The sequence below is a fragment of the Anabrus simplex genome, chromosome 10 (assembly GCF_040414725.1).
Source record: "Anabrus simplex isolate iqAnaSimp1 chromosome 10, ASM4041472v1, whole genome shotgun sequence".
Classification (NCBI taxonomy): domain Eukaryota; kingdom Metazoa; phylum Arthropoda; class Insecta; order Orthoptera; family Tettigoniidae; genus Anabrus; species Anabrus simplex.
Genome location: NC_090274.1, coordinates 75,516,032 through 75,660,210, shown reverse-complemented (window position 1 = coordinate 75,660,210; position 144,179 = coordinate 75,516,032). Strand labels below are relative to the sequence as shown.

General features: G+C 38.8%; 1 long non-coding RNA gene across 1 annotated transcript; it reads right to left on the bottom strand.

Annotated features, from left to right (window-relative positions):
* Positions 1-38,756: 38,756 nt before the first annotated feature.
* On the bottom strand, positions 38,757-139,150 carry LOC136882195 (uncharacterized). Its single transcript, XR_010861113.2, has 3 exons — positions 139,058-139,150; positions 113,661-113,741; positions 38,757-38,839 (listed from the first exon to the last, which is right to left on the bottom strand). It is a non-coding gene; the product is annotated as an uncharacterized lncRNA (long non-coding RNA).
* Between the last annotated feature and the right edge of the window lie 5,029 nt (positions 139,151-144,179).

Below are 144,179 nucleotides of genomic sequence, written 5' to 3'. Positions count from 1 at the left end.
AATGAACACATCAAAGTCCTAAAATATAATCACTTTTCATCTATATCTCAACATAACGAGGATTATAAGCATAATTTTACAAATATTGAAAACGAAATGCAGATTCTAAGTATGATCCCCAAGGACCTTCCATCCAATATAACGGAAGAATCTTACATTAGTATAGATCAATAGGCAAACCTAAATTTTTACTTAAATGAAATTACAGATATTTAATATCCCCTTTAATACAGTTATCCTGATTTTAGAAAACACCTACATAAAAATAGTTAAGAAACAGAATCCAATACATATCAAGGAACCTCCCGAAAACACGCCCAGCTTTACCTCACTTTCCCGAAACATTGCCCCTATTGCCCCTCCCCTTCCCCTCTCCGTCACCACTTTCTTACTTTCCTCAATCAATAACGCCCATGCCCTTTCACTTCCCCTCACCACAACCGCTAGTACCAGCCCTCGACGTACACAGAACAGTGCACAACGTTCTCCCTAACTGCACACATCGACCACTCAACGGCACTATGTAAGTAAGCACTTATTGCACACATTCAATAGACATTCTATTGACAAAACACATATACTTCATTTTCTTCTCTGTTTTTGCAGATTACTAGCATGTCCAACAACACAACTACAAGGAGGGAGCATCTGCACCTATTCAATTCCTTATAATGAGATTAAAAAAAGGAAATTAATTTACACACCACAATATTTCGATGTTAATCATCCAACATTCTCAACTGTATGAACGCACAAGATAAAAAATTCACACCATTGAACATTCTAGAATGCTTGGTACAAACATACCTGTGAACATACATGACGCTTTACCAACATTAATATTAATCCAAAGTGTACCAAAATAATACTGTGACATTTTATGTAATAGAACATCGTATTTTAATGTGGTATGTGTTACTAGCTTTTATCACACCCATATCGTGGAATATTCTAAAATGCTGGGTACAAACATATCCATGAATGTATGCAATGATTTACCAACATGAATTAAACTCCAAAGTGTACCTCAAGAATCCTATAAACATTTTGTTTAAAAATTTTATTTTAACAAATTGTCTGTTACTCATGAACAGTACACCAGAATTTTAAGTAACATATGCATGTCATAAAATATTGATGCTTGTTTTTTAAACCAGAGAACACACAATATTTTAATATTATCACTCATGTCATGTGACTTCCTTCATTAGATTTAGTAAAATGTTTTCAAATTATACATTACGTTTAATATGGACCTCATGACCAGCTGAGGATTACTTCTGTGAAGGTCGAAACATGTACTGCATAGTAATAAGATATAATAAAGTATTGATTAGGTGGACAGCACACATTCTTTGCAACTGTGAAAACAAGTGTCAATAAGGACATGAAAACAATAGATTATAATATAAAATTCTGCCTTTGTTTCCAACAGCTCAAAGCACACATGGTTGAATTCAGGTTTCATGGCAATAGGTGTACCTCCCCCTGAGGTTTCCTAAATACTGCATATGACTGAAGCATCACTTCTTTTTCATAGATTGACGAATTTAGCCAGGATTCACTAACGTACACAATTCGTGGGTCTAAAGCAGCAAGAGACCCCAGAACAGCCTGTTTCCACTCCATATATTTCAGGCTGTGAGCACTAAACCAAAACACAGTAACTGTCCTGTTATGTGCAGTACAATATTCTGAGTTGCTAACATCATTATCTACACGGCTTGATGTTATGTTAAAAAGTGATTCTAAGATAGAGGAGAACTACATATCCAACATGACCATGTCTGCACCCTAGAGTTAATTTTCTACAGTAGAGATGTATTAATCATTGCACATGACCTCCGGACTGGTGAGTGAAAAATGTACATGTCACAAATAGCTGATTCACATGATGTTTGGAATTACACGTGTTACACAGGCATTCGAATGAGACTTTTGTGTTAGGTCCTGGGTTCAATTCCAAATCTCCACTAAGAGCAATTGAACACATGACAAGATGGGGAAATGATACAGGCGGTTTGGCAACTTTGCTCCCTTCGGCAACCCTCCAACGCCCCCGCCGTCCGATACCCATTACAACAGTGTACTGTAGACCTCACGTCTACACCATGCCCAAGAATTAATCCCACAATTAGATACTACCAGTAGGAGCTTATTAATTTCTAAATCTGTGTACAATTCTCTGTTTGTCAAGGAGTATAGGTTCGTATAGTGAAGGCTATGCTGTTCCCAGTAGCAATGTACGGAAGCGAAACCTGGACAGTAAGAAAGGCTGAGCGCCGAAGAATAGACGCATTTGAACTGTGGTGTTGGAGAAAACTTCTTAGAGTTCCGTGGACTGCGAAGAGATCTAATATGTCCATATTACAGGAAATCAACCCAGGCTGTTCACCGGAAGGTTAAATACTCAGGAAAAAACTAAAGTACTTCGGTCATATTATGAGAAAACATGATTCACTGGAAAAGACCTTAATGCTGGGGAAGACTGATGGTAACAGGAGAAGAGGGCGACAACGGATGAGGTGGATTGATGACATCAAGGAAGTCACGGCTCTCAATTTAGAAAGAATTCCGAAAATAGTATACGACAGGAAAAATGGCGCACTTTAGTCTATGGGGTCACGGAGAGTCGAGAGCGACTAAACGACTAATACAACAACAACAACAACAACAACTTTCATACCACCTTTGCACATGTTATTACACTTTATACCAATAAAAACATGACACAAACTAGGAGAAATCGTATCACAACGGAGCTGCTTGCCACCATCTCAAACTATTTTCTGGTTATTTTGTTGTGATGAGCTGCAGATTTAATTATTCAAGAATAGCAATCTTGCTAAACATCTGAATCCTTCACTTTCATACAACACAGCCAGACAAGAGGCAGTGTCGCCAACATTCCTATCCCAGAATATACTTTCCACCTGCCTGAACAATGAGGATGCCAAAGCCAACCTCTCACTCTGAATCAACCCCACTTTTGCCTTTATTTACTCACATAATTTCACCATACCACAATGCATTTCTAAAATAGGTTGCTTACCTCTTACTCATGACCATATTTCAGTTTTATTGATTTGACAGTTCTTGGAATATTGCGATGAGTGAGTGAGTGGTGTTCTGCATTTCTACCATACATAGCCCATGATTGTGCAGAAATCAGCTACTACTTACACTGTCAGATGCCAGAACAAAGATTGTGAAAGAGCAACAGGAGAAAAGTTAAATGTTGGAGAGCGATAAAGACTTGATATTTAGATACTTACATATCTCCAAACAGCATCGAGCAGTGTTTATAATGAGGAGATAGAGGTGAAGAAGAATAAACAAATTACAGATGATGGAATATAATACACCAGCCACTGTGGATCATTACTGCATTTTCAGCCACAGGATCCCATGATCAAATTTTCAAAGGTCAGACTAAATTCTGAGTATGGAAAGCAAACTGAGTACATCAGAACATCGTCATCCAACTGCAATTAATCAGGCCTTGAAATATTAGAAACAGTCCAGGTAGGTTTTCGACGTTATACTTCCACCTGGAACATCATTAAGAAATATATACCTAATAACACCACGACAAATATCCACTATGCCATCATACAAGCCATTATATTTAATGGCTTTGAAACTTAACAAACCACTGAAGGCGACAGTAAATATATCGATATCACAGAAAGAAGGTATTTGCGAAGTGTCACTAATGAAAGAAATAGGGGTTTCGAAAGAAGAATCATAAAGATGTACACAGGTATGAAAGGAGACAGAATCAAGTGCCTAATACACAGCAGGTTGTTTCTCTGGACTGGTCATGTTTCAAAAATGGCCAACAGCAAAGTCATGGTCAACCAGATACCCCAAGAACATGTATTACAATATGGAGAAAAGAACTGGGACGGTAATATTAATAACCATTGTACTGGCTCAGATACTGAGTGCTGCCAACTAGGCGGCCTGCTGATCACTAGATACCACAGGCTGACTTATTTTAATTTTTGGGAATTTTCTCACGAGCCATGATCAAACCAAGAAATTCGGACCATGAGTGAAGTACAGGAGACAGAATTCGAGAATGATCTGGATGGACCTGTGCTCGCTTTGAACCCAAGATATTGGGATATCAATGACTTCACCCCACCTTTTGTCTGCAGAGGGAGCTACTCAACATATAAATAGCAAATTCTATACTCTCAAGGGTTAGGGTTGTAAAATCTAATTAAGCTAAACAGTACTTACTTGTCCTCTTCTTTGAAACAAGCAACCAACTGACCTACTGGGTGTTCATCTACAGTTATTTCAATCTTAATATTGCTGGAAGGCTGTATGGAACAAATATGAAAAAACAAAGTAAGAAATGTAGAGTAAACACATAACTAGAGTAAAAATTTATAAACAGACATGACAGTTGATAAAATAATCCGCATATTTGCACAATAAAAATATCAACTTATTCCCGCAATGTAAAAAGGAAACAGATAAATAAGTGTCGAGTCAAAATTATATGAAGAACAGGAACAAGAATAGGAACTCATAATAAGGTAAAGAGGACAGCACAGGGAAAGGGAGCAAAAGAAGAAGAAAAACTTGAAGGACAACAATAATTTCCGCAAATTTTTCTTCTCTTCCTACTACTTCAAGTCATCGTGTTCATCCTATTATGTGTTCTCAAATAACTGGTCACTTGTTTGTTTCCTGTGTTCCCACAGATGACTCTGATTGTCAGATAGACATACATTGGATTTGAACCTCAGAAAGGTCAATCTCTTGCCTACCATGTACAAGATCGCACAACAAATAGTCAGTTGTTGGACTTTTCATTGACTCCAGACAATATGAAGGCTTTATTAATATAGACATACAACATTAAATTCAGATTTAAAAGGACAATGCTGGCCGTGTTTTCTATGGATAGCAAGTACACCACATTCCTCGAAGCCCCAGAATTGATTCTCGGACAAGTCAGAGATTATTATCAGACTCCGACGACTAGTTGCTGGTCCAGTCAGGATGTATGAGAACGAAGAAGTTGTAGAGAGGTAGAGTCCTTAGTCTAAAAAGCCAAGAATAATGGCCAGGAAAATTTGTTTTGCTCACCACACACCAGCTTATAAACTGTAGGCCATCAGGCCGAGCAGGGGTCGCTTGACAGGGTAATGCTCATCAGAGCTGTAGAGCCACAGGTCTTAAAAGGACTCTTTTCAGAGAGTTTAAAACTACCTAGTATGTTTTCTAAAAATGACCAGAACAGTCTAACCTCTTTAAATATTATCTTTCAACTGAAATAGTCTACACTTGACTTTGTATGCAATGTCAGATTAATGTTATCTCTCGGGTTTTTTGAAAGAGATAAACCTTACAATTTACTTCTTCACAAGTGAACCTTCCACTGGTTTAAGAAAGGTGAAATGAGTCAGTTTTGTTATATGTCATTGATTATTTCATCAATAGAGCAATATTCAAATGAATTCATCAATCTAAACCTTACTAATGACAGATGAAGGATCATATGTCGTTTATTTTGAAACTAACAACCAACAAAATAGAAGAAACTCCCAATTTCCTGTGTTACAAAGGTTGCAAAAAACATCAAGGATTCAAAGCACGTGGGTTACACTTCCCTGGAAAATCTCAAGGATAAATTCTTCTCAGATGAGTCTCTTCAGGATTGGTTGCATCTATGGATATGGCACGAAGCACATGTAAAATCATATTAACTTTAATGTAAAATTTTATACTGGAAAGGCAACCACATTTGTTCACAACAACAAAATTTTATACAACAATTTTTTTAACTTCTTGAGAAGAAACATGCTGGAAACAAGCGATTCTCCAGATATATCCACAAAGTATTTTCAATCGACTGGTCATATGAAGATTAAGTAGGTAGGCCACTGGTGAATGAAAACAGAAATGATGTTTGATTAGCTCTAGAAAATGAAGGCAAATTGGAGTACGGGGGATATGGTGGTTAGAACTTTAAGAGTGACAACACTGCTGATGAGACGCCATGCAATGGAATCTAATAATGTCACTGACAGCACACGTTACTTGTATACCTACCTTACCTCAGAGCATACCTTCTCACATCACCATGCATGCAAACTGGCTTGATGAACACAGCCTAGGGTTACTTGGCAATATAAATCAGTGTTGTCACGATGTTTTTGAAATAGGAACAATGGAATTCGATCATGATTGATTGTGCCAGAGGTCGTACAGGACGATAGTGTCCTCAAGGTCTTCAAGAAGCTTGCAGCGAAACTGCATTGCCTTACAGTACAGTGGCACGCTGGGTAAAAGTCTTTAACGAGGGACACCAATAAGTGGCAGATGTGTGTCAGCCTGGTCATCCTAGGGTCAGTGAAGGAGAAGTGCATGTTCTTGGCGTGTTAATGGACACTGGTCGATGTCATATGATATGTGTGCTGGCCCGAGACACCAGGTTAGCGAATACCACTGTGCTTCATATTAGAAGGCACTCAGGGCATGAGAAAAATGTCATCAAAATGGGTTCATCGTGATTGAAGGGGAATGCAGAAATGATTATGATACGATGCTGCTCGTAACCATCTGGAGTACTGTAAGTACAAAGAAGAGGCGTTCTTATGCAATATCGTTATGCTGGATGAGACATGGGCTAAATTGTATGAGCCACAGCTGAAATGCTGTTGGAAATAATGGAATCATTATGGGAAACCACAAATATTGAGAGTTTGTGAGAACCCCAGCCATGTGAAGTATACTGTAATACTCACGTATGACTGTGATGGTTTTATCCTAATGCACTATGTTCCTCTACAGCATACCGTCAACGCATATTACCCATCATTTCCATGACAACGCATGGCAGCATACAGTGCAAATGTGGCTGATTTGTTTGGTTGATGGAGCTGGGAATTGCTGTACCATATACTATAATCAAAAAGTTTAAGCCATTGTGACTTTGACTTGATTCACAAGATGAAGGAAGCATTTTGGGGCCTTTGCTCCAGAACTGTTTCAGAGATTGGTCAAGCAGTAAACTGCTCCATTCGAAGTATCAACAAAACAGGTGCTGCAATTGATATCCTATTCTGTCCACGACGTTGGTAACAAGATGCACACAATGCTGATGACTACTCTGAAGGGCAGTCAATCATGGTATAACATTCAATAATATTATATCTTTTGTATGAGTTGTAATTGAATATTTGCTACTATTAAAGTTCCAGCCCAATAAGTTTCTATTTACAACTTGCTTCATGGTGCTCCAGCACAGATAGGTCTTAAGGCAATGATGAGATGGGAAAGGGCTAGGAGTGGGAACAAAGCAACCTTGGGATTAACTCATTGGCGCCGACTTACAGAACCGTTTCTTACGCCGCCAATTTAGACCTAACACAGACATACGGAACTGTCCCGTACCAACCTATGTACGTTTGGAGTTTTAGTTACTAACAAGTGATAAATCTTGCACCGCATGTAGATTACTCCTTAAAGTTCAGTGAAACTTCTACACTAGTCTTCAAAAGTTACGCATAGTCACTAAACGGGGCCATACCGCCTGATAGGAATGTCAGATGGATTGCTGAACAAACGGTAGCTGAATCACACACCATATGTCACACAACTTCTCCAAAAAAACAGTTTCAAAAAGGTTCTGATATTTAAGGTACACCTTTACCAACAACTAAAAAAACATGGCAATGTCTTCCATAACAAAATATGCTGTTAATAGGGTGTATGGTTACCCCTAATGGCCACATATGCTTCGCAGCGACGTGGCATGCTCTCTATCAGATGATGCAAGAGCTCTTATGGAAGTCAATCCCATTCCTGATAAAGGGCAATGCGAAGGTCTTGAAGGGTCCTTGGTAGAGGAAAATGGGATGCAATTCACCTCCCCAATGCATCCCAGGCATGTTCTATACGTTTCAGATCTGCAGACCTCGCTGGCCAGTTCATACGATGAATGTATTCCCCAGCCACAATTTCATCCACCAGAGCAGCACGGTGCAGTCCGGCATTGTCGTCCATTAAGGGGAAGTCTGGACCAACTGCACGTCTGAAGAGTGGAATATATGGTCTCAGTACCTCATCCCTGTCTCTCCAAGCACTAACAGTGTTCCTCGGACTACCCATGAAGATGTGCAGCTCCATATGGCCCTTCAGCATGATGCTGCCCCGCACAATGCCACCACCACCATACTGGTCCTGTTCCATGATGTTCCTGTAGTTGTATCGGCTACCCGGTGCTCTACAGATTAATGTGTGATGGGAATGGTTCTGCAAACTTAAGCAGGATTCATCTGTGAAGAGCACATGCCTCCATTCAGTCATGGTCCAGTTTCGATGTTGATGGCTCCACAGTAAACGGGCCCGTCTCTGTGCTGGAGTGAGCGGGATGCATACCGCTGGACGTCGGGCAAACAGCCCTGCTGTTCTGAACCTCCAGTACGCAGTTTGCCGGGAAACGGCAACCCCAGAGACAGCTGAAAACTCCACCGACAATTGCCTTCCAGACGCATTGCGATTTTGTCAGGTGGTTAAGGCCAAATTTCGGTCCTGCTGTGGTGTGGATACCCTTGGTTGACCTGGTACTGGGCTACGAATAACATCTCCTGTGCCTCAAAATTGTCTCCAAAGCCTGGAAATTATACTTCGTGGCACATTCAAGGATACGGCGACTTCGGTCTGTGTCTGGCCTGCTTCCAGGCGGCCGAGTATTCTACCATGCAAAACGGTGTCCAAATGGCGTCGTTGTGCCATTATGTTGTAACAATCACCATGAGGCTACACTCGCACACAATAACAGGGCAAACACAACTGAGGGAATATGGGGCATAGGCACTTGCTGTGTTTAGCTTGCGAACAAATTTGCACCTTTGAAACAGTGATAAATGGATTACTAAGATGTCTTTGAACACATATGTCTGGAGCATGGTGTTGTATGGAAGAAAAACATGGACGATAACTAGCTCAGGAAAAAAGAGGGTGGAAGCTCCTGAAATATAGTATTAAACATGAATACTGAAGTTGAGCTGGGCAAATCGATCACGAACGAAGAGATACGGAATTAAATTTGTGAGAGATCAATTTGGCTACATTTAACAAGAAGAGATTGAAGGATAGAACATATCTTAAGACACCCATGACTTGTTCAGTTGGTTTTTGAGAGAATTGTAAACAGTAAGAACAGTAGGTGTAGACCACGATATGAATATGACAAGCAGATCAGAGCAGATGTAGGATGTAGTAGTTTTCTAGAGATGAAAAGGACACCACAGGATAGCGGCACATGACGAGTTGAATCAAACCAGTCTTTGGATTGATGACTCTTGAACAATAACAAGTGAGAAATTGTGTCCTGCTTAACAGAGACTGCAATTCGCTTCCAAGAGAGGACATGCTGAGGACCCGGATATATTCATTAATCAAGGTGACCAAGCCAGTCCAGTGCATTATAACATGGACTGTATTTAAGCCAAACATGGTCATACCATATTACACCTTTCTCCATATCACCCAGAACTGAATCCCAGTAAGCTGATATGGGCAAGTGTCAATAATGGCATTTCAGAACAAAATGTGATGTTCAGAATGGAAGCATTTCTATAATTTATGGTGAACACATTGCTTCTATTAAAAATGAGGACTGGAAGTAAAATTGTGAGAACGTAAATAAATGTGAAGATCAGTAATTTCAACTGAAGGTTTATTAGACCATGGTAAACATAAACCTGGGAAATGAAATGGACAGAAATGGTGATAGTGATTTAAGCAACACTGAAACCGCAAGAGAAAGTGTTAATAAAACGGCAGACACTGCCAGCGGAATTGAAATAGGTATGAATAGAGAATATGATGAAACAGTGGAAGAGGCATTCTCTAAGAGATTTAGTATGGCTACATATAGCGACAGTGAATGATCCATAGTCTTCTATCAAGTGATTAACATACTGAGTTATGTGTAATGTGCAGTTATGTATAGAATAATTGGAAGGATTTGTGAAAGGCTTCTTAACAGGTATACCATAATTTACAATGAGACTGTATTTTTCATAAAGCATGCATTGTACAGTTTCATCACTTATTCCCACCTATGTATGCTCGAACCTATTCCTTGTCACCTTCCACTACAGCGCACCTCCTGTCCTGCACTTAAAAGAGTGTTCTCCACAATTTGCAAACTCTGTACCCAATATTGTGACTTTGTCCTCAACACAACAAAAACCATCCCCAAACCCCATGGCGTAACAGCCCCTGAAGGGCCACGGCCTACCAAGCGACTGCTGCTAAGCCCGTAGGCCTACAGATTGTGAGGTATCGTGTGGTCAACATGACGGATCCTCTCGGCTGTTAATCTTGGCTTCCTAGACTAGGGCCAATATCTCACCATCATATAGCTCCTCAATATTAATCACATAGGCTGAGTAGACCTCCAACCAGCCCAGGAATGCAGGTAAAATTCCCTGATCTGCCCGGAAATTGAACCCGGGGCCTCCGGGTAAGAAGCAGGCAAACTACCCCTACACCGCGGGGCCGGCAATGTAAAAAAGAAACCTACACCATTATATATCTTTCTGATGTTCAGCATACAGGCAGACAGGGTGAAAAAATGATATATCTAGGGAGTAACATAGGAACATTGTGCTGAAATCAAATGCTGGATAGAGAAAGCAGAGTCCATCTTCATTAGCATGTGGCAACTCCTATCCTGAAACGATCTCAGGAGAAAAAAGCTCAAAAAGAGAATAACAAAGTGGTGTGTCCCCTCCACCCAACTAAATACTGTAGACGCCTATATATTTTGTTACCCACAGAAAAGAGAATCCAAATCCTGTGGGTTATTTCCATGTCGCACCAATGGAGATAATGTCTTATGCCGACAAAGAGGATAGGAAAGGGCTAGTAGAAAGGAAGCAGCCATGGCCTCAATTAAGGTACAGCCCCAGCATACTAATGATATGAAAATGGGAAACTATAAAAACCATCTTCAGGGCTGCCGACAGTGGGGTACCCCACACAACGACCTGTCGATCTCAGTTTAACAAGACAATTAAACTCAAGAGGCTGAAATACATGTATCACATTATGAGGACTCCTAAAAAGAACAGTCTGTTACAAGCAATATTTTAAGGAACAAATTTAGGCAAAAGAGGACTCCGAAGGAGACGGAAACCTTGGACCAACATTTTTAAGAATTTTTTTTTGCTACTTGCTTTACGTCACACCGACACAGATAGGTGTTATGGCGACGATGGGACAGGAAAAGCCTAAGAGTGGGAAGGAAGCGGCCGTGGCCTTAATTAAGGTACAGCCTCAGCATTTGCCTGGTGTGAAAATGGGAAACCACGGAAAACCATTTTCAGGGCTGCCGACAGTGGGGTTCGAACCTACTATCTCCCAAATACTGGATACTGGCCGTATTTAAGCGACTGCAGCTATCGAGCTCGGTATTTTGAAGAAATGGGTTGGAGCTATTTGGCACATGACAAAAGGAAGATAACCATGCTTGTAGCCTAAATCCGGTTAGGATAAGGTAGCAGTAACAGTGAAGAAACCAGCCACATAATGCCATGCAGTGGAGGGACTTTGAACAATAATGACTGCTATATATTACCTAGCACGAAATTTCGAACTACATGAAGAAAATATGAAAATAGTTTCAAAATATTGGAAATCTCGCTATACATCTTTCCAAGAATTTTCAAAAAGTCTACTTTAAAAAGAGGAGTTCCTCAATTAAGTCTATTCAGCAGTTTGTTAGAATTACCATTGTCAGAAAAATGTCATCAAAATATTAATATTAGATTACTTCAAATGTGTTCACCTGTGTTTCGCTTGGCAATGCTAACTCTGATTTTGGTTCTCCTTTCAAATGTATCTCTTCTGATATAATTTCGTAATTGTCATGTGGAAAAGTTCATATATTAGACAAATTTTTCAGACACATCTGGAAATGTATTTATATACGAGTGGGCTTAAAAATTCATCATTTCCTAGTAAATGAGACAGTTTCAGTTCCAAATCTTCATTATCATTTCTCAGAAAATCACCATGTTGAGTACCCATAAAAGCATGACAACTAAGAGACCTCCAGGAGTGGAGGAATGTTCTGTTTGAATGCTCAGAGTTATTTTTGAAGAGAAAAACAATTATATAATTTAAAATCTTCCAAAATAACACCAAATGATCAGCAAAATGTACAGACATACTTACAAATAATCTGCTCATTATAAACAAACCAATTATGAAATATTAAGAACTTCACAATTTATCACTGTTATCTCTCACATCCTGAACCAACAAATACAACTCAGCAGGAAAATACATCTTTCACATTTCGTCTTGTATATGAAATGCTCAGCCTGAAGGCAGGGAGGATCGTCAACAGCTCTACAATCAGCTGCCATACAGAGCTAGGTGTCAGTGAGGAGGCAAACTAGCCTGACAGTGCTGTTACGTACCAGTCTCTCATGTTTGCTGAACTGTACGCACATTTTCTGTAAAATTTATTATTATCAAGGCGAGTTTCTCGAGTTGTAGGATTGAGATATTTCACTAAATTTCAGATGTTCAGTCATCATCGATTGTCAATGTGGAAATTTTCACTTTACCATATCTATTACAGAGTTGGCCACTATATTATTCATGTTTAACTTTGAGCACGAGTGCTTTGATTTGTGACAAGCGCGATCTTGTTTCTTTTCATGGGAGCGTATGGTAGACGACGTCATTTTATATATTTTCCAGATCCGGCAACTTTAGATTTCTTGAATTACTTAATGTAACATTCTTTACAAATTTGTAGGCGCCCGGCAATATGAGTGGGCCGGTGTGTTTGAAGACGAGATATTAGGGGAATCGCTCACCACAAGAGAGCTGAAGCTCTACAATATATTTAAACAGTTGCTCATTAAGGGTGCACTTTTCACGAAACCGTTTACCACATTAGTTACGGGGTTATGGGCGAAATTCAGTATGTATAAAGAGGTGTTTCAGAAAATTATATTTGCGCTACGATAGTCAAGAAAGGAGTGATATCAGGCGAAACGTTCACCACAAGAGTGCACAGGATTATAAATGGCTTTTAGCAGGTGCCCATTAGGTGTGCTCTTTTCACGAAACTTTTTACCACATCAGTTACGAATTTCAGCGACAGATGATTCCGAAAAATATATTAGCGGAAAACGCACTACAACATTCAACATGACAGCGTGACCAATATCCATCCAGTATGTATGTGTGTGTTGTGATAGTGCATATATCACACCCTTGCACTATATTTAAAAGTAGCAGATATTATTATTGTCAGTATTTTCTTTACAGTATTATTATTTTCATCATTATTTCATTTGTATATTTATACTTAATATTTTAAACTGGAGGGTATCCATATATCAGCCTACTGTCATTTCTTGATGGATACACTACTTTTGCATCCATCTCTTGGCACAGGCCAGAGCAAAGTGTAGCTTCCACTGAAGTCCCAGTCTGATCCATGGCTGTGACAATATGGAAGCTGCTGGGGTATGGGTAGTGCTGATTAATGACATTCAGAGCACAACCAGTGTGTCTTGAGTGTCATGAAAGGTGTTGCTCATAGGGTTAGCTGTGCTACAATAGAACTGGCCCAGTGAGGAAAGCAATGGCAAACTACCTCACTCCTCGTCTTGCCTAGTACGCCTCATTTTGGTACTGCCATTGGTTTTTGTGGTTTCCCAATAAATGCATAGCCTTTGGTGGTGCTGTTTGAGGATCCAACCAGCCTCTGGGCTGATGACCTAACAGACAGTATCCATATATGACATGAGTAATCTGTTTTGTACAAACGGATGGGAAACTATGCTAATTAAAACTCGGAAATTTGTATGAGTCATGCTGACATCCCAGAGTCCAACGAGGTGACTTTATTGATGTTGTAGACGGAAAATTCCTGAATTATGAGAATAGACCAGAGTCAGATGAGGTGGCCTCTTTGATGTCATGAGATCCGGAAAGGTTTCGGGGCGTGGTCTTGACAAGATCTTCTACACGTGATTGGATGGCCAGGATCAATCTAGACGTATCATGTAAGGGGTCTATACAGGCATGTGATCAAACGGCGAGAAGCATACTGGACTTGGCTTCATAATGGACTGGACTTAAACCTTGGTGGAGAAAACTTGACTTCAAACAGCGGAGGACAGGAGATGTAACTTGTAGGAACCTGGTTTTATTGTTTGTGAAGTGTGGTAATAACTTATAACTGTGGAGTGCTTAGGCACTTGGTATTGTACCATTTAAGGCAGCTTTGTATTATATGTTGGTGAGAGGTATGGGGTGCTCTATTTCAGACTTTCCAGAATTTATGTTCTGGAACAACAAGCGTGTGTTGCTCGAATCATGTATCTTTAAGCCAAGTGTTAAGAGTCAGTGAACACAGTATTATAAAGGTACAGTATCTGTGTGATATAACAATTGGAAATAATGAGAATATGCAAGTTGTGTTGATACACAGTGACAGTGAAGGGTACTTATGAACACATGTGCTTTGTTCAATGGGTTGACTGCATGTGGTGACTTGGTCCTCGCTTTTGGTTTTCCACTGTTTTTGTTGTCGATTATTGTGGAATTGTGGAGTATTCCAGAGAAATTTTGTGAGTGTATTTTATGTATATTTCGTTGTGTTGATGAGGTGCGCATCGCGAATATTTTTTAGAATATAGTTAACTATTTTAGAATCAGTGGAGTTATTGATGAAGCTAGCTGAAGTCCCTACCTATTAAGTCGTTTTCAGGACAGGTTAGGGCTGAAGAAGATGTACCAGTGCACAGCATTATGTAAACACCCTGGGAGAAAAAAATTATCATGCTCTATTAAAATTGGAGGGACCCATTCTGGTGAACTCTGGCGCCTATACTATGGACATTTCGTAATATTATTTTATTAATTTATTTTAATTATGTTAGTAATTTATTCAGATGGATATCTGACGCCCAAGCGTTAGGCGATTATTTTATTCATACTTGGTTGTATTTTAATCATATTGCAATGGTTATTTATTAATATTATATTAAATATGGCGCACAGCATGAGGCGCTAAAGTATTATATTTGATTTGATTATTTTAGTCATATTGCAATGGTTATTAATGATTTTAATAGTTATTCTCATATATTACAGTGTGTATGTAAGATATTGTATATCCAGTTTGTACTCTTCAAGAAACTTCCTACCACATCCATTACGGCAATATGGGCACTATCCATTAATCGCAAGAATGTGTGTCCGAATATTCAATTAGGTAGAAATATTACCACACTGAACACAATGATGTGGACGGCTCTTCTAAACGTTGTCTTTCTTCACGCAATTAAGGGCCGTTCTCCCCAAATGAGTTTAAACTAGGTTTATCCTAGTGTAGTTTAAGTCTGACTTTAAACTAACATTCATTTTCCCCATATTGGTTTAAACTTTGTATCAAGTTTAAACTTGGTTCAATGTTAAACCTTTACCGGGCGAGTTGGCCGTGCGCGTAGAGGCGCGCGGCTGTGAGCTTGCATCCGGGTGATAGTAGGTTCGAATCCCACAATCGGCAGCCCTGAAAATGGTTTTCCGTGGTTTCCCCATTTTCACACCAGGCAAATGCTGGGGCTGTACCTTAATTAAGGCCACGGCCGCTTCCTTCCAACTCCTAGGCCTTTCCTATCCCATCGTCGCCATAAGACCTATCTGTGTCGGCGCGACGTAAAGCCCCTAGCAAAAAAAATTAAACCTTCTATATTGCTGGTTTAAACTGCTGTTTATATTACACCTTCTTGACATTTTATTAACGTTTCTGCGATTTTCCTAGTAGAAGGGTTAGTTCTGACTATCAGTACTGCAGCACTTTAATAGAAGACGTACGAAAATTAGAACGTAATACTAGCATTAGAAAAATGGAAGAATTTATTGACGTCTTTGCTTAAAGAGGAAATAATTTTGATATCCAAGTGAGGTTAAGAAGCCGCATTCCAGCAGAAGTTTACAATTTTGGAAAATCGGATGTAACAGAGTTTGTTGATGGATTTATAATTTATAAGCGAACAGCAAGGATTGTGTGGTATCAAAAAAGGATTCATTTGAAACGTCAACTGCACGAAATAATGCTATTTCGCTAAAAGCAATGATTCTGGTTGCTGTAAGATATTATGCAGCAGGCACTTTCTCACTAACAACGGGGACCACAGACCTTAAATTGCAGTCTCCTTATAATATCATATAAAATACTGTTGGTGGTATGAATACTGTAATATGAATTCATACATAAGTGGTGTAATACGTCCACTTTCCGTGCGGTGTTACTGGCTGTGGTCGTTAAAGCGTAAGGTCAGCATCGTCCGAAGCCGTTATTCGAATCCAGTTTGTCGAAAATATTTTTACCATCAGTATGTTCGCCGGCACAGTAAGAGAGGTGGTGGTATACAATTTATAATCACTAGATTATATATTTAAAGGATTAGAAAGCTAACAAAGTGTTTCACGCTTGGTAATAAACTCGTAAAACAAAAAATTACAGTTAAGAATGTTTCATCGTAACTATTTCAGCACACAATACCAGCAATAGAAATATTAATGCTATAGGGAGAAGAGTATTATGCATACAGTACGCCATACCGCGAACTTGGTCATGTTATAAACGAATATAGAATCAAGTAATACATCTCCAAATAATACATCCTCAATGGTCTGTCCGCTGGATTCGAGGTATGTGAGATTGATCCCGGCCGAGGGCGATGGATTTTAACAGGAGATTGATCCCGAGCATGCTTGAAATTTGTTTACTTGAAATTCACATAAATGATGATTTTTCTGAGGAAAGGAATGCCGTAAAGCTGAAAGACCAGGATTTTAATACTTCAACGTTCCGGTATGTTGCGTAAGACAATACAGACATCAAAAGACACGCCTTTTACGCCCACGGTACTTGTTTATGGTAAAGCATGACAGAGAAAAATAAGAAATAAAAGTGCGTTCCAAAAATTGTAGATAGCAATGGGTAAAATTATATGACACAACACTTCGCACGTAAACAATTTATCAGTAAAGCTAATATCCCGCCGAACTTCTTCTCTATTCACTACGTATGAAAGCATTAATTCGCTACAAAAAGCTGATGAAAAAACCTACAACCTGTTTTCCAGTCATTGACCGGGTCCGGGATGGAATGAATGAAGCAGATATAGGCTATTAGTACGATGGGGTCGCCACTCCCAAAGTGAATTATTAATGACTGATAGATGCTATGAAATGGGAATGGAGAGTGTTGCTGGAATGAAACATGACAGGGAAAACCGGAGTACCCGGAGAAAAACCTGTCCCACCTCCGCTTTGTCCAGCACAAATCTCACATGGAACTACCGGGATTTGAACCACGGTATCCACCGGTGAGAGGCCGACGCGCTGCCGTCTGAGCCACGGAGGCTCTACAAACAGCTGATATTAGTACAAAAATTTCGGTCATTGAATTACTTGCCTCTGAATGGCCACTTCCAATTGACCATGCCTTCGACTATTCCTTCAGTGCAGCCAACGCTAGCGCAAACTTGACATCATTCGTTTAAACGGGCGAGCTGTCGTTTAAGCTAAAAGAGTGTCAGAAATTGGTGGAGAAAATGGACGCAGGTATAAAATAAGTACTAAAGTTAAACGGGTTCAAGTTATACTAGGTTTAACTCGATTTGGAGAAAATGCATCTAAGTCATACATATAAGCAAGTGCATATTAACCTAAGACTTTTGACCAAAACTGTTACAAACACCGTTCTCAAAGAAGTGAGAGAGCTGCAATATCTCTTGTGTTTTTGAAGACTGGTCTTTGTAATGATAATAATTATCGCACTGATTACAGGAATGTAGACGCTCCTCAGTATGCGACACCGTATGTTTTCGAAGATCTTCCTTTTCAGAAAACATCTCCGCAGACACACTAACACAATGGAGACTCTCACTAGTACGCATATGCAGGTCTAGCTGAATAGTAGTCTAGTCTGGACAGTCACCAGTAGGTGTTTCCGAAGATGCGATTTCTTAGAAAACTTACTACCACATTGTCAAAGAGGATTGTAAACCGTCACCAGTATGGTTACGTAGGTGTTCCCGAATGTGCGACCTCTTAGCAAACATCTTACAACATTGACAACAAAATGGGCGCTCTTTACTATGTGTGAGCAGGTGACTCAGAAGAGAAGACCTCAGAGAATATCCTACCACATTGTCGAATGTGGTTTATTACCAGAATGTTTAAGGATATGTAGCTTCAGCCTCGATTTATGAGTGAAGTTCTTGCCACATTGAATACAGGAATGCGGACGCTCACCAGTGTGTATGGCCATGTGTTGCCGAAGATTTGACTTCCGAGAAAAATTCTTACCACATTGTTGACAAGAATGTCGTTGTTCACCAGTATGTGTTGTGAGGTGTTGACGATGATACGACTTTTGGAAAAACTTCTTTCCATATTGTAGACATGAAAGTTGTTGGTCACCAGTATGCGTAAGAATGTGTATCCTCAGCTTCGATTTTTGAATAAACTTCTTACCACATTCAATACAGGAATGCGGTCGCTCACCAGTGTGTATGGCCATGTGTTGCCGAAGATTTGACTTCCGAGAAAAATTCTTGCCACATTGTTGACAAGAATGTCGTTGTTCACCAGTATGTTTTGTGAGGTGTTGACGAAGATGCGACTTTTGGAAAAACTCCTTTCCACATATATCACAAGAATGTAAGCGCTCATCAGTATGTGTACGTATATGACGCTGAAGAGAAGCCTTAAGACAATACTTCTTATCACATTTGACACATGAATATGGTTGCTCCCCAGAATGAGTCCGCAAATGTCCCTCTAGATTAGACTTCCGACAGAACTTGCTGCCACATTGGTTACAAGAATACGGTCGCAGACTAGTGTACGTCTGCAGGTGTTTTCCAAGATTAGCATTCTCAGAAAAATTCTTACCACATTGATTACACCAATGCGGACGCTCACCGGTATGTTTAATTTGGTGTTGTGGAAGACTTGACTTTCGAGTAAATGTAGAACCACACTGACCACAGGAATGTGCTCGCTTACGACTATGTGTAACCAGGTGTTGCTGAAGATGCGTATTCTGTGAAAATTTTGAACCACATTAATTACAACAGAATGCCCATTGGCTAATGGGATGGGTTGGTCGTTGATGGGGGTCAGAGAACATGTGTAGGTTGCATTCATTATGAGTGGGCAAAATACACATTACCTTACTTCCTTCTTTCAATATCTTGCAACTACTGTTACATGTACCCATTGGACCTTCGGTCAATAATGCTATGTCCCCAAATCTAGAAAACAAAACGTTATTACATTTTAGATTAAGATAACAAAATCAATTACAATATCGAGAAGTAAATGCAATACATACAATATTATATTACATAACACTCCAGATCTCAATTTCACATAAAGGCTCTAACATATAAGCCCATATAATTTCCAACTGCCAAATAAAATATATGATAAGTTTGCACTTAACGACAGCACATCCAAATAATTTAAGAGGCTCCAATATGGAAGCAATTATTGCGAGAATGCTTATCTCAGTGATTTCCGTACGTGCTTCTTCATCTTTATTTTAACTGAGACTCATCGCAATTAGGATGCCATATAATACTAATGTTTTAATAGCTTCATCAGTAGTTGGGTTATGTTGTTGACAAGATTTCTCTATCATCTACAGCGACATTGGCAAGGGCTTGTGGACAATTAGCCGTCCAATCTCTGAGATACTTATCTGTACTATAAAAGCTGGAAAGAAATTTCTCCTCAGCTACTTCAACTGAGCTAGTACATGTCAACATGACATCAACGTAAAAACAAGAATATGCAGTAGGGAGGAATTCTGTGTGTTCGTCAGCAAGTTGAAGTAGAAATCTAGGAGCAAGAATTGGGGCAGAACATATAACAGTAGTGATGTGGTAGTCCTTGATCTCTTCTTCAAAGGATTCATGACATGCAATATTCTGAAGACCCGTGTGGTCGGGATGTATTAACACAAATTTTTATATCTTAGGAATATCAGATGAATGAGTAACAAAATACCTTATGAACCTTAAAACAATAAACAGGAAGTCAGACTGAATTTCAGGGCCGACCATTGACAAAGAGTTCAAAGCTATCTCATTTCAAGATTCACAACATCTGCCAAACTCAACTTTTGGTTTGGTTGTCATGCTAGAATATTTGAGCACACAATGATGGGATATATGAAAGCTTAATGAGTTAGAAGTCACAAAGGTACATTTTCCATGTGTCCCGTCTCACTGTATTCACGCATGAAAAATACATACAGATGTTTCAAATCTGAAGATCTAGCAAACATGTCTTCAATGTGTTTGAGCATTTTAGCAGCACTATGCTTAGACTGAGCCACAGGTGACACTTCAGGACGAATGGGAAATTAGCCCTTAAACCTGCCAGAATCAACCATTTGATCATTATTCAAGAAAATATACTTCACATGCCCTTTCTTCAGAAGTAAGAAATGGTTGATGAAGTTCTTCATGCTTCCAAAACATTTGCAGTTTTGTGTAAACAGAATCAAGATTTATAAGACTGGCACAGCGAACCTTGGCGTTATTCTTAACAAAAACTCAGGGATGGTGCCTGAAAACCCCCACCAAATTTGTTCATTTAGCAAGGTGAGATCACCTTTGTTATGCAAGGTATTAGAAGATAAAATATCATACTAGACTTCAGCTCTTAGCAAGATATAAGTAGCAGAATGCTGCTTAAATACAGTAACACTTAAAATGACATCATAAGCAATATACCAATTGGAACAATCAATTTGCAGTGCAGGAAGTTCGCTTGTGGTTGTATTCACAACTGCACAGTTCAACTTTAATGGATAATCTGACACATTAGAGAACGAGAAAAGGTTGCATGTGGATCAAACAGGCGATCCATCAGTATTGCCTATACCAAATATGGGTAGCCAACAAATCTTAGTACAGATGCCAAGCTTCGTGACGAGACTACAAGACACTAAGGATAAATGACTCCCCCAGTCCAAAGAAATCTTTAAATAGTACAACCCCCCCCCTGAGCTGTTCTTCACTGCTACACAAGCTGTGCTTAACTAAATATTTGACTGGGTGGCACAATTGCAGAATTCCTAACATTTATATCATTATTGGGAATTGCTTGTTCTTTACAAACCAATAAGGTCCATTGTACCGGGGGCACCTGTGTCGAATACACTGTTTAGATAAATGAGAAGCAGAAAAGCATATATACCAGAGGTTATTTTCCCTCACAAACTCGCGGCGATAATCAATGTTTGTTTGAACTTTCTACAATCAGAATTGCTATGATTATCAAGTTTTCAACACTTACAATTAAAGGAAATGATCTTGTTGGTATTGTGAAATAAAATCTAAACGAATGACAATGAGAAATTGGCCGTGAATCAAAGACAATCAGTGGATCCAATTCACAAAATCCATGTCACTGAACCCTGCAATAGTATTAATTACCGGTAAAGCAGAACCATGGCCTTTCTCCTAAAGTGGTACTAATCACAGGTATCGTACTCACGGCGTTTCACTCCAGGTGGTATTTAGCACAGGTAATATAGACACATGGCATGTCGTAGAAAAGGGCACCACTCACAGGTAAAACAGGCCAATGGTGTTCCCGACATTAGGGTGCTACTCACAAGCAATGCAGACCGATTGTGTTCCTCACATAGTGGGACTAAACACGGTCACCGACTAGATCAATGATGATGATGATGATGATAATTCTGGTTTTAGTGGCCTACCCGCTTGGGAACCAGACTCTATTGTACGAGGTGCAACAGAATGAAACGATAATTAAAACTTCAACATGTATTCATTGACTAGAATCTAAAGTAAATGAAGATGCAAAATTAGCATGAATTCAAAATAATCTGTGGATCCGATTGACAATCCTTGAATGACTTCACTATGCAGGGTAGGAATACAAAGAACTTTAAGATAAAACATACAACCTAGCTTGGAGTCCCAACGCTCAATGCTGCATCAGCCTGTTTGCATCCCGGAGTCGGCGTTTTTTCCTCCGCCACAGAGCGAGTTTGCTACATGTTTTTAGGTCCTATAGCCCAGAACATCCACTCGAGGGATGGTAAGTTCTAATCCGCAGTTATGAAAATAGTTTTAAAGTGGTTTCACATTTTCATACCAAGCTGGTTAACATAACGTCACTGTAGTGTGAAACTCCTTCTCCTCAAAAACGTACTAGCGCTTGACCTCCTCCTTATGGACAGAGTAGCGTATGGTCTATTCCTACTCAGTACTCATTTCTGTTACAAAATTGAGTAAAACCTCAAAATTATCTCCCGGGCCTCTTAACAGACGATCAAACTTATATCTTTATCGAACAGACCTAAATAAATTGCTGTTAAAATGTATACTCTATCCATTCATATTAAAATAAATGCCTTCCTCACCAGCACCACCATTAATAAAAACTCTGAATCTCTGAGTTCTGAGATAGAGATTTGAACCGCAAAATCTACAACAAAAACTGCACTCGTATTCATTTAGCAAACTGGTATTGATATAATATTTTTACAGAGAATCAGTTCATCATGAGATTCGACTACTGAGTTGTATCACTATTATAATTAAACTTTCGTTTTAATGGTCCACCTTTTCAATCCTATGTTATGCAATGTGTATAGACTATATAGTGTTGGAAAGGTGGACCATTAAAACATAAGTTTAATTAATATTGTGATCACAATTTAATACAGATCAAAACCATGAAGTTTATATCCTATGATACTGAGTAGTATGGCAAAGCAACTATGAGCTGGGACATAACTTCAACCGAATCCAACAGAGAGTAAGAAATATACTACCTGCGGGAAAAGCTTCTTCCATGGTGTCTGGAAATTCTACACCATCACCACAACCATGAGGACAAAAATTGCGATGGAGGAGAATGCAGGAAAGCACGCTAGGAGTCTGGAAGACAGTGATTCTCCAAGCCCAAATCATTGCACGTAGCTTGCTATTGCTCCAGGGGAATAAATCCGACTTGCATTGACTGGCAGAACACACACACACCACTCTCATTCAGGCGGCATATCACATCTCGACATCAGAGTGATATTCCACCACAGTTCCATTTACCAGCTGCGAACCGCTCGTTGGTACTTATGCCATTAAATATCAGAAACTAAGCAGAGGCAGCAAAAAAACCACACTGCTCACACAAAGTACAACGCAGTGGCACAACAACAAACACTGGTCTTCCTGAGCCATTCTACACATTGAAGATGAGAAATCTGAACCCGGATGTCAACAACTCGCTCCAAATCTACAATATAATCACCAGACTTCTGCCCAATGCCACACGAGATTATCTCGTAGAAATTCAGTTCAGCAAAGATGGCCACCGCATCAAAACTTCCAGAAATTTTTACACAGTCCTAGTCAACAAAATACGACTGGCACATTTTGGACATATGCTGCAGCACAGAGCCTGGCTCAACAATTCCGCACAACTAACTGCATTTGCGTCCTGCCTCCACCTGGTCAGTAGTTGTACATGGGATTGACAGCAGCTACACGGAGGACGTTATCACTGGCCATCTTCAGAAACAGGGACATCAAACATTCTGGGCCATTCGGATCCGGAATTCTAACGGACACACCTCACTGATGCAAATCCTGTCCCGGATTATGGCAACAATAAACCAGCTTCCTACGTGAAGCGACATAATGTAGAGGCCTCTTGGTCATCTTGACCACAGCGCAGGCACTGCAATCGCTGTCAATTCTATCATCATCCAACTATTGCTTTCTTCAAAATGTATGTGCGATTTGTAGTGATCAACACACCTCATGTGCTCGCATGAGAAAGCGATCACTCAAATGTAACACTTGCAGTGACGATCATCCACGTTTCTCAGTAAATGTAAGGGTAAACGTCAACCTTGTCACACTCAGCCGGAAAAAGTGTTATCTATCACACCAATTGACATACCTACCCCACCATCCTCTTCCACTCTTCCCCTCCTACCACTGAGACCATTCTGAAAATCATCACTATGGAGCTCCAGAATATTGTCCCATTCCAATGTCCTGATGTTTTGTATCAGATCCAGCTAGCGGCGCGATTGATCTTCCAGACTCACTTTGACTGAACATTCTTTGGGACGTGAATGCACTGTGCATTATATCTCCTTGATCCTAGCCCACCGTTGGAGTAAATGAATGTTTATTACATAAATGTGTGTTCTTTACGGGTCAAGGGACTGCTGCCCCAATAGATGTCACGGAGGGTAGCAATTAGTATTCATAAATCCATCCCTTCAGAACAACATTATCATTCTTTAAATTAATATCTATCTGATAATTTAAAAACATAAATCACTATTGGAAATCAAACAATAGCTTTAGCAACAATTTATATACCTGTTCGCTACACCCCACCTCAAAAATTCGCAGAAAATAGTGATCGTAAATACAGTACTTACATCACGATCACAGATTTTAAAATTACTTCATATACAACACAACAACAAGCTATTTACGATCAACTATTACATGATAGACTTACCCATCCCTGCCCCCAATCCGCCCTATATCAAATGCGAGCCCAAAATTTCTCATCCTCAGCCCTAACCTGCAATGAACTGTGACATCACCATGCTACGTTCAATGGGAAAAGACCATGTCCTTGCCTTACTAACAAAAATGTACTAACACACCCATAGCAATATAAACAACATCCTCAAACAATAATACGGTATACATGAACCTATTGGGTAGCATACAGACAAACAATATCAGACATATTATGCAATACTAAACCACCTACTTCACAGCATGAATTACAAGATAAAGTTAAGAAATTAGAATCCCCGCTAACAATTGTCAACTGACTCCACATTCCTCACCACACCTACCATCTATGCAAGACTGCCATGCCTCCCTAAGCACTCCAAATATTAAAATATACCCATTAACATTACAAGGCATACCATCGAACCTGTGACCCATATATTCGGGAAGAGAAGAGTTTGAACCTTTTTCTACACTTCCTTCCGCGTTTGTAATTCCAACATGACTAATTTGGCTTTCATAATATTTTTCATCTTTATCAGGTTTCCACGGTCCCATACTGAACTGGGAATCAAGCATGGTTTCAAAAAAAATCTTCATATGACCATACTATTTTCTCTGGAACCAAATGAGTTAAGACCGTCGAATGCCACAGCTTATATAAGCAAGAGTAATTCTTCACATGAATGACATATGTTTTGCAATTTTCTTTTAACAAGACAAAGATATAAACATTTTATGACTTATATGCTTCATGCTGGATCAATTCTCATGTGTGTATGGACTTAAAACAGAGTTTCTCACCTTAGATATTAAAGAATTTTACTTCATGGTCTGACTCACCGTAATCTCATTCCATATTTTGTACCATAATTATAACTTAATTTAAATCACTATCGTATGTGTGCCATGTATTTCTTACTGTTTTTTAATGTTTGTATATTGTTTAATTGTATCACTGGCTGATGATGACACGCAATTAGTGTTGAAACTGGTACTTTTTATGAACGGCATGTGATATAATTCACATCAATAAATTAGTATTGAAAAGGTGGACCCAAAATACCTGTAATTCACCGACAAACATAAAGCAATCCTACCTCTACTATCTAACAATGCATAACAAATCTGCACTCAGTGATAATAAAACGATGACTGACATTTCTGCATATCATTATAAAGTAATTTTCTCACCAACTTCCGATCCCAATAACTACCATCCTGACCACGATGCAATATCGGAATATTCAGGTTCACACAAAATCCTCTTGACCTTACCTTTGAATCCCCTCTTGACTCCCAACATCCCCTAAATGCTCCTATTACAGTCTGATATATAAAAGACGCACTCAGGACTAAAATGAACACTGCCCCTGGACTGGATCAAATTACTTACCGACACATAAAAGAAGCTCCACGTCCCTTCTCACAACTCCAAAATGAAATATGCACCATAATTCTCCATACTGGGTTCTTCCCCACACCTCCCCCCAAATTGGGTACATGCCATCATTTTCTCATTTTGAAAACCTCAGACACTACCATCCCAATGAACTTAATATTGTCCCATAAATCTTCTAACAGAGCGTTCTAAAATTTTAGAAATCATCTTAGCTCACTGTATACACACCTATCTCAACTCTCTCCATCTCATACCTCAGTAACACGCCAGTTTCTGTCCTCAGCACTCCATACATTACCATGTCTTTCATATCTCTGTATCCGTCACAAAATATTTACCTTCAAAAACATGTGCAGCCCTTACCAGTTTTGATGATGAGAATGCCTTTCAACGGACTGATATATACATTCCATCATCTTCCAGTCATTATGACAATCACCAATTTCCTAGCTAAAATCAGTATCCAAAATGCAACCTCACCAAGATATACATGGAGAAAACAATGCAAATGCACAAACAACAAAATGATAACAAGCACAATACTTACCGTAAGGGCAGTAGCATAAAATACGAAGCATGGAGGGGCAAAAACATGAAGGAGAAAGGCCAGGATCTTATATTAACATCTGACAGGTTGCCAGGTCAATATTACTAACTACTAAACAACAGACAAGTTTAAATTTAAAATAAGGAATTTTTACTAAATAAATTAAATATGAAAATTTAAAATAGTATAAGAACAATTAAATAAATATATTTTCTTTTTTAAAATCAAAACGCAATTAAAACTAAAGCAAGAAACACGATCTTATAATGAATTTTAAATTTAAAAAAAGAAATGAAGCTGATATCAACATGGGCTTCCTAAAAATATCAAAATTGGAAAACTCATAACTGATACCATTAAAAAAAATGTCGATTACGTTAACTTAATGTACAAACGATTAAAATATATTTTTAAAAGAAAAATTGGTTGTAACCAGAATATTTGAACGATAAACACTAGATGATATAGATGTTGATACCCATGGGGAACTTAAAATATTTGTGCTGAATGAGCAAATTTATAATATTGGTCCGTTATTGGACATTATCAATTTTCCAGCAACCAAGAATGAGTTAGCTGGAAAATTTATAATGTCCAATAACGGACCAATATATTGGTATTACGATAAACACTAGGTAATTACCACATGGAAATTCATTTCAAAGGTAAAATAGTCGGATGACTGCTTAAAATTGAAATTTGCTATACTATAAAAACAAATAAGTCACACGCAAAGTCACACACAAGGACACTGGTACAAAGAAAATAGTGGCTCCAACCGCGAATAAAATTTACACAAATAAACCAACAAAGATTAAATAATAATTCAATAATAGTGGAAACAATCCCAACTAAATGAAGTATATCAAGGGAAATATACTATAAATGTTCCACATAATAACAGAACATAGTAGCACACACCAGAAGCGACAATTTACCGATGCCAAGCCATCATCCCATAATAGTCATCAAAGCCCCAAAATTTATAACGTGTCCATCAGATACGAAAAGAAATAACCATTACGTAATAATGACAAAGGCAAGGAACCCCAAACAAAGTGTAGAATGTGACAAGAAAACGTAAAGAGAATGGCATATATTAAGTTAAATATCGACCAGCAAATTTCAATTTTTCACAGACTTGACGTTATTAAAAATAATAATAATAAGTATTACCCAGTAGGTGATAATATGAAATTATATTAGCTTTTGTTAAACAGTTCGCCTACAACTTAGATAATTTAGAATGAAGGGGCCTTGGATTACGCTAGGATACGTACATGAGGTGTCATTAATTAAAGTCCTGAGCAATACCAATAATGATCACATCCAATTAATAACCCGAAAAGACATTAGCAACTCAGTTAGAAGGCAAATACGAACAACGGAGAAAAATTAGGAAGGAAAATGAACACAAAAATAAAATAACAGAATAATAATAATAATAATAATAATAATAATAATAATAATAATAATAATAATAATAATAATGATAATCCCGTGTGGGGATTTACCAGTTACCTCCATCGGGCGCGTCCCATTGGAATTGGGGAAGCTCGCTGGCTCTGCCGCCAGCAGAGTCAGACGGTAGTAGGGAAATAAAATACCACCGTGAAAAAAATGGGGCCTTGCCAGGGTTACGGCGAAGACTGGTAAATGACCAGAAGGCAGAAAACATCTTGAGGCCACCTCTTGGTTTAACAACCCTAGTTGTAAAAGGATGGGTACCCGTCCAAAGCAAAGTCAAGAAGCATGATGGCATAACATTTCAAGAAACATACCCCAGGGGGTAAATCTTCGGATAAATCCTCGTCGTGAACGCCACGGCGCACGAGTCTCGTTCGAATTCTGGGAGAGACTCGACACCATGCAAGAGACGAGTCGGAGCGTCTCGGTGTAACCCGAAGAGTCAAAAACTCACGCCAAAATCTAAAACTTTTCTAGCAACTTTCAACATAAATTCACTTACACAAACTGGCAAGCTGAAAACCCTCACCAAAGCTCTTAACGAAAATCAGATATCCATAATGGCCCTACAGGAAACAAGATACACAGATGAAGAGATTTTTGAATCCGAAGGCTACCGATTTTTCAAGAGCAAAGCGCAAAGAGGAATCCTCAATGGAGCTGTGATGCCTGGAACTGCGTTTGCTGTTAGAACCAAGATCCTTAAATCGGTTGCAAATTTCGAACCAGTGAATGACAGATTGTCTATACTCACAAATAAATGCGCGAACAAAACCTACGCTCTAGTTAACGCACATGCTCATACAAACGATAAGAACAAGTCTGATCCAGACGAAGTTGATAATTTCTGGGACCTACTGGATGAAAAATTAAACAAAATCCCCAAACACCATGTCAATCTTCTTTTGGGTGACCTCAATGCCCAACAAGGTCGTGGACAGAAATACAAGAAAGTTATAGGAAATTACCCTGCTCACAAAAGAACCAATCCCAATGGCAAAAGACTGGTGTCCATTTGCGAAAATCACAACCTGCAGGTCATGTCGACCCACTTTCGCCATCTACCCAGAAAGCAAATGACTTGGCGTTCTCCCGTCCAAACTCTCGGAGAGTTCCAAATTGATCATGTTGCAATCTCCATGAGAAACAGCCCTGAGATTATTAATGTCAAGGTAAAGAAAGGCATCAATGTAGCCTCAGATCACTATATGTCTCTTATCAAATTCAAACTAATTCCCGCAAACACAAGGAAGACAACCGAACAGATCACACGCTTCGACAATGATAAACTTCGACAAAGGGTCGGGAAGTTCCAGGAGAAGGCTAGACCAAATGACTGCAACCTTAACAACGCCAAAAGTCTCCTTGTTGGGGCCGCCAAAGACGTTGCAGAAACCAAGAGAAGCAAAAAGTATGCCTGGTGGAATGGTACCTGCGAATCAGTCCTCCAAGAAAGACTCCATGCGTGGAAACAGTACTACTCTACGAAATCAGAAAATGACTGGGAAACCTACAAAACCAAACGTGCCCAAGCAGCTAGGGTGTTCAGAACTGAGAAACGTAAATACGAAAAATCTCTCATTGACAAGATAGAGCAAAACTTTAGGAAGAATGAAAGCAGAGAGTACTACAGAGCCTTCAAACGCAAACTCACTGGCTATAAACCACCATCTCTATGCTTTGAGCGAAAGGACGGCACACTGGCGATGTCAAATGAAGAAAATTGCAGCATTCTGGCAGACTACTTCAAGAATTTACTTAATTGCTCTAAACCGCAAAGCCCCATTGAGACCAAGGAACACTTACTCAGGTACCCAGATTCCAGACCACCCGACAGAGATGAAATCAAGCGCCACATTGCCCATCTCAAAAATAACAAAGCGCCGGAGGAAGACTCAGTAGTAGCAGAGCTATGGAAATATGCCTCAGAGGAATCACTTGATATCTTGCAAAAGCAAATGGAAGAAATTTGGAACAAGGAGACCCTACCCGAAGATTGGAAAATAGCTTTGATCCATCCATTACACAAAAAAGGCAGCATGAAGAACATCAACAACTACAGAGGAATATCTTTGCTACCCGTGACTTACAAAAATCTATCACTTGCCATCCTGGAGCGTTTGGAAGCACAAGTCGAACATCAAAAGAAAAGGTCGCTCAACAGCCGAACAGATCCAAAATCTCAAAGCGATCATCAGATATTGTACACTAAGGTCCAAGCAGTATGTGTCTGTCTTTGTGGACTTTAAGAAAGCGTACGACTCCATTGACCGGGAAGTCCTGCTAAACATCTTAAATGAATTCGGAGTTGATTTGAAACTGCTGGCATTAATTAGAGCCACACTGACCGATACAAAATCCAAGGTGAAGTTCCGCGGATATCTCTCGCATTCCTTTGACATCAAAACAGGAGTGCGAAAAGGTGATGGGCTATCCCCGATACTCCTCAACTGTGTTCTTGAAAAGATCATCAGAACCTGGCGGATGAGATTACAGGAAACCAACTATAGTCCATTGAGAATAGGAACCAAATCCAAGAGGATCGCAACAGACTGCTTAGCATTTGCCGATGATATTGTTGTTCTCTCAAGAGACATAGAAACCACTAGAGATCAAGTTGAAATTTTAAAGAAAATTGCCGAACAAACTGGTCTGCAGATATCGTTTGAGAAAACAGAAGTAATGACTAACATCAAATAGGCTCCTCCAAAACTCCACACAAAATACGGGGACATCACCCGAGTAGACAGATTCAAATACCTGGGTGAGATCATCATGAAAAATGGACTGGACAAAGAAGCACTTCAGGAGCGAATACGCAAACTGGAAATAGCCTACCAAACATCCCGTACAACCTACAACAAAAAACGCCTTTCCCAAAACACCAAGATACGTCACTATGCAACAGTTCTAAAACCAGTAGTTCTATATGCAGCCCAAACCCTGTCTCTAAATGCCATCAAAGGACTCCTTGAAGAACTGGAGAAAAAAGAACGCAAAATTGTGAGAGGAATCTTGGGATCAAAGTACAGAAATGGAATCCATCAAAAGAGATCCAACGAGGAAGTCTACAGCAAAATAAAGAAAATTACCGACACTATCAGAAAAAGACGGGCACGATTTTACTGTCATCTGAAAAGAATGGACGGAAGAAAGTTAACTAAAGAAATCTTTCACTTTTTTTATTCAAACCCCAAAACCACAATTCCCTGGTTTAGAAATACCAAAGAAGACCTGCAAATGCTACGTATATCAGCTGAAGACGCCCTAAACAGAGATCTCTTCCGCAAGAAAATATTGACGAACGGGCTAAACCGAGACAGGCAACCGAAGAGAAGACACGGTGCCCCTTGGACAGAGGAGCGTAAGCAGGCCCACTCACAAAGAATGAGGGAAATTTGGGCTCTGAAGAAGGCCAAGTTTAGTGTCAAATGCAACAAGACTTAACGTGGTCCTTGATGGCCCCAGCGAATTTTATATAATAATAATAATAATAATAACAATAATAATAATAATAATAATAATAATAATAATATTAATAATAATAATAATAATAAACATCTCAAAAGATGAGTAATCAACAAAGTACGAACGACAACAGAGTAAGTTTAAACAACTCACACAAGATACAGCCTCATACACGCATAACTAGCGATTCCCAATTCCCACATAATTTAGTTACATACCTTCACGAATTTAGTCTATAACTGATACAATAAATTTTGCTACCAGACGTTTACAGTTTTTAATTAACGAACCGACATTTCGAAGGATGTGCTCCTTGGCTGTACGAGATCACTTGAATAATATACACCTTCCACGACTTACCTGAGTAGAGGTATTTTTTTTTTTTTGCTAGTTGCTTTACGTCGCACCGACACAGATAGGTCTTATGGCGACGATGGGACAGGGAAGGGCTGGGAGTGGGAAGGAAGCGGCCGTGGCCTTAATTAAGGTACAGCCCCAGCATTTGCCTGGTGTGAAAATGGGAAACCACGGAAAACCATCTTCAGGGCTGCCGACAGTGGGGTTCGAACCCACTATCTTCCGAATACCTGAGTAGAGTTATCCAATACTACGACTTATAACACACTTAAAACTTCCCATGTTGTTAACGGGTAATACACACACAAGGTCTTCGCCTGACACCAATGAAAAAGTTAAGGTTGGAGCACACTGAAGAACATTTAAAAGGTAAAGGGCATAGCCCTAACGCCCTTGGACTTATCCTCCAGAGTCAGGCTCCATTACTATCGCTCTCCCATTACGCCAAGATATCTCTTTAAGAGCTCTACTTAACGCAGCCATGTTGAATGGTGGCAGCAAACACACTGTTCTTGCTCACACGGAGCAGGCGGAAGAAGGCAACTCCCAGCATTCAAAGTCGCCATTGCGCAAGCCTGCAGCAATCGAACGATAATAGAGCGAATCAAATTAATCCAGCAAATACGTAATAATATGAGATATAGACTTCGAATTAACTATGTCTGGTACATTCAACAATTAGGCGTCAGTTTCAACAATGGCCGAAAATGTTAGATAACGTCTGGATAGACAAGTAGACATGCCAGATAAATAAATAAATACTCGTAGATGTTTTCATGTTACAATTCCATTATGCCAAATAGATATTTGTTGACATTTTCACCTCACACAAAACACATTTACCTACACCTCTCCAATTAGAGCAGGAGTACCTCAAGGTACCCCACTTCCAACACTTTTGTATGTCCTGTTTTGTATCAATATTACCCAACCTATACCCCCAATTCCATTCTGTCAGTTAGCTGAACACACAGCAATACTGGCTGTGGAATCCAATAACTGATCCTTGCAATCCCGTCACCAAACCAATTTAAATGAACTTGAACAACGGCTCAATCTCTGACAAATCAAAATTAATGTCAGCAAAAAAGGTGCAATTTTTTCCTAATCGTAAATGTAGAAGCCGTCCCACTAACAAACCCTTTCTAACCTTAAATAATCAACCCCTTGCTGCAATGACCACACTTACCTACCTAGGCATAACGTTTCAAAATAATTTTCAATGGAATGTATATTTGGACCAAACTTAGAAAAAGGCATCCCACAGGATTCACTTCCTCCCCTGGCTCTTAAGTCAATCCTGGGGATTAAAAGCCAGACAAATCACACCTACCAAGCACCACTTACCGCTTCCGAGTCAGGCCATAGATAAATTTAAACTCTAAGTGGAATTATGGACTAACACAGATCGCACATCTTTGGGCGAGATTCTCCTTGTTATTTTTTCCTCAGAAATTACGACAACTTGGCTTATTCACATGGAGAAGAATTCGTAAATAATTTTATGTCATCGATTGTATACTGAAACTTAAAATATATATTGAAACAGGAACGCCCGTACTCCAGTTTTGTGGAGAGCATGGGGAACGCCAAGGCGTGTACGGTTCATGCTTTAGAGAGTACGAGAAAAGGGTAGTGAAATAACTTCATATTTAAAGTGGAACTTGCAGTTTATTCAAAAGAAATGCATAGAAATCATATCACCTTTTACAGACGAATAGTTGGAATACCCTTGCACATGTGAAGAAGGCGTCGTTCTGCGCCGTCGTCGTCGTCTCCCGGCGTCAGCGTCGTCCCACGTTGTCGGTGCTGACCCACGGCTGTTGTCAGCCCTTGATGTTGACGGAGGCTCGAACCCGGGGCGGTCTTCCGATGATAGTGCAGCGTGGAATATTTGTTCAGTTTGTATTCCACTAAGTCCCATGAAAGAAGCAGAGAAATGTAAAGCTTTCGCACAGAATGTCAATGGAACCTGATAAGACACTTCTCTACCGCACTGCACTGCGAATTAAGGCGACACACTGTTTGCTGGTGGAATAGGTTCCACTGTAAATGGTGTTGGACGCACTTTTGAAAAAACAAGATGAATTCAAAGTCACAGTTCTGTGAGAATAATGCAATAGTCGCTATCGAACTTGAAATGATAGGCAATAAGAATAATCTGGAACTTCCTGAGATACGATGGTTTAGCACTTCACTCAATCTCAAAAGAAAATAAATTAAGTCCTTTGGACACAGTCTCTGCACTGTTTGTAATGAGTACGTGCAATGTCCTAGCACACACACTCGTAGAAATAAATTAAAGTCTCTGCGAAGACAGAAAGAAACAGTTTATAACACTGTATTGTGAAAGAGAACTAAGTTCTGTTACGACTCAGTTTTAACAAAAATCACGTAATTTCTCAGAGGAAAAACTTTCACTGAAGCACAATATTACACGCGAATTTCGACACAGTTTTTATGAGGGGAATTGACGTAGTCCCGCGAAAATAAAAAAGGTACCGTCTTCCTCGAATCAGCACTGTCCTTGAAAGGAAATATCGGCACAGTTTCATGAAAGTAAATGTTAGCACAGTTCTGTGAAATGGACTGACACAGTCTTTCAAAAATGAAAGTTGGCACAGTTTTATGAAAAGAAAATGTCGACACTGTTTTTCTCACGGAGTGATTGACACAGTCTTTGAAAGAAAAGTAGGCACTGTCCTTTACGAAACAAAGTGACACTGTCCATAAAAGAATTGTTCTGTCACTATGGCACAATTTTACGAAATAGCCTAACACTGTCTCTTGTAGAGGGAACAACTAACGCACAGTCTTTATGCACTAAGTCCTTTAAGAACAGTTTCAAAATGTACAGTCTCTTCAATTAGAAAACTCACAAAACGAAATGATGTCACTCGGCTCGACAGAGCGATATTATCATTGAATAAGCTTTCGCTTACACGCGAAGTTAAAGTCCACGGAGAAGGCTTTCAACACACTTATTACGTACTTTCGAACCCCGGTCCTAAGCCGGACAGAGTTACGAACTTTATCACATAGCGAGGCGACTGGTTCACGACCATGTGCTCGCTCGCACACACACTGACACATCCAGTGACACACTCAAGGCTGGCGGCCTCCTTTTATTGCCCAAGGCCGGACGGCGAGACTGAAAGTATGAGCATCTGAAAAAATTCATATATCTCGGCCATCCTTCCGCCGATTTTAATGAAATTTTGGATAGTAGCATTTGTTGACGAGGTCTGCAAAGTGTCGTTCTCGAAATTACGATTTAACTTTCCGTTCGTGATGAAACGCCATAGAATCAAAAAGAACTGTCGATGTGACGTCACTTGGCCTTGGCTGGCACTCTGCAGCAGCGCTTGCTTGCATGCTGTCCCCCCAATGCCTGCGCGCTCGGCGCTCGCTTTGAATCCATACAGCCGGGTGTTAGCGAGTTCTCCTCAAGAAATACATGAACGCGAATGCTCGCAGGGCATTCCCGTTTCAATAAAAATGTATCTAAGTAAATATACATAATAAATATATTTAACATTGTTTCACTTCGATAAAAAAAATGTTTTCTGTTCTGTTATTATATTTGTAGTGATTCCCCCGTAGTGGGGAGTGTGAAATAACTATTAAAATAAAAATATTGGTTCACCTCTCTTTGCCTCTCTCCGTCTTTATGAAAATATCTACCATGAAACAACCTACCCCGGGTTATACAGTATTTGCAAAGATTGTGGAAGAACCTTCCTCTGGGGATACAGCAAGTGTGCTATAAGATGTCGTGTAAAGCAATTTTTTTGGTACAAACACTGTAAAACGCTGTCCTACAACCCTTCCAACGGCAAACATCATGAAGAAACTTGTATTGTAGCTTCATCGAGAAAGGAGTCTAAAGAGCTCAAACCTACTCTACCAGATAATTATTTATAATTATTTATATATGAATAGTAAACCTTTACAAATTATTTCAAACTCTACTTCATTGTCTAGATTTAAAACAAGTTCTGTTCCTATGCGCACATCTCAAGCGGAAGAGAAGCATGATAAAGAAGAAGAAAAAGATGATCTCAATGGTATTTACCATCAGAGTTTTTAATTTTATTTCATTGCCTAAGCCAAGTACATGTTCTATCGCAGTGCAAACATCTAAAGAAGGAGAGCAGCAGGATGAGGTACAGAATGAGTAGGGCGATGAAAAAGAAGACGACCGAGAAGGTCTCAACCCCTTTTTACCAACAAAGCAAGTTAAATACAGTTTTCTACATAACAACTGTATGCAAGTAGTCGAAAATGTTAACAACAAGCCTCTGTTACCATATGTAGAAGTAAGATCCCAACCTACGTATTAGATTGTTATTAGATCTTAATTAGGGATGTATTACCGGTCACGTTTAAGTCATTTGAGGAAAAATCTGTGTACATAAACATTGCGGTGAAGTGCTACCAACTTAAACATATTTTCAAAAAGTAGTGAAATGCAGTTAACATGAGCCTACACAATCGATTTCTATATCAGATCGTGATACCAATCTTCACAACCATGAGATATTGCGTAGCATGTCAGAAGGCTGTTTCTAGGAAAGATATACATTCTAGGATTCAGAGTAGTAACTGTCAAGGTTGGTTAAACTGCAAATATGTTATTATAGAAGACGTTGAATTAAATTTCTTAAAATCCATAAATCAAGTTTGAAGGTGTGCTCGTTGTGAAAAGGAGAGACAAAATAGTGTACATGGCTTGGAACTAGCAACAACACCATCTATTCGGGACATTTATCAGCTCTTACTTGAGGTGAAGAAAGAAATTGCAGAGGTTAAGAAATCAAGTGTAGAATTTAAGCGAGAGTTAGGCAAAAGTTTGGAATTAGCTCACGTAAAGTTGGATGAGAATGCAGCATTTATTAAAAACAATCGGAAGTAATAAATCAATGCCTGGAGAAAATGGAGAAATTGAGAGCAGAAAACTTAATCTTAAGAAGCAATTAAATACAGTTAGATGAACACGATCAGTATGGCTGTTGTAACACTGTTGGAATTTTAGGCATACCTGAATGAGTTAATGAGGATGTTTATGAAAGTGTTAAGCATGTAGGTCTAATATTCAATATGGAGATAAAGAATGAATCGATTGATGCATGTCATATGTTAAAGAGGCAATTTTAAAAAGCCTCAGGTGCCAATACAGTGAAGTTTGTACACCGTAGCGTCAAGAATGAACTCATTCAAAAACGCAAGGTTAAAAAGGACTTAAATGCGTCTCATCTTGTATTCTCTGAGTATGAGACAGTGTATAAAAACCATAGTTTATGTCCCTACGGAGAGAGGTCCTTGGCGAAGCTCGAAAAATTAAGGAGAGAAAGTAATATTTTCTATGGCTACACCATGGAGGTAACAGTAAACTCTAAAAAAGAGAGGGTGATCCGCAGGTATTTAATCTAAAAACCCTTGACGATGTGAATGGAATAAATAAGACTGTGTAGCTGTTGTATTTTCAGAAAAATGATTTTTAATGTAATTAATATTTACTACCAGAATGTACGAGGGTGAAACAGTAAAATATCTGAGTTTTATGTTAACAATAGTCAATCGGAATACGATATTCTGTTGATTACGAAAACATGGTTCCAATCTCATGTTGCCAACCTCTCACTCTGAATCATCCCCTCTTTTGCTTTTTTTTCTCACTTAATTTAAACGTACCAGGATGCATTTCTCAAATTGGTTGCTTACCTGTTACTCATGACCATATTTCGGCTTTATTGATTTGGTAGTTCTTGGAATAATGTGATGAGTGAGTGAGTGAGTAAGTGGTGGTTTGCATTTCTACCATACACTGCCTGTGATTGTGAAGAAATCAGCTACTACTTACACTGTCAGATGTAAGAACAAAGATTGTGAAAGAGCAAGAGGACGCCAAGTTAAATGTTGGAGAGAAAAAAGAGTTGACATCTAGACACTTACATATCTCCAAACAGCATGAAGCTGTGCTTACAATGAGGTGAGAGAGGTAAATAAGAGTAAACAAAATACAGATGATGGAATATAACACACAGCCACTGTGGATTATTCCTGAATTTTCAGCCACTGGATCCCAAGATCAAATTTTCAAAGGACAGAATAAATTCTGAATATGGAAAGCAAATTGAGTACATCAGAACATGGTCATCCAACTGCAAATAATCAGGCCTTGAAATATAAGAAAGATTGATGTTATTCTTCCACCTGAAACAACATTAAAAAATCTGTACCTAATAACACGATAAAAATCTACTATGCCATCATACGAGCCATTATATTTAATGGCTTTGAAACTTAACAAGCCACTGAAGGCGACAGTAAATATATCGATATCACAGAAAGAAGTTATTTGCAAGGTGTCACTAATGAAGGAAATAGGGGTTTCGAAAGAAGAATCATAAAGATGTACAGAGGTATGAAAAGGGACATAATCAAGTGATTAATACACACCAGGTTGATTCTCTGGACTGGTCATGTTGCGAGAATGGCCACAGCAAAGTCATGGTCAACCAGACACCACAAGAACACCTATACATAATGGAGAAAAAACTGGGATGGGAATATTAATAATCACTGTATTGGCTCAGATACCGAGTGGTGCCAACTAGACGGCCTGATGATCACTAGATACTACAGGCTGAATTATTTTAATTTCGTTGAATTCTCTCATGACCCATGATCAAACCCAGGTCGGACCATGAGTGAAGTACAGGAGACAGAATACGAGAATGATCTGGATGGACCTGTGTTCGCCTTGAACCCAAGATATTGGGATATCGAGGACTTTACTCCATGTCTTGTCTGCAGAGGGAGTTACTCAACATATAAATAGCAAATTCCATATTGCCGAGGGTTAGGGTTGTAAAATCTAATTAAGCTAAGCAGTACTTACTTGTCTTCTTCTTTGAAACAAGCGACCAACTGACCTACTGGGTGTTCATCTACAGTTATTTCATTCTTAATATCACTGGAAGGCTGTAAGGAACAAATATGCAAAACAAAATAAGAAATGTAGAATAAACAGATAATAAGAGTAAAAGTTTATAAATTGACATGACATAGCTGACAAAATAAGCTGCATAGATGCACAATATAAATATCCATTTATTCTCCCAATGTAAAAAGGAAACAAGCAAACAAGTGTCAAGTAAAATCTATACAAAGAACAGAAGAAAAGGAACTCATAATAAGATAAAGAGGACAGTACTTGAAGAGAGAGCAAAAGAAGAAAATCTTGAAGGACGAAAATAATTTATTTCTTCTCTTCCTACAACATCCTGTCATCATGTTCATCCTATTATGTGTTCTTAAATGACTGGTCATTTGTTTGTTTCTCGTGTTCCCACAGATGACTCTGATTGTCAGACGTACATTGGATGTTAGCCTGAGAAAGGTCAATCTCTTGCCTACCATGTTCAAATTCGTACAGCAAATAGTCAGTTGTTGGACTATTCATTGACTCTAGACAATCTGAAGGCTTTATTTATATGATAATCCAGATTTTAAAGAACAATGCTGGCCGTGATTTCTACGGATAGCAAGTACACCGCATTCTCGGAAGCCCCAGAATTGAATATCGGACAAGTCAGAGATTATTATCAGAATCTGACAGATAGTTGCTGGTTCAGTCAGGCTGTATGAGAACAACGAAGTTGTTAACTGATAGAGAGGTAGAGATCTTAGTCTAAAAAGCAAAGAATAATGGCCAAAAAATTTGTTTTGCTCACCACACACCAACTTATAAACTGCAGGCCATCAGGCTGAGCAGGGGTCACTTGACAGGGTAATGCTCATCAGAGGTGTAGAGCCAGAGGTTTTGGTTTGGTCTTAAAAGGACTCTGTTCAGGGAGTTTAAAACTACCCAGTATGTTTTCTAGATATGGCCAGAACAGCCTAACCTTTTTAAAATTATAATTCCACTGAAGCAGTCCACACTTGACTTTGTTCGCAAGGATAGATTAACATTATCTCTCGGGTTTTTGGAAAGAGAGAAACCTTACACTCTGCTTCCTCACAAGTGAACCTTCCACTGTTCCAACAAAGGTGAAATGATTCAATTTAGTTAAATGCCAATGATTATTTCATCAATAGAGCAATATTCAAATGAATTCTTCAATCTGCACCTTACTAATGACAGTTGAAAGATCATAACTAATGTTGTATATTTTGAAACTAACAACCGGCAAAAGAGAAGAAACTCTCATTGTCCTGTGTAGCAAATGCTGCAAAAAATGAAGGATCCAAAGCACATGGGTAACATATCCTGGAAAATCTCAAGGCTCAATTCTTCTCAGATGAGTCTCTTCACCATCGGCTGCATCTATGGATATGCCACGAAGCACATGTAGAATTATACTAGCTGTAGTACCCGGCGTTGTCCGGGTAGCTTTTGAATGTTTACCTTTAGTATTTGTATTACCAATTAGTTAAGTGGGAAGTAGTTGCTTATTGATGTATTTTCGAGATATTGATTTTACGAACTATTATGTAGTTTTAGAGTTATTTAGATGTATCTGATTTCAAGTTTAGATTATTTTATTCTTGCGTAAATCATCGTCCCCGCTGAAGCTAGAAATGACTGGGAAGTATTTGATTCTTTCCAGAAAAAAGTAATAACTATATGTATTTGCCGGTCCCACCGTACATAATGATGTACACGATTTCAGCAGTCATTGAGACCGTCACAATCAGCCTAGTGACCCGAAAAGCAGTGTATTCAAATCAATCTCGGTCATTTTATACTATATACTTTTAAGCCCTTCTCAGCTCCTGTTTCAATGAATACTGAACGTGGACTTAAGCGGCATCAAGAGCGTCACAGTTCGTATAAGAGACACATAAACAATGGCCTTCGACATTAATATCGGTTATTTTCCATCATTTTTGCACGTCAGCCCCTCTCATTCCCCACCCCCAGCGAAGGCTGTGATTTTTCATCTCCATAGTACTTTTTCTAAGATGGTAAGTCATATGTATACCAAGTTTCGTTGTGAGCAATTCTGAAACATACTCACATACAGTACATCCATAATATCTGTTATATTTACATTCATTCCACCCCCCACTCAACCAACGTATTGATTGCGGCTGAAGTATGGCTTAACCATCCAGAGTGTCACATCAAGTCTGTGACCTCGTAAAGAACGTATTCGACATTAATATGAGTAAAAAACCGTTTATTTTTATATTTCACCATTTCCCGTAGGTGTGCTAGGGATGTTTTACCCCAACAGTATTTTTTTCACATAGTAAGTCATACGTGTACCAATTTTATATGAGTGCTATGTAGGATGAAAAATACATCAGTATTTTTGGTCATTTTGAACATTTTCCTTTCCACCCCTTCTAATATCCATGCCGATAGGGACTGAACAACGACAACCGGAGTGTGATTATTCATCCCTGCGAACTCGAAAAGTATGGCTGTACCTTAATTAAGGCCACGGCCGCTTCCTTCCAATTCATAGGCCTTTCCGATCCCATCGTCGCCGTAAGCCATATCTGTGTCGGTATGACGTAAAACTAATTAGCCAAAATAAAAAGAAATTAGGAATGTAAGGATTCGACACAATTTTCGATTATTTTTATATATCATTCCCCCATCGTTCCCCCACCCCGAAGGAGGCTAAAATTGGACATTAAAAATTTCCGGCGTGTCACTATTCATTTCAGTGACAGCGAAAAGTATGGATTCAACACTATTTTTGATGATTTTTATATCTCACCCCCTCCCCCCACCCCAGAGGGGCAGAACTTGATTAAAAAAATTCTAGAGTGCCAAAATTCACCTTGCCGACCCCGAAAATTATGTATTCGACACTATTTTCGATTAATTTTATACTACACTCCCCCGCCTCCACCCCAAAGGGGGATGAACATGGACTTTCAAAATATTCAGATTGTCTCTATTCATCTCAGTACCACGAAAAGTATGGATTGGACATTATTTTCGAATATTTTATATATAACCCCCTCGCCCCCGCTCCCCAATCCTACCACCAAGAGGTTTGTCAAAACAAATACGGAGAGTAACTATTCACCTCAGCGACCCCGAATAGGATGGATTCGACGCTATTTTCGGTCATTTTGATATATCACTCCACCCTAGCCCCCACCCCAAAGGGGGCTGAGCATGTACTTTAAAAAATCCGTAGTGACACTATTAATCATGGCGACCCCGAAAAGTAAAGATTCGACACTATTTTCGATAATTTTCTTATACCACTTCAAAATCTTCCAGAGTGTCACTATACTATTCCAAAGCATGGATTCGACAATTTTTCAAATATTTTATGTCAACCCCTAGCCCCCCTGCCTCAGTGGTTACGTGGTGGTGTCTTACCCCCACGTGGTTTGTAAAAAGAAACCCGGAGTGACAATATTCACTTCAGCGACGCCGAAAAGGACGGATTCGACCCCATTTTCGGTTATTTTGATTTATCACTCCCTCCTAGTCCCCCCCAACCAAAAGGGGGCTTAATTTGGACTCGGAAAAATTCCAGAGTATCACTATTCGTCACAGCGAATCCGAAAACGATGGATTCGACACTATTGCCGTATATTATTATGTGACCCCACTCGCCAACTCGCCACCCGCCCCTATAGGTACATGTGGTGTCTTACCCCAGCGCGGTTTGTCAAACGAAATCCAGAGTGCCACTAATCATTTCAGCGACCCCGAAAAGGATGGATTCAATACTATTTTCGATTATTTTGATAGCTCACTCCCCTACTCCCCCACCCCAAAAGGGGCTGAATTTGGTCTTTAAAAAATTCCGGAGTGTCAGTATTCATCTCAGCGACCCCGAAAAGTATGGATTGGACACTATTTTCGAATATTTTTAAATGTCACCCCCTCGCCACCCTAAGGGTACTTCGGGTGTCTTACCCCAACGCGGTTTGTAAAAAAACCGGAGTGTCACTATTCATCTCAGCGAACCCGAAAAGGATGGATTCGACATTATTTTGTATTATTTTGATATATCATTCCACCCTTGCCCCCCCCCAAGCAAAAGAGGGCTGAATTTGTTCTTTAAAAATCCCGGAGTGTCAGTTTTCACCTCAGCGAATCCGAAACTATTTTCGTATATTTTTATATGTGACCCCCCTCACCCCAATCCCTAAGGGTGCATCGGATGTCTTACCCCAACGCGGTGTGTCAGAAAATCCGGAGTGTCACCATTCATCTCAGTGACCCCGAAAATGATGGATTCCACACTATTTTCGATTATTTTGATATATCACTCTCCCTCGCCTACCACCCCAAAGGGAGCTGAAAATGGACTCTAAAAATTCCGGAGTGTCACGATTCATTTCAGCGACCTTGAAAAGTATGATTCGACACTATTGTCGAATATTGTATGTGTCACCCCCCTCGCCCCCACCACTTCTATGGGTATGGGGGTGTCTTACCCCACGCGGTTTGTCAAAAGAAATCCGGAGTGTCACTATTCATCTCAGTGACCCCGAAAAGTATGCATTCGACACCTTTTTCTAATATTTTCAAAGGTGATCCCCCTCGCCTCCCTGCCCATAACGGTACATGGCGTGTCTTACCTCCACGCAGTTTATCTAAAGAAATCCGGAGTGTCACTACTCATTTCAGCGACCCCGAAAAGGACGGTTTCGACACCATTTCCTATTACCTTGATATATCACTTCCGCATCGTCCCCCACCCAAAAGCGGGCTGAATTTGGACTTGGAAAAATTTGGAAGTAAGACTATTCATCTCAATGAATCTCAAAATGATGGATTCGACACTATTTTCGTATATTTTTATATGTGATCCCCCTCGCTCCCCGCCCCCCAAAGGGGGTAGAACTTGGACTTTAAAAAATTCCGGAATGTCACTATCCATATCAGTGACCCTAAAAAGTATGGATTCGACACTATTTTCGAATATTTTATATGTCACCCCCTTGCGCCCCCCATGGGTACATGGGGTGACTTCCTCACGCGGTTTGTCAAAAGAAATCCGGAGTGTCGCCATTCATCTCAGCGACCCCGAAAAGGATGGATTCGACACTATATCCTATTACTTTCATATATAACACCCTCCTCGCAACACACCCAAAAGGGGGCTGAATTTGGACATGGAAAAATTCCGGAGTATCACTATTCATCTCAGCGAATCCGAAAACGATGGATTCGACACTATTTTCGTATATTTTTATATGTGACCCCACCTCGCCCCTCGCCCCCATGGGTACATGGGGGTGTCTTACCCGCAAACGGTTTGTCAAAAGAAATCCGGAGTGGCACTATTCATTTCAGCGACCCCGAAAAGGATGGATTCGACACTATTTCCCATTACTTTGATGTATCACTCCCCCCTCGCCCCCACCCAAAAGGGGGCTGAATTTGGACTTTGAAAAATTCCGGAGTATCACTATTCATCTCACCGAATCCGAAAACGACGGATTCGGCACTATTTTCGTATGTTTTATAAGTTAGCCCCCGCTCCCCGCCCCTATGGGTACATGGGGGTGTCTTACCCCCACGCGGTATGTCAAAAGAAATCCGGAGTGGCACTATTCTTCTCAGTGACCCCGAAAAAAATGGATTCGACACTATTTCCTATTACTTTGATATATCAGTCCCCCCTCGCCCCCCACCCCACGAGGTTTGGACTTAAAATATTCCGGAGTGTCAGTATTCATCTCAGCGACCCCGAAAAGGATGGATTCGACACTATTTTTGATTATTTTTATATCTCACTCCCCCCAAAGGGGGCTGAATTTGGCCTTTAAGAAATTCCGGAGTGTCAGTATTCATCTCAGCGACCAGAAAAGGATGGATTCGACATTATTTTCTATTATTTTGATATGTATCACTCCCCCCTCGCCCCCAAGCAAAAGGGGACTGAATTTGGACTTGGAAAAATTCCGGAGTATCACTATCCATCTCCGCTAATCCGAAAACGATATATTCGATACTATTTTCGTATATGTTTATATCTGAACCCATCGCCCCCCCTGCCCCCAATGGTACGTCAGGTGTCTTACCCCAACGCGGTGTGTCAAAAAATGCGGAGTGCCACTATTCATCTCAGCGACCCCGAAAAGGATGGATTCGACATTATTTTCTATTATTTTGATACATCACTCCCCTTCGCTCCCCACACAAAGGTTCGCCCCCACCGCAAAGGCGGCTGAATTTGGACTTTAAAAAATTCCGGAGTGTCAGTATTCATCTCAGCGAGCCCAAAAAGTATGGATTGGACACTATTTTCGAATGTTTGTAAATGTCACCCCCCTCGAACCCTGCCCCTAAAGGTACTTCGGGTGTGTTACCCCAACGCGGTTTGTCAAAAAATCCACAGTGTCACTATTCACCTCAACGACCCCGAAAAGGATGGATTGGACATTATTTTCTATTATTTTGATATATCACTCCCCGCTTGCCCCCCACCCGAAAGGGGCTGAACTTTGACTTTAAAAAATCTGGAGCGTCACTATTAATCATAGCGATCCCGAAAGGTATGGATTCGACACCATTTTCGGTAATTTTGATATATCTCTCCCCTTCGCCCCCCACCTCAAAGGGGGCTGAATTTGGACTTTTAAAATTTCCGGGGTATTTTTACGTTTTATACGTCATCCCCCTCGCCCCCACCCGTCCCTAAGGGTACTTTGGGTGTCTTCCCCCACGCGGTTTGTCAAAATATATCCGGAGTGTTACTATTCATCTCAGCGACCCCGAAAAGGGTGGATTCGACATTATTTTCTATTATTCTGATATATCATTCCCCCTTGCCCCCCAAAAGGGGGCTGAATTTGGACGTTAACAAATTCCGGATAATCACTATTCATTTCAGCGGCCCCGAAAAGTATGGATTCGACACGATTTTCGAATACTTTTAAATGTCGCCCTCACGTCCCCCCGCCCCTAAAGGTACTTGGAGTGTCTTAACCCCACACGGTTTGTCTCCTGATACTAAGTCGTACGTATACCAAGTTTGGATGAAATCGCTGCAATGGTTTAGAAGGAGATGTAATACATACATACACACATACACACAATGACATTTACATACCAATAAATGTACCCGTGCTTCGCTACGGTATTCTACAATGTATACGGATATCGAAGTAAATTGCTGTACATGAAGTCAATAAAAAAAATTAATTGCATGTCTCTTGGCGTTATCCGACAAAAAGCATAGGGAGGTCCGCAGACGTTGTTTCCAATGTGAAATGCGAGTTGCAGAGTTGTGATGATAACGACAGGTCCACTTGTCTGTTGCAATTCACTGTGCGTAACGTCAGTCACATTTTGATGGGTAAATTTTGTTTATAATCGGGGGCACCTATACCTAATGATAAAGAGAATCAGGTAAAAGAGCTTTTAAAAAATGCACACTCCCTTGCCTTCTGCTAGTCAAATCAAGTTGGGAATTATGCATTACAATGGTACACAGGCGTTGGAGAAGGACCCCATTCCTATTCCTAGTTAAAGTCGATGTGGAGAGTACTGATTACAACAGCAGACGCCCTCCTGCTGAGAGTCACTATTGATTTTTAAAGTATTAATTGGAATGTAAGAGACACCCCTTTCTGGATCGCTACAAATCGACTTAAATTAATAAATGTAGATCGACATACGGAAGTATATGCATGTTCACCTTCATTTACAGAATAACTGCTGCTAAACGGTGCATTCATATTGAAAAACGGATTGTATAAAAAGACGACTCTGGCCTCATTTAGCTATCTAAATGGCTGTCCCTATGATATTTCCTCGTATCTCATCTATTTAACGGCAAGATTATTTTAGAAACGTTGAATAGGGTGAAATTTGTGGAAAGTTTTCACACAGTGAATTACTTTTCAGATACGCGACAGCTTCAAACATAGAATTTGGCTGGGTGGGCCAATATTGGTGTAGAATTTGATGATCCCATCTTTCCTATAAGTGAATCAAACCATTAATTATACGTGTACAAAGTGTAAATTTTTTAAACATCTCGTATTCCATCGGTTACAGGCAAAAAGCTATAATTTTGCCAAATTTCTATTTTCTAACTCGTCTGGGAGATTGTGCTGCCATCTTGATATGGGGGAGGGGGTTAAAATTTAGGACTTTCAGGAAACGTTTAAACCCATGAAACCTATAGGTTATCGTTCAGGATAAATATAACCGACTGTGTTCTTACGCAGATTTGAAAATTCCAACGTGTCCCTGTCAGAGATTTTTGAGAATTTTAGAATTTTCTAGGGATCCTGAAGTCATCAGGTTGTCTGGTACTACCAAGTTTCAAGTTTCTAGGATGCCTAGAATGGTCTCATTAATTTACGCCTGTTTTCATTTTTATGCCTTAATTTATATATGTATAGTACAGTATATATAGATCGCGCCAAACTACCTTCTATTTATTAATATGGATTATATATTTCACCCGCTTCCAAAGTGGTTCTAGGAGCGTCTTACTCCCACAGTATGTTTTCCAGAGAGTAAGTCATACTGGAACATACACACGTCTACTACCTTGGGCATTCTTCACAATTTATTTTTGCACCCTTTCTCACCCTCTATGCCAAAGGGGGGCATTTTTGACAATTTATTTTTTCACCCTTTCTCACCCTCTATGCCAAAGGGGGCGTTTTTGACAATTTATATTTTCACCCTTGCTCACCCTATATGCCAAAGGGGGCTGAAGCTGGACTTTAAAAATCCGGAAAGTTACTATTCATCTCAGCGACCCAGAAAACTATGGATTATGCAGTGTATTCGATTATTATTATATCTCATTCTCCTCCCCCTAAAGGGGGTTAAACTTTGAGTTTAAAAAATCGGGAGTGTTACTATTCATCTCAGCGACTACGAAAACTATGGCTTCGACGCTATTTTCGATTATATTTAAATCTGAATCTCATTCACTACCCACCAGAAAGGGGGATGAACTTATAAAATATCCGGAGTCTCGCTATTCATCTCAGCGACCCCGACAACTATGGAGTCGACATTCTTTTCGATTATTTTCATATATCACTCTCCCATCGCCCCCTACCACGCTGGGGGATGAATTTGGATTTAAAAAATTCCGGAGTGAGACTATTCATCTCAGCGACCACGAAAAGTACGGATTCCACACTACTTTTAATAATTTTTGTATCTGAGCCCCCTTGCCCCCCTGCCCCTAAGGTTTTTTAAGGTGTATTACCCCAACGTGGTTTGTCTCCTGATACTAAAAATCTGGAGTGTCACTATTCATCCCAGCGACCCCGAAAAGTATGGATTCGACACTATTTTCGTTAATTTGTATATCTGACCCCCTTGCCCCCCCTAAGGTTTCCATGGCTGTCTTAACCCCACGTGGTTTGTCTCCTGATACTAAAAATCTGGAGTGTACAATTCACCTCGACGACCTCGAAAACTATGTATTCGACACTATTTTCGTTTAATTTTATATATCAGTCCCCCCTTGCCCCCAACCAAATGGGAGCAGAAATTTGACTTTTAAAAAATGGGGAATGTCACTATTCACATCAGCAACCCCAAAAACTATGGATTCGACACTATTTTCGCTTATTCTTTAACCTGACCCCCTAACCCCCACCCCTAAGGGGGCTGGATGTGGCTCACCCCCACAGTGCTCGCCTCCAGATAGCACAGAATAAGTTTCAAAATTTGATTGAAATTGTTCCAGTGGTTTAGGAGGAGATGTGTCATTTACACACATAAATCCATCATCAGTCCACCCTCGCCCCCCACCCAAATGGGAGTAGTAAATTGACTTTTAAAAAGTCGGGAGTGCCACTATTCACCTCAGCGACCCCACAAACTATAGATTCGACACTATTTTCGAATATGTTTTTACCTGAACCCCCTAACACCCCACCCCTAATGGGGCTAGCGGTGGCTTACCCCCACAGTGCTCGTCTTCAGATAGCAAATAATACGTGTTTAAAATTTGATTGAAATTGCTCCAGTGGTTTAGGAGATGTGTCATTTACATACATACATACATCCATTTTTATATATAGTAAGATAGATAGATAGATTGACTTTAATGTAAAATTTTATACAGGAAAGGCAACCCCATTTTTTCACAACAACAAAGCTTTAAACAACAATCTATATTAACTTCATGAGAAGAAACATGCCTGAAACAGGCGATTCTCCACATATATTCATAAAATATTTTCAATTGACTGGTCATATGAAGAATAAGGAGGCCACAGGTGGATGAAAACAGAAATGATGTTTAATTAGCTCTAGAAAATGAAGGCGATCTGGAGTACGGGAGATAAGATGGTTGGAACTTTAAGAGTGACAACACTGCTGATGAGACGCCATGCAATGGAATCTAAGAATGTCACTGACAACACACGTTAGTTGTATACCTACCTTACCTCAGATCACAAGCATGCAAACTGGCATAATGAACACACCTTCGGGTTAGCTGGCAATCTAAGTCACTGTTGTCACTATGTTTTTGAAACAGGTACAATGGAATTGGATCAACATTGATTGTGCCAGAGGTCGTACAGCACGAGAGTGAGCTCAATGTCTTCAATAAGCTTGCAGCGAAACTGCATAGCCTTACAGGACAGTGGCACGGTGGGTAAAAGCCCTTAATGAGGGACGCCAATAAGTGGCAGACGTGTGTCAGCCAGGTTATCCTAGTGTCAGTGTTCTTGCTGTGTTCATGGACACTGGTCGAGGTCATACGATATGTGAGCTGGCCCGAGACACCGACTATGATTCATATTAGAAGGAACGCCTGGGCATCAAAATGTGTTCAGCATGATTGAACGGAATTGCAGAAATGATTACGATACGATGCTGCTCGTAACCATTTGAAGTACTGTGAGTACGAAGAAGAGGCTTTCTTACGTAATATCGTTACGCTGGATGAAACATGGGCTAAATTGTAAGAGCCACAGCTGAAGGGCTAATCGAAATAATGGCATCATTACGGGAAACCACAAAGACTGAGAGTTCGTGAGGACCCCAGCCATGTGGAAGTTATTTTTATACTCATGTATGACTGTGATAGTTTTATCCTAATGCACTATGTTCTTCCACAGCATACCGTCAATGCGTATTACCCATCATTTTCCACGGCAATACACGGCCGCATACAGTGCAAACGTAGCTGATTTGTTCGGTCGATAGGGCTGGGAATTGCTGTACCATATACTACAATGCACAGATTTAAGCCTTTGATACTGACTTGATTCACGAGATGCAGGAACCACTTCGGGGCCTTTGCTCCAGAACTGTTTCAGAGATTGTTCAGGCAGTAAACTGCTCCACTCGAACCATCAACATAACAGGTGTTGCAATAGATATCCTATGATATCTGGTAATATGATATTGGGTAACAAGATGCACACAATGCTGGTGACTACTCTAAAGGATAGTAAATCATGGTATAACATTAATATCGTTTCTATGAGTTGTAACTGATTATTTGCTACTATTAAAGTTCCAACTCTCGTATATGTCCAATAAGTTTCTATTTTCAAACTTGATTCATGGTGCTCCGGCACAGATAGGTCTTATGACAATGATATGATAGGAAAGGGCTAGAAGTAGGAAACAAGCAGCCTTGGCATTAACTCATTGGCGCCGACTTACGGAACCGTACCTAACGCCGCCAATTTTGACCGAACACAGACATACGGAACTGTTACGTACCTACATATAAACGATTGTAGTTTTAATTACTAGCAAGTGATGTCTTGCGCTGCATGTAGATTACTCCTTGAAGTTCAGTGAAACTTCTACACTAGTGTCCAAAAGTTAAGTATAATCACTAAACGAGGTCATACCGCCTGATAGGAATGTCAGTCGGATTGCTGAAAAACGGAAGCTGAATTGCACACCATATGCCACACAATTTGTCCAAAAAGCAGTCACAGATAGATTCTGATAGCTAAGGTACACCTTTGCCAACAACTAACAAAACTTGGCAATGTCTTCCGCACCAAAAATGCTGTTAATAGGGTGTATGGTTAACCCTAACGGCCACACAGGCTTTGCAGCGACGTGGCATGCTCTCTATCAGATGGTCCAAGAGCTCTTATGGAAGTTGATCCCATTCCTCCGAATGGGCAATGCGAAGGTCGTGGAGGCTCCTTGGTGGAAGCTGACGGGATGCAAATCGCCTCCCCAATGGATCCCAGGCATGATCTATAGGATTCAGATCCGCAGACCTTGCTGGCCAGTCCATGCGATGAATGTTTTCCCCATCCAGAAATTCATCCATCAGAGCATCGCGGTGCGGTCGGGCATTATCAACCATTAAGAGGAAGTCTGGACCAACCGCACATCTGAAGAGTCGAACATGTTGTCTCAGTACTTCATCCCTGTCTCTCCGAGCGTTAACAGTGTTCCTCGGGCCACACACGAAGATGTGCAGATCCGTATGGCTATTCAACATGGTGCCGCTCCACACCATGATGCCACCACCACCATACTGGTCCTGTTCCATGATGTTCCTGTGGTTGTATCACTTACCCGGTTCTCTCAAGATTAACGTGCGACGGGAACCGTTCTGCAAACTGAAGCGGGATTCACCTGTGAAGAGCACATTGCTCCATTCATTCATGTTCCACTTTCGATGTTGAAGTCTCCACATTAAACGGGCTCGTCTCTGTGCCGGGGTGAGCGGGACGCACACCGCTGGACGTCGGGCAAACAACCCTGCTGTTCTCAGCCTCCGGTACACAGTTTGCCGAGAAACGGCAACCCCTGAGACAGCTGAAAGCTCCGCCGACAATTGGCTTGCAGATGCATTCCGACATTTTTTTTTTTTTGCTAGGGGCTTTACGTCGCACCGACACAGATAGGTCTTATGGCGACGATGGGATAGGAAAAGCTTAGGAGTTGGAAGGAAGCGGCCGTGGCCTTAATTAAGGTACAGCCCCAGCATTTACCTGGTGTGAAAATGGGAAACCACGGAAAACCATTTTCAGGGCTGCCGATAGTGGGATTCGAACCTACTATCTCCCGGATGCAAGCTCACAGCCATTCCGACTTCATCGGACACTCAAGTTCAGATATTGGTTCTGCTTGGTCGACCTGGTACTGGATGCGGCAACATCGATCTGTGTCTGCCCTGCTTCCAGGCGACCGAGTATTTTACCCTGCAAAACGGGGTCCAAATGGCATCGTTGTGCCATTTTGCTGTCACGATCACCACAAGACTATATTCTACACACTATAACAGGGCAAACACGACTGGGAAAATACGGAACGCAGGCACTGGCTGTGTTTACTTTGCGGTTACGCCACTTGTCAATGCTGGAAACATTCCTTTCCTGAACCGAGCGAACGGGTGAGGTTGACAGGTGCATATCACAGAGATACGTTTTTTAAGGTTCAACCTCTTCAATACAAATTACCAGTTGCATAAGATATTATTTACAACATTTATGTAATAATGGTACCGGTTTTTACATTTAAATGTCATCATCAGCCATGAAATACATTAATCACACAATTGAGAAAGGACATGATAATTAAAATTGACGTTATGATACATGAATACATAAATAGTTTTTTAACAATAAAGGATTAAAAAGTGTTGACATGTTATCGACGTATAAAAGTCTTTTGAAATGCTTATTTACACTGTGTGCTGAATGAAATAGTAAAAAAACGTATAGCTATCACTTGATACACTGTTTTTTTATCAGTTTATGTGCTAATACTCATATTAACGGTTGCATTTGAATCTTCGACTATAATCTGTCTGTCCTTTAAGACACTTGTTATTCAAATAATGTCAACGCGAAGATGTAATTTTAGTTGATAACACCTTGTTCATGTGAAGAGCTAGTACAAATATGCGTTAGTATATCTCATTACACTCGTTGCCTCGAAAAGCTTGTTGTGTTCTTTAATATTTTACAATGATGTATTAATAAAATTATAAAGTAAGAAACGTTAATGGTAATTGGTTGTACTTCTATCTTCTCTTCTGATGTAATACAGGTGAACTAAAATTTCCAGGGTCAATCGGAAGGATATGAATCAGCCTGAAGCGAAATCAAGACAAAGGAATTATAAGTATTAAAATATAATGGGCCTGGAGAAGCGAAAGCGTGAGTAATATACGGTATATGTGGCTCACCTTAACAGTATGTTCAGAAGCTACATTTTCTGAGAAGGTAAGGACTAATACTGACGGGTGGAGTGCAGTGAGGTAGGTTATAACTGGTGGGAAGAGGGGGAGGGTGTGGAGCAGGTTGGGGAGGAGAGGATAGGAGGAGGGGTTTAAGACCGGTCCTGTGAATAGTGTGATAGGTGTTTGTAATGTGATAGGGTATTGTGAGTAGTATAATTGGATGGTTCGGCGGCCTCCTCCTCCTCCGGCTCTCGGAAGAGGCCTCCTCCTCAGCCAGTGGCCTCCTCCTCCTCCTCAGCCAGTGGCCTCCCAGTGGCCACCTCCTCCTCCTCCTCAGCCAGTGGCCTCCCAGTGGCCTCCTCCACCTCAGCCAGAGGCCTCTTCCAGTGCTGCCAACTTAACCTAACTAGCGCGAGATAAACAAAGCCACGTGCTTTTTGACAGACAACAACGCACCGCTAACCTCAGTACTGCCATCTTGACGGGCCTAAACCTCAGTAGTGCCAACTTAACCTCACAAGCACGAGGTAAACAAAGCCACGTGCTTTTTGACAGCCACGTGCTTTTTGACAGATTTGTAAACAAAGCCACGTGCTTTTTGACAGCTGTCATCGACAACAACGCATCGCAAACCTCAGTACTACCATCTTGACGGGCCTAAACCCCAGTAGTGCCAACTTAACCTAACTAGCATGAGGTAAACAAAGCCACGTGTTTTTTGACAGCCACGTGCTTTTTGACAGACAACAACGCATCGCTAACCTCAGTACTGCCATCTTGACGGACCTAAACCTCAGTAGTGCCAACTTAACCTCACTAGCATGAGGTAAACAAAGCCACGTGTTTTTTGACAGCCACGTGCTTTTGACAGATTTGTAAACAAAGCCACGTGCTTTTTGACAGACAACAACGCATCGCTAATCTCAGTACTGCCATCTTGACGGGCCTAAACCTTAGTGGTACCAACTTAACCTAACTAGCGCGAGGTAAACAAAGCCACGTGCTTTTTGACAGCCACGTGCTTTTTTGACAGCTGTCATCCGCCATCTTTGAGCACTGTGCTGCCCTCTTTCGTCACCTGTCATCGGCAGTGCTGCCATCTTGACGGGTCTAAACCTTAGTGCTACCAACTTAACCTAACTAGCGCGAGGTAAACAAAGCCACGTGCAGCTGTCATCCGCCATCTTTGAGCACAGTGCTGCCCTCTTTAGCTACTTACCTTTGAAATGTGGTGGCGGATAATTTGAAAAATGCTTTTTTTTGACAGCAGCCATCTTGCATCGCAAACCTCAGTGCTGCCCTCTTTAGCTAGTTACCTGTGGTGGCAGGCAATTCCACGTGACAGCAGCCATCTTTGAGCACCGTGCTGCCCTCTATGTGGTGGCGGCAAATTCCACGTGCTCTTGTTTGGAAACAAACTCACGTGCTTTTTTTGACAGCTGTCATCTGCCATCTTTAATCAACAGAGCACAGTGCTGCCCTCTTTAGCGATTCCACATGACAGCAGCCATCTTTAATCAAGAGAGCACTGTGCTGCCATCTTTAGCTAGATACCTTTGAAATGTGGTGGCGGCAAATTGAAAAATTCCACGTGCTCTTGTTTGAAAACAAACTCACGTGCTTTTTTGACAGCTGTCGTGCAGCTGTCATCCGCCATCTTTGAGCATAGTGCTGCCCTCTTTAGCTACATACCTTTGAAATGTGGTACGTCATCCGCCATCTTGCATCGCAAACCTCAGTGCCGCCCTCTATGTGGTGGCAGACAATTCCACGTGACAGCAGCCATCTTTGAGCACAGCGCTACCCCTCTTTGTGGCGGCGGGAAATTCCACGTGCTTTACAAACCTATATGCTTTTCTGACAGCTGTCATCCGCCATCTTTAATCCAGAGAGAACAGTGCTGCCCTCTATTGGTGGCGGTAAATTCCACGTGCTTTACAAACCTATATGATTTTCTGACAGCTGTCATCCGCCATCTTTAATCCCGAGAGAAGAGTGCTGCCCTCTATGTGGTGACGGTAAATTCCACGTGCTCTTGTTTGGAAACAAAGCTATGTGCAGCTGTCATCCGCCATCTTTAATCACCGCGCTGCCCTCTATGTGGTGACGGCAAATTCCACGTGCTCTTGTTTGGAAACAAAGCTATGTGCTTTTTTGACAGCTGTCATCCGCTATCTTTAATCACCGCGCTGCCCTCTATGTGGTGACGGCAAATTCCACGTGCTTTACAAACCCATGTGCTTTTTTGACAGCTGTCATCCGCCATCTTTAATCCAGAGAGAACAGTGCTGCCCTCTATGTGGTGACGGCAAATTCCACGTGCTTTACAAACCTATGCGCTTTTCTGACAGCCGTCATCCGCCATCTTTGAGAACAGTGCTGCCCTCTATGTGGTGGTGGTAAATTCCACGTGCTTTACAAACCTATGCGCTTTTCTGACAGCTGTCATCCGCCATCTTTAATCACCGTGCTGCCGGGTGACGGCAAATTCCACGTGCTCTTGTTGGGAACTTGCGTCAGGAAGGGCATCCGGCCGTAAAACAATAGTTCGTGATTTAAAATCTAAGAAGTGGATCTAGCTGTAAATCCCCGATTCTCGACAGATTCTTAATCCGAGTTGTCAGGAAGGGCAACCGGTCGTAAAACTATGAGGTTAGATACTGCTAGTTTTGCATCAGGAAGGACAACTCAACACATTCATGTGATTTAAACACATTTTTATCCCCAAGAGAATCGAACCCGAGACTACCGGGTGAGAGGCATGCATACTGTAGGCTATAGATTTGTTCTACAGTCCTCGAAGTATCGGCACAGTCATTCTGAGCGAGTTGTGTGGAATGCATGTGTTAGCTGAAATTGTATACGTATCTTCCGGCTCGACCTTGAGCGAGGACACTGATAAGCGGCTTGTAACTCGCGAACGTCTTCTTATGTGAGTACCATTCAAGCTCTTAAAACACAGTACTAATTAAGGTTGTAAAATATTCTGAAATAGTCCTCCTCTGTAGTGCAGTAGTTAGCTGCTACCCTCGGAGGTCCGAGTTCGATTCCTGGCTCTGCCACGGAATGTGTAGCATTTAGCCTATGTAAGTTCCTAACGTAAAATATCATGATTGTACGGAGAGGTTAAAACACACACAGTGCCTACTCCTATCGAAAGAACTAGCACGGTACCGGCATGTAGGCTTCTCCTGGTGAAGGAGCCTGCACATAGTTTAACGCCTCCTATCAACAGCCCTTACTTAATGCTGGCTTTTTTTTCGCACACCCCGCCTCACACCATAGTTTTATACGACCGGCTGCCCTTCCTGACTAGGATTTTAAATCGCAGTATACGTGATAAATTTGTTGTAGCGGGTTTTATAACTAGATATCCCGGTACCGACACATAGCCTACTCCCGACTAGAAGAAGCCTGCACAAGGCTTATTGCCTCCATCCGACAAATGAATCAGCATCAACACTCTTGTACTCAAAAAATCATTTTCGAAGGAGTCTGCACAAGGTTTAACGCCCCCATCAACAGCCCTTACTTAATGCTAGCTTTCTTGCACACCCCGCCTCACACCATACGACCGGCTGCCCTTCCTGACTAGGATTTTAAATCGCAGTATACGTGATAAATTTGTTGTAGCGGGTTTTATAACTAGATATCCCGGTACCGACACATAGCCTACTCCCGACTAGAAGAAGCCTGCACAAGGCTTATTGCCTCCATCCGACAAATGAATCACCGTCAAGTCATGTACTCAAAAAATCATTTTCGAAGGAGTCTGCACAAGGTTTAACGTCCCCATCAACAGCCCTTACTTATTGCTAGCTTTTTTTTTTTTGCACACCCCGCCTCACACCATAGTTTTATACGACCGGCTGCCCTTCCCGACTAGGATTTTAAATCGATATCCCGACATAGCCTACTCCTACCGAAGAAAGCAGTTTAACGCCTCCATCCAACAAATGAATCACACTCAAACACTCTTCAATCATTCTCGCTACTTCGGAAGATAGCGGGTTCGAACTGGAAGCCGTAAATGCTAGGCGAGGGGCCTGTGCGATCGTCATAACATGATCTAGCTAGATGCCCTTCCCGACGGCATAAGTTACCAGGATTTGAATCGCGTACCCCGACTAGAAGAAGCCTGCGCATAGCTTAACGCCTCCATCCGACGAATGAATCACCCTCAACACTCTCCAATCATTCTCGCTACTTCAGAAGATAGCGGGTTCGAACTAGAAGCCGTAAATGCTAGGCGAGGGGTCTGCGCGATCGTCATTACATGATCTAACTTTAGCTCAATACCTACAGGTAAGGAATACCGCGTATGTACCCTCGAGAAGTCGAGGATCACACGCTAACTTTCCAAGGCTCGAACTCTTAAATTCTGACACCTCGGCATCAACAGGAGGTTCGAATACGTCAGCCTGCAGGTAGGAGCTCTTGTTTGCATTCGTCCCGACTGTACCCGCAGTTTGTCAGCGATTTTTTCACATCCGGTTGGTAACAAGCAGAATATTTAGCCGCTGCAGTCTGCGCGAAGTGCTCACAGTTCTCTGTATGCGTTTATTACGTACACACACACATCTCCCGTCTGCTGTGAATATTATTCTTCAGCCTTTATCTTAAGGTAAGCTAGAACTGTTAGTTACTTTTTTTATTTGCAAAGCAACTTCTACGCTAGACATCTACATTCATATATGTTTGTTCTTTTTTAGGTACCGTTCGAAAGTACGCAATTTTATTCATCCGAGTAACAGTCTGCAGCACGTGCATTTTTAAGGTATGTTTTCGAACTTTGAGTTGTAAAGATAATTAGGTTAGATGATGCACCCTACACTACATTCATATATGTTTCTTCTTTTTTTTTAGGTACGACCAGAATATTATCATTCGAGTTTCAGGCTTGAACGCACGCATTTTATACATCCGAGTAACAGTTTGCAGCGCGAAGATTTTAAGGTATGTCTGACCTCTATTCGTTGAAACTTGGTTTCTTCTAAAACATCGTAACTTTAGTCTATTGATAAATAGTTGTTCTCTTTAATCTACATACTATAGACGAGGTGCGTACATAGCTATATCTGCCCTCAACAGGCTTAAACTTGGTTTCCTCTATAACTTTAAGCTATTCATAAATAATTGTTCTCTTCAACCTACATACTATAGACGTGGTATAATTTCAAACACGCACACATAGCTATGTCCGTCCTCAACAGGCTTAAACTTGGTTTCTTCCGAACATCGTAACTTTAAGCTAATCATAAATAGTTGTTCTCTTTAATCAACATACTATAGACGTGGTATGATTTCAAACACGTACACATAGCTATGTCTGCCCTCAACGGGCTGAAAGTTGGTTTCTTCTGTAACTTTAAGCTAATCATAAATAGTTGTTCTCTTTAATCTACATACTATAGACGTGGTATAATTTCAAACACGTACACATAGCTATATCCGTCCTCAACATGCTTAAACTTGGTTTCTTCTATAACTTTAAGCTAATCATAAATAGTTGTTCTCTTTAATCTACATACTATAGACGTAGTATAATTTCAAACACGCACACATAGCTATGTCCGTCCTCAACAGGCTTAAACTTGGTTTCTTCCGTAACTTTAAGCTATTCATAAATAATTGTTCTCTTCAACCTACATACTATAGACGAGGTGCGTACATAGCTATGTCCGTCCTCAACAGGCTTAAACTTGGTTTCTTCCGAACATCGTAACTTTAGTCTATTGATAAATAGTTGTTCTCTTTAATCTACATACTATAGACGTAGTATAATTTCAAACACGCACACATAGCTATGTCCGCCCTCAACAGGTTGAAAGTTGGTTTCTTCCGAACATCGTAACTTTAAGCTAATCATAAATAGTTGTTCTCTTTAATCAACATACTATAGGCGTGGTATGATTTCAAACACGAAAACATCGACATTAACTTTGAGAAAAATAAGTTTGGGATGCTCTATGACTCGTGTCAAGGTTAAGTATGACAAACCTACCTACGTCGGCTTCACAGTACTTGAATTGGCTAAAACACTCATGTATGAATTCTATTACGATTATATGATGAAGAAGTACGCGCTTAAGCTAATCATAAATAGTTGTTCTCTTTAATCTACATACTATAGACGAGGTGCGTACATAGCTATGTCCGTCCTCAACAGGCTTAAACTTGGTTTCTTCCGAACATCGTAACTTTAGTCTATTGATAAATAGTTGTTCTCTTTAATCTACATACTATAGACGTGGTATAATTTCAAACACACACACATAGCTATGTCTGTCCTCAACAGGCTTAAACTTGGTTTCTTCTGTAACTTTAAGCTAATCATAAATAGTTGTTCTCTTTAATCTACATACTATAGACGTGGTATAATTTCAAACACGTGCACATAGTTATGTCCGTCCTCAACAGGCTGAAACTTGGTTTCTTCTGTAACTTTAAGCTAATCATAAATAGTTGTTCTCTTTAATCTACATACTATAGACGTGGTATAATTTCAAACACACACACACATAGCTATGTCCGTCCTCAACAGGCTTAAACTTGGTTTCTTCTGTAACTTTAAGCTAATCATAAATAGTTGTTCTCTTTAATCTACATACTATAGACGTAGTATAATTTCAAACACGCACACATAGCTATGTCTGCCCTCAACAGGTTGAAAGTTGGTTTCTTCCGAACATCGTAACTTTAAGCTAATCATAGATAGTTGTTCTCTTCAATCCTCATACTATAGACGTGGTATAATTTCAAACACGCACACGTAGCTATGTCTATCCTCAACAGGCTTAAACTTGGTTTCTTCCGAACATCGTAACTTTAGTCTATTGATAAATAGTTGTTCTCTTTAATCCTCGCGCTATAGACGTGGTATAATTTCAAACACATGCACATAGCTATGTCTGCCCTCAACAGGCTGAAACTTGGTTTCTTCTAAAACATCGTAACTTTAAGCAATTGATAAATAGTTGTTCTCTTTAATCCACATACTATAGACGTGGTATAATTTCAAACACATGCACATAGCTATGTCTGCCCTCAACAGGCTTAAACTTGGTTTCTTCCGAACATCGTAACTTTAGTCTATTGATAAATAGTTGTTCTCTTTAATCCTCGCGCTATAGACGTGGTATAACTTCAAACACATGCACATAGCTATGTCTACCCTCAACAGGCTGAAACTTGGTTTCTTCTAAAACATCGTAACTTTAAGCAAATCATAAATAATTTTTCTCTTTAATCCACATACTATAGACGTGGTATAATTTCAAACACGCACACGTAGCTATGTTTATCCTCAACAGGCTTAAACTTGGTTTCTTCCGAACATCGTAACTTTAAGCAATTGATAAATAGTTGTTCTCTTTAATCCACATACTATAGACGAGGTATAATTTCAAACACGCGCACATAGCTATGTCTGTCCTCAACAGGCTGAAACTTGGTTTCATCTAAAACATCGTAACTTTAAGCTAATCATAAATAGTTGTTCTCTTTAATCCACATACTATAGACGGGGTATAATTTCAAACACGCACACGTAGCTATGTCTATCCTCAACAGGTTGAAACTTGGTTTCTTCCGAACATCGTAACTTTAGAGTATTGATAAATAGTTGTTCTCTTTCAATCTTTCATGCTGTAGATGAGGTTAATCTTATAATTTCAAACTCACAGCAATGTCTGACCTATACAGGTTCAAACTTGGTTTCTTCCGAACATAGCAACTTTAGTCTATAGATAAATAGTTATTCTCTTCAATCTTTCACGCTGTAGAAGAGGTTAATCTTATAATTTCAAACTCACAGCCATGTCTGACCTCTATAGGTTGAAACTTGCTTTCTTCCGAACATAGCAACTTTAGTCTATAGATAAATAGTTATTCTCTTCAATCTTTCATGCTGTAGAAGAGGTTAATCTTATAATTTCAAACACACAGCCATGTCTGACCTCTATAGGTTGAAACTTGCTTTCTTCCGAACATCGTAACTCTAGGCTAGCACACTTACCCTTTTATATCCTATTATTACTATGTGTGATGCAAGTGCTAACGCTACATTTATTCTTTTTAGAAAAACCATGGAGAAGATTAACCAGCTAGGTCATATTTCAACTCCAACTACCAAGCCGTTAACAAGTCTACCGCTAAATGAGCAATTTAAAGTAATTTCACTACGAAGATTAAAAACGAAATTTGGAGAAAGGATTTTATGTGTCTGCGAAGACTTTCAAGTTTTTTTACCTCATAGATTTAGCATGCTAACTGATTTAGAAATAGAAGAACTAAATCAACGTTCTATTTTCATTATATATCACGGCATAGAGAACAAATCTTGTGTTATTAGTTTTACTGATGCGTAAAAGCATGTGCATACAAGAATTACATCGAGAAAGCAAAAGTATGCAAACATCACTACAAGTAAAATCATTCATGATAAAACTAGTACATACAAGATGTGAATAAATACTGTAGAATTGGCATATTCTTTTATTTTAGATTAGGTATTACCTTCTCCTCCTACTCCTTCCTCTCGAAGAAGAATAAGAGCAAGAAAGAAGATGTTGATTAAATTCGTAAGTATGTTATCGTCTAGCACAGTAAGTATGTTGAGAAGAGATTTTTTCCTAAACTGTGCTTGATTCTAGTCTTGTAATATAGTGTACTACAACATCGCACTATAGTATGTGTATATATGTTTTTTGAACAGTGGTATGTATTCAAGTCTAAACTTGCACACTCTCGCTTTGCGATGCATGTTCGATAAAGATGTACCTTGACAGAGTAAGTAAAGGTAAAGGAAGTTATACACATCAATTAATGTTCTGATCACATGTTAAGGTTAACGACATCGAGTGCAGTGTTCGATTCTAGTCTTGATCACTTATCTAGTGTTTTGAGCACATCAATTAATGTTCTGATTACATGTTAAGGTTAACAACATCGAGTACAATGTTCGATTCTAGTCTTGCTATGTTTTAATCTCATTTCATATTCTAATCACATGTTGAAGTTAACAACATCGAGTGCAGTGTTTGATTCTAGTCTTGTTATGTTTTACAATCTTGTTTCTTTTTTGCAATGCATGTTCGATAGAGGTGTACCTTGAAAGAGTAGGAAGAGTTCGATTCTAGTCCTGCTATGTTTGAACCTGATTTAATGTTCTAATCACGTGTTGAAGTTAACATCAAGTGCAGTGTTCGATTCTAGTCTTGTTATGTTTTACAATCTTGCTTTTGCAATGCACGTTCGATAGAGATGTACCTTCACTGAGCAGGAAGAGCAGCTCAGTAAGTATGTTGAGAAGAGAATTTTTTGTTTTTCTAAACAGTGCTTGATTCTAGTCTCGCAATGCTGTGTTCTGCAACATCGAGCACTAGTATGTAGTTCAAGTTGTAATACGTTTTGAACAGTAGTATGTGTGTGTTCAAGTCTAAACATGTGTCACTGCGGGTATGTGAGCGGATAACAGCTGACGAAATTGCCCCGCATAGGGCAGCACGGTGCTCTGTTCATTAAAAGATAGCAGATGACAGCTAACGAAATTGCCTGCATGATAGCAGCATAGTGCTCTGTTGGTTAAAGATGGCAGATGTCACCTGTCAAAAAGCACATAGGTTTGTAAAGCACGTGCAATTTGCCGTCACTACATAGAGGGCAGCACGGTGATTAAAGATGGCGGATGACAGCTGTCAAAAAAGCACATAGCTTTGTTTCCAAACAAGAGCACGTGGAATTTGCCGTCACCACATAGAGGGCAGCACGGTGATTAAAGATGGCGGATGACAGCTGTCAAAAGAGCACATGGGTTTGTAAAGCACGTGGAATTTGCCGTCACCACATAGAGGGCAGAACTGTTCTCTCTGGATTAAAGATGGCGGATGACAGCTGTCAAAAAAGCACATGGGTTTGTAAAGCACGTGGAATTTGCCGTCACCACATAGAGGGCAGCGCGGTGATTAAAGATAGCGGATGACAGCTGTCAAAAAAGCACATAGCTTTGTTTCCAAACAAGAGCACGTGGAATTTGCCGTCACCACATAGAGGGCAGCGCGGTGATTAAAGATGGCGGATGACAGCTGCACATAGCTTTGTTTCCAAACAAGCAAATTAACCGCCTCAAAGGTAAGTAGCTAAAGAGGGCAGCACTGTTCTCTCTGGATTAAAGATGGCTGCTTGTCGAAAAGAATTTTTTCAAATTATCCGCCACCACAAAGAGGGCAGCACGGTGCTCTCTTGATTAAAGATGGTAGATGACAGCTGAAGAGCGAGTAGAATTTGTTTCCAAATAAGAGCACGTAGAATTTGCCACCACCACATAGAGTGCAGCACTGTTCTCTCTAGATTAAAGATGGTGGATGACAGAAAAGCGCATAGGTTTGTAAAGCACGTAGAATTTGCCGCCACCGCATAGAGTGCAGCACTGTTCTCTCTAGATTAAAGATGGTGGATGACAGAAAAGCGCATAGGTTTGTAAAGCACGTGGAATTTGCCGCCACCACATAGAGTGCAGCACTGTTCTCTCTAGATTAAAGATGGCGGATGACAGCTGTCAGAAAAGCACATAGGTTTGTAAAGCACATGGAATTTACCGCCACCACATAGAGTGCAGCACTGTTCTCTCTGGCTTAAAGATGGCGGATGACAGCTGTCAAAAAAGCACGTGAGTATGTTTTCAAACAAGAGCACGTGGAATTTACCGCCACCACATAGAGGGCAGCACTGTTCTCTCTGGATTAAAGATGGCGGATGACAGCTGTCAGAAAAGCACATAGGTTTGTAAAGCACATAGAATTTACCGCCACCACATAGAGTGCAGCACTGTTCTCTCTGGATTAAAGATGGCGGATGACAGCTAACGAAATTGCCCGCATGATAGCAGCACAGTGCTCTATTGATTAAAGATGGCGGATGACAGCTGTCAAAAAAGCACGTGGCTTTGTTTCCCAACAAGAGCACATAGAATTTTTCAAATTGCCGCCACCACATTTCAAAGGTATCTAGCTAAAGAGTACAGCACTGTGCTCTGTTGATTAAAGATGGTGGATGGTAGCTGTCAAAAAAAAGCACGTGAGTTTGTTTCCAAACAAGAGCACGTGGAATTTGCCGTCACCACATAGAGGGCAGCACGGTGCTCTCTTGATTAAAGATGGCTGCTGTCACGTGGAATTGTCTGCTACCACAGGTATCTAGCTAAAGAGGGCAGCACTGAGGTTTGCGATGCAAGATGGCTGCTGTCAAAAAGCATTTTTCAAATTATCCGCCACCACATTTCAAAGGTAAGTAGCTAAAGAGGGCAGCACTGTGCTCAAAGATGGCGGATGACAGCTGCACGTGGCTTTGTTTACCTCGCGCTAGTTAGGTTAAGTTGGTAGCACTAAGGTTTAGACCCGTCAAGATGGCAGCACTGTCGATGACAGGTGACGAATTTTGCAGCTACTGCGATATAGAGGGCAGCACAGTGCTTTGTGGTTTAAAGATGGCGGATGACAGCTGTCAAAACAGCACGTAGCTGTCAAAAAGCACGTGGCTTTGTTTACCTCGCGCTAGTGAGGTTAAGTTGGTACCACTAAGGTTTAGGTCCATCAGGATAGCAGTACTGAGGTTTGCGATGCATTGTTGTCTGTCAAAAAGCACGTGGCTTTGTTTACAAATCTGTCAAAAAGCACGTGGCTGTCAAAAAACACGTGGCTTTGTTTACCTCATGCTAGTTAGGTTAAGTTGGCACTACTGGGGTTTAGGCCCGTCAAGATGGTAGTACTGAGGTTTGCGATGCGTTGTTGTCTGTCAAAAAGCACGTGGCTTTGTTTACAAATCTGTCAAAAAGCACGTGGCTTTGTTTACCTCGCGCTTGTGAGGTTAAGTTGGCACTACTGAGGTTTAGGCCCGTCAAGATGGCAGTACTGAGGTTAGCGGTGCGTTGTTGTCTGTCAAAAAGCACGTGGCTTTGTTTATCTCGCGCTAGTTAGGTTAAGTTGGCAGCACTGGAAGAGGCCTCTGGCTGAGGTGGAGGAGGCCACTGGGAGGCCACTGGCTGAGGAGGAGGAGGAGGTGGCCACTGGGAGGCCACTGGCTGAGGAGGAGGAGGAGGCCACTGGCTGAGGAGGAGGCCTCTTCCGAGAGCCGGAGGAGGAGGAGGCCGCCGAACCCGTCTATTATACTACTATTGTGTATCGCGCTAAATCTTGACCGCCTATTGGGAAGATCAACACATCCAAACACTAATTAAAAATCAAGGATAATTTTAGTGTTTCCGAGATTTCGTTCAGGTTCCAATTGGAGTTAAAGAACTGATCCAGGTGAATTAAGCATTGCTCTGTGACGTCGAGGAGAGGGCCTTTGTTTACTTTTATAAGAACCCCTAAATCCTGTTTTATGTTAGTGAAGTTATGCTTGAAATCTTTAATGCATTATCCGACTGCCGAGTATCTATTATGTTTTATGCCATTTACATGCTCCATGTATCTGATATTGAAGCTCCACCTGGTCTGTCCAATATGCAAGGACTCACAGTTTTGACATCGGAATATGTAGATACATTTTTTTATAAATGTCAGTTTTATTAACTGAGCTGGTATTATATATGTTGTCCATATTTCGATTATCAGTTCGATATAAGATTTTAGTGTTAGGTTTCTTCAAAATATTTGTAATGCTGTAAATATCTTCATTGTAAGTAAAGGTTGAATAGTGACCAGGTTTATTTTTCTCTCTAGTTAAATTGTAAGTAAAGGTTGAATAGTGACCAGGTTTATTTTTCTCTCTAGTTAAATTTGAATTTAAACGATATCTGCATTTATTGATAATGCGCTCTATAAATGCATTATCATACCCCTTATATTTAGGAATGGAGCGAATTGTATTTAATTCTTTACCTAATTTTTTTTTAAATTTAGCGGTATACTGAATGCCCGGTCTACCATACTGCTGTAGGTAGCACATTTGTGTGCTATGGGATGGAATGAATCCTTTTTGATGGTAGTAGCTTTCTGTGTCGGTTTCCTGTAAATATTGTATTCTGTAGAAGAAGGAAGACTGGTTATCGTAAGATCTAGAAAATTTATGAATCCATTTGACTCAGATTCCAGAGTGAACTTTATCTGTGGATCAACATTTTTAAAATTGTTAAGGGTGGAATCGGCATCAGTAATTCTTTCGTCAAGGATAACGTGAGTGCCATCTAAAAACCTGGCCCAAAATTTTATGTTCATAAGTCACTATTGTTATTAATTGCCCTATGCTCTAAATAGCCAATGTATATATTTTAGGTAATATCCCTGAGGCCGGCGAACCCATAGCGAACCCATAGCCAAACTATGCTGCTGATATATTGTACTAGGAAAAGATTGTGGGGCCAGAGCATGGGATGGAACTCGGGGGTGTTCGGTCTTGGAGCCGGTACAGAGATGGATAGTATTGCAGGGCGAATAATAGATGGTAAAAATCTTTTTACGAAGATTTATTAAAATATGCATAAAAATCACCCTGCAGTTGAAATTTTAAACTCAAATTTCCAAGCAATTTTTTTCCAAAGTGCAAAATAAATATCAATGGAATTATCATCTGAGATGTGTATTCTTTTGAGAATGTTCAAAATAAGTATCACTCTTATAGATGTCATAAACACCCTACAGTTCATCTAATATGGTTTCAAATATCAAAATATCACTTTGCACCTCGAATTTTATTAAGTTCATCACATATGGTGCTGACCTAAAGTCTTTCTAATGAAATCAACACACATTTGCATGAATAAGATAATAATTTAAAGGAAAACATTTCATCACATGTTGAATGTCTTTACAGTTCATTTAAGTTGAAAATAAAATGAAGTAGTGCGCTTGCACATCCCAAAGTCCGTCTAGGTGAAATTAATTCAAATAATATAAGATTTTGAAAAGGAATTTAATGTTCAAAAGTAAAATGTAGATCTTTCTTAAATTACTTTAAACTACAAATTGATATTCACACGTAACACTTGATTGGAGCACTGTAATTCAATGAGTGCTTTGTTAAATGCTAGTCAGTATGATTACTCACTCAGAATATGTGAAGATCACCTGGAATCTGCTCACAAGTGTTGGTAGTGTGCTGTACTGCGGCTCGATGTCTGGAACATTACACAGCATACAGATGAGTCTCGAACTCAGCAACGGTGATGTTTTCATTGAAGATACCACGTAAATCTACCTCGTTGACGTTCCTCGATGGGTACCATAGTTGAATAAACCACGTAAATCCCACGCTGGAAACGATATTCGATGCAGTACAATTTCACATCACTTTCGCCAAGATTTCCGTTGTTCTGGGTGGAAAATGTCACAACACGGAAAGTTCAATTGGCACTATAGAGCTCACAATTATTGTCAGAATTGAAATAATGCAATGACATGAGTTTCTATGCACAGTTCTACCCTCACGATAGTTTACGGTGATTTGGAATTCACAATTCAGGTTACCATATGATTTATAAGTCATGTAAATGGAATAAGGAAAACACAGGTTTATATACACACAGTTTGTGGAATTAAGATTTAACATTGTCATAGTTTATTAATGACACTAATTATGTCTGCAGTTCGACTGTAGAATGATAATTGCAGTTCATAAGCGCTAGAAATATGTTATTAACAGTCTCTACGACGGTCTCTACACTAACACTGTTCACAGATTAAGACGGTTTTATGGTTGGATTTACAACACACGAGTACGTGCTACTTAATATAGCCATAAAAGTCTCTTAAGGTTCACTGAGTTTCTCGTAATAACGATCGAAAGATTGAGAAGAAGCATAAAAAATTTAGTCAATTCTAACCCTGTTGTTGGATGAATGTCTAGTGAAATAACATCTCACACAGTTCATAAGAGTGCTATACGTCTCATAGTTATAAAAAAATGATCTCAAATTATGATTCTAGTTCACCATACGTTATGATTTAAAATATCGTCACAGTTCAATGACACAGTCTAGAATCATGTAAAATAGTAAAGTTCACAATACCGTATACGGACAAATGAAATACTTGACACTTCAAGTAGTACAATTGGATGGTTCTGCCGCCATCACCACCACAGGCTCCCAGAGGCCTCCTCCACCACCACCACCACAGCCAGAGGCCTCCTCCACCACTACCACAGCCAGAGGTCTCCCAGAAACCTCCTCCACCACCACCACCACAGCCAGAGGCCTCCCAGAGGCCTCCTCCACCACCCGCGGGAAATTTGAATTGGTAAACAAAGCCACGTGCTTTTTGACAGCTATCATCGACAACAACGCATCGCTAACCTCAGTACTGCCATCTTGACGGGCCTAAACCTCAGTAGTACCAACTTAACCTAACTAGCGCGAGATTTGAATCGGTAAACAAATCCACGTGCTTTTTTGACAGCTGTCATCCGCCATCTTTAAACCACAGAGCACTGTGCTGCCCTCTTTATCGCAGTAGCTGCAAATTCGTCACCTGTCATCCGCAGTGCTGCCATCTTATCGGGCCTAAGCCTTAGTGCTACCAACTTAACCTCACTAGCGCGAGATTTGAATCGGTAAACAAATCCACGCGCCCTTTGTCAGCTGTCATCCGCCATCTTTAATCTATAGAGCACAGTGCTGCCCTCTTTAGCTACTTACCTTTGAAATGTGGTGGCGGATAATTTGAAAAATGCTTTTTGACAGCAGCCATCTTTGAGCACCGTGCTGCCCTCTTTAGCAAGATACCTTTGAAATGTGGTGGCAGGCAATTCCACGTGACAGCAGCCATCTTTAATCAAGAGAGCACCGTGCTGCCCTCTATGTGGTGGCGGCATATTCCACGTGCTTTACAAACTCTCGTGCTTTTTTCTGACAGCTGTCATCCGCCATCTTGCATCACAAACCTCAGTGCTGCACTCTTTAGCTAGATACCTTAGAAATGTGGTGGTGGCAATTTGAAAAATTCTATGTGCTCTTGTTTGGAAACAAAGCCACGTGCTTTTTTGACAGCTGTCATCCGCCATCTTTAATCAATAGAGCACTGTGCTGCTATCATGCGGGCAATTTCGTCAGCTGTCATCCGCCATCTTTAATCCACAGAGCACGGTGCTGGCCTCTTTATGACATGTAGTAGCGGGCAATTTGAAAAGTTCTGTTAGCTGTCATCCGCCATCTTTAATCAAGAGAGCACCGTGCTGCCATCTTTAGCTAGATACCTTTGAAATGTGGTGGCGGCAAATTGAAAAATTCCACGTGCTCTTGTTTAGTAAACAAACTCACGCGCTCTTTGTCAGCTGTCATCCGCCATCTTTAATCTATAGAGCTCAGTGCTACACTCTTTAGGTACATACCTTTGAAATATGATGGCGGATAATTTAAAAATAAAAATTCTACATCAGCCATCTCTCGACGCTAATTGCACAAGATGGTGGCCATACATGACTCCTTAAAGGTGCTTATGCAAGATGGCCGCTATACATAGGTTCTTACGAGACGCCCTTAGGATGCTTGCGCAAGATGACGGTTATACAAGGCTCCTTATGAGACTCCCTAGGGATGCTTGCGCAAGATGGCGGTTGCTCTTATGAGGCGGCTTAAGGGTCCTTTGCACAAGATGGCTAGAGATGCCCTAAGGATGCTTGCGCAAGATGGCGGACGCAATTTGGCGGCTATACACGACTCCTTATGAGACGCCTTGCGCAAGATGGCTGCTGCTCTTATGAAGAAATCTAGCTTAGGGGCTAACGTGTCGTGCTAGTTCGATTCATTAAATTTGGGCTTAAATGCAAAATGTTAAATATCTCGAAAACGGTGCATCGTAGAGCAAAACGGACAGAATTTCTCACACAGGATACCACAAGTAGTTAATATGTCGTCTTTCAAGGAATCATTGGCGCGAAGAGCCTCCATATTACAGGATCCAGTAACAACTGCAGAAGGGCTGTGGAATGTGACTAAAAACTGGATAGAGTCCTCTTTGAATGAATCTTGAGCACTAAATACTAGAAGTCAACAGTGTATCTCTAACTTGACCCATCAGCTTGTAGAAGAAAGAAGGTGCCTTAAAAAATCTGGCATTAACACTAAATAAAAAAGAGAGCAAATGTCTGATCTTGATAGAAGGATTCAGTCTTCTGGTAGATGAGATTAGAATAATGTCCTTAGTAACATTTGTTTTGAGACTGAAGACCATGCAAATCAAAACCACAGCAAGGATCCTTTTGACAAAATTAGAATAATCACGCGAGAATTCAAGCCATATTCCTGGAATATACAGAACTCACAGGGTGATGGTGTTGTGGATATAGAGAATGTTCTGGAAAGATGGAGATTGTACTGCCAGGATCTGTACAGTGAACAATGTAATGCAGAAGACCAAGTGAAGATAGACAAGCAGTCAGATCCTGAACCTGACATCCTCCAAGATGAAGTAGAAATGGCTTTGAAAATGCTGAGAACTGGAAAAGCGTGTGGACCTGATGGAATAAGCGCAGAAGTCTTGAAAGCTACAGACGATGCTGGAATTGAAAAGCTGTTGAAAATCTGCCAAGCAATATGGAATTCTAGAAGATAGCCCGAGGAATGGGTACAGTCAATTTTTGTCCCAATCCACAAGAAAGGATCGAGGAAAAAATGTGGAAATTATCGCTTAATTGCTTTGATTTCACCTGCCAGTAAAGTTATGCTTCATATCCTGCACAAGAGACACTGGGCATTCCTAGAGTATGAAATTCCTGAAGTCCAGACTGGATACATGAAAGGAAAAGGCACTCGAGAACAGACCTTAAGCCTAAGACAAATCATAGAAAAGGCTAGAGAATTCAATGTTCCGGTATACCTGTGCTTTATTGACTACCAAAAGGCCTTCGATACTGTAAATGGAACCATCTTTAGAAAATTTTGGATGACATGGATTTGCCACTCCATTTAAATGATCTCCTCAAGTCCTTGTACAAAGAAAATACAGCCACTGTGAAGATTCAAAATAAACAGTCTCAGCAGTTTCGTACAAGGGCTGGTGTTCGTCAGGGATGAATCCTGTCACTGTTACTTTTCAATATCTATGGTGAATATGCAATGAGAACTGCATTAGATGGCTGGGGCAAAGGGTTTTCCATTGGGGGATGCATGATCAACAACTTGAGATTTGCTGATGACACCACCTTGAGAGCATCATCTGAAGAGGAGTTGACAGAGCTGATCAAGAGAGTAGAGGAAGCAAGCCTAGAAATTGGATTACGCCTAAATCGACAGAAAGCCAAAGTCATGATTGTTGATCGTAAGAACAACAACAGTCCACATATCAAACAAATTGGAGGGTGTGAAGTTGTACATCAGTATGTATATCTAGGCTCCTTACTATCCAATTCTGGTGGTTTCAAAGATGAAATAAAGCGAAGAATTGAAATAGCAAAGGTAGCAATGATCCGTCTGCGGAAGATCTGGAAAGATAACAACATCACCATTAAGACAAAAAAGAAGCTCGTTGAATCTCTAGTCTTCTCAGTCTTCTTGTATGGCGCAGAGACGTGGACCATCCTCAAACGTGATTGTGCACGGACAGAAAGCTTTGAAATGTGGTGCTGGAGGAAAATGTTAAGGGTTCCTTGGACAGCTCAACACACGAACACATCAATCCTGAATCAACTTCAGATAAAAGTTCGTCTATCATGCAAAGGCTCTCAGCGAATTGTACGCTACTTTGGAAATATAATGCGCCAAGATGGTAGTCTTCAAAAGCTGATTGTTGAGGGCAAAATCCAGGGAACCAGAAAATGAGGACGAGTACCAACACGATGGATTGACATGGTGAACGGCCCCCTACAGTGTTCTCTCAGAGCAACCACATTGAAAGCTTTAGATAGGGAAGAATGGCGGAGTATGGTTCATCGGCTAAAGGGCTGAATATTATGATAGTCACGACGCCTCAGTCGTGAGGCAAAACAAAGAAGAAGGAATATAAATTTGAAGAACAGTAATTTCATGTGAAGGATTAGTGGACCATGGTAAACATAAACGTGGAAGTGAAATGGACAAAAATAATGACAGTGATGGAAGCAATACTGAAACCACAAGAAAAAGTGGTAATAAAAGGAGAGACACTACCAGCGTAAGTGAAATAGGCATGGATACAGAATATGATGAAACAGTGCGAGGGGCATACTCTAAGAGATTTAGTATGCCTGGATATAGTGACAGTGAATGAGCCAGAGTCTTCTATCAAGTGATTAACATACTGAGTTATGTGTAATGTGCAGTTATATGTGTAAATATCGGAAGGATTCGTGAAAGGCTTCTTCACAGGAATACTACAATTTACGATGAGACTGTATGTTCCATAATGCATGCATTGTACATTATCCTTACTTATACTCTCCAATGTATGCTTGAACCTAGTCCTTGTCACCTTCCACTACAGTGCACTTTATGTTCTGCACTAAAATGAGTGTTCTCTGCAATTTGCAAAAGTTGTACCCAAAGATTGTGACTTTGTCATCAACACAACAAAATCAATGTAAAAAAGAAACCTACACCATCAGAAATTCTTCTGACGCACGACATACAGTCAGACAGGGTAAAAAAATATGCTATATCTACGGAGTAACATAGGACCATTGTGCTGAAATCAAATGCTGGACAGAGAAAGTAGAGTACATCTTCATTAGCATGTGGCAACTTCTATTCCGAAACGATCTCAGAATAAAGCTCATAAAGAGAATAAAGTGCTGAGTCCTCTACACCCTACTAAATACCGTAGAGCCCTATATATGTTATTACCCACAGAAAAGAGAATCCAAACTTTCAATATGTGGATATTCACTGACTGACAGAGCAAATGCAACACCAAGAAGGAGTGGTCAGAACTTTATGCCAATTGCAGGGTAGACTGACGTCACTGAGGTATGCTCATGATGTGAAATGCGCCGCTGTGCTGCGCACGTAGCGAACGATAAATGGGACACGGCGTTGGCGAATGGCCCACTTCGTACCGTGATTTCTCAGCCGACAGTCATTGAAGAACGTGTTGTCGTGTGCCACAGGACACGTGTACAGCTAAAATGCCAGGCTGCCGTCAACGGAGGCATTTCCAGCAGACAGACGACTTTACGAGAGGTATGGTGATCGGGCTGAGAAGGGCAGGTTGGTCGCTTAGTCAAATCGCAGCCGATACCCATTAGGGATATGTCCACGGTGCAGCGCTTGTGGTGAAGATGGTTGGCGCAGGGACATGTGGCACGTGCGAGGGGTCCAGGCGCAGCCCGAGTGACGTCAGCACGCGAGGATCGGCGCATCCGCCGCCAAGCGGTGGCAGCCCCGCACGCCACGTCAACCGCCATTCTTCAGCATGTGCAAGACACCCTGGCTGTTCCAATATCGACCAGAACAATTTCCCGTCGATTGGTTGAAGGAGGCCTGCACTCCCGGCGTCCGCTCAGAAGACTACCATTGACTCCACAGCATAGACGTGCACGCCTGGCATGGTGCCGGGCTAGAGCGACTTGGATGAGGGAATGGCGGAACGTCGAGTTCTCCGATGAGTCACGCTTCTGTTCTGTCAGTGATAGTCACCGCAGACGAGTGTGGCGTCGGCGTGGAGAAAGGTCAAATCCGGCAGTAACTGTGGAGCGCCCTACCGCTAGACAACGCGGCATCATGGTTTGGGGCGCTATTGCGTATGATTCCACGTCACCTCTAGTGCGTATTCAAGGCACGTTAAATGCCCACCGCTACGTGCAGCATGTGCTGCGGCCGGTGGCACTCCCGTACCTTCAGGGGCTGCCCAATGCTCGGTTTCAGAAGGATAATGCCCGCCCACACACTTCTCGCATCTCCCAACAGGCTCTACGAGGTGTACAGATGCTTCCGTGGCCAGCGTACTCTCCGGATCTCTCACCAATCGAACACGTGTGGGATCTCATTGGACGCCGTTTGCAAACTCTGCCCCAGCTTCGTACGGACGACCAACTGTGGCAAATGGTTGACAGAGAATGGAGAACCATCCCTCAGGACACCATCCGCACTCTTATTGACTCTGTACCTCGACGTGTTTCTGCGTGCATCGCCGCTCGCGGTGGTCCTACATCCTACTGAGTCGATGCCGTGCGCATTGTGTAACCTGCATATCGGTTTGAAATAAACATCAATTATTCGTCCGTGCCGTCTCTGTTTTTCCCCAACTTTCATCCCTTTCGAACCACTCCTTCTTGGTGTTGCATTTGCTTTGTCAGTCAGTGTATAATGGCAAACTATGTAATTCCTGTGGGTTATTTTCATGTCGCACCAACGGTGATAGGTCTTATGCCAACAAAATGACAGGAAAGTGCTGGGAGTAGAAAGTAAGCAGCCGTGGCCTTAATTAAGGTATAGCCCCAGTATATTAATGAAATGAAAATGGGAAACCATAAAAACCATCTTCAGGGCTGCCGAGAGTGGGCTACCTCACACAACGAGCTGTTGACCTCAGCTTATCAAGACAATTTAAATCAAGAGGCTGAAACACATGTATTAAATTATGAGGACTCCTAAAAAGGACAGTCTGTTGCAAATATTTTGCGGAAAAAAATTTAGGCAAAAGAGAACTTAGAAGAAGACGGAAGTAGTATAATGGGAGAGTTCGGCCGCACCTCCGCCACCGCACGCCTCCTCCTCCTCCGCCGACGCCGCCGCCGCCCGCGGGAAATTTGAATTTTGGCGGGAAATATGAATTTTGGCGGGAGATTTGAATTTGTAAACAAAGCCACGTGCTTTTTGACAGCTGTCATCGACAACAACGCATCGCTAACCTCACTGCTGCCATCTTGACGGGCCTAAACCTCACTAGTGCCAACTTAACCTAACTAGCATGAGGTAAACAAAGCCACGTGTTTTTTGACAGCCACGTGCTTTTTGTCAGACAACAACGCATCGCTAACCTCAGTACTGCCATCTTGACGGGCCTAAACCTCAGTAGTGCCAACTTAACCTAACTAGCGCGAGGTAAACAAAGCCACGTGCTTTTTGACAGATTTGTAAACAAAGCCACGTGCTTTTTGACGGACAACAACAACGCATCGCTAACCTCAGTACTGCCATCTTGACGGGCCTAAACCTCAGTAGTGCCAACTTAACCTAACTAGCGCGAGGTAAACAAAGCCACGTGCTTTTTGACAGCCACGTGCTTTTCGACAGATTTGTAAACAAAGCCACGTGCTTTTTGACAGACAACAACGCATCGCTAACCTCAGTACTGCCATCTTGACGGACCTAAACCTTAGTGGTACCAACTTAACCTAACTAGCGCGAGGTAAACAAAGCCACGTGCTTTTTGACAGCCACGTGCTTTTTTGACAGCTGTCATCCGCCATCTTTAAACTACAGAGCACCGTGCTGCCCTCTTTCGTCACCTTTCATCGGCAGTGCTGCCATCTTGACGGGCCTAAACCTTAGTGCTACCAACTTAACCTCACTAGCTCGAGATAAACAAATCCACGTGCTTTTTGACAGCCACGTGCTTTTTTGATAGCTGTCATCCGCCATCTTTAATCTATAGAGCACAGTGCTGCCCTCTTTAGCTACTTACCCTTGAAATGTGGTGGCGGATAATTTGAAAAATGCTTTTCGACAAGCAGCCATCTTTAATCCACAGAGAACAGTGCTGCCCTCTATGTGGTGGCGGCAAATTGAAAAATTCTACGTGCTCTTGTTTGAAAACAAACTCACGTGCTTTTTTGACAGCTGTCATCTGCCATATTTAATCACAGTGCTGCCCTCTTTAGCTACTTACCTTTGAAATATGGTGTCGGATAATTTGAAAAATGCTCTTTGACAGCAGCCATCTTTGTGCACCGTGCTGCCATCTTTAGCTAGATACCTTTGAAATGTCGTGGCAGACAATTCCAATGACAGCAGCCATCTTTAATCAAGAGAGCACCGTGCTGCCCTCTATGTGGTGGTGGTAATTTGAAAAATTCTACATTCTCTTGTTTGGAAACAAACCCATGCGCTTTTTTTTGACAGCTGTCATCCGCCATCTTTAATCCAGAGAGCACCGTGCTGCCCTCTTTAGCTACTTACCTTTGAAATGTGGTGGCGACAAATTCCACGTGCTCTTGTTTGGAAACAAAGCCATGTGCTTTCTTGACAGCTGACATCCGCCATCTTTAATCTATAGAGCACAGTGCTGCCCTCTTTATCGTAGTAGATGTAAATTCGTCACAGCTGTCATCCGCAGTGCTGCCATCTTAACGGGCTTAAACCTTAGTGCTACCAACTTAACCTTACTAGCGCGAGATAAACAAATTCACGTGCTTTTTGACAGCTGTCATCCACCATCTTTAATCCATAGAGCACAGTGGTGCCCTCTTTAGCTACTTACCTTTGAAATGTGGTGGCGGATAATTTGAAAAATTCTTTTTGATAGCAGCCATCTTTGAGCACCGTGCTGCCCTCTTTGTGGTGGCAGGCAATTCCACGTGACAGCAGCCATCTTTAATCATGAGAGCACCGTGCTGCCCTCTATGTGGTGGCGGCAATTTGAAAAATTCTACATGCTCTTGTTTGGAAACAAACTCACGTGCTTTTTTCTGACAGCTGTCTTCCGCCATCTTGCATCACAAACCTCAGTGCTGCGCTCTTTAGCTAGATACCTTTGAAATGTGGTGGCGGCAATTTGAAAAAAATCTATGTGCTCTTGTTTAGTAAACAAAGCCACATGCTTTTTATGACAGCTGTCATCCACCATCTTTAATCAATAGAGCACTGTGCTGCTATCATGCAGGCAATTTCATCACCTGTCATCCGCCATCTTTAATCTACAGAGCACCGAGCTGCTCTCTGTAGTAGCGGGCAATTTGAAAAGTTCTGTTAGCTGTCATCCGCCATCTTTGAGCACCGTGCTGCCATCTATGTGGTGGCGGCAAATTCTACGTGCTCTTGTTTAGTAAACAAACTCACGTGCTTTTTGTCAGCTGTCATCCGCCATCTTTAATCTATAGAGCTCAGTGCTACACTCTTTAGTTGATATATGGTGGCGGATAATTTAAAAAGAAAAATTCTACATCAGTCCTCTCTCGACGCTAATTGCACAAGATGGTGGCTATACATGACTCCTTAAAGGTGCTTATGCAAGATGATCGCTATACATAGACTCCCTTGGGATTCTTGCGCAAGATGGCGGTTATACAAGGCTCCTTATGAGGGATGCTTGCGCGAGATGGTGGTTGCTCTTATGAGGCGGCTTAGGGATCCATGACTAGAGACGCCCTAAGGATGCTTGCGCAAGATGGCGGATGCAAGATGGCGGCTATACATAGCTCCTTATGAGACAGCCAGTACTCGATACAACATGTGATCAGAACATTGATTGATGTGTTCAGAACACAAAATAAGTAGAATCGAACACTGTACTCGATACAACATGTGATTAAAACATTGTGTGGTGTGTTCAGAACACTACATAAGTAGAATCGAACGCTGTATTAGGGGATACCTTTGTTTAGATTGAAACATAACAAGACTAGAATTGAACACTGCACATTGATTGATGTGTTCAGAACACAAAATAAGTTTGAATCGAACACTGTACTCGATGTCGTTAACTTCAACATGTGATTAAAACATTGGCTGGTGTGTTCAGAACACTACATAAGTAGAATCGAACGCTGTACAACATGTTAGGGGATACCTTTGTTTAGATTGAAACATAACAAGACTAGAATTGAACACTGCACTCGATGTCGGAAGATCAGATTGAAACATAACAAGACTAGAATTGAACACTGCACATTGATTGATGTGTTCAGAACACAAAATAAGTAGAATCGAACACTGTACTCGATGTCGTTAACTTCAACATGTGATTAAAACATTGTCTGGTGTGTTCAGAACACTACATAAGTAGAATCGAACGCTGTACAACATGTTAGGGGATACCTTTGTTTAGTTTGAAACATAACAAGACTAGAATTGAACACTGCACTCGATGTCGTTACATGCGATCAGAACAATGATTGATGTGTTCAGATCACTAAACAAGTAGAACCGAACACTGTACAACATGTTAGGGGATACCTTTGTTCTAAGAAGATCAGCTTGAAACATAACAAGACTAGAATTGAACACTGCACTCGATACAACATGTAATCAGAACATTGATTGATGTGTTCAGATCACTAAACAAGTAGAACCGAACACTGTACAACATGTTAGGGGATACCTTTGTTTAGATTGAAACTAAGAAGACTAGAATCGAACACTGCACTCGATGTCGTTACATGTGATCCGATACAACATGTTAGGGGATACCTTTGTTTAGATTGAAACATAGCAAGCCTAGAATCGAACATTGTTTGATGTGTTCAGTACAACTTCAATGATTAACACACACTGTGCACATATCGCATAGCTAAAAACACACTGTGCACATATCGCATACCTAATACTTCAAATGATTTGCTTAGTACGAAAATAAAAAAATCTATACCGCGTAGCTAACTCGTTCATCACACTGCTAAGACGCTTAGTAATTGTGAATACACTCATACGAAAATCAAGAAAGCACACTGCGTAGCCAACTCGCTCGGCTCACTCGCTTAGTAATTGCAACACACACGGATAAGAATGTTCCGAGATACTTACATGTTTTTTAAGGGGGGGGTGAAAGATCATAAATTATATGTACACATGTTGTCTCCTCCAAGTTGTAAGATGAAATAGACGCAGTACTGCGAGTTTCCGCTCTAGCTGGCGAACGGAAGTAGCATGATATCTCAGCAAAAAATAAAAATACGCGTGAGCTTGCAAGTCAGACACAATGATGGATACCGCGATTCAAATCCTGGCAAATTATGCCGTCGGGAAGGGTGTCCGGCGAGCATCTAGCTGTAAATCCCTCGATTCTCGACAGATTCTTAATCCCAGTTCTTTGACGTCAGGAAGGGCAACCGGTCGAAAACAATAGTGTATGATGTAAGAGGTTAGATACTACCAGTTTTGTGTCAGGAAGGACAACTAGTCTTAAAACAAAGCAGATTCTTAATCCGAGTTCTTTGACGTCAGGAAGGGCAACCGGTCGAAAAACTATAGTGTAAGAGGCTAGATACTGCCAGTTTTGCGTCAGAAAGGGCAACTCAACAAATTTTTGCGATTTAAAATCTTAGTCAGGAAGGGCATCCAGCAGTAAAACAATAGTTCGTGATACTGCGATTTAAAATCTAGCTGTAAAACCCCCGATTCTCGACAGATTCTAAATCCGAGTTGTCAGGAAGGGCAACCGGTCGAAAACAATAGCGTATGATGTAAGAGCTTAGATACTGCCAATTTTGCATCAGGAAGGACAACTAGTCTTAAAACAAAACAGATTCTTAATCCGAGTTGTTTGACGTCAGGAAGGGCAACTAGTTGAAAACAATTATCGAACACGCATCGCGAAGGCAAGAGTGTGCAGCGATATGCTTGTTTAGACTTGCAGATTACGAAAGAAACATAACAAGACTTGAGTCTTAAAACAAATTCTTGTGATTTAAAATCTTAGTCAGGAAGGGCATCCGGCTGTAGTGATACAGCGATTTACAATCTAGCTGTATATCCCCCGATTCTCGACAGATTCTTAATCCGAGTTCTTTGACGTCAGGAAGGGCAACCGGTCGAAAACAATAGTGTATGACGTGAGAGGCTAGATACTACCAGTTTTGTGTCAGGAAGGACAACTAGTCTTAAAACAAAACAGATTCTTAATCCGAGTTCTTTGACGTCAGGAAGGGCAACCGGTTGAAAAACTATAGTGTAAGAGGCTAGATACTGCCAGTTTTGCGTCAGGAAAGGCAACTCAACAAATTCTTGCGATTTAAAATCTTAGTCAGGAAGGGCATCCAGCAGTAAAACAATAGTTCGTGATACTGCGATTTAAAATCTAGCTGTAAAACCCCCGATTCTCGACAGATTCTAAATCCGAGTTGTCAGGAAGGGCAACCGGTCGAAAACAATAGCGTATGATGTAAGAGCTTAGATACTGCCAATTTTGCATCAGGAAGGACAACTAAACTTAAAACAAAACAGATTCTTAATCCGAGTTGTTTGACGTCAGGAAGGGCAACTAGTTGAAAACAATTATCGAACACGCATCGCGAAGGCAAGAGTGTGCAGCGATATGCTTGTTTAGACTTGCAGATTACGAAAGAAACATAACAAGACTTGAGTCTTAAAACAAATTCTTGTGATTTAAAATCTTAGTCAGGAAGGGCATCCAGCAGTAAAACAATAGTTCGTGATTTAAAATCTAAGAAGTGCATCTAGCTGTATATCCCCCGATTCTCGACAGATTCTTAATCCGAGTTCTTTGACGTCAGGAAGGGCAACCGGTCGAAAACAATAGTGTATGACGTGAGAGGCTAGATACTACCAGTTTTGTGTCAGGAAGGACAACTAGTCTTAAAACAAAACAGATTCTTAATCCGAGTTCTTTGACGTCAGGAAGGGCAACCGGTCGAAAAACTATAGTGTAAGAGGCTAGATACTGCCAGTTTTGCGTCAGGAAGGGCAACTCAACAAATTCTTGCGATTTAAAATCTTAGTCAGGAAGGGCATCCAGCAGTAAAACAATAGTTCGTGATACTGCGATTTAAAATCTAGCTGTAAAACCCCCGATTCTCGACAGATTCTAAATCCGATTTGTCAGGAAGGGCAACCGGTCAAAAACAATAGCGTATGATGTAAGAGCTTAGATACTGCCAATTTTGCATCAGAAAGGACAACTAGTCTTAAAACAAAACAGATTCTTAATCCAAGTTGTTTGACGTCAGGAAGGGCAACTAGTTGAAAACAATTATCGTACACGCATCGCGAAGGCAAGAGTGTGCAGCGATATGCTTGTTTAGACTTGCAGATTACGAAAGAAACATAACAAGACTTGAGTCTTAAAACAAATTCTTGTGATTTAAAATCTTAGTCAGGAAGGGCATCCGGCTGTAGTGATAAAGCGATTTACAATCTAGCTGTATATCCCCCGATTCTCGACAGATTCTTAATCCGAGTTCTTTGACGTCAGGAAGGGCAACCGGTCGAAAACCATAGTGTATGATGTGAGAGGCTAGATACTGCCAGTTTTGCATCAGGAAGGGCGACTAGTCTTAAAACAAATTCTTGTGATTTAAAATCTTAGTTTTGCGTCAGGAAGGGCATCCGGCCGTAAAACAATAGTTCGTGATTTAAAATCTAAGAAGTGCATCTAGCTGTAAATCCCCGATTCCCGTGTTAGACGTTGTAAAACAGATTCTTAATCCGAGTTGTCAGGAAGGGCAACCGGTTTAAAACTATAGTGTATGAGGTTAGATACTGCTAGTTTTGCATCAGGAAGGACAACTCAACACATTCATGTGATTTAAACACATTTTTATTCCCAAGAGAATCGAACCCGAGACTACTGGGTGAGAGGCATGCATACTGTAGGCTATAGATTTGTTCTTCAGTCCTTGAAAATATCGGCACAGTCATTCTGAGCGAGTTGTGTGGAATGCATGCGTTAGCTGAAATTGTACACGTATCTTCCGGCTCGACCTTGAACGAGGACACTGCGTGCTGATAAGCGGCTTGTAACTCGCGAACGTCTTCTTAGCTGAGTAGCATGTAAGCTCTTAAAACACAGTACTAATTAAGGTTGTAAAATATTCTGAAATAGTCCTCCTCTGTAGTGCAGTAGTTAGTGTGATTAGCTGCTACCCTCGGAGGTCCGAGTTCGATTCCCGGCTCTGCCACGGAATGTGTAGCATTTAGCCTATGTAAGTTCCTAACGTAAAATATCATGATTGTACGGAGAGGTTAAAACACACACAGTGCCTACTCCTATCGAAAGAACCTGCACGGTACCGGCATGTAGGCTTCTCCTGGTGAAGGAGCATGCACATGGTTTAACGCCTCCTATCAACAGCCCTTAGTTAATGCTGGCTTTCTTGCACACCCCGCCTCACACCATAGTTTTACGACCGGCTGCCCTTCCTGACGTCAAATAACTCGGATTAAGAATCTGTTTTGTTTTAAGACTAGTTGTCCTTCCTGACACAAAACTGGTAGTATCTAGCCTCTCACATCATACACTATGGTTTTCGACCGGTTGCCCTTCCTGACGTCAAAGAACTCGGATTAAGAATCTGTCGAGAATCGGGGGTTTTACAGCTAGATTGTAAATCGCTGTATCACTACAGCCGGATGCCCTTCCTGACCAAGATTTTAAATCGCAAGAATTTGTTGAGTTGCCCTTCCTGACGCAAAACTGGCAGTATCTAGCCTCTTACACTATAGTTTTTCGACCGGTTGCCCTTCCTGACTAGGATTTTAAATCGATGTCCCGACATAGCCTACTCCTACCGAAGAAGCCAGCTTAACACCTCCATCCAACAAATGAATCACCCTCAAACACTCTTCAATCATTCTCGCTACTTCGGAAGAGAGCGGGTTCGAACTGGAAGCCGTAAATGTTAGGCGAGGGACCTGCGCGATCGTCATTGCATGATCTAGCCGGATGCCCTTCCCGACGGCATAAGTTGCCAGGATTTGAATCGCGGTATCCATCATTGTGTCTGACTTGCAAGCTCACGCGTATTTTTATTTTTTGCTGAGATATCATGCTACTTCCGTTCGCCAGCTAGAGCGGAAACTCGCAGTACTGCGTCTATTTCATCTTACAACTTGGAGGAGACAACATGTGTACATATAATTTATGATTTTTCACCCCCCCTTAAAAAACATGTAAGTATCTCGGAACATTCTTATCCGTGTGTGTTGCAATTACTAAGCGAGTGAGCCGAGCGAGTTGGCTACGCAGTGTGCTTTCTTGATTTTCGTATGAGTGTGTTCACAATTACTAAGCGTCTTAGCAGTGTGATGAACGAGTTAGCTACGCGGTATAGATTTTTTATTTTCGTACTAAGCAAATCATTTGAAGTGTTAGGTATGCGATATGTGCACAGTGTGTTTTAGCTATGCGATATATGCACAGTGTGTGTTAATCATTGAAGTTGTACTGAACACATCAAACAATGTTCGATTCTAGGCTTGCTATGTTTCAATCTAAACAAAGGTATCCCCTAACATGTTGTATCGGATCACATGTAACGACATCGAGTGCAGTGTTCGATTCTAGTCTTCTTAGTTTCAATCTAAACAAAGGTATCCCCTAACATGTTGTACAGTGTTCGGTTCTACTTGTTTAGTGATCTGAACACATCAATCAATGTTCTGATTACATGTTGTATCGAGTGCAGTGTTCAATTCTAGTCTTGTTATGTTTCAAGCTGATCTTCTTAGAACAAAGGTATCCCCTAACATGTTGTACAGTGTTCGGTTCTACTTGTTTAGTGATCTGAACATATCAATCATTGTTCTGATCGCATGTAACGACATCGAGTGCAGTGTTCAATTCTAGTCTTGTTATGTTTCAATCTAAACAAAGGTATCCCCTAACATGTTGTACAGCGTTCGATTCTACTTATGTAGTGTTCTGAACACACCAGACAATGTTTTCATCACATGTTGAAGTTAACGACATCGAGTACAGTATACAATAATAAAGTTTTATTATGAATCCACCTGTTCAATACATTATAATGTTGTTACATTAAAATAACTTCATTAGTTAAAAAGTTATATATGGGACATGTTTCGCTCCCTTATAGAGCATCATCAGCCAAATCCGAATCTCAAACAATTGTTATTTACGTAACAAAGACTTAAGAACCATTAGAACACTTTTGACAAACTTAAAACTTATTCTATTCAAAAATCATAAAATATAAAATCCTTGTATACATGGCTCAATTACATGTGCTTAATAGGAACATATATTAAAATTATGGAAGAGAGAGTACTAAAATATAAAATAAATAATATATATATCATGTCCAAAATCCTAGAAAGATGTGAAGATCAATCTTAGGAGCCAATTTGTGGATCTTCTTAGTAATGAGATCTGGTAAAAAAGTTATTTATCCCTTGTGGATAAGAGTCTATAAAGATTCAAAATTTATCGTCAAATTTGATGATTGAACTTATAACAGGATAAATGTTGGTCTTCAAGAAATTTAAATGCTTGTCATGTGACCTCGGCGAATGCTGTTGGAAAGATATATTCTTATAGTTGTCAATGACCGTTCGTTGAACTAATGGATTTTATAAAGATGATTGAAAGGGACGTAAATCAACGTTTGTATTGAAAGCTGCTGCTTGGTTTATCTTGTTGAATGTCTGTAACAAGAAAAGGAATCTTGTAAGTAATCGGAATTTGTGTTGCTAGTTAAGAGTGTGTTTCTAGAAACTTCACTTACCCCTCCAATTGCTGTTTGTCGGTTTGGTGTTGTCCGAGGTTATGTGGTGACTGTCTGTTCTGTGTCTACTCCTTGTGTTGTAAGAGTGAGGTGGTGGGGGTTGAGGGGAGGGAGTAGGGGTAGGAGGAGAAATGTTTGTGGGTGTGGTTTTGGAAGGGGAATGTCTAGTAGGAGCGCAGGGAGGGGTTGAGTTTTTTAATGTTGGATGATTATTAGTTATTTTGGGAATGAAAACTTTGGCAAGATTACTTTTTTCTAGATTGAGCGTCTTTAAGAGTTTCGGTAATTGTTCGTGCAACGGATTTCTTATTTCAATTTCGTCATTTAAATTTTTTTCCTTATTGAAATACTGGTCTAAGTGGATGTAAATATTTTCTAATTCTGTCATTAGTTTACCTTTTTCTATCTTCTTTATAATTTTTAGGTCTTTCTCTATGGTTGTAAATTGGTGGCCTGACTCTATCATGTGAGTACTCATCGCAGAATGTTTGTTGTGCTTTGTAGCATTAACGTGTTCTAAGTATCTTGTGAGAAAGTTACGGCCAGTTTGGCCAACATATGAACATTTACATTCTACACATGTTAATCTATAGATGCCAGAGCTTAGATAAGGGTTCTTGTTGGAATTTATACTATTGTGGTTGAAAAAAATGTTTCTGTTTGTATTTTGTGTTTTGAATGCTACATTTACATCTCGTTTTTTGATAGGATTAGTTATTTGAAAAATGGCTGGATTGGTGAATGTAAATGTTGCGAATTTGGACTGCTTAGTTTTTTCGGGAGTAAGATTAGTTACTAACTTTTGTTTTACTTTATTGATGATCCGATTGACTGTATTTATTTTATATCCATTAATTGAGGCCAGATCTTTTATAAAATTGAGTTCCTTTTTTTAAGTTACTCTCTGAAAGGGGGATTTTGTAAGCTCTATAAACTAAACTGTAAAAAGCCGCCTGTTTATGTGATTTTGGGTGAAGAGAATCATTTTTTATCGTTAGAGGGGCATATGATGGTTTTCTAAATATTTGAAATTCAAAACTATCTCTTATTCGTGTTACATTAATATCCAGGAAGTTTATTGAGTTGTTAGTTTCATCTTCTTTCGTGAATTTTATATTTGGGTCAATATTATTTAAGAAACTTAGAATTTTTTCACTATCATTTTTTTGGCTATCTATTATGACAAAGGTGTCGTCTACATACCTGATCCAAAGGCAAAGTCCATTTATTTTTGTGTTTATTTTGTTTTGCTCCAAATGATCCATATATATGTCTGCCAGTATGCCCGACGTGGGGTCTCCCATTGCTAGGCATGTTTGGTGGTAAATCTTTTTATTAAATGTGAAGTAATTATTGTTTAATACAAATTTCAGTAGGTTTACGAATTCGTCTATTTCACATCTACTTAATTTGCTGTATGTAAGAAGATTGTGTTTGATGATATTGATGGTTTCTTTAACCGGTATATTTGGATACATGTTGGTTACGTCGAATGAAACCATTTTATGTTGTGGTTGTAAATTGAATTTTCTTAGTTTATTACAAAATTCTATTGAATTTTTGATTGTTGATTCGTTGTTAAATTTGTAATGTCTTTTGAGGAAATAGTGTATAAATTTGGATGTTTTATACGTGGGACTATTTCTACTGTTTATTATAGGACGTATGGGTACGTTAGGTTTATGTAATTTGGGCAATGCCCTAGCTGTTGGTAACTTTGGATTCATATTTATCATTTTTTGGTGTTCTTGTTCATTAAACAAAAAAGTAGAATTCTTGAGGATAATTTTTAGATTCCGTTGAATCTTATTTATGGGATCCTGGTTTACGAGAGTGTAGGTTTTGTCTGAAAAGAATTCTTCTGTTTTTTCAATGTAGTCATTTTTATTTAAGAGGACTGTGGTTTCACCTTTGTCTGCTTTGGTAACAATTACATTATTTTTGTTTAGTTTTGTTTTTAGTGTCATTATTTCTGTTATGAGAGTGGAATTAGAACTTTTGTTTATTTCCCTTACGAAAGCCGGTAGCTTCTTTTTAACTTCAAATCTGATGTCGTTTTGTATATCTGGTGTTAATTTATTCAAGTTTGATTCAACTTCTGCTACTACATTGATTACGTCTTCTACTTTTTGAGAGTTAGGCCAATTAAATTTTGAACCTTTATCTAATAGGTTCATCTCATTATCAGTAAAGTTTGTGTTTGAGAGATTGATAGTGGTGGGAATGTTTTTAAGGTTAGAATTAGGATTATTTGCTCTATTGTTAGATTTGTTATGATTTGGTTTGTTTTCTTTTAAGAGTGTAAGTTTTTTATCTAGGGTTTTTTGTTTCTTGTCTAAAACGTCTGCAAGTTTCTCTGTTATATGATTTTGGATAGATTTCCATTCTAAAGGAGATAATTCTTGTGCAATTACCAAGTGTGTACGATATAATTGCAAGTTCAAAAATGATTTCTTCCTATATAGAGCTTTAATTTCACTTTTCAGCCAGATCTCATTTATTTTGTTTTGAGTATCTGCTACCTTTGAATTAGATACGTTTTTTCTTTGTATAGATTTTAAAAACCTAGGTACTAATTTACATTTCAAACATTCTTTCAAGAACCAAATATCTTTGGATATCTTACTGATTTTGATTTTGAGATTCAGATATCTATTCTTTTTGTTTGTATTAGCCTGGTTGGCTATTTCATTGCAAGTGACTAATCTCATGTTTTAATCCGTATTGAAATCTGTTAGTATACAATAATAAAGTTTTATTATGAATCCACCTGTTCAATACATTATAATGTTGTTACATTAAAATAACTTCATTAGTTAAAAAGTTATATATGGGACATGTTTCGCTCCCTTATAGAGCATCATCAGCCAAATCCGAATCTCAAACAATTGTTATTTACGTAACAAAGACTTAAGAACCATTAGAACACTTTTGACAAACTTAAAACTTATTCTATTCAAAAATCATAAAATATAAAATCCTTGTATACATGGCTCAATTACATGTGCTTAATAGGAACATATATTAAAATTATGGAAGAGAGAGTACTAAAATATAAAATAAATAATATATATATCATGTCCAAAATCCTAGAAAGATGTGAAGATCAATCTTAGGAGCCAATTTGTGGATCTTCTTAGTAATGAGATCTGGTAAAAAAGTTATTTATCCCTTGTGGATAAGAGTCTATAAAGATTCAAAATTTATCGTCAAATTTGATGATTGAACTTATAACAGGATAAATGTTGGTCTTCAAGAAATTTAAATGCTTGTCATGTGACCTCGGCGAATGCTGTTGGAAAGATATATTCTTATAGTTGTCAATGACCGTTCGTTGAACTAATGGATTTTATAAAGATGATTGAAAGGGACGTAAATCAACGTTTGTATTGAAAGCTGCTGCTTGGTTTATCTTGTTGAATGTCTGTAACAAGAAAAGGAATCTTGTAAGTAATCGGAATTTGTGTTGCTAGTTAAGAGTGTGTTTCTAGAAACTTCACTTACCCCTCCAATTGCTGTTTGTCGGTTTGGTGTTGTCCGAGGTTATGTGGTGACTGTCTGTTCTGTGTCTACTCCTTGTGTTGTAAGAGTGAGGTGGTGGGGGTTGAGGGGAGGGAGTAGGGGTAGGAGGAGAAATGTTTGTGGGTGTGGTTTTGGAAGGGGAATGTCTAGTAGGAGCGCAGGGAGGGGTTGAGTTTTTTAATGTTGGATGATTATTAGTTATTTTGGGAATGAAAACTTTGGCAAAATTACTTTTTTCTAGATTGAGCGTCTTTAAGAGTTTCGGTAATTGTTCGTGCAACGGATTTCTTATTTCAATTTCGTCATTTAAATTTTTTTCCTTATTGAAATACTGGTCTAAGTGGATGTAAATATTTTCTAATTCTGTCATTAGTTTACCTTTTTCTATCTTCTTTATAATTTTTAGGTCTTTCTCTATGGTTGTAAATTGGTGGCCTGACTCTCTCATGTGAGCACTCATCGCAGAATGTTTGTTGTGCTTTGTAGCATTAACGTGTTCTAAGTATCTTGTGAGAAAGTTACGGCCAGTTTGGCCAACATATGAACATTTACATTCTACACATGTTAATCTATAGATGCCAGAGCTTAGATAAGGGTTCTTGTTGGAATTTATACTATTGTGGTTGAAAAAAATGTTTCTGTTTGTATTTTGTGTTTTGAATGCTACATTTACATCTCGTTTTTTGATAGGATTAGTTATTTGAAAAATGGCTGGATTGGTGAATGTAAATGTTGCGAATTTGGACTGCTTAGTTTTTTCGGGAGTAAGATTAGTTACTAACTTTTGTTTTACTTTATTGATGATCCGATTGACTGTATTTATTTTATATCCATTAATTGAGGCCAGATCTTTTATAAAATTGAGTTCCTTTTTTAAGTTACTCTCTGAAAGGGGGATTTTGTAAGCTCTATAAACTAAACTGTAAAAAGCCGCCTGTTTATGTGATTTTGGGTGAAGAGAATCATTTTTTATCGTTAGAGGGGCATATGATGGTTTTCTAAATATTTGAAATTCAAAACTATCTCTTATTCGTGTTACATTAATATCCAGGAAGTTTATTGAGTTGTTAGTTTCATCTTCTTTCGTGAATTTTATATTTGGGTCAATATTATTTAAGAAACTTAGGATTTTTTCACTATCATTTTTTTGGCTGTCTATTATGACAAAGGTGTCGTCTACATACCTGATCCAAAGGCAAAGTCCATTTATTTTTGTGTTTATTTTGTTTTGCTCCAAATGATCCATATATATGTCTGCCAGTATGCCCGACGTGGGGTCTCCCATTGCTAGGCATGTTTGGTGGTAAATCTTTTTATTAAATGTGAAGTAATTATTGTTTAATACAAATTTCAGTAGGTTTACGAATTCGTCTATTTCACATCTACTTAATTTGCTGTATGTAAGAAGATTGTGTTTGATGATATTGATGGTTTCTTTAACCGGTATATTTGGATACATGTTGGTTACGTCGAATGAAACCATTTTATGTTGTGGTTGTAAATTGAATTTTCTTAGTTTATTACAAAATTCTATTGAATTTTTGATTGTTGATTCGTTGTTAAATTTGTAATGTCTTTTGAGGAAATAGTGTATAAATTTGGATGTTTTATACGTGGGACTATTTCTACTGTTTATTATAGGACGTATGGGTACGTTAGGTTTATGTAATTTGGGCAATGCCCTAGCTGTTGGTAACTTTGGATTCATATTTATCATTTTTTGGTGTTCTTGTTCATTAAACAAAAAAGTAGAATTCTTGAGGATAATTTTTAGATTCCGTTGAATCTTATTTATGGGATCCTGGTTTACGAGAGTGTAGGTTTTGTCTGAAAAGAATTCTTCTGTTTTTTCAATGTAGTCATTTTTATTTAAGAGGACTGTGGTTTCACCTTTGTCTGCTTTGGTAACAATTACATTATTTTTGTTTAGTTTTGTTTTTAGTGTCATTATTTCTGTTATGAGAGTGGAATTAGAACTTTTGTTTATTTCCCTTACGAAAGCCGGTAGCTTCTTTTTAACTTCAAATCTGATGTCGTTTTGTATATCTGGTGTTAATTTATTCAAGTTTGATTCAACTTCTGCTACTACATTGATTACGTCTTCTACTTTTTGAGAGTTAGGCCAATTAAATTTTGAACCTTTATCTAATAGGTTCATCTCATTATCAGTAAAGTTTGTGTTTGAGAGATTGATAGTGGTGGGAATGTTTTTAAGGTTAGAATTAGGATTATTTGCTCTATTGTTAGATTTGTTATGATTTGGTTTGTTTTCTTTTAAGAGTGTAAGTTTTTTTATCTAGGGTTTTTTGTTTCTTGTCTAAAACGTCTGCAAGTTTCTCTGTTATATGATTTTGGATAGATTTCCATTCTAAAGGAGATAATTCTTGTGCAATTACCAAGTGTGTACGATATAATTGCAAGTTCAAAAATGATTTCTTCCTATATAGAGCTTTAATTTCACTTTTCAGCCAGATCTCATTTATTTTGTTTTGAGTATCTGCTACCTTTGAATTAGATACGTTTTTTCTTTGTATAGATTTTAAAAACCTAGGTACTAATTTACATTTCAAACATTCTTTCAAGAACCAAATATCTTTGGATATCTTACTGATTTTGATTTTGAGATTCAGATATCTATTCTTTTTGTTTGTATTAGCCTGGTTGGCTATTTCATTGCAAGTGACTAATCTCATGTTTTAATCCGTATTGAAATCTGTTAGTATACAATAATAAAGTTTTATTATGAATCCACCTGTTCAATACATTATAATGTTGTTACATTAAAATAACTTCATTAGTTAAAAAGTTATATATGGGACATGTTTCGCTCCCTTATAGAGCATCATCAGCCAAATCCGAATCTCAAACAATTGTTATTTACGTAACAAAGACTTAAGAACCATTAGAACACTTTTGACAAACTTAAAACTTATTCTATTCAAAAATCATAAAATATAAAATCCTTGTATACATGGCTCAATTACATGTGCTTAATAGGAACATATATTAAAATTATGGAAGAGAGAGTACTAAAATATAAAATAAATAATATATATATCATGTCCAAAATCCTAGAAAGATGTGAAGATCAATCTTAGGAGCCAATTTGTGGATCTTCTTAGTAATGAGATCTGGTAAAAAAGTTATTTATCCCTTGTGGATAAGAGTCTATAAAGATTCAAAATTTATCGTCAAATTTGATGATTGAACTTATAACAGGATAAATGTTGGTCTTCAAGAAATTTAAATGCTTGTCATGTGACCTCGGCGAATGCTGTTGGAAAGATATATTCTTATAGTTGTCAATGGCCGTTCGTTGAACTAATGGATTTTATAAAGATGATTGAAAGGGACGTAAATCAACGTTTGTATTGAAAGCTGCTGCTTGGTTTATCTTGTTGAATGTCTGTAACAAGAAAAGGAATCTTGTAAGTAATCGGAATTTGTGTTGCTAGTTAAGAGTGTGTTTCTAGAAACTTCACTTACCCCTCCAATTGCTGTTTGTCGGTTTGGTGTTGTCCGAGGTTATGTGGTGACTGTCTGTTCTGTGTCTACTCCTTGTGTTGTAAGAGTGAGGTGGTGGGGGTTGAGGGGAGGGAGTAGGGGTAGGAGGAGAAATGTTTGTGGGTGTGGTTTTGGAAGGGGAATGTCTAGTAGGAGCGCAGGGAGGGGTTGAGTTTTTTAATGTTGGATGATTATTAGTTATTTTGGGAATGAAAACTTTGGCAAAATTACTTTTTTCTAGATTGAGCGTCTTTAAGAGTTTCGGTAATTGTTCGTGCAACGGATTTCTTATTTCAATTTCGTCATTTAAATTTTTTTCCTTATTGAAATACTGGTCTAAGTGGATGTAAATATTTTCTAATTCTGTCATTAGTTTACCTTTTTCTATCTTCTTTATAATTTTTAGGTCTTTCTCTATGGTTGTAAATTGGTGGCCTGACTCTCTCATGTGAGCACTCATCGCAGAATGTTTGTTGTGCTTTGTAGCATTAACGTGTTCTAAGTATCTTGTGAGAAAGTTACGGCCAGTTTGGCCAACATATGAACATTTACATTCTACACATGTTAATCTATAGATGCCAGAGCTTAGATAAGGGTTCTTGTTGGAATTTATACTATTGTGGTTGAAAAAAATGTTTCTGTTTGTATTTTGTGTTTTGAATGCTACATTTACATCTCGTTTTTTGATAGGATTAGTTATTTGAAAAATGGCTGGATTGGTGAATGTAAATGTTGCGAATTTGGACTGCTTAGTTTTTTCGGGAGTAAGATTAGTTACTAACTTTTGTTTTACTTTATTGATGATCCGATTGACTGTATTTATTTTATATCCATTAATTGAGGCCAGATCTTTTATAAAATTGAGTTCCTTTTTTAAGTTACTCTCTGAAAGGGGGATTTTGTAAGCTCTATAAACTAAACTGTAAAAAGCCGCCTGTTTATGTGATTTTGGGTGAAGAGAATCATTTTTTATCGTTAGAGGGGCATATGATGGTTTTCTAAATATTTGAAATTCAAAACTATCTCTTATTCGTGTTACATTAATATCCAGGAAGTTTATTGAGTTGTTAGTTTCATCTTCTTTCGTGAATTTTATATTTGGGTCAATATTATTTAAGAAACTTAGGATTTTTTCACTATCATTTTTTTGGCTATCTATTATGACAAAGGTGTCGTCTACATACCTGATCCAAAGGCAAAGTCCATTTATTTTTGTGTTTATTTTGTTTTGCTCCAAATGATCCATATATATGTCTGCCAGTATGCCCGACGTGGGGTCTCCCATTGCTAGGCATGTTTGGTGGTAAATCTTTTTATTAAATGTGAAGTAATTATTGTTTAATACAAATTTCAGTAGGTTTACGAATTCGTCTATTTCACATCTACTTAATTTGCTGTATGTAAGAAGATTGTGTTTGATGATATTGATGGTTTCTTTAACCGGTATATTTGGATACATGTTGGTTACGTCGAATGAAACCATTTTATGTTGTGGTTGTAAATTGAATTTTCTTAGTTTATTACAAAATTCTATTGAATTTTTGATTGTTGATTCGTTGTTAAATTTGTAATGTCTTTTGAGGAAATAGTGTATAAATTTGGATGTTTTATACGTGGGACTATTTCTACTGTTTATTATAGGACGTATGGGTACGTTAGGTTTATGTAATTTGGGCAATGCCCTAGCTGTTGGTAACTTTGGATTCATATTTATCATTTTTTGGTGTTCTTGTTCATTAAACAAAAAAGTAGAATTCTTGAGGATAATTTTTAGATTCCGTTGAATCTTATTTATGGGATCCTGGTTTACGAGAGTGTAGGTTTTGTCTGAAAAGAATTCTTCTGTTTTTTCAATGTAGTCATTTTTATTTAAGAGGACTGTGGTTTCACCTTTGTCTGCTTTGGTAACAATTACATTATTTTTGTTTAGTTTTGTTTTTAGTGTCATTATTTCTGTTATGAGAGTGGAATTAGAACTTTTGTTTATTTCCCTTACGAAAGCCGGTAGCTTCTTTTTAACTTCAAATCTGATGTCGTTTTGTATATCTGGTGTTAATTTATTCAAGTTTGATTCAACTTCTGCTACTACATTGATTACGTCTTCTACTTTTTGAGAGTTAGGCCAATTAAATTTTGAACCTTTATCTAATAGGTTCATCTCATTATCAGTAAAGTTTGTGTTTGAGAGATTGATAGTGGTGGGAATGTTTTTAAGGTTAGAATTAGGATTATTTGCTCTATTGTTAGATTTGTTATGATTTGGTTTGTTTTCTTTTAAGAGTGTAAGTTTTTTATCTAGGGTTTTTTGTTTCTTGTCTAAAACGTCTGCAAGTTTCTCTGTTATATGATTTTGGATAGATTTCCATTCTAAAGGAGATAATTCTTGTGCAATTACCAAGTGTGTACGATATAATTGCAAGTTCAAAAATGATTTCTTCCTATATAGAGCTTTAATTTCACTTTTCAGCCAGATCTCATTTATTTTGTTTTGAGTATCTGCTACCTTTGAATTAGATACGTTTTTTCTTTGTATAGATTTTAAAAACCTAGGTACTAATTTACATTTCAAACATTCTTTCAAGAACCAAATATCTTTGGATATCTTACTGATTTTGATTTTGAGATTCAGATATCTATTCTTTTTGTTTGTATTAGCCTGGTTGGCTATTTCATTGCAAGTGACTAATCTCATGTTTTAATCCGTATTGAAATCTGTTAGTATACAATAATAAAGTTTTATTATGAATCCACCTGTTCAATACATTATAATGTTGTTACATTAAAATAACTTCATTAGTTAAAAAGTTATATATGGGACATGTTTCGCTCCCTTATAGAGCATCATCAGCCAAATCCGAATCTCAAACAATTGTTATTTACGTAACAAAGACTTAAGAACCATTAGAACACTTTTGACAAACTTAAAACTTATTCTATTCAAAAATCATAAAATATAAAATCCTTGTATACATGGCTCAATTACATGTGCTTAATAGGAACATATATTAAAATTATGGAAGAGAGAGTACTAAAATATAAAATAAATAATATATATATCATGTCCAAAATCCTAGAAAGATGTGAAGATCAATCTTAGGAGCCAATTTGTGGATCTTCTTAGTAATGAGATCTGGTAAAAAAGTTATTTATCCCTTGTGGATAAGAGTCTATAAAGATTCAAAATTTATCGTCAAATTTGATGATTGAACTTATAACAGGATAAATGTTGGTCTTCAAGAAATTTAAATGCTTGTCATGTGACCTCGGCGAATGCTGTTGGAAAGATATATTCTTATAGTTGTCAATGACCGTTCGTTGAACTAATGGATTTTATAAAGATGATTGAAAGGGACGTAAATCAACGTTTGTATTGAAAGCTGCTGCTTGGTTTATCTTGTTGAATGTCTGTAACAAGAAAAGGAATCTTGTAAGTAATCGGAATTTGTGTTGCTAGTTAAGAGTGTGTTTCTAGAAACTTCACTTACCCCTCCAATTGCTGTTTGTCGGTTTGGTGTTGTCCGAGGTTATGTGGTGACTGTCTGTTCTGTGTCTACTCCTTGTGTTGTAAGAGTGAGGTGGTGGGGGTTGAGGGGAGGGAGTAGGGGTAGGAGGAGAAATGTTTGTGGGTGTGGTTTTGGAAGGGGAATGTCTAGTAGGAGCGCAGGGAGGGGTTGAGTTTTTTAATGTTGGATGATTATTAGTTATTTTGGGAATGAAAACTTTGGCAAAATTACTTTTTTCTAGATTGAGCGTCTTTAAGAGTTTCGGTAATTGTTCGTGCAACGGATTTCTTATTTCAATTTCGTCATTTAAATTTTTTTCCTTATTGAAATACTGGTCTAAGTGGATGTAAATATTTTCTAATTCTGTCATTAGTTTACCTTTTTCTATCTTCTTTATAATTTTTAGGTCTTTCTCTATGGTTGTAAATTGGTGGCCTGACTCTCTCATGTGAGCACTCATCGCAGAATGTTTGTTGTGCTTTGTAGCATTAACGTGTTCTAAGTATCTTGTGAGAAAGTTACGGCCAGTTTGGCCAACATATGAACATTTACATTCTACACATGTTAATCTATAGATGCCAGAGCTTAGATAAGGGTTCTTGTTGGAATTTATACTATTGTGGTTGAAAAAAATGTTTCTGTTTGTATTTTGTGTTTTGAATGCTACATTTACATCTCGTTTTTTGATAGGATTAGTTATTTGAAAAATGGCTGGATTGGTGAATGTAAATGTTGCGAATTTGGACTGCTTAGTTTTTTCGGGAGTAAGATTAGTTACTAACTTTTGTTTTACTTTATTGATGATCCGATTGACTGTATTTATTTTATATCCATTAATTGAGGCCAGATCTTTTATAAAATTGAGTTCCTTTTTTAAGTTACTCTCTGAAAGGGGGATTTTGTAAGCTCTATAAACTAAACTGTAAAAAGCCGCCTGTTTATGTGATTTTGGGTGAAGAGAATCATTTTTTATCGTTAGAGGGGCATATGATGGTTTTCTAAATATTTGAAATTCAAAACTATCTCTTATTCGTGTTACATTAATATCCAGGAAGTTTATTGAGTTGTTAGTTTCATCTTCTTTCGTGAATTTTATATTTGGGTCAATATTATTTAAGAAACTTAGGATTTTTTCACTATCATTTTTTTGGCTATCTATTATGACAAAGGTGTCGTCTACATACCTGATCCAAAGGCAAAGTCCATTTATTTTTGTGTTTATTTTGTTTTGCTCCAAATGATCCATATATATGTCTGCCAGTATGCCCGACGTGGGGTCTCCCATTGCTAGGCATGTTTGGTGGTAAATCTTTTTATTAAATGTGAAGTAATTATTGTTTAATACAAATTTCAGTAGGTTTACGAATTCGTCTATTTCACATCTACTTAATTTGCTGTATGTAAGAAGATTGTGTTTGATGATATTGATGGTTTCTTTAACCGGTATATTTGGATACATGTTGGTTACGTCGAATGAAACCATTTTATGTTGTGGTTGTAAATTGAATTTTCTTAGTTTATTACAAAATTCTATTGAATTTTTGATTGTTGATTCGTTGTTAAATTTGTAATGTCTTTTGAGGAAATAGTGTATAAATTTGGATGTTTTATACGTGGGACTATTTCTACTGTTTATTATAGGACGTATGGGTACGTTAGGTTTATGTAATTTGGGCAATGCCCTAGCTGTTGGTAACTTTGGATTCATATTTATCATTTTTTGGTGTTCTTGTTCATTAAACAAAAAAGTAGAATTCTTGAGGATAATTTTTAGATTCCGTTGAATCTTATTTATGGGATCCTGGTTTACGAGAGTGTAGGTTTTGTCTGAAAAGAATTCTTCTGTTTTTTCAATGTAGTCATTTTTATTTAAGAGGACTGTGGTTTCACCTTTGTCTGCTTTGGTAACAATTACATTATTTTTGTTTAGTTTTGTTTTTAGTGTCATTATTTCTGTTATGAGAGTGGAATTAGAACTTTTGTTTATTTCCCTTACGAAAGCCGGTAGCTTCTTTTTAACTTCAAATCTGATGTCGTTTTGTATATCTGGTGTTAATTTATTCAAGTTTGATTCAACTTCTGCTACTACATTGATTACGTCTTCTACTTTTTGAGAGTTAGGCCAATTAAATTTTGAACCTTTATCTAATAGGTTCATCTCATTATCAGTAAAGTTTGTGTTTGAGAGATTGATAGTGGTGGGAATGTTTTTAAGGTTAGAATTAGGATTATTTGCTCTATTGTTAGATTTGTTATGATTTGGTTTGTTTTCTTTTAAGAGTGTAAGTTTTTTATCTAGGGTTTTTTGTTTCTTGTCTAAAACGTCTGCAAGTTTCTCTGTTATATGATTTTGGATAGATTTCCGTTCTAAAGGAGATAATTCTTGTGCAATTACCAAGTGTGTACGATATAATTGCAAGTTCAAAAATGATTTCTTCCTATATAGAGCTTTAATTTCACTTTTCAGCCAGATCTCATTTATTTTGTTTTGAGTATCTGCTACCTTTGAATTAGATACGTTTTTTCTTTGTATAGATTTTAAAAACCTAGGTACTAATTTACATTTCAAACATTCTTTCAAGAACCAAATATCTTTGGATATCTTACTGATTTTGATTTTGAGATTCAGATATCTATTCTTTTTGTTTGTATTAGCCTGGTTGGCTATTTCATTGCAAGTGACTAATCTCATGTTTTAATCCGTATTGAAATCTGTTAGTATACAATAATAAAGTTTTATTATGAATCCACCTGTTCAATACATTATAATGTTGTTACATTAAAATAACTTCATTAGTTAAAAAGTTATATATGGGACATGTTTCGCTCCCTTATAGAGCATCATCAGCCAAATCCGAATCTCAAACAATTGTTATTTACGTAACAAAGACTTAAGAACCATTAGAACACTTTTGACAAACTTAAAACTTATTCTATTCAAAAATCATAAAATATAAAATCCTTGTATACATGGCTCAATTACATGTGCTTAATAGGAACATATATTAAAATTATGGAAGAGAGAGTACTAAAATATAAAATAAATAATATATATATCATGTCCAAAATCCTAGAAAGATGTGAAGATCAATCTTAGGAGCCAATTTGTGGATCTTCTTAGTAATGAGATCTGGTAAAAAAGTTATTTATCCCTTGTGGATAAGAGTCTATAAAGATTCAAAATTTATCGTCAAATTTGATGATTGAACTTATAACAGGATAAATGTTGGTCTTCAAGAAATTTAAATGCTTGTCATGTGACCTCGGCGAATGCTGTTGGAAAGATATATTCTTATAGTTGTCAATGACCGTTCGTTGAACTAATGGATTTTATAAAGATGATTGAAAGGGACGTAAATCAACGTTTGTATTGAAAGCTGCTGCTTGGTTTATCTTGTTGAATGTCTGTAACAAGAAAAGGAATCTTGTAAGTAATCGGAATTTGTGTTGCTAGTTAAGAGTGTGTTTCTAGAAACTTCACTTACCCCTCCAATTGCTGTTTGTCGGTTTGGTGTTGTCCGAGGTTATGTGGTGACTGTCTGTTCTGTGTCTACTCCTTGTGTTGTAAGAGTGAGGTGGTGGGGGTTGAGGGGAGGGAGTAGGGGTAGGAGGAGAAATGTTTGTGGGTGTGGTTTTGGAAGGGGAATGTCTAGTAGGAGCGCAGGGAGGGGTTGAGTTTTTTAATGTTGGATGATTATTAGTTATTTTGGGAATGAAAACTTTGGCAAAATTACTTTTTTCTAGATTGAGCGTCTTTAAGAGTTTCGGTAATTGTTCGTGCAACGGATTTCTTATTTCAATTTCGTCATTTAAATTTTTTTCCTTATTGAAATACTGGTCTAAGTGGATGTAAATATTTTCTAATTCTGTCATTAGTTTACCTTTTTCTATCTTCTTTATAATTTTTAGGTCTTTCTCTATGGTTGTAAATTGGTGGCCTGACTCTCTCATGTGAGCACTCATCGCAGAATGTTTGTTGTGCTTTGTAGCATTAACGTGTTCTAAGTATCTTGTGAGAAAGTTACGGCCAGTTTGGCCAACATATGAACATTTACATTCTACACATGTTAATCTATAGATGCCAGAGCTTAGATAAGGGTTCTTGTTGGAATTTATACTATTGTGGTTGAAAAAAATGTTTCTGTTTGTATTTTGTGTTTTGAATGCTACATTTACATCTCGTTTTTTGATAGGATTAGTTATTTGAAAAATGGCTGGATTGGTGAATGTAAATGTTGCGAATTTGGACTGCTTAGTTTTTTCGGGAGTAAGATTAGTTACTAACTTTTGTTTTACTTTATTGATGATCCGATTGACTGTATTTATTTTATATCCATTAATTGAGGCCAGATCTTTTATAAAATTGAGTTCCTTTTTTAAGTTACTCTCTGAAAGGGGGATTTTGTAAGCTCTATAAACTAAACTGTAAAAAGCCGCCTGTTTATGTGATTTTGGGTGAAGAGAATCATTTTTTATCGTTAGAGGGGCATATGATGGTTTTCTAAATATTTGAAATTCAAAACTATCTCTTATTCGTGTTACATTAATATCCAGGAAGTTTATTGAGTTGTTAGTTTCATCTTCTTTCGTGAATTTTATATTTGGGTCAATATTATTTAAGAAACTTAGGATTTTTTCACTATCATTTTTTTGGCTATCTATTATGACAAAGGTGTCGTCTACATACCTGATCCAAAGGCAAAGTCCATTTATTTTTGTGTTTATTTTGTTTTGCTCCAAATGATCCATATATATGTCTGCCAGTATGCCCGACGTGGGGTCTCCCATTGCTAGGCATGTTTGGTGGTAAATCTTTTTATTAAATGTGAAGTAATTATTGTTTAATACAAATTTCAGTAGGTTTACGAATTCGTCTATTTCACATCTACTTAATTTGCTGTATGTAAGAAGATTGTGTTTGATGATATTGATGGTTTCTTTAACCGGTATATTTGGATACATGTTGGTTACGTCGAATGAAACCATTTTATGTTGTGGTTGTAAATTGAATTTTCTTAGTTTATTACAAAATTCTATTGAATTTTTGATTGTTGATTCGTTGTTAAATTTGTAATGTCTTTTGAGGAAATAGTGTATAAATTTGGATGTTTTATACGTGGGACTATTTCTACTGTTTATTATAGGACGTATGGGTACGTTAGGTTTATGTAATTTGGGCAATGCCCTAGCTGTTGGTAACTTTGGATTCATATTTATCATTTTTTGGTGTTCTTGTTCATTAAACAAAAAAGTAGAATTCTTGAGGATAATTTTTAGATTCCGTTGAATCTTATTTATGGGATCCTGGTTTACGAGAGTGTAGGTTTTGTCTGAAAAGAATTCTTCTGTTTTTTCAATGTAGTCATTTTTATTTAAGAGGACTGTGGTTTCACCTTTGTCTGCTTTGGTAACAATTACATTATTTTTGTTTAGTTTTGTTTTTAGTGTCATTATTTCTGTTATGAGAGTGGAATTAGAACTTTTGTTTATTTCCCTTACGAAAGCCGGTAGCTTCTTTTTAACTTCAAATCTGATGTCGTTTTGTATATCTGGTGTTAATTTATTCAAGTTTGATTCAACTTCTGCTACTACATTGATTACGTCTTCTACTTTTTGAGAGTTAGGCCAATTAAATTTTGAACCTTTATCTAATAGGTTCATCTCATTATCAGTAAAGTTTGTGTTTGAGAGATTGATAGTGGTGGGAATGTTTTTAAGGTTAGAATTAGGATTATTTGCTCTATTGTTAGATTTGTTATGATTTGGTTTGTTTTCTTTTAAGAGTGTAAGTTTTTTATCTAGGGTTTTTTGTTTCTTGTCTAAAACGTCTGCAAGTTTCTCTGTTATATGATTTTGGATAGATTTCCGTTCTAAAGGAGATAATTCTTGTGCAATTACCAAGTGTGTACGATATAATTGCAAGTTCAAAAATGATTTCTTCCTATATAGAGCTTTAATTTCACTTTTCAGCCAGATCTCATTTATTTTGTTTTGAGTATCTGCTACCTTTGAATTAGATACGTTTTTTCTTTGTATAGATTTTAAAAACCTAGGTACTAATTTACATTTCAAACATTCTTTCAAGAACCAAATATCTTTGGATATCTTACTGATTTTGATTTTGAGATTCAGATATCTATTCTTTTTGTTTGTATTAGCCTGGTTGGCTATTTCATTGCAAGTGACTAATCTCATGTTTTAATCCGTATTGAAATCTGTTAGTATACAATAATAAAGTTTTATTATGAATCCACCTGTTCAATACATTATAATGTTGTTACATTAAAATAACTTCATTAGTTAAAAAGTTATATATGGGACATGTTTCGCTCCCTTATAGAGCATCATCAGCCAAATCCGAATCTCAAACAATTGTTATTTACGTAACAAAGACTTAAGAACCATTAGAACACTTTTGACAAACTTAAAACTTATTCTATTCAAAAATCATAAAATATAAAATCCTTGTATACATGGCTCAATTACATGTGCTTAATAGGAACATATATTAAAATTATGGAAGAGAGAGTACTAAAATATAAAATAAATAATATATATATCATGTCCAAAATCCTAGAAAGATGTGAAGATCAATCTTAGGAGCCAATTTGTGGATCTTCTTAGTAATGAGATCTGGTAAAAAAGTTATTTATCCCTTGTGGATAAGAGTCTATAAAGATTCAAAATTTATCGTCAAATTTGATGATTGAACTTATAACAGGATAAATGTTGGTCTTCAAGAAATTTAAATGCTTGTCATGTGACCTCGGCGAATGCTGTTGGAAAGATATATTCTTATAGTTGTCAATGACCGTTCGTTGAACTAATGGATTTTATAAAGATGATTGAAAGGGACGTAAATCAACGTTTGTATTGAAAGCTGCTGCTTGGTTTATCTTGTTGAATGTCTGTAACAAGAAAAGGAATCTTGTAAGTAATCGGAATTTGTGTTGCTAGTTAAGAGTGTGTTTCTAGAAACTTCACTTACCCCTCCAATTGCTGTTTGTCGGTTTGGTGTTGTCCGAGGTTATGTGGTGACTGTCTGTTCTGTGTCTACTCCTTGTGTTGTAAGAGTGAGGTGGTGGGGGTTGAGGGGAGGGAGTAGGGGTAGGAGGAGAAATGTTTGTGGGTGTGGTTTTGGAAGGGGAATGTCTAGTAGGAGCGCAGGGAGGGGTTGAGTTTTTTAATGTTGGATGATTATTAGTTATTTTGGGAATGAAAACTTTGGCAAAATTACTTTTTTCTAGATTGAGCGTCTTTAAGAGTTTCGGTAATTGTTCGTGCAACGGATTTCTTATTTCAATTTCGTCATTTAAATTTTTTTCCTTATTGAAATACTGGTCTAAGTGGATGTAAATATTTTCTAATTCTGTCATTAGTTTACCTTTTTCTATCTTCTTTATAATTTTTAGGTCTTTCTCTATGGTTGTAAATTGGTGGCCTGACTCTCTCATGTGAGCACTCATCGCAGAATGTTTGTTGTGCTTTGTAGCATTAACGTGTTCTAAGTATCTTGTGAGAAAGTTACGGCCAGTTTGGCCAACATATGAACATTTACATTCTACACATGTTAATCTATAGATGCCAGAGCTTAGATAAGGGTTCTTGTTGGAATTTATACTATTGTGGTTGAAAAAAATGTTTCTGTTTGTATTTTGTGTTTTGAATGCTACATTTACATCTCGTTTTTTGATAGGATTAGTTATTTGAAAAATGGCTGGATTGGTGAATGTAAATGTTGCGAATTTGGACTGCTTAGTTTTTTCGGGAGTAAGATTAGTTACTAACTTTTGTTTTACTTTATTGATGATCCGATTGACTGTATTTATTTTATATCCATTAATTGAGGCCAGATCTTTTATAAAATTGAGTTCCTTTTTTAAGTTACTCTCTGAAAGGGGGATTTTGTAAGCTCTATAAACTAAACTGTAAAAAGCCGCCTGTTTATGTGATTTTGGGTGAAGAGAATCATTTTTTATCGTTAGAGGGGCATATGATGGTTTTCTAAATATTTGAAATTCAAAACTATCTCTTATTCGTGTTACATTAATATCCAGGAAGTTTATTGAGTTGTTAGTTTCATCTTCTTTCGTGAATTTTATATTTGGGTCAATATTATTTAAGAAACTTAGGATTTTTTCACTATCATTTTTTTGGCTATCTATTATGACAAAGGTGTCGTCTACATACCTGATCCAAAGGCAAAGTCCATTTATTTTTGTGTTTATTTTGTTTTGCTCCAAATGATCCATATATATGTCTGCCAGTATGCCCGACGTGGGGTCTCCCATTGCTAGGCATGTTTGGTGGTAAATCTTTTTATTAAATGTGAAGTAATTATTGTTTAATACAAATTTCAGTAGGTTTACGAATTCGTCTATTTCACATCTACTTAATTTGCTGTATGTAAGAAGATTGTGTTTGATGATATTGATGGTTTCTTTAACCGGTATATTTGGATACATGTTGGTTACGTCGAATGAAACCATTTTATGTTGTGGTTGTAAATTGAATTTTCTTAGTTTATTACAAAATTCTATTGAATTTTTGATTGTTGATTCGTTGTTAAATTTGTAATGTCTTTTGAGGAAATAGTGTATAAATTTGGATGTTTTATACGTGGGACTATTTCTACTGTTTATTATAGGACGTATGGGTACGTTAGGTTTATGTAATTTGGGCAATGCCCTAGCTGTTGGTAACTTTGGATTCATATTTATCATTTTTTGGTGTTCTTGTTCATTAAACAAAAAAGTAGAATTCTTGAGGATAATTTTTAGATTCCGTTGAATCTTATTTATGGGATCCTGGTTTACGAGAGTGTAGGTTTTGTCTGAAAAGAATTCTTCTGTTTTTTCAATGTAGTCATTTTTATTTAAGAGGACTGTGGTTTCACCTTTGTCTGCTTTGGTAACAATTACATTATTTTTGTTTAGTTTTGTTTTTAGTGTCATTATTTCTGTTATGAGAGTGGAATTAGAACTTTTGTTTATTTCCCTTACGAAAGCCGGTAGCTTCTTTTTAACTTCAAATCTGATGTCGTTTTGTATATCTGGTGTTAATTTATTCAAGTTTGATTCAACTTCTGCTACTACATTGATTACGTCTTCTACTTTTTGAGAGTTAGGCCAATTAAATTTTGAACCTTTATCTAATAGGTTCATCTCATTATCAGTAAAGTTTGTGTTTGAGAGATTGATAGTGGTGGGAATGTTTTTAAGGTTAGAATTAGGATTATTTGCTCTATTGTTAGATTTGTTATGATTTGGTTTGTTTTCTTTTAAGAGTGTAAGTTTTTTATCTAGGGTTTTTTGTTTCTTGTCTAAAACGTCTGCAAGTTTCTCTGTTATATGATTTTGGATAGATTTCCATTCTAAAGGAGATAATTCTTGTGCAATTACCAAGTGTGTACGATATAATTGCAAGTTCAAAAATGATTTCTTCCTATATAGAGCTTTAATTTCACTTTTCAGCCAGATCTCATTTATTTTGTTTTGAGTATCTGCTACCTTTGAATTAGATACGTTTTTTCTTTGTATAGATTTTAAAAACCTAGGTACTAAATTACATTTCAAACATTCTTTCAAGAACCAAATATCTTTGGATATCTTACTGATTTTGATTTTGAGATTCAGATATCTATTCTTTTTGTTTGTATTAGCCTGGTTGGCTATTTCATTGCAAGTGACTAATCTCATGTTTTAATCCGTATTGAAATCTGTTAGTATACAATAATAAAGTTTTATTATGAATCCACCTGTTCAATACATTATAATGTTGTTACATTAAAATACATTAAAATAACTTCATTAGTTAAAAAGTTATATATGGGACATGTTTCGCTCCCTTATAGAGCATCAAAAAAATGATAGTGAAAAAATCCTAAGTTTCTTAAATAATATTGACCCAAATATAAAATTCACGAAAGAAGATGAAACTAACAACTCAATAAACTTCCTGGATATTAATGTAACACGAATAAGAGATAGTTTTGAATTTCAAATATTTAGAAAACCATCATATGCCCCTCTAACGATAAAAAATGATTCTCTTCACCCAAAATCACATAAACAGGCGGCTTTTTACAGTTTAGTTTATAGAGCTTACAAAATCCCCCTTTCAGAGAGTAACTTAAAAAAGGAACTCAATTTTATAAAAGATCTGGCCTCAATTAATGGATATAAAATAAATACAGTCAATCGGATCATCAATAAAGTAAAACAAAAGTTAGTAACTAATCTTACTCCCGAAAAAACTAAGCAGTCCAAATTCGCAACATTTACATTCACCAATCCAGCCATTTTTCAAATAACTAATCCTATCAAAAAACGAGATGTAAATGTAGCATTCAAAACACAAAATACAAACAGAAACATTTTTTTCAACCACAATAGTATAAATTCCAACAAGAACCCTTATCTAAGCTCTGGCATCTATAGATTAACATGTGTAGAATGTAAATGTTCATATGTTGGCCAAACTGGCCGTAACTTTCTCACAAGATACTTAGAACACGTTAATGCTACAAAGCACAACAAACATTCTGCGATGAGTGCTCACATGAGAGAGTCAGGCCACCAATTTACAACCATAGAGAAAGACCTAAAAATTATAAAGAAGATAGAAAAAGGTAAACTAATGACAGAATTAGAAAATATTTACATCCACTTAGACCAGTATTTCAATAAGGAAAAAAATTTAAATGACGAAATTGAAATAAGAAATCCGTTGCACGAACAATTACCGAAACTCTTAAAGACGCTCAATCTAGAAAAAAGTAATTTTGCCAAAGTTTTCATTCCCAAAATAACTAATAATCATCCAACATTAAAAAACTCAACCCCTCCCTGCGCTCCTACTAGACATTCCCCTTCCAAAACCACACCCACAAACATTTCTCCTCCTACCCCTACTCCCTCCCCTCAACCCCCACCACCTCACTCTTACAACACAAGGAGTAGACACAGAACAGACAGTCACCACATAACCTCGGACAACACCAAACCGACAAACAGCAATTGGAGGGGTAAGTGAAGTTTCTAGAAACACACTCTTAACTAGCAACACAAATTCCGATTACTTACAAGATTCCTTTTCTTGTTACAGACATTCAACAAGATAAACCAAGCAGCAGCTTTCAATACAAACGTTGATTTACGTCCCTTTCAATCATCTTTATAAAATCCATTAGTTCAACGAACGGTCATTGACAACTATAAGAATATATCTTTCCAACAGCATTCGCCGAGGTCACATGACAAGCATTTAAATTTCTTGAAGACCAACATTTATCCTGTTATAAGTTCAATCATCAAATTTGACGATAAATTTTGAATCTTTATAGACTCTTATCCACAAGGGATAAATAACTTTTTTACCAGATCTCATTACTAAGAAGATCCACAAATTGGCTCCTAAGATTGATCTTCACATCTTTCTAGGATTTTGGACATGATATATATATTATTTATTTTATATTTTAGTACTCTCTCTTCCATAATTTTAATATATGTTCCTATTAAGCACATGTAATTGAGCCATGTATACAAGGATTTTATATTTTATGATTTTTGAATAGAATAAGTTTTAAGTTTGTCAAAAGTGTTCTAATGGTTCTTAAGTCTTTGTTACGTAAATAACAATTGTTTGAGATTCGGATTTGGCTGATGATGCTCTATAAGGGAGCGAAACATGTCCCATATATAACTTTTTAACTAATGAAGTTATTTTAATGTAACAACATTATAATGTATTGAACAGGTGGATTCATAATAAAACTTTATTATTGTATACTAACAGATTTCAATACGGATTAAAACATGAGATTAGTCACTTGCAATGAAATAGCCAACCAGGCTAATACAAACAAAAAGAATAGATATCTGAATCTCAAAATCAAAATCAGTAAGATATCCAAAGATATTTGGTTCTTGAAAGAATGTTTGAAATGTAAATTAGTACCTAGGTTTTTAAAATCTATACAAAGAAAAAACGTATCTAATTCAAAGGTAGCAGATACTCAAAACAAAATAAATGAGATCTGGCTGAAAAGTGAAATTAAAGCTCTATATAGGAAGAAATCATTTTTGAACTTGCAATTATATCGTACACACTTGGTAATTGCACAAGAATTATCTCCTTTAGAACGGAAATCTATCCAAAATCATATAACAGAGAAACTTGCAGACGTTTTAGACAAGAAACAAAAAACCCTAGATAAAAAACTTACACTCTTAAAAGAAAACAAACCAAATCATAACAAATCTAACAATAGAGCAAATAATCCTAATTCTAACCTTAAAAACATTCCCACCACTATCAATCTCTCAAACACAAACTTTACTGATAATGAGATGAACCTATTAGATAAAGGTTCAAAATTTAATTGGCCTAACTCTCAAAAAGTAGAAGACGTAATCAATGTAGTAGCAGAAGTTGAATCAAACTTGAATAAATTAACACCAGATATACAAAACGACATCAGATTTGAAGTTAAAAAGAAGCTACCGGCTTTCGTAAGGGAAATAAACAAAAGTTCTAATTCCACTCTCATAACAGAAATAATGACACTAAAAACAAAACTAAACAAAAATAATGTAATTGTTACCAAAGCAGACAAAGGTGAAACCACAGTCCTCTTAAATAAAAATGACTACATTGAAAAAACAGAAGAATTCTTTTCAGACAAAACCTACACTCTCGTAAACCAGGATCCCATAAATAAGATTCAACGGAATCTAAAAATTATCCTCAAGAATTCTACTTTTTTGTTTAATGAACAAGAACACCAAAAAATGATAAATATGAATCCAAAGTTACCAACAGCTAGGGCATTGCCCAAATTACATAAACCTAACGTACCCATACGTCCTATAATAAACAGTAGAAATAGTCCCACGTATAAAACATCCAAATTTATACACTATTTCCTCAAAAGACATTACAAATTTAACAACGAATCAACAATCAAAAATTCAATAGAATTTTGTAATAAACTAAGAAAATTCAATTTACAACCACAACATAAAATGGTTTCATTCGACGTAACCAACATGTATCCAAATATACCGGTTAAAGAAACCATCAATATCATCAAACACAATCTTCTTACATACAGCAAATTAAGTAGATGTGAAATAGACGAATTCGTAAACCTACTGAAATTTGTATTAAACAATAATTACTTCACATTTAATAAAAAGATTTACCACCAAACATGCCTAGCAATGGGAGACCCCACGTCGGGCATACTGGCAGACATATATATGGATCATTTGGAGCAAAACAAAATAAACACAAAAATAAATGGACTTTGCCTTTGGATCAGGTATGTAGACGACACCTTTGTCATAATAGATAGCCAAAAAAATGATAGTGAAAAAATCCTAAGTTTCTTAAATAATATTGACCCAAATATAAAATTCACGAAAGAAGATGAAACTAACAACTCAATAAACTTCCTGGATATTAATGTAACACGAATAAGAGATAGTTTTGAATTTCAAATATTTAGAAAACCATCATATGCCCCTCTAACGATAAAAAATGATTCTCTTCACCCAAAATCACATAAACAGGCGGCTTTTTACAGTTTAGTTTATAGAGCTTACAAAATCCCCCTTTCAGAGAGTAACTTAAAAAAGGAACTCAATTTTATAAAAGATCTGGCCTCAATTAATGGATATAAAATAAATACAGTCAATCGGATCATCAATAAAGTAAAACAAAAGTTAGTAACTAATCTTACTCCCGAAAAAACTAAGCAGTCCAAATTCGCAACATTTACATTCACCAATCCAGCCATTTTTCAAATAACTAATCCTATCAAAAAACGAGATGTAAATGTAGCATTCAAAACACAAAATACAAACAGAAACATTTTTTTCAACCACAATAGTATAAATTCCAACAAGAACCCTTATCTAAGCTCTGGCATCTATAGATTAACATGTGTAGAATGTAAATGTTCATATGTTGGCCAAACTGGCCGTAACTTTCTCACAAGATACTTAGAACACGTTAATGCTACAAAGCACAACAAACATTCTGCGATGAGTGCTCACATGAGAGAGTCAGGCCACCAATTTACAACCATAGAGAAAGACCTAAAAATTATAAAGAAGATAGAAAAAGGTAAACTAATGACAGAATTAGAAAATATTTACATCCACTTAGACCAGTATTTCAATAAGGAAAAAAATTTAAATGACGAAATTGAAATAAGAAATCCGTTGCACGAACAATTACCGAAACTCTTAAAGACGCTCAATCTAGAAAAAAGTAATTTTGCCAAAGTTTTCATTCCCAAAATAACTAATAATCATCCAACATTAAAAAACTCAACCCCTCCCTGCGCTCCTACTAGACATTCCCCTTCCAAAACCACACCCACAAACATTTCTCCTCCTACCCCTACTCCCTCCCCTCAACCCCCACCACCTCACTCTTACAACACAAGGAGTAGACACAGAACAGACAGTCACCACATAACCTCGGACAACACCAAACCGACAAACAGCAATTGGAGGGGTAAGTGAAGTTTCTAGAAACACACTCTTAACTAGCAACACAAATTCCGATTACTTACAAGATTCCTTTTCTTGTTACAGACATTCAACAAGATAAACCAAGCAGCAGCTTTCAATACAAACGTTGATTTACGTCCCTTTCAATCATCTTTATAAAATCCATTAGTTCAACGAACGGTCATTGACAACTATAAGAATATATCTTTCCAACAGCATTCGCCGAGGTCACATGACAAGCATTTAAATTTCTTGAAGACCAACATTTATCCTGTTATAAGTTCAATCATCAAATTTGACGATAAATTTTGAATCTTTATAGACTCTTATCCACAAGGGATAAATAACTTTTTTACCAGATCTCATTACTAAGAAGATCCACAAATTGGCTCCTAAGATTGATCTTCACATCTTTCTAGGATTTTGGACATGATATATATATTATTTATTTTATATTTTAGTACTCTCTCTTCCATAATTTTAATATATGTTCCTATTAAGCACATGTAATTGAGCCATGTATACAAGGATTTTATATTTTATGATTTTTGAATAGAATAAGTTTTAAGTTTGTCAAAAGTGTTCTAATGGTTCTTAAGTCTTTGTTACGTAAATAACAATTGTTTGAGATTCGGATTTGGCTGATGATGCTCTATAAGGGAGCGAAACATGTCCCATATATAACTTTTTAACTAATGAAGTTATTTTAATGTAACAACATTATAATGTATTGAACAGGTGGATTCATAATAAAACTTTATTATTGTATACTAACAGATTTCAATACGGATTAAAACATGAGATTAGTCACTTGCAATCGAGTACAGTGTTCAATTCTACTTATTTTGTGTTCTGAACACATCAATCAATGTGCAGTGTTCAATTCTAGTCTTGTTATGTTTCAATCTGATCTTCCGACATCGAGTGCAGTGTTCAATTCTAGTCTTGTTATGTTTCAATCTAAACAAAGGTATCCCCTAACATGTTGTACAGCGTTCGATTCTACTTATGTAGTGTTCTGAACACACCAGCCAATGTTTTAATCACATGTTGAAGTTAACGACATCGAGTACAGTGTTCGATTCTACTTATTTTGTGTTCTGAACACATCAATCAATGTGCAGTGTTCAATTCTAGTCTTGTTATGTTTCAATCTAAACAAAGGTATCCCCTAATACAGCGTTCGATTCTACTTATGTAGTGTTCTGAACACACCACACAATGTTTTAATCACATGTTGTATCGAGTACAGTGTTCGATTCTACTTATTTTGTGTTCTGAACACATCAATCAATGTTCTGATCACATGTTGTATCGAGTACTGGCTGTCTCATAAGGAGCTATGTATAGCCGCCATCTTGCATCCGCCATCTTGCGCAAGCATCATTAGGGCGTCTCTAGTCATGGATCCTTAAGGCGCCTCATAAGAGCAACCACCATCTCGCGCAAGCATCCCTCATAAGGAGCCTTGTATAACCGCCATCTTGCGCAAGCATCCCAAGGGCGTCTATGTATAGCGATCATCTTGCATAAGCACCTTTAAGGAGTCATGTATAGCCACCATCTTGTGCAATTAGCGTCGAGAGAGGACTGATGTAGAATTTTTCTTTTTAAATTATCCGCCACCATATTTCAACTAAAGAGTGTAGCACTGAGCTCTATAGATTAAAGATGGCGGATGACAGCTGACAAAAAGCACGTGAGTTTGTTTACTAAACAAGAGCACGTAGAATTTGCCGCCACCACATAGATGGCAGCACGGTGCTCAAAGATGGCGGATGACAGCTAACAGAACTTTTCAAATTGCCCGCTACTACAGAGAGCAGCACGGTGCTCTGTAGATTAAAGATGGCGGATGACAGGTGATGAAATTGCCTGCATGATAGCAGCACAGTGCTCTATTGATTAAAGATGGTGGATGACAGCTGTCATAAAAAGCATGTGGCTTTGTTTACTAAACAAGAGCACATAGATTTTTTTCAAATTGCCGCCACCACATTTCAAAGGTATCTAGCTAAAGAGCGCAGCACTGAGGTTTGTGATGCAAGATGGCGGAAGACAGCTGTCAGAAAAAAGCACGTGAGTTTGTTTCCAAACAAGAGCATGTAGAATTTTTCAAATTGCCGCCACCACATAGAGGGCAGCACGGTGCTCTCATGATTAAAGATGGCTGCTGTCACGTGGAATTGCCTGCCACCACAAAGAGGGCAGCACGGTGCTCAAAGATGGCTGCTATCAAAAAGAATTTTTCAAATTATCCGCCACCACATTTCAAAGGTAAGTAGCTAAAGAGGGCACCACTGTGCTCTATGGATTAAAGATGGTGGATGACAGCTGTCAAAAAGCACGTGGATTTGTTTATCTCGCGCTAGTAAGGTTAAATTGGTAGCACTAAGGTTTAAGCCCGTTAAGATGGCAGCACTGCGGATGACAGCTGTGACGAATTTACATCTACTACGATAAAGAGGGCAGCACTGTGCTCTATAGATTAAAGATGGCGGATGTCAGCTGTCAAGAAAGCACATGGCTTTGTTTCCAAACAAGAGCACGTGGAATTTGTCGCCACCACATTTCAAAGGTAAGTAGCTAAAGATGGCAGCACGGTGCTCTCTGGATTAAAGATGGCGGATGACAGCTGTCAAAAAAAGCGCATGGGTTTGTTTCCAAACAAGAGAATGTAGAATTTTTCAAATTACCACCACCACATAGAGGGCAGCACGGTGCTCTCTTGATTAAAGATGGCTGCTGTCACGTGGAATTGTCTGCCACGACATTTCAAAGGTATCTAGCTAAAGAGGGCAGCACGGTGCACAAAGATGGCTGCTGTCAAAAAGCATTTTTCAAATTATCCGCCACCACATTTCAAAGGTAAGTAGCTAAAGAGGGCAGCACTGTGATTAAAGATGGCGGATGACAGCTGTCAAAAAAGCACGTGAGTTTGTTTTCAAACAAGAGCACGTAGAATTTTTCACTTTGCCGCCACCACATAGAGGGCAATACTGTTCTCTCTGGATTAAAGATGGCTGCTTGTCGAAAAGCATTTTTCAAATTATCCGCCACCACATTTCAAAGGTAAGTAGCTAAAGAGGGCAGCACTGTGCTCTATAGATTAAAGATGGCGGATGACAGCTATCAAAAAAGCACGTGGCTGTCAAAAAGCACGTGGATTTGTTTATCTCGAGCTAGTGAGGTTAAGTTGGTAGCACTAAGGTTTAGGCCCGTCAACATGGCAGCACTGCCGATGAAAGGTGACGAAAGAGGGCAGCACGGTGCTCTGTAGTTTAAAGAAGGCGGATGACAGCTGTCAAAAAAGCACGTGGCTGTCAAAAAGCACGTGGCTTTGTTTACCTCGCGCTAGTTAGGTTAAGTTGGTACCACTAAGGTTTAGGTCCGTCAAGATGGCAGTACTGAGGTTAGCGATGCGTTGTTGTCTGTCAAAAAGCACGTGGCTTTGTTTACAAATCTGTCGAAAAGCACGTGGCTGTCAAAAAGCACGTGGCTTTGTTTACCTCGCGCTAGTTAGGTTAAGTTGGCACTACTGAGGTTTAGGCCCGTCAAGATGGCAGTACTGAGGTTAGCGATGCGTTGTTGTCCGTCAAAAAGCACGTGGCTTTGTTTACAAATCTGTCAAAAAGCACGTGGCTTTGTTTACCTCGCGCTAGTTAGGTTAAGTTGGCACTACTGAGGTTTAGGCCCGTCAAGATGGCAGTACTGAGGTTAGCGATGCGTTGTTGTCTGACAAAAAGCACGTGGCTGTCAAAAAACACGTGGCTTTGTTTACCTCATGCTAGTTAGGTTAAGTTGGCACTAGTGAGGTTTAGGCCCGTCAAGATGGCAGCAGTGAGGTTAGCGATGCGTTGTTGTCGATGACAGCTGTCAAAAAGCACGTGGCTTTGTTTACAAATTCAAATCTCCCGCCAAAATTCAAATTTCCCGCGAGCGGCGGCGGAGGAGGAGGAGGCGTGCGGCGGCGGAGGTGCGGCCGAACTCTCCCATTATACTACTGACGGACATCTCGGATCAATATTTGAAGAAATGTGTTGCAGGTCTTTGGCACATGACAAAAGGAAGATAGCCATGCTCGTAGCCTAAATCCAGTTAGGATAACGTAGCAGTAACAGTGAAGAAACCAGCCACCAGATGCCATGCAGTCGAGGGAATTCGAACAATAATGGCTACTATATATTACCTAGCATAAAATTTCAAACTACATGAAGAAAATACGAAAATCATTTCAAAATATTGGAAATCTCACTATACATCTTTCCATGGAACTTCAAAATGTCTGCTTTAAAATGAGGAGTTGCTCAATTAAGTCTATTCAGCAGTTTGTTACAATTTCCAGTATCAGAATAATGTCATCAAAATATTAGATTACTTCAAATGTGTTCACCTGTGTTTCTGTTGGCACTTCCAACTCAGATTTTGGTTCTTCCTTCAAATGCATCTCTTCTGATATAATTTTGTAATTGTCCTGTGGAGAAGTTAATATATTAGGATTTTTCTTCAGACACATCTGGAAATATATTTATACAGCTTACAAATCTCATATATACGGGTGGGCTTATCAATTCATCATTTCCTAGTAAATGAGGCAGTTTGAGTTCCAAATCTTCATTATCACTTGTCAGAATATCTCCATGTTGAATATCCATAAAAGCATGACAACTAAGAGACCTTCAGGAGTGGAGGATTTTCCTGTTTGAATACTGAGTTATTTTTGAAGAGTAGAAAGATTATATTATATAAAACCTTCCAACATATCACCAAATGATCAAAAATCTACAGACATACTTACAAATAATCTGCTCATTATAAACTAACCAATTCTGAAATATTAAGAACTTCACAATGTATCACTGTTATCTTTAACATATTGTACCAAAAAAATACAACTCAGCAGGAAAATGTATCTTCTGTATTTCCTCTTGTAAATGAAGTGCACAGCCTGAAGGCAGGGAGGATCCTCAACAGCTCTAACATCAGCTGCCATACAGAGCTAGGTGTCACTGAGGAGGCATAATAAGGAAATGAAGAGTAAGGTAGTTTTCCATTGCTTTCCTCTTCCAGCCCGACAGTGCTGTTACATACCAGTCTCTCATGTTCACTGAACCGTACACACAGACTAGCTATATGAACATCAATTTCACACCTTTTCCAACAGGATCTGGCTGTATTAGGAATGATGTTACCCATACTGCTCATATCTCAGTCACTTTCATATCGTAAGAGCGAAGGATGAGACTGAGACCCAAAATACTAGTGACAAACTTGTTCTGGGCCAATCCAGAAGACAACAGATATTGAGCACACAGTATCTCACCAGAGATGGATTAGCGCAGCCACCTCATATAGAAGTCATAAGCCCTAAACAACACGAACAATAACCTATAGGTTATATACAATATCATAGAGGGCCCGTACGTCTGACATAAGTGCTCCTTGTGAAGGCACGAGTAGATATGGTCAGCTGACAGGGATATTGCAACTTGCTTTATGTTGCACCGACACAGATAGTTCTTTTGGTGACGATGGGATGGGAAAGGGCTAGGAGTGGAAAAAAAAGTGACCATTGCCCTAATTAAGGTACATCCCCAGTATTTGCCTGGCATGAAAAGAGGAAACCACGGAAAACCATCTTCAGGGCTGCCAACAGTGGGTCCGACCCACTATTTCCCGAATACAAGCCCACAACTGCAATGACCCTAACCGCATGGCCACTTGCTCAATATAGATATACTGTGCACTGTGAAAGGACTTCATATGTATTGAGAAGCAAAAGGTCAGATGGTTGTTTCAAGAATGCCAGCCCTATGTTCAGCATACGGCTGCACTAATTAGTGTAACTAATCCAAGGATACATTTTGTTTTAGCTAAGTGTTACTGAATTACAACTGACATTCCTTTTGCAATTCCTGTTTGATATTAAACCCATTTTAATGTTTAAACAGAGAAGTACTGTCAGACAGAGTTATTATTCATTTGATCAGGTTCCTGATTTACTTTTTAAAGACCAAGGAATTGACTCAACAATTTGTGAGGATGAAAAGTGACAAATTATATCCCATCCAATACAGTCATGTATGCTCCGCACACTTCGAAGTTTAGTATATGTATCAAATGATCAGTGGCTCTTATCGCCAAACATGACATGGTTCTAGGCATTTCATTTTCCCTCACATTTGCAACAAAGAAAATAGAGTGCTCACTGCCAATAAGACATAACCGAGGAAACCCACCAAAGAAAACCGGAAGTATATAATGTGGGGACTATTAAACAGTTGAAAATTATCTTTCCCAAACCATTTCCTGCTCCTATTTATAATGCAATTTAAAACTGCAGTGATCTGGGTGACAGTGTTTTAAAATTGTCTTAATTTTATTTTTCAAATCACCAAACCTATGACCAAAACTACAGCTTTTGTCACATCCCTAAGAAATTAAAGCAGGAATTGGTGCAGGCTAGCACGAAAAAAAAACCAGCTGAAATCACAGCAAAGCAAACAACGAGAATCAGGAGGAAAGTCTTCCATCAGCAAGAAATCATTGTAGGTCTTCACAAGAAACATAATGATTCAGGTCTCACTGTTCTGGGTAGCTATTTCCAAGAGGTGATCCAAGACCTTGTCATGCTTCATGGTAACCCAAGTTTTTACCAGTACCTCAGGAAATGTTTACACCACCACATCTTCAAAATCTTTGTCACTAATGATGGCAGTCCAGGTTTTACAGAGAAGAGTTTTTAAAAGAAAGAAAAAGTTAGGGGTATTTCACAGTCAATCCTCAGAACTTAGATGTCTAATGAAATGGCTGTTAAGAAGAACTTGGTGTGAGACAATAAACAGTTTTGTGTCTATGTTGACTTAGGTCAGGGATATTTAGACACTGGTGAGTATGAAGTGGCCAAGGAAGTATTAGACTTTTTGGTTGCAACACTGAATAGGAGCTCAAAAATACCAGTGAACGAGGGCTCATACAAAAAACTCATATAGTCTGCAGTTGTGATGGGATTGCAACTAATAGCCTTAGGAATGAAGTTTGTCAGACTGAACTCCCAGTGTTCTTTTCCACATCCAGCAGAGTTTGAACATAAGGCATTAAATTTCCCTCATGCTACTGTATAGGCTTTTGGGCTTAAGCCATGTCAAGAAAATAAGGTAAAGTTCTTCACGTTTTGCAGAGAATGAAGGAATTACCTCAACAAAGGGTTGTGAGGATAAAAAGAGACAAATTGTATCCCACCCAATACAGTCATTTATGCTCTGCACACTTTGAAGTTAAGTACATGTGTCAAATGACCAGTGGCTATTACTGCCATACATGACATGGTTCTAAGCATTTTATTTTCCCTCACATTTGCAAACAAAGAAAATAGAGTGCTCACTGCCAATAAAACATAACCAAGAAAAGCCATCAGAGGCAACCTGTCAATGTCATATGTTACGTACACATGCTATTTGAAACTCTTGGACTGATTCTGAAAGTTCGATCGGCTTCCACTTCGAACGCTAGCACTTGCCATGCCCGGGGAGCTATCTGGTGGTGAATGAAATTACCATTTTCACTTCATTCATAACGTCTAAATTATAAAAGTCATTGTTAAGAAGCCTTTCTCATGGACAGTACAGATTTTCTTCTGACGATGTGGAGCACAGTTCTCTGCGAAACGTAAAGAATTTTCTTGACATGGCATAAGCCCAAAAGCCTATACAGTATCAAGTGATAACAAGCAGAAAGCTGCAACATCAGCAGTAGAATGTAAACATAGACCAGGCTGAGCTTTTCTTTTATTTTTATTCGTGAGTTGTTGTAAACTGGTGTTGATGGAGTTGGTTCTGGTATAGAACCGTGGCGTTAGGTCTTTTTGTTTTATTGTTCATTTCATTTTATTTGGTATATGGTGGAGAGTGGTGGCTTAGGTTGGACTACGTTTATTAATTTTATTATTTATTTATTTATTTATTTATTTATTTATTATTGTGAACATGTATTAGGGGCGGAATGCCTGTTATGTTCATTAATAAATACTAATACTAATACTATACAGTATCATGTCTATAAGTATGGGCCATGAAAACATCAATGCCAATGCTGCTCACAATATATAACTTGCAATGGATTCCCTAGTAGAAAAGCATGTTCTCTTTGATGGTAGTGCTCCAGACCAAGAAAATATTACTGGGATCAAATACCTGGAAGAACATGGTACTATTACAGGAAGTGAAAGGCCTGCACACTGGTTATAGATTAAAGAGAAAGAAGTTGGAGTGGGTGAGACAGAAGATAAACATTTCCTTAAATTTTGCAGTGATCTGGGTCTTGACGCGTTTACTGATTTTGAAAGTACCATTCAGTTTTCAATGTTCCTAAATCTTGCATTTGATTTAATAAAATCATGCCCTCTGACTTGTAAGCAAACCAAGGCTGCAAACAAATATTCCAATGAGGCAAAACTATGTACCGATATTGAAAAATGCATAAGTTATCCTAATAATATTATGGTAACTGACGGTTCGTCCCTCTGTAACTCTAAGAAAGTAACTGCAATGAATGGTATCATTTCTGATTTGTTAAGTAAACAGGAAAATCAAAGAGGGTAGGAAGAGTAGAGAAACTAGAAAACAGCTAATGAGGGAACTGAATAGAGTGAAAAAGGAAGCAAAAGAGAATTATATGAATGGCATACTTCAAGAGGATAATGACCTCAAAAGGGAAAAAGCTGTATTCATATATCAGGAATCAAAAAGGAAAAGGAATCCAAATTCCTACAATGGTGGGAGAAGGGGGTGAACATTATTTAACAGATATGAGAAAGCAAACCTATTTAGTAGGGAATTCAGAGATTCAGTAGATGACTGTCAGGAGTTGGAAACCGAAACTGAAGATACAGAGGGAGAGACACAGAGGGAAACAAGAAGCATCTCATTCACAAATGAAGATATTTTCAGAGAAATCCAACTGCTACAGGAAGGAAAAGCAGCAGGAAGTGATCAAATTACTGGGGAAGTGTTAAAGACAATGGGGTGGCACATAGTGCCTTATTTAAAATTTCTCTTTGACTATGTCATAAATAATAGTGTAATACCAAAGGAATGGAAGGAATGTATAATAATACCAATTTATAAAGGAAAGGGTGATAAAAGGAAACCAGAGAACTACAGACCAATCAGCCTGACCAGTATAGTTTGTAAAATACTGGAGAGTTTAATATCAAAGTACATCAGAGGGATATGTGATGATAAAAATTGGTTCATGAGAAACCAGTATGGATTTAGAAAGAAATTTTCTTGTGAGGCATAACTGGTGGGATTTCAGCAGGACATATCAGATCAATTGGATTCAGGAGGCCAGTTAGATTGCATAGCCATAGATCTTTCCAAAGCTTTTGATAGAGTGGATCATGGAATATTATTAAAGAAATTGGAGGGAGTAGGATTGGACGTAAGGGTTACACTTTGGATAAAAACATTTCTAAATTCAAGGGTTCAGAAAGTCAAAGTAGGAAATAATGTATTGCAGGAAGAGAAAGTTTGGAAGGGAATTGCACAGGGTAGTATAATCAGTCCGTTACTTTTCTTAATATACGTAAATGAATTAGGGAATAATACAACATCAAAAATAAGATTGTATGCAGCTGACATAATTGCTTATAGGGAAATAAATAACATTGAGGATTGTTCAGAATTACAAAAGGGACCTTGAGAGTATCCAACAATAGGTCGAAGAGAATAACATGAAGGCTAATGGACGCAAATCAACTGTTACAACATTTACAAACAGGCGTTTTAAAACTGAATTTGAATATACTGTGGATGAGGTAGTTATCCCAAGAGATGGCAAGTGCAAATACTTAGGTGTGAGATTTGAAAGTAATTTGCACTGGAAGGGTCATGTGGATGACATTGTTGGGAAAGCATACAGATTGTTACATGTCATAAAAGGCTACTTAAAGGATGCAACAAAGAATTAAAAGAGAAAAGTTACTTAATACATTGCTGTCCGGCCCATCTGACGTATAACTGGCCCCTGTGGCCGGAATGTTTTGGCAGAGACATGGAGTTATTGCAGGGTATCATAATTTAATAATTTTAGGTTCATTCACAGTTATATCTGTCCACTTTAAAGTTTTTGGTGAGATTTTATATTTTGGTTTATTTTGGTAATGATATCTGTTTGATTCCTCCACCATATACGCCAACAAATCATTACAAATGAACAACTTGACATCACAATCTATATTTTCAGGTTCACTCGGCAATGTTTTAACGCCAGGCGTCCACGAGAAAGACTCCAAAAACAGTATAATATCCTGTTAGGCCACTCACTGCCAGAAATAGGGAGAATATTATCAACAGTACTTACATCTAGACCATCCTTCCTACCTGAAGCATCAGATCATTGCTCGCATGGTGCAATAAACGTGTCATTCAACGCATCACTTTCACATAAATGCATGACACTAGCACCACAATTATCATCTGACAATTCATCTTCACTCACCTCATAATCACGGGAAATATATAATATCGTATAATTCATGTATAGTATCACCAGGAGTCAGTCCACTGTTTTTGTTCACCGGTGCTGCCATTTTTGTTTACTAGCATGGATGGATACACGGAAGATATTCAAAGGCAACAACAAATGCCCCTGATGCACTAAAACAGGCAAAACCAGTACTAAAAGAAGCGTAGATTTTCTGCCATTTAGGCACATCAACGTAAATCTCCAAATAGTTCCTCAATAACCGGTAGATGGCATCAGAAGACAGACTTGAACAAACACGTATTCATACGTGATCGGCTGCAGAGCACCGTGCTTGGAAACATGTATTGATATGTAAGCGGACAGCATTGTGTTAAGTATGGCTCGTCCATTACCGGAATATGCAAACAGTGTTTGGGATCCTCACCAAGAATACCTAATAAAAGAAATAGATAGTGTGCAGAGGAAAGCAGCAAGATTTGTAACAGGGGATTTCAGGAGAAAGAGTAGTGTATCAGAAATGTTAAAGGAACTTGGGTGGGAAACTTTAAGTAAGAGAGGCTTCAGTTGGAAAATAATTATATCGGCAGGACTGACCACAAATATAAAATTAGAAGGAATTTTAGCAGAAGCGATTGGGGTAAATTTTCATTCATTGAGAAGGGTGTGAAGGAGTGGAACAGTTTAGCAGGGGTAGTGTTTGATCCTTTTCCAAAATCTGTACAGATATTCAAGAAAAGAAAAAACAGCAACAGAGAAAATAAATGAAATGTTAGAGGCTATTCGACCCATGCAGGTTATTGTGAATAAAAAAATGTGTGTGAATAAATTAAATCCATCGCCTGGTCTAAGGAGTTTGGACAGCCAAAGTAGGGGACTGCCTGTAGGGGTGAAGTACAGTGGGGACTTCGAGGGCCCTGGGACCGCTACGGTAGCTGTGCAGGCCCTTCAGGAACTATGAAAGTGGTGGCAAAAGGGGCTCTGGTTAAGACGCAGCAGGCCGTTATGCAACTTAGGTTCCAGAATGGTTAAAGAAAAAACGTAAATAAATGCAATGTAAATTTTAATCTTATACCAGTTGTAAAGTATCATTTGAAGTAATTCCACATACTGTATATCAGTTGACTATATTTTTAAGTAGTACATGAGATATTATAAGCAGAAATTTGAAAACAATATAAATTTATTAAGGATGAACTGTGTGTTTAATAGAAAAAAATTATTAGCATAAATTGTATAATATTATATTATAGGAACATTTTCTTCTATTGTTAATTTTATATTTAGTGCTTGACAATAATGTATTTTAGTGTACCATTTGCCACCGAGGTAGGCACCTCATTTGCAAATAAAGAGAATTTGATTTTGATTTGATTTGAAGTGTGCAAACCGGGCAAGTTGGCCGTGCGCATAGAGGCGTGTGGCTGTGAGCTTGCATCCGGGAGATAGTAGGTTCGAATCCCACTACCGGCAGCCCTGAAGATGGTTTTCCATGGTATCCCATTTTCACACCAGGCAAATGCTGGGGCTGTACCTTAATTAAGGCTTCGGCCGCTTCCTTCCAACTCCTAGGCCTTTCCTATCCCATTGTCGCCATAAGACCTATCTGTGTTGGTGCGATGTAAAGCCCCTAGCAAAAAAAAAGTGTGCAAGGTCTTGCAGAAACATATGTCTGGGGAGAGGATTCTGTACTAAGATACCTCCTCATATGAAGTTTACGCCAGGATCACCTGGAATTCATCCTCTCATGTGTGAGGAACAGAGATGGATATAAAATTCTGGTCAACTCAAAGCTGCATACAGGAAGTGTCTCAACGGTCAGATTGTCTGTCTCCATGGCTAAATGGTTAGCGTGCTTGCCTTTGGCCACAAAGGTCACAGGTTAAATTCCCGGCAGGGTCGTGAATTTTAACCAAACTTAGCTGATTTTGCTGACTTGGAGGCTGGGTGTATGTGTCGTTTTCATTACCATTTCATGCTCATCAAGATGCGCAGGTTGCCTATGGGTGTCGAATCAAAAAACCTGCATCTGGAGAGCTGAACTTGTCCTCGGACACTCCCAACACTAAAAGCCATTTCATTCTTTTTTACTGGTCAGATCGACTCATCTTGTAATTCTACTATGTGTTTTTGAATGGTACTGTTTTAATGAACCCTGGTCTTGTACAGACGATTCAACAAGAAATTGATTTTTACAGACTTGATCAAGATTAAGTCACCAATTATGTAGTTCTTTCTTTATATAGTGAATATGTTGATTATATTGCAAGCAGTGTGTAAAATTTTAAGAGATATTAATCGGTATAATCAGTATTGAGGTGAGTTCACTATTAAGTTACAAGAAGATAAATGACGGTTTCACCTTTCAATACTATTAAAACAAGAAATGTAATTTTTACATTCCTACTTAATTATAATTGGTACCAGTTTCGACCATTATTCTTGGTCATCATCAGCCGATCAAAAATAAGTATAAAAGACTTTGCCCAGGTAAATAAAATGTGAAGTTTAAATAATTCTGTCAGATGCTGTCTAAGTGTCTAAGAACACTGTGATGGAAATTCAATGTTATTAAGAAGTCTAGGATCAAATTCGTATTTTTAGTTGTAGTTTGTGAGTCAGTACATAATTTTACAGATCAGCACTGCGTGTTGATAGTTCCAAAATCATGAAGAAGTCATAGGTCAAATACATAAATGTAGTACGGAGCAAGATCTTGAAGGGTAGCAAGACATATGTGCGGATGGGCACATTTCTTCATGAACTACATCTAAAAATACATATTTGATCCTATACTTCTTTATAACATTGCTTTTTCAACACACAGTGCTCCCTAAAGTGTCATGGTGCTTCTTAGACAGCATCTGATAGAATTTTTGAAACATCATATTTAGTTTACCTGTGCATTGCCTTTTATGCTTATTTGAGTTTGGCTGAAATTTCAACACACAGTGCTCCCTAAAGTGTTTCAGTGCTTCACAAACAGCAACTGATGGAATTATTTAAACTTCACATTTTATTTACCTGTGCATTGTCTTTTATACTTATTTGTGATTGGCTGATGATGACCAACAATACTGGTCGAAACTGGTACCAATTATAATTAAGTAGGTATGTAAAAATTACATTTCTTATTTTAATAGTATTGAAAGTTTGAACCATCATGTATCTTCTTTTAACTTAATAGTGTGTAAAATATGCCTCTAAATCAATTAAATATGTGCAGTACTAGCATCTTTTGTAGTGCTGCATAATGTCAGCTTCATATCCGTACTGGCAGTACTGAATTATACATATACAAGACTTTATTACATCGCCCAAATCAACATTAACTTATGGGTAACTTCACTGATAACTTTAGGCCATGCTGTCAATAGTGGCAAACACGGACACTGCACTAATGCAATTCTTATCTTGTATTGTATATGAGGATCCAATAGAGTCCTATGGAGGCATAATTCTTTTGTAATGCATAAGCACTGACACATGTCAATTGGTGCAGTGTAATGAGTCTAAATGAAACACATCCTTTTCTTATCACCATGGCTGAGATGCACAGTATGTAAGATATGACACATTTATTGTTCTTTGCCTCAGTGCTTAGACATTCATGTATTTCTGTAGGTGTCAGTCCGAAAAATCTGCAACAGGCCACAATTATTATTATTATTATTATTATTGTTATTATTATTATTGTTACCATGGTTTGGTGGATTAGCAGAGGTGAAAGAAGGTGCTGGGATGAACAGGTCTCAACTTACGAAATTAAAGTTACTTTAAAATTTAACAAGGTTATATTTTCTTTTTAAGATCAAGAAATAACAAATATAACAGGTACACAGTAGCCTAGCCATAAATTGAGAATGTACAATTACAAATGTACAATTACAGTGTTACAGGTTTTGGGCTCCGAGAGCCAGACACATAATTCTTGAGCAATTAGCCCAATTTTAGCCAGATACCAGCTTTGACACAGGGGCAGAAAACCCCAATCATGCCCAGGAGCTCTAGCTCCCTATTACTCAGTAAAGCCTGCTCGAGGCACACAGAAATCAAAATGTTAAGAAAGAGCAACCCGCTCTTAAAGTTCAAGCCTATCAAAGGCCACATCAAACTCCACCTTCAAGCTGACCTCCAAGCACATGAAAACAGGGGTAAAAATACCCAACCTACTGAGACCTATTCATTAAAGAAACAGGACAATTACATGGCCTCCGAAATACCAACTTGAGAGGAGGCGTCCTTGCACTCCTAATACAATATATTTAAAACCTACTTGGCACTAGGCCGTTAATGCAAGGGCTTATCCCATCCTAAAGAGGTAACTTATATGAGAAAACGATTTACATTACATTAGAAGGGAAGAAATGGTTGTGAAAATAAGTTCACCTCAAAGCAATATGAGTGGGAGCTCGAGAGGGTTAAGCTCTCTCTATCCCCATATGTAGTTACAGAGGCAGAATTTAAATCAAGAGTCTTTTACATTTTAGAGGACAGTTACATGGTAAAAGGTTTCGAACCCGCCCCGAGGGTTAAACTGCTGAGCTGGCAAGAAAATAAGTTATAAAACGGCCATTACCTGTTGGATGAACTGCTGCCCGAAGAAAGAGGCACTTCCCGCCCCCTGCTACATAATTTACACAATGATAGGTGTTACTGAAGTGGCGCAGAGACACGAAAATCAGCAGTTTATATACCCTCGTGGTACATTTGAGACCTTTCCTGAATGATAACACCCGCCCACAAGCTTTTTATCGGACGACCAAAAGATTACATGTCAGAATTGAAGAAGAAAACCCGGATTGCTGGAAAATTAATTACAGAAATTTATGATTGGCCAGTTTCAAAACTGGCAGAAAGAAAGGGTTAACGTTGCCAACTTAAACACAAGCTGAAAGAAATTTAATAAGGAACAAACTTATAAATACAAAATTTCTCCAAAAACACAGTTCTTTCACTTCGCACTAGGGTGCATAATTGTAGTCCTTCAGTAGTGCCATCTAGAAGAGAATGTTCACACATCTTGCTACAGACAAAACAAAAATACATCGAAAACGACACAGTTCAGAACACTTCAAAATTTACAAGTAGGGACATCTTCTGAGAAACTTGAGAATTAACACTGTAGTTAAAGTTCAGGTTTCTTCCAGTAGAGGAGTTTCAACTGGCGCAATGTTTGAATTAGCGGAGCGGAGGTGTACCGCCCGGTACAGACCTACCCCCCCCCAAAAGTCTCTCCAGGGGGTGACACAACAAATTTGTTTGAAAACAAAGTCCAAGTTATGATGTTGATATGGACATTAATTGCAGAAGTATTTACAACCAAATTTTCTTAAATGATTGGATCCAGTTTCAAAATTCTTTGTAGTTATTGTTGATGTAATGTCTTTATAATTGTAAAGGTTGGATTCAGAAGGAAAAACTTTTAATAATTGAAAGTGAAGAAAATTTTCTAAGTCCACCAAATATTGCAGTTGAATTCAAAAACGTAGTAATTGTTGATATTAAATGTCCATGTGGCTGATTAAGTACATTCAATGTTGATTAAGCTTGACGGCCAGACCAGCCGCCGCTGCTTGTGTCCAGAGGAGGCCGCTCGGACCCCTCAGTACCCTGAGATATCGCTCGCCCGCACTATGAGAGGAGTAGTGGAGTAGAAGCACGCCGCACCCGCGGCGAACGTATACAGGCCGCGGGCAAGTAGCAGGTTGTGCGCCGCACATCAGCCTTGGCCGGGAGGAGGGCTCCGGCTCGCCGTACACAGGTTGGCCTCACTGGAGAAGGGCGGGCCCGTACCCTGCCTCAGGAGCGGTACGGCGCCGCGCTGCTGCGGGGGCACTGAAACATTAAGATCTCGACGGCAGAATTTGTCGGACCATAATTCTTTTAGGGCACAGGCTTTGTGGTGATGTTGAGGGGCCAGCGGCGTGGAGATAGTTATTTCATTTAAATAGCCACTGTGTGTTGTTGAGCAGGAGACGGGAGCGTGGTAATGGCCATGGTAAGGACAGGATGGCAGTTTAACTGGTCGGGGAAGGTTTTACAATAAATGCTTAGGTACAAAGAGCTTGATTCCCAGGGCAGAAGGCCTCAAAATGAACCCCCCCCAAAAAATATAACTTTCCGAATACTTTCAAAAATGTTAAAGCAAATATCAAATCAGCTACGTTAGCGCGGAAGCTACACAGGTATCACCTGCGACAGGTGAACCCTAAATATCCTCTCGGTGACTGGATTGCTTAGCAATAAGGTAACGGGTGTCAGAAAATCGAGAATAATACACGGCCCATGAAATCTGGGGGCAAGCTTGCCCGCGGGAACAAAATTTTTGACCATCACCTGGTCACCTACCTTCAAATTGGTGGGTCTCCGTCCACGATCATATCCTTCCCTAACTTTTTCACGAGACACTTTAAGATTGGCTTTAGCCTTCTTCCAAATATCTTTAATATTATCTGGATCTATCGTCTCGGGTAGAATGTCACTCAGAGACCAGAGGTTAGAGAGCGGCGTGTTGGGAACAAACTTGAACATGAAAGAAGCTGGAGTAAACTTATGAGATTCATGAACCGCCGAATTCAAAGCAAAAGCTAACCAATGCAGGGACGTGTCCCACCTAGAATGATCTTCATGATGATAGGCAATCAACGCGGACCTCAGATTACGATTAACCAGTTCAGCCAGAGATAGTTGAGGATAATAAGCAGAAGTTGTCACATGAGAGATAGACAGGTCAAAATATAATTTACGAAATAGATTAGATGTGAAAGCCTTAGCATTGTCAGACACAATATATTGACACGGACCAAAAGAAGCAAAGATTGAACTTAAACAAGTAATGGTGGACTGAGCGGTAGCCAGCTTAGTCGGGAATAAACAAGAAAATCTTGTAAAACCATCTACACATACAAGGATGAACTTGTTGGCATTCCCCTTTGACTGGGGGAAGGGTCCTACGTAATCGATGTAGAGACGTTCCATGGGGCGCGACGCTTGATGAGAAGACAAAAGGCCTACCTTGGTAGACATGATGGGTTTACTAAGCAAGCAAGATTTACAAGCCTTTACTAGTTCACGGATTTCACCGTCCATGCTTTTCCAGATGAACATTTCACGAATCTTTTCACGGGTTTTAAAGATGCCTAACTGCCCCCCCCCCCAATGGGGTTTCATGATAGTACTTGATGATCATAGGTACAAGAACAGCTGGAACTACAACTTTCATCATCTTATCATGCCTCGAAGAGCAACATAAAACACCATTCCTCAGTACATAAGGGACAACATGTTCCCCAGAAGAAAGGGTTTCCATGATCGGAGCCAGCGTTGGATCTTCACGTTGGTATTTCTCAATATCCCTAAAGAGCATGGGAGCATCTGTTAAGATGGCATTAACCTCAGATAGCATGGACTCGGGAGGTGATGAACTATCGACCGATTCATGGGTCGAGACGTCATTGGAAAGCATACGGCTGAGTCCGCCTGCGACAACATTTTCAGTACCTCTGATATGCCTAACGTCGAATTGGAAGGCAGAAATTCGGATGGCCCACCGGGCTATACGACCAGTACGACGCGGCCTACCTAAGACCCAGCTTAGGGCTTGATTATCAGTCTCCAAGTCGAATTTGACATGTTCCAGATAGAGACGGAACTTTTCTAAGGCAAATAAGACTGCCAAACCTTCGAGCTCATAGATGGAATACTTGGCTTCTTGAGCCGATAGAGTCCTAGAGGCATAGGCGATGGGTCGCCTCCCTAGTTCAGTCTCTTGAAGAAGGACTGCAGCTACCGCCGACGACGACGCGTCGGTTTGGACGATGAATTTCTTCGAGAAATCTGGCATAGCCAGGACAGGGGCATTACAAAGAGCTAATTTCAGGTCTTCAAAAGCGGCTTGTTGAGAAGGCCCCAACTCAAATTTGATGCCTTTCCTACGAAGAAGGTTCAAGGGCGCCGCTCTATTAGCGAAGTTAGGAATAAATTTCCTGAAGAAATTCACCATACCAATGAACCTGGCAATACCTTTTATGTCCTTGGGAGGTTTAAAATCACGGATGGCCTGCGTTCTAGAGTGATCGACTGCGACACCATCGGGCGAGACAATATGCCCTAGGAATGACATGGAAGGCTTAGCGAAAGCTACCTTGGACAACTTCACAGTTAGCCCCGCCTTACGAAGGCGATTGAGAACTTCCTTTAGATGACCTAGATGTTCTTCGAAAGTCTCCGAAAATACGACGACATCATCTAAATAGTGGTACAAGTACTCGAATTTGATGTCGGAGAAGACCCTATCTAGCAGTCTAGTGAGTACAGCTGCTCCCGTGGGGAGCCCGAAAGGCACGCGGTTGTATTCATACAAATTCCAATCCGTGGCGAACGCTGTAAGATGTTTGGATTCTTCAGCCAGAGGAATTTGATTATAGGCCTGATTTAGATCCAAGATGGTAAAGAACTTAGCTTTACGAAACCATGAAAAACAAAAATGAAGGTCAGGAAGGGGCACAGATTGTAACACCACCTTCCGATTGAGAGCCCTATAATGAATGACAGGCCTGAAGCCACCTTGGGGTTTCTGGACTAGAAAAATAGGTGAAGAATACGCCGACATAGAGGGCCTAATAATACCATCCTTTAACATTTGATCGATGATTTCTTTCAATGCCTTCATTTTAGGTGGAGATAGCCTATAAGGTGGAAAACGGACAGGAATCGAATCCGTGACCTCAATTTTGTATTCGATCAGGTCAGTAACACCAAGAGTATCAGAGAACACCTCTGGAAACGACTGGCACAACTTACAAATACTGTCAGCCTGCTCCTCAGGTAGATGTCTAAGATCTAACAACATCTCATCCTGCGTAGGCGAAATAGATGAACATGGTGCAGAATTACATTTCAATAAGGGGATTTTACAATTAGAAGCGAATTTGAAAGTGCACGACCTACTCTGAATATCGAGCACAAGACCAGTATGGGACATGAAGTCGGCTCCCAATATAATGGGGCAAGACACATGCTTAGCCACAAACAATTTAACTTTCCAAGTAAATTTAGAAATACGAATTTTGACATTTAAAGAGCCTAGAATTTCTAATGGAGATGAATTAGCCGAAACATATTGAACCGAAGACGAACAATAGTCAGGAAGCTTACAAACAGATTTCAATTTCGAATACCATTCAGCCGAAATAATCGAACAAACACTGCCTGAATCTAAAAGAGCAGTTATAGGCTCATTATTTAACTCAATTTTAAGAAAAGGCACAGGTGCGGGGTATCCGCCGCAATCCTAAGACATTCTTTGGGAGCTTCAAAAGATAAATTTGGCGCCTGAGTTTTCCCAGAAATTTCAAAATGTTTACTTAGGGCTGAGCCTCGAGAAGAAGGGTTCGCCAACTCAGCCGACGCCACTAGTCACTTATTATTATTGGCATTGGTGGAAGTTGCACCAGAAGTCGAGCAGGAGGGGTGCTGCTAGCATTAGGGCAGTTCTTGGCAATATGAGAAAACGCGCCGCATTTAAAGCAACCTTGCGATGACCCTGTTCCATTCCTTGTTCCACTAGATTTAATTGATGGACACTTGTTCCGAAGATGGTCAGGGTACCCACAGGCATAACATTTACGGACCGTGATGGTTCGGCGGGGTGTAGGCCGAAAGTTACTTCATGGCGGAGGGGGCTCCCTGGCAACACGTAATGTGTCCGCATACCTAACCCCTTCGGCTGACACAGCCAAAGCTTCAAGTTCAGAGAAGGTTTGCGGGCACGCCGCGAAACACAAATATGACCTATAGGATGGTGAAATACCTTCCACAATAGCATGAACGATTTGGTCTTCGGGAAAATGAAGAGCAAAATACCCTAGTATAGAACTTAATATCTTGGATGAAATCTGCCAAGTTTTCATCCAACCGCTGTACACGATAATAGTACTTCTGAATCAGGGATGACCTCGCACGAGCAGGAATGAAATTTGCAAGAAGGTGTGCATGAAAGTCTTCAATAGATGACTGTTCCGCTATTGCCCTAACAATTTTGTCCGAGAGAACACCAATTGCATAGGGGTAAATGATTTGCAAAATTTGACACGGAGAAAGAGAAAAAACAAGGGCATGATCCTGAAATTCAACTAAAAACCTTCAGAATGAAATTACTTCACTGGTAGTGTTAACAGAAAACTTAGAAATACCTTTGAGCAACATTGCTAATGGATGAGGCAAGCTGCTGAACTCGGGTGACGTAGTAGGTAAAGGTTTAAGTGGCAAAGAAGCTAATTCAGAACGTACATTATTCAACGAGGTACGGCGTTCAGACTCGTTGTCCAATGGGGCAGAGATTTGTTGAGCTCCAACGGTTTTCCTACTGACTTCTCCCTTAGGAGACTCTTCCTCGCTACCTACATTCACCGTAGTGGGTTGATCAGTTTTGGGAGGAACTTCCCCAGTTAACAATTGGGTAACCTTACTGGACAATTCAGAAAGATTTTCAAGAACCATACTAGCTTCCTTCCTCTGAACGTCATTCAAACTTCAGAGACAACAGATCGTTAACTCTATTAGAAAAATGAAATAACCTGGCTCGCACACGTTTAATTTGATTAGGAGAAGGGTCATTTTCTTCAAAAAAGGTAATTACAGATGCCAGCTCAGTAGTATTGTCCGTGATCGTGGAGAGAGAGTCGTCAATTTCTTTCTCTCCCAAAGTGGGGATGGAAATAGGCAAATCAAGGGACTCTCTAAGCTTATTTGTGTCTACCGCAACCGTGCCTCCAGATTGCACATTTTTAATGGTTAATTCATAGATTAACGCCTCCTTGCGCAAATAGTTGAGATGGAGGACATCGCGAGGGCCGGGCATGATGACAAACAATTTTGAAAAAAAGGAAGAATCAAAAGATTCCAGCAACTGAGAAAATTGTTAGAGTTCGAAAACAACAAAGCAATGTTTAGCCGTCAAAAGAGGCTAAATTGAGACCCATTCAACCATGCTCTGCTACCACTTGTTACCGTGGTTTGGTGGATTAGCAGAAGTGAAAGAAGGTGCTGGGATGAACAGGTCTCAACTTACGAAATTAAAGTTACTTTAAAATTTAACAAGGTTATATTTTCTTTTTAAGATCAAGAAATAACAAATATAACAGGTACACAGTAGCCTAGCCACAAATCGAGAATGTACAATTACAGTGTTACAGGTTTTGGGCTCCGAGAGCCAGACACATAATTCTTGAGCAATTAGCCCAATTTTAGCCAGATACCAGCTTTGACACAGGGGCAGAAAACCCCAATCATGCCCAGGAGCTCTAGCTCCCTATTACTCAGTAAAGCCTGCTCGAGGCACACAGAAATCAAAATGTTAAGAAAGAGCAACCCGCTCTTAAAGTTCAAGCCTATCAAAGGCCACACCAAACTCCGCCTTCCTACCCAACCTACTGAGGCCTATTCATTAAAGAAACATGACAATTACATGGCCTCCAAAATACCAACTTGAGAGGAGGCGTCCTTGCACTCCTAATACACTTTATTTAAAACCTACTTGGCACTAGGCCGTTAATGCAAGGGCTAATCCCATCCTAAAGAGGTGACTTATATGAGAAAACGATTTACATTACATTAGAAGGGAAGAAACGGTTGTGAAAATAAGTTCACCTCAAAGCAATACGAGTGGGAGCTCGAGAGGGTTAAGCTCTCTCTATCCCCATATGTAGTTACAGAGGCAGAATTTAAATCAAGAGTCTTTTACATTTTAGAGGACAGTTACATGGTAAAAGGTTTCGAACCCGCCGCGAGGGTTAAACTGCTGAGCTGGCAAGAAAATAAGTTATAAAACGGCCATTACCTGTTGGATGAACTGCTGCCCGAAGAAAGAGGCGCTTCCCGCCCCCTGCTACATAATTTACACAATGATAGAAGTTACTGAAGTGGCGCAGAGACCCGAAAATCAGCTGTTTATATACCCTCGCGGAACATTCGAGACGTTTCCTGAATGATAACACCCGCCCACAAGCTTTTTATTGGACGACCAAAAGATTACATGTCAGAATTGAAGAAGAAAACCCGGATTGGTGGAAAATTAATTACAGAAATTTATGATTGGCCAGTTTCAAAACTGGCAGAAAGAAAGGGTTAACGTTGCCAACTTAAACACAAGCTGAAAGAAATTTAATAAGGAACAAACTTATAAATACAAAATTTCTCCAAAAACACAGTTCTTTCACTTTGCACTAGGGTGCATAATTGTAGTCCTTCAGTAGTGCCATCTAGAAGAGAATGTTCAAACTTCTTGCTACAGACAAAACAAAAATGCATCGAAAACGACACAGTTCAGAACACTTCAAAATTTACAAGTAGGGACATCATCTGAGAAACTTAAGAATTAACACTGTAGTTAAAGTTCAGGTTTCCTCCAGTAGAGGAGTTTCAACTGGCGCAATGTTTGAATTAGCGGAGCGGAGGTGTACCGCCCGGTACAATTATTATTATTATCCATATTCTGAATGGCTAAATTAAGATGAGAGGGACATTTCCTTGAAAATTTTGTTTTATTCTTATTCTAATACCAACACTCTTCCTTAATGGGGCTGACTGATCTAATATCACCATCAAGGGGGTGAAATAAAAGTGAACCAACACTCAAATTGGATAGCATTTTTGTATATCATGTAATAAGGCAATAAACTGATGATTGAATGTAAGAATGCATTTAGTATTTTGTACTGCATAAAGAGCAGAGGAATCTTCCGGATATCTTCAGACCATGCTGCCAATAGTGGCAAACACGGACACTGCGCTAATGCAATTGTTATCCATGAGCACATGATGAAATGTCCTGTTAAAGGAATATATAGATACATATTTATTACAGACTGTTATTCCTTTTGGTGTTCAGTCTGCAAGCCTCAGTGTATGTACTAATCACCATAACAATCCCCTATTCCTAACTAGTTCTACATGTTTTATCGCTAAATCATTAGAATCTGAGTCTAAACATCATCGCCTTGGTCTCCCCGTATTACTCTAACCGTCTATGACCGACTCTGCCATTCTCCTAGGTAACCTATCCTGCTCCATTCACCTCACATGACACCACCAACGCTTCAAGAATACAGCTCCATCCATTGAGTTCAATCCTAACTTAGCCTTTATTTCTTCATAACAAGTACTTTCCTTCTGTTGTTCCCACCTGTTTTTTCCAGCAATCATTCTTGCTACTTTCATGTCTGTTACTTCTAAGATGTGAATAAGTTATCCTTAGTCTACCGAGCTTTCACTTCCCTAAAGCAAAGTCGGTCTGAGAACACACCCATGTAAAGATAGTTTTGTCCAGGAGGTGACTTCATTCTTCCAGAATACTGTTGATTGCAACTGTGAGTAGCTTGCATTAGCTTAATTGAAGTTTACTTACTATATTACCAGCCTGGGAGTACACACATCCTAAATATTTGAAATTACCTACATGTTCCTACTTCATATCCCCAATCTGACATTCAGTTATCTTGGATGTCTTACCTACTGACATCAATTTAATCTTAGAAAGGCTAATTTTCATACCATACACATTGCAGCTATTTTCAAGTTACAAGACGGAAGACTGCAGGATTTAGTAAAAATCTGCCGTTAAGATAAAGTTGTCAGCATATGCCAGATTGCTTACTAAATTTTCACCTTACTGATTCCCTTCCTGCCAATTTATACTTTTTAGCAGATGATCTGTGTAAACTACAAAAATTTTCCAAAATTCTAGCAAATAGAGAAAATACAATCCTGACAACCCTTTATGGCCTGAAACCACACTGCTCTTCATCCTACTTCCTATCAACCACTACTCTCAACCTCCCTCCCATGATGGCAGTGAACAGCTTGCCATGTATGCTGATAATTAAGAAACCTTCATAATAAGTGCAATCTTTCCTCCTTGCCTGCTTATAGGTAGGTGCAATTACAGCATTCATCCAATCTAAAGGTACCTTAATAACACTCCATGATAACCTTATTTGATGAAGCCATTTCAACCCTTCCTTCCCACTATACTTCACCATTTCAGATCTAATTTCATTTATTCCTGCTGCTATATGACAATGGAATTTATCTACCATCCTTTCCAGTTCCTTAAGTATAATTTCAATGACATCATTGCCCTCTTGATAAAAGAGTTAGGAACCAATAGGGATTGAAAGTAATATATGACACAAGGAGGTTGCAGAAAAAAGACTGTGTTCCATGACTGAGAAAATTATTCGTGAGAATTAATTTGATGAGTATGATGCTGTACTGCGAGAATAGGCTAAAGATGGTATTGTTGAAGAGAGACATTATGAAGGAACTAGAAGTAAAGGCTACATTCTACCTCTTCGGGGTTTAATTAAGACAGTGCAACAATGTGAATTAGGCCAATATTCAACGCATCCAGCAAAAGGAAGAGGGAGTTTTCACTGAATGACTGTATGACAAAGGTCCAAACTTAATTGAACTTATTCCCTCTGTTCTGTTCAGGTTTAGAGAGAAGCCAGTGGGTGTTGGCACTCGCATGTTACTGTTGCACATGCGTGAAGGATTTTTGGTTATACAAGTACGAAGTAGAAGCCAGACCATGAAGTCAAGATGTGTGAGATGAAAAACGGCATGAAGCTAAGAAGGCGGTAGCTCTATCGGAAAACAGAATAAAAGATGATATGGTATTTGAGGTGACAGGTGTAGATCTTGATGGACTCTTGATACTGAAGGTAAAAAGGAAGAGGTGGATTATGCTCTTTACATTTGCTGTGTATAGGGCAGTGCACTTGGAATTAGTCAGCAATATCATAATGAATGGATTTTTACTGAGTTTTTGACAGTTTATCACTCGATGAGAAAGACCAAACATGTCTTCAACAACAACGTAACTAATTTCACTGGTAGAGACAATTGGTTTTGAACTCTCGACTAAAACCATAGAGAAAGAGATTCCACAATGGAGCGAATACAGTAGAGAAGTAACACTCCCAGAGCAGGCTGGTAGGGTGGTTGGTGGCAAAGTCTGATTCAGACAGCATAGCGAAATTTGAGACGTGTCCTTGGGAGAGCTTCACTGCGTTGCACTCGCATGTTACTCTTGCACATGCATGAAAGATTTTTGGTTATACAAGGAAGAAGGAGAAGCCAGACCATGAAGTCAAGATGTGTGAGATGACAACACTACTGTGGCAGAGTGAAGCTTTCGTTAATTTCCGTCCTCTTGCTTCCTTGCTTGAGAAGCCTGAAGATCTCAACCAACATTCACCTTCAAGTATTATGAAAGATGATGTCTGCATGGGAATACTAGATTTAGATCACCTGGATTATGTGAACTTATCAAGGAGATTTTGATTTCTAATACAGTTCCAACAAGATCTTGAGAAGAGTACCTACATCAGTTGAACCAGAAAGAGAATAAGATGTCCATAAACACTGGAGAAGGAAATGTGGTACTGGTTGGAGCTGATGGGATGAACTGGATCGAATGGCCATTAACTAGGGTGGTGGAAGTGTATTGTGGGAAAGAGGGAAGATTTGTGAGTTTGAAAACACTATCAGGTGAGGTGACTAGTCCACATCAGCGACTTCTGAAACTGCGGAGGAGAATGCTGATGACTGTCCCAGTAGCTATCACTCTCATGAACAGTCTGACTCATCAGACTCCTCAGAGTGGTATAATGACAGCACGTTTACTGTTCCATGTGAATATAAAAACTGATAAATCTAAGTGATTTACAATAAATGTGAAGTTCCTCTCAGGTAGAAAGAAAGTTGCTCACATGCTATGTGCTTTAGGAATTAAGACAATAAGGCATCCTGAATAGATAACTCCTTCATTAATCCTCATATAAAAATAGTGTACCTGAACAGAAAGTTTTAACAAACAGATTTCCAGTAAGATTGGTAGATTTCATATACGGCTGGCTATGTATAATTTTGGGAGAGTAAACTCACTGTTTCAGTCTTCACATAAATCCTCAGTCAATTCATAGATGTTGAAATGATATTGAACCTAAAAGCTATCCATGGATACGGGGATTCTAAATGTGAGTTCAAATACATCCAGTAATTTTTCATTTACAGGAACTCAAACAACAACAAAAAGAAAGGCAAGACCCCTAAGCTAAAAAATATTTAGGTATCATTATTACACCTGAAATGGATAATTAAAGAAAATGCTGCCAAAATAATAAATATATAGATACACAGTTGTTACAATTTTAGTTATGTAGATTAGTCATTACTAATATGCATGGCTCATTAGTCCATGGACTAGAAAGATGCAGGTTTCCATGTGAATTTATACTGTCGTACCAGATTCTTCTCTAACTAGTGCACTGTTTTTCCCAGAAATTTTGTCAGCCGGGTATCAGAAATGAGTGGCTAGGAGGGGAATACTATGTCCAAAACGGATATGAAAAAATTTCAATTTATTCCCCTCATGGCATTTGTATTAACAGATGGGTAACAGTAACTGCAAAATTGAACTATTTTAGTATTTTTACCCTGAACAAGACAACAGAGGATTTTGAACTTCTAGAGTTCTACTGCTCATTCATAATCAGTCAATACTGGGGATTACTATTCCACTGCTGTGGTGTGCCATACAGGTTTGTGACATCATTCAAAACCGCTAAACTCTGATGTAGTTATTCTGAAAATAATGATTGATCATTTAACTAAACAGTTTTACAGTATGTAATTAGTGCATTTCTAGGTTATGTTAGCTGGGCGGTCTGTAAACATGGCAGGGCACCTCACCCATTAAGAGGTCTTAGGGATAGCACTGTAGTTGAACTAATATTTACTACAATTCTTTTATCACACTCACATCATTGCCTGCCCTTTCACCCTAAACCATTGAACTTGCTCCTAAACTAAATTGTTGAATTCCTGAAGGAATTTGTTCCCAAAAAGATAACAATAATAAGGTTGTTAGAACATTCTTTGAGTTGTGCTAGACTTCATAGAACATTAATAAAGCTGGCCCCGCAGTTTAGGGGGCAACTCGCCTGCCTGTAACCCGACGGTCTTGGGTTTGATTCCTGGCTGGGTCAGGGGTTCTTAATTGTAAATGATTTACATCCCCGACCTGGGGACTGGGTGTTTGTGTCATCCTTAACGTTCCTTTCTTCACATTCAACACTCTACACTTCCTCCATTCCGATTATACACAGGTTCATATTACCTGGTGCAAATAGGGGCAAAAGACCTCTATAGGTTGATGCCCCAAACAAATAGCATTAAAAAATAATAAATAAAGCTTTTGCAATACCTACAGCCACACAAGCATGCCAGGTGATACCAGTGTTGTAATATGAAGTTGAGAAAAAAAAAAGGTGGTCAACTATTTTGCCATTAATTTGTTTTTAAATGCAGTATAAGGTGACTTTTCATTTCAATGGAATACTTAACCATCTCACTATCCAGATGTGCCCTGTAAATTCCTCACACTAACAGGGAATATTATAGTACTCCCCTAGATTTATCCCTCTACAATCTCAAAAGTAACACTTGAGGAAGCCTTAAGAGTATTGTGACAGTGGAAAATCCAATTATCAAAGTTAACCATCAGTGTTATAAAACCTTTTCAATCAGGAGGAAACATGAGTAAAAGTCAATAATGAGCAAGCTCCCCATATAAACATTAATTTAAATCTGTTCATGCCAAAGAGGATAATATCGAATTATCAATACAGAATTAATGGGCTCGATCCCCTCATGATTTTAGGCAAAAAGGATGCGACCAGTCACAATCAGTAATTTTATCATGAACAGTAACTTAAGTGTCACTGCAGTAGTTTTACCTGATGAAAAACCATCCATAGTACTGATAGGATCCAGAATCAGCACTAAGTTTCTTGCACTGATATCTCAAATTCATTGGAAATCTTACTGGGGCATTGTAGGTATGATAAAGGTGCTCATTTTTAAAAAAATAGCACCTGCCCAGTTCTTTTTACACTGAAAATAATTAGTGTTACGTAACCAATCCAAAAATATCCATGAAGAAAAATAATGAATACAAGGTTCCAATGCCAACAACCATCCAATATTTCCAATAAAAATGAATGACATCCAGCACACAATATACTCTGGGTGATGGTTTGGTCTGCCCTGAAAAAATATTATCAGTTCTGAATTTTGTACAATTATTTCACATGTACATGCTTCGGAAGCCCCTACTCACTTCATCACCGATTTCTACATCATAAATCAATATTCCCCATATCTTAAGGTCTAACTATTATTTATCTATGCATAAGACATCATCAATATATAGGCCTACCCTTATTTTTAACACATACACACATAATGACCATTTCTCGATAATGTTTGTTGTAATGGACCACTTTAAAACATAATGGAACACTTTAGAATATTTATGAAAAGTTCAACTGGTTATTCTCATGTTATCTAACACTTTAGAACATGTATTTAAAAATTAGACTGTTTCCTTAGAAAAATATTTATCAGTGATAAAATGTTTTTTGCTACTGCTTGTTCCGTTGTAGCCCACTTAAGCATAGGCCTATTAAAAAATTAACTATTATACTACCAAAGTTAACACTTTTGCCTTGTGATTCTTCGAACACTTTCTAGAATGAACTGGTTTACCACTGAATTATTTGACTCCTTAAGATCTAAACATGTAATTCATTATACATTTCAGATGGAAACTTTCTATGTTGGTGTTGGGCTGGAATTTCGACAGAGCCAATCAAACCTCCCGTCATGCCCTTCAATTCATGGCTATTATTTGCTGTTCTTATTGTAAATTATAAAAGCAGAGGAAGACTACCCACTCACCAGCCTAACAATTATTGATTCTATGTCGTACAAACTAGCTTTAAAGGTTTCAAAACACTAAGATGACAGAAATCGTTCCCGCAAGAGGCTAATGTATTAGAGCATATTTAATACCGTCAGGGTGATAGAGGATTTAATGTGCTAACTTGAAACCAGAAGGCAAGCCCTCCACAACCTGAGCTACTCAGACCGCCATTTTTTCCTGACAAGAGCTACAAACCAAAGAGAGATGAAGATAAACCCACTTCTTCTTCAGCTTTCAGACATGCTGTGCCAAACAAAGGTGCATACCTGTAAATTCTGCATTTGTGTAATCATAATAAATATACTTAGTCAACTTGAGATTAGTATACAAATATACGTGCCTCAAAAACAGACAGCAAGATACTCATATATATCCTAACATGAGATGAAGTAGAGTTATGTAAGCAGTCAAACTCAGATTACTCCTAAGAATTTCATTGTAATCACTATAAAGTTACCTGGAAAGATACTTACGCATGAATTATTTGAAATTTCCTCAAAGCAGATTGGTTCCTCTTTGATCTTTACTTCCAAGTCCATTTTAACTAGAGTGTGGAGGTACAGATTGTTTTGTGATGTAGATTACCTCCACAGACCTTTTCACTGAAACATGAGCAACAAACACTATTATTGCTGTTTTGCAGTCAAGTCTGTAGTTTTAGGTGACTGTTGATATTGTGCTCATAGCCACAGGACCTCCAGTTTTACCTGGAAACTGAACCCCAGAGATAAACATTTTCAATGAAAGAACATCCCGCACCCACAGAATGGGATTAATTTGCACACCCATTGTGAAAAACCTGTGACTATGCAATTTACATATTGCCCACTACACTGGGAGTCTAATGACTGGTTTGATGTACCTTCTTTCCTTTTATGACTTGTTTACATCACTCTGACACAGATAGGACTTATAGCAATATGGCTAGGAGTGGGAAGCAAGTGACTGTGGCCTTGAGTAAGGTAGATTCCCAGCATTTCCTTGGTGTGAAAATGGGAAAACACAGAAAACTGCCTCTAGGGATACGACCCCCTTCCCACTCCTAGCCCTTTCCTAGCCCATCATTGCCAGAAGTCCTATCTGTGTCACTGCAATGTAAAGCCGATTGTAAAAAAAATTCTACAACCAGACCTTCAAAACTATTAATTTTTTGCTCAACTTGCAGGGCAAATGATCCACTTTTAGCCACTGTGAAGACACAATCCCTGCGCCCTGTCCCTCCACTAGCTCTATTGGTTGTGTACATTTTCTACTGCTCAGTATAAACCTCACTCTCTTTACACTAGAGTCCAGCAGTGATTCAGATACAATATAAAATTTGAAAGTCTTTATTAGGAATGTTCTGATATAGAACATTCAGTTTTGTTTTCAATCCACAAACCTTCAGATAGTAAGTGCTGAGCCCGGTCTTATTCATATCACTTACAAATTATGAAAATCATCCTGGATGTTAATGACAATTGTGGGTAAGTCCTGTGCCCTATATATTTTATTAAGCCAGTTTCTTACAAAGGTATAGCCATAGTTCTTCTCTTGGCGCACAGAAATCCCCTGGGATAGCAGCCCCTATAAGAGCTACCATATAATATGTTGAATTCAGTAGCAGTTTAGCCAGGTTCCTTATTGTTGAAACAAATTATTTGATAGAGGGCAGCCAGGTACTCATTGGCAACTTTATCCAAAAGTTGCAACCATTACTGATTATGCTACAATATATACTGTATGTCCACTACAACAAGCAGTTTCGAACTGGTTATGAACTCCTTCGTTACAACTGTTCCAAAGTGGCTGTAAACTATTTTGTTACAAGAAACAGTTCTGAACTGGCTATAAACTACTTTGTTACAACAAACAGTTCTGAACTGGCTATGCACTCATTCAAAATAATTTTCTTGAGCATACATGAATCTCAATTCTTCCAGAACTGATTGTTAATAATGGTTTGTTGGAATTAGTAAATGGCATCTGTCAACTGTATCAATGCCATCTATGAATTGTTACAAAACGTTAAACGATGGATGATGCAAGACCTTACTATTCCAATGAGAAGTTACGCAGTAGTCATACCATTTACTGGTCGAATCAAATGTGCATGTATGAAATATGCAGAACATGGTATTGAATGTGCACTGCTGGCATTGGCTCTGAAATGGTTCTGACTGTAGTTAGAACAGCATGAATTTAGAACTCACAGTTCAGAAGCAGTTCTGAATTTCTGTTAGAACAGCATGTACACTGGCACCAAAAAGTATTGGTACAGACACCTTTATGAATATAATACAACTGTATAAATACTAGGAATATTATATCTATATCATTAACACTTACTCAATAAAGGAATTAATTTGTATATTAAACTTTTTTTCTAAACACAACATAAACACATGTAATCTATTAAATTAGGGTTTTCTCCTGCTGAAAAAGTATTGGCACACTGTACGTCGCTTGTTATTGAGCTTTAAAGACAGCGCTGCACGTACCGTACCAGATTTGTGCAATCGGAATTGACAAACAGTTCACTCGCTTGCCTGACGCCAGTGTATGGGTCACTCACTTGTCACTATGAATCCCAAGGAGAAGGAACATTCCATGTCATTCCGCACCAAGCTGGTTTACTTGCATTCGCAGGGTAAATATTACCGTGAAATTGATGAAGAACTTTCTGTTACTTATTCAACAGTGTGAGCAATCATCAAGTTTCAAGAGACTGATACAACAGACAGTAAACGCAGATCTGGACGTCCCAGAGTTCTTACATGTAGGGAGTGTCGAAGCATAGTTCGTCTTGCATTAAGAGAGTCCTTTAGAAAGTAGGGTCGATTGTATCGGATATACAGTCAACGTCCAACAAACAGGTCAGTCCTCAAACTATTGGGAATGTTTTCAATGCAGCTGATATTCATGGGTGATCTCCCAGACAGAAACCATTTATTTTAGAAGTTAACGGAAGAAAACACTTCCAGTTCGCCAAAGATTATGTCAATAAATCGATTGAATTTTGGAATTCTGCGATAATTTTTAACGAATCCAAGTTTAACTTGTTTGGATCTAATGGAAATATAAAAGTGTGGTGCAAACCAAATACAGACCTCCAATAACAACATGCCCTACCTACAGTAAAACATGGCGGAGGAAGCATAGTGGTTTGGGATGTATGGGAAGTTCTGGTGTTGGTGACTTGGGAATTATTGCAGGTGTCATGCGTCATCGTAAAAGTAACGATATGATGCGAGGCTACTTATGTAGCAGTGCACAGAAACTGGGTCTTGATGGCACCTTTTACTTTCAACAAGAAAACGACCCGAAACACACGGGTTATCAAACGCGAGAGTGGTTAAATGCACTAAGAAGAGTTTTCACTCCACACAGAGCACTGATCTTAACCCAATAGAGCATCTTTAGAATCACTTGGAGAAAACAGCCTGAAAATGTCGTTCTACAGCGAAGCGCGAGTTTCAGACGGTGTTGTTGGAGAAATGGTCAAAGATCTCAGGAGAGATAACTCGCAACATAGTTCCTTCCATGCCAAGACGTCTACAAACTCATCAGTCCCAACGGTATGCACACAGGCTACTAGACTTGAGTTACGTGAATTACAGAGACTTTAATTTCATTTGTGTACAGGTGTGCCAATACTTTTTTGGCGTGTAGAGCAACTGAATTAGTTTTGTAAACTATTATTTTTGGTGTGAGAAACCAATTATACTCGATGAACCTTATATTTATTACTGTACATTTCAATAAAAATGTCGGTGTCTTGGCATCATCTTTATTTGTGTGGAATTTATATTTATAATGGAAGGTGTGCCAATACTTTTTGGTTCCAGTGTATACTACTGGGCATGAGCAGGCTATTCAGAATCAATTCGATACCATCTTGGAACAAATTTGCATGTATTATCACTAAGAATGGTAGCTGAGATATATTTAATGTAGACAGCTTACAGTCGGCTGAAAAACAGAATTATCTGCCGCTAATTTTTATGTTTAAATAAGACCTGAACAATAAAGCTTACCTTATTTCCTACCACGTAAAGTTCGATATAAAGTTCCTTATGGAGATGTACAAGACTGAGACTCCTTTGGACACTGTGTATAACGTAAGAAATATCAATTACCTGATGTAGAAAATCTTAAGAGAAACAGCACAATCCACATAATAAACCTGTACAAGCAGCCGCTATATGTCTGAGATTCACAGTACAAAACAAATTAATTCTAACATTACATAACGACAAGCCAACCACTTCGAAAGTAAACATAAAATAGCGAACGGGCTCCTCACAAATTTATAACGGTATAGCCCTAGGCACTCCACTCTGTTCTGTTCTGTTCGTGAAGTTTATTTGGGCTCGTTATTTCACCCAGACACTATACCGTATGATATTTGTACTAGATCTACACACGCACACAATTTCAATAAAGTAGTACACCAATGCAGTTGACAATGTTTTCGGAGTACGAAGTACTTGAGGATTGAGGGAAGTAGACCATGCAGCAGACTCACAAAATGGGTTCAAAGCACTGAAAGTAGATCAAGAAAAGACGTATCACCTAGACAATTAAGAGTGAGGAATTACGTATACAAGACTAGGAGATATAGGAAAAGCACAGGGACACAAGGTATACTAATCTTCACGCTAGAGTGGCCGTCTCAGCGACTTCTACAAAACATACCCACCGGGCCAACATATAAGGGACAAGCAGGAGAGGGCAGGGGAACGACGGAGGGCTGGATATATGTGAGAGTGTAGAACTTTGGACAGATGGAAAGAAATATCTGAGCAACGTATATGGGGGATGTAGGGAGGGGAAAGTGTCGGTGAAATCGTAAACAAAAGAGGAAGAGGGGCGACATTGTGTTGTTATGAACATCAATGTACACGTGATCGGCGGAGGGGGAGATGAGAAAACGGTAGCTATGTATCTTGGTTGAAGAGGAGGCGTTAGGGAGGGCGGGAGGCAAATGAGAATATGATGAAATGTAAGTAGTGTCAATGTATTGTGGGAAAGTGGGGTTAGAGTTGTAAATTAGAGTGATCTAAGAACTGATTTAAGATACGTATGATTGTGGGAGAGGGCTTGTAGACGAGACATGTAATTGACGAGGGAAGTGGATAATTGTATTGTATTAAGTTGGAGTACAGGCATCGACGAGGAGAGTTATACAATGGGCATTGAAAAAAGAGATGATTGATATCAGAATCTACAGATCCACAATGGCATATGGGATGCGGTTGTAAGCGAAATCGAAATTTATAGAGAGGGGTAAGGGAATGATTAAAGCGATCTTTCTTCTCTTTGGCATAAAAAACATAAATTGCCGCCCACAGAGAGACGTGCAAGAAATGTTTGTAGGCACTCCACTCACTCCGCTTGCTGTACACGGAATCTCGGCGGCCGGTGATGATCGTTCTTTTTAGTTCACGGGATTGCCGATAAGAGCGTCATTTGCGATCTGCGAACTGTCGCCAACTGTTAAGGAAATGTAGCGGACTGTTGCGAGATTTGTTTTTAGGTTACAACCACTAAATTACTTTGTTTTCTTGCCGTGAGGGCAGTATGCGCCGCGGCGATAGTTAAGAGCCTCTCAAA